The 121,896-nt window shown below is 31.8% G+C and overlaps 6 protein-coding genes, 6 long non-coding RNA genes and 1 other non-coding gene across 18 annotated transcripts; 2 read left to right on the top strand and 11 right to left on the bottom strand.

Annotated features, from left to right (window-relative positions):
* Nucleotides 1-11,107: 11,107 nt before the first annotated feature.
* LOC112710256 (uncharacterized) lies at nt 11,108-12,338 on the bottom strand. The gene is made up of 2 exons (XR_003156771.2): nt 12,156-12,338; nt 11,108-11,640 (listed from the first exon to the last, which is right to left on the bottom strand). It is a non-coding gene; the product is annotated as an uncharacterized lncRNA (long non-coding RNA).
* Nucleotides 12,339-19,603: 7,265 nt separating this feature from the next.
* Nucleotides 19,604-21,050, bottom strand: LOC112712888 (uncharacterized). 2 transcript variants are annotated; one of them, XR_003157952.2, is made up of 2 exons: nt 20,876-21,050; nt 19,604-20,128 (listed from the first exon to the last, which is right to left on the bottom strand). It is a non-coding gene; the product is annotated as an uncharacterized lncRNA (long non-coding RNA). The 2 variants fall into 2 exon arrangements; XR_003157953.2 differs by having other exon boundaries at nt 19,604-20,116.
* Nucleotides 21,051-23,355: 2,305 nt separating this feature from the next.
* LOC112712887 (uncharacterized) lies at nt 23,356-24,589 on the bottom strand. The gene is made up of 2 exons (XR_011865087.1): nt 24,334-24,589; nt 23,356-24,156 (listed from the first exon to the last, which is right to left on the bottom strand). It is a non-coding gene; the product is annotated as an uncharacterized protein (transcript).
* Nucleotides 24,590-25,369: 780 nt separating this feature from the next.
* Nucleotides 25,370-27,715, bottom strand: LOC112712885 (uncharacterized). Its single transcript, XR_011865329.1, has 3 exons — nt 27,547-27,715; nt 27,184-27,312; nt 25,370-25,735 (listed from the first exon to the last, which is right to left on the bottom strand). It is a non-coding gene; the product is annotated as an uncharacterized lncRNA (long non-coding RNA).
* A 4,263-nt stretch (nt 27,716-31,978) lies between these two features.
* Nucleotides 31,979-34,240, bottom strand: LOC140175270 (uncharacterized). Of its 3 annotated transcripts, none has more exons than XR_011865326.1 (4): nt 34,072-34,240; nt 33,931-33,980; nt 33,709-33,837; nt 31,979-32,260 (listed from the first exon to the last, which is right to left on the bottom strand). It is a non-coding gene; the product is annotated as an uncharacterized lncRNA (long non-coding RNA). The 3 variants fall into 3 exon arrangements; XR_011865327.1 differs by having other exon boundaries at nt 33,926-33,980; nt 34,072-34,239; XR_011865328.1 differs by lacking the exon at nt 33,931-33,980.
* Nucleotides 34,241-42,701: 8,461 nt separating this feature from the next.
* On the bottom strand, nt 42,702-55,127 carry LOC140174938 (uncharacterized). 2 transcript variants are annotated; one of them, XR_011865086.1, is made up of 3 exons: nt 54,928-55,127; nt 53,885-54,223; nt 42,702-42,811 (listed from the first exon to the last, which is right to left on the bottom strand). It is a non-coding gene; the product is annotated as an uncharacterized lncRNA (long non-coding RNA). The 2 variants fall into 2 exon arrangements; XR_011865085.1 differs by lacking the exon at nt 42,702-42,811 and having other exon boundaries at nt 53,562-54,223.
* Nucleotides 55,128-61,034: 5,907 nt separating this feature from the next.
* On the top strand, nt 61,035-61,829 carry LOC112708816 (uncharacterized). Its single transcript, XM_025760749.1, has 2 exons — nt 61,035-61,133; nt 61,407-61,829. Exons 1-2 carry the CDS (start codon nt 61,035-61,037, stop codon nt 61,827-61,829), a joined length of 522 nt encoding a protein of 173 aa, XP_025616534.1.
* A 3,325-nt stretch (nt 61,830-65,154) lies between these two features.
* Nucleotides 65,155-72,989, top strand: LOC112710255 (gamma-tubulin complex component 2). 2 transcript variants are annotated; one of them, XM_025762417.3, is made up of 20 exons: nt 65,261-65,565; nt 65,726-65,800; nt 66,155-66,289; nt 66,994-67,125; nt 67,454-67,537; nt 67,611-67,709; nt 67,838-67,929; nt 68,528-68,600; nt 68,690-68,842; nt 68,972-69,091; nt 69,208-69,261; nt 70,548-70,631; nt 70,794-70,868; nt 70,952-71,083; nt 71,191-71,316; nt 71,413-71,520; nt 71,830-71,892; nt 72,011-72,085; nt 72,376-72,560; nt 72,654-72,989. In XM_025762417.3, the coding sequence occupies exons 3-20, from the start codon at nt 66,188-66,190 to the stop codon at nt 72,787-72,789; spliced, it is 1,893 nt and encodes a 630-aa protein (XP_025618202.1). In that variant the 5' UTR covers nt 65,261-65,565; nt 65,726-65,800; nt 66,155-66,187; the 3' UTR covers nt 72,790-72,989. The 2 variants fall into 2 exon arrangements, with proteins under 2 accessions (XP_025618201.1, XP_025618202.1); XM_025762416.3 differs by lacking the exon at nt 65,726-65,800 and having other exon boundaries at nt 65,155-65,565.
* An 841-nt stretch (nt 72,990-73,830) lies between these two features.
* LOC112710254 (protein PEP-RELATED DEVELOPMENT ARRESTED 1, chloroplastic) lies at nt 73,831-78,352 on the bottom strand. The gene is made up of 9 exons (XM_025762414.2): nt 77,902-78,352; nt 77,268-77,423; nt 76,675-76,743; nt 76,399-76,569; nt 75,549-75,692; nt 75,222-75,353; nt 74,769-74,834; nt 74,489-74,548; nt 73,831-74,043 (listed from the first exon to the last, which is right to left on the bottom strand). The coding sequence occupies exons 1-9, from the start codon at nt 78,199-78,201 to the stop codon at nt 73,996-73,998; spliced, it is 1,146 nt and encodes a 381-aa protein (XP_025618199.1). The 5' UTR covers nt 78,202-78,352; the 3' UTR covers nt 73,831-73,995.
* A 5,284-nt stretch (nt 78,353-83,636) lies between these two features.
* On the bottom strand, nt 83,637-87,858 carry LOC112710253 (uncharacterized). The gene is made up of 5 exons (XM_025762413.3): nt 87,402-87,858; nt 86,671-86,831; nt 85,574-85,604; nt 84,768-84,870; nt 83,637-84,102 (listed from the first exon to the last, which is right to left on the bottom strand). The coding sequence occupies exons 1-5, from the start codon at nt 87,720-87,722 to the stop codon at nt 83,963-83,965; spliced, it is 756 nt and encodes a 251-aa protein (XP_025618198.1). The 5' UTR covers nt 87,723-87,858; the 3' UTR covers nt 83,637-83,962.
* An 11,935-nt stretch (nt 87,859-99,793) lies between these two features.
* On the bottom strand, nt 99,794-101,123 carry LOC112712884 (uncharacterized). Its single transcript, XR_003157950.3, has 3 exons — nt 100,772-101,123; nt 100,292-100,365; nt 99,794-100,209 (listed from the first exon to the last, which is right to left on the bottom strand). It is a non-coding gene; the product is annotated as an uncharacterized lncRNA (long non-coding RNA).
* A 2,652-nt stretch (nt 101,124-103,775) lies between these two features.
* On the bottom strand, nt 103,776-106,980 carry LOC112710250 (septin and tuftelin-interacting protein 1 homolog 1). The gene has a single exon (XM_025762411.3). It carries the CDS (start codon nt 106,559-106,561, stop codon nt 103,955-103,957), a length of 2,607 nt encoding a protein of 868 aa, XP_025618196.1. The 5' UTR covers nt 106,562-106,980; the 3' UTR covers nt 103,776-103,954.
* Nucleotides 106,981-109,185: 2,205 nt separating this feature from the next.
* Nucleotides 109,186-114,101, bottom strand: LOC112710252 (asparagine--tRNA ligase, cytoplasmic 2). Its single transcript, XM_025762412.3, has 8 exons — nt 113,437-114,101; nt 112,478-112,714; nt 111,643-112,215; nt 110,856-111,041; nt 110,717-110,781; nt 110,478-110,607; nt 110,172-110,230; nt 109,186-109,565 (listed from the first exon to the last, which is right to left on the bottom strand). The coding sequence occupies exons 1-8, from the start codon at nt 113,908-113,910 to the stop codon at nt 109,382-109,384; spliced, it is 1,908 nt and encodes a 635-aa protein (XP_025618197.1). The 5' UTR covers nt 113,911-114,101; the 3' UTR covers nt 109,186-109,381.
* Between the last annotated feature and the right edge of the window lie 7,795 nt (nt 114,102-121,896).

Here is a 121,896-nt window from a genome sequence, read left to right as displayed (position 1 = left end):
AGGCACTAAACAAGTCAAGGAAACGATGATTGATATGCTGCGAAAAGAGTACGAGATGTTTAACATAAAAGATGGAGAAAGTATTGATGAATTTTTTTAGAGATTCTCAACCATAATCAACAACCTTGATGCTATGGGTACAACCTACTCAGAACAAACCCTAGTGAGAAAAATCCTTAGAAGCCTCACAAAGGAATAGGAAACAATGACCAGTGTTCTAGCCGAAAGCAATAACCTAAGTCCCATAACCTATGATGAGCTGAGGGAGAAGCTCCTTGCCTATGAAACCACAAACACAAACCAAGACTCAAAGAAAAATGGGATAGCCCTTAAGTCAAGAGTTGAATCAAAAGAAAGCGAGTCTAGTGATAGTTTTTCAGATAATGATGAACTTGTGTTTTTTGCTAGGAGACTTAGAAGGCTAATGAGGAACAAAGGCAAGTACAAAGGTTCAAGTTCAAAGGAGTACAAGAAGGGCATGAGTAAAGTGATTTGTCTCTATTGCAAGGAGGCTGGGCATCTCAAGTACAACTGTCCGAAACTCAAAAAGGAGGATAAAGGAAAGAAAGAAAAGAATAGAGTGCTCATAGCATCTTGGGAGGATCTTGAGAGTGATTCGGAAGAGAAAGAAGACTCCAAATGTGAAGCTCAGATTTGTCACATGCCTGGTGAGGATCAACTCGATGAGGTAAATTATTATGACTTGTCCATAGATGATTTACATGTTATCATTGATGATGTCATCCTCAATTCTGAAAAATTATTGAATAGATATAATAAATGCAAACCTGAAAAAGAAATGCTTAAAGCTGAAAATGATTTTTTGAGAGAAAAGGTGAAGAAAACTGAATGTGCTTTGGATATTATAGAAGAAAACAGATTTCTAAAATCTGAACTTGAAAAAGTAAAAGGAAAGCATATTGTGGATCCTTCTCAAGAGTTTATTGCTGAAAATGAAAGATTAAATGAAATGATTAAATGATTGAATGGTGACTTAGCAAAATTTTCTCAAAGTTTTAGCAACTTGGATAAATTACTTGCAAGTCAAAGACCATTGTTTGAAAAATATGGTTTAGGATATGTGACAAATGATGATGCCATTTTTGATAGATCTCCTACAATATTTTTGACCTCTTCATCGAAAACTAAGTCCAACATGAACAAATCTGTTTTGGGATATGTTCCTATATATGAAGAAAAATCTGGAAGTTCCTCTTCAAATGAAAATGCTTTGTCTTCAAGAAACGAAACTGTTTCTAACAAGTCGGGTCTAGGCTATGTTCCAACCAATGAGGTTACACTAAAAAAACTAACATTTAACAATAGAACCTCATCTTCAAAAAGTCAAAACACAGTAAAAAATTCTAGTTGGAATGCTTTTGCAAAGAGGAACAATCATAACAAAAATCATTTTGTCAAAAGAAATGCACCTCTTCCAAAAACCATAAAATTTCAGTCCTTTAATCATTTTCAGCATCATAACTCTCTTCCATCTCAGCAACATGCATCAAAAAATTATTGTTTTAATTGTAAGAAATTCGATCACTCATATTCACAATGCTTCATTGAAAAAAGAATAGTAGGAAATCAAATTTACAATGTTGTCTATGATTTCAATGCACTTGGGCAACCAAGGTGGATTAACTTCAAAGGATCCAAATTAATTTGGATACCTAAGATTACTTGAAGTTTTAATGCAGATTTGCCTAGAATCCAAGAACAAAAAGAATACGTGGTACTTGGATAGTAGAAGCTCAAGGCACATGACTGGAAGGTCAACCTTCTTCATCAAACTCAACAAGTATGATGGAGGTTTTGTGACCTTTAGAGATGATGAAAAAGGTAAAATTGAGCTGTTGGAAAAGTAGGTAATAATCACTCTACTTTCATTGATGATGTTTTTTTGGTAAATGGCTTGAGGTATAATCTTTTGAGTATAAGTCAATTGTATGATTTGGGCTATTTGGTGATTTTTAAAAGATTGGAATGCTGTGTTGTGAATGAAAAGACCAATAAAGTGTTGTTTATTGCTAAGCATTGTAATAATGTGTATGGACTTACCCTTGATGAACTAAATGATCAAAATGTAGCTTGTTTTCATTCTAAAGAATCTGAAAAGTGGTTATGGTACAAGAGATTGGGTCATACAAGTATGTTTCAAATAAATAAACTTGTCAAGAAAGGATTAGTAAGAGGTCTTCCTTTAATAAGGCTTGACAAAGACATCACTTATGATACTTGCCAAATGGGAAAACAAATAAAGAGTTCGTTTAAATCAAAGGAAGGCATCTCTAATAAAAGACCACTTAAATTGCTACATATTGATTTATTTGGTCCAATAAGAACTCAAAGTTTAGGTGGTAAACATTATAGTTTAGTAATTGTGGATGACTATTCTAAGTTTGGTTGGGTTTTATTTCTTGCACACAAAATGAAGCATTTTCGGCCTTTGAAATTTTTAGCAAGAAAGTTCAAAATGAAAAGGATTTAAGGATCTCTTCTCTAAGAAGTGATCATGGAACTGAATTTGAAAACTAATTATTTGAATCATTTTGTGAGAAATTTGGAATATCTCACAACTTCTCTTGTCCAAGGACACCACAACAAAATGGTGTCATGGAAAGAAGAAATAGAAGCATTCAAGAAATGACAAGCGCCATGCTTTGTGAGACTAATGTTTCAAAATTCCTTTGAGATGGAGCAGTTAACACAGCTTGCCACATTTTGAATAGAACTATCATAAGGATATTTTTGAAGAAAACACCTTATGAACTTTGGAAAGGTCACCTACCAAATTTAAATTACTTGCATATATTTGGATGCAAATGTTTTGTTCTAAATAACAAAGATAATTTGGAAAATTTTGATCCAAAGGCATATGAGTGTTTATTTGTAGGATATTCCACAACTAGTAAAGCATATAGAGTTTATCATCAAGATGCTAGAATAATTGAGGAGTCCATACATGTTACATTTTGTGATACTAACTTGGTTCAAAGTATTTTGGAGGATTGTGATGCAGGAAACCAGGCTAAAAAATATTATGAAAAGGGCCAAAATCATGAGAGTGAAAATTCTGAGCTAAATGAATCTGAAACTGCAGCTACAGAAAATCCTGCACGAGACAATTCTATTTTGTCTCATGAATCTGGTGAAAATCGTGAAACCACCAGTTCATTGAATCCTTCAGTGGCTGAATCTACTTCTAAATCCACAAGACCTCGTGAATGGAGATTCCTCAAGAACTATCCTCAGGAGTTTGTCATTGGGGATGTCTCACAAGGTGTCAAAACTCGTTTCTCCACTAGAAAAGCAAATGAAGAAATAAACATTGCTTTTTTTCTCTCAAATGGAGCCTCAAAACATCAAGGAAGCTCTTGATGATCTCTCTTGGGTAAAGGCAATGGAGGAAGAGCTTTATGAGTTTGAAAAGAACCAAGTTTGGACACTTGTTCCAAAGCCAAATAGAAAGAAAGTGACTGGTACCAAGTGGATATTTCAGAACAAGCTAGGAGAATATGGTAGCATTGTAAAAAACAAAGCAAGGCTAGTGGCACATGGATATGACCAAGAAGAGGGAATAGATTTTGATGAATCCTTTGCCCATGTTATCCAAATGGAAGCCATAAGACTTCTTCTAGTTTATGTTGCTTTTTGTGGTTTTAAATTATATCAAATGGATGTGAAATGTGCGTTCTTGAATGGTGTGATAGATAGAGAAGTGTATGTGACATAGCCGCCTGGTTTTGAAAATAAGAAATTTTCTAACCATATTTTCAAACTATTTAAAGCTCTCTATGGTTTAAGATAAGCTCCTAGAGCTTGGTATGAGAGACTTAGCTCTTTTCTTTTGAAAAATGGTTTTCAAAGAGGTACCACAGACACTACTTTATTTATCAAGAATTCTAATGATTCTTTCATTCTAGTCCAAATTTATGTTGATGACATTATTTTTGGATCAGCCAATGAATCCCTTTGTACTGAATTTGGAAAACTCGTGACAAGTAAATTTGACATGAGTATGATGGGTGAACATAATTTTTTGCTTGGGTTTCAAATTAAGCAAATTGAAAATGGTATTTTTATTCACCAAGAGAAGTATGGCAAGAAACTAGTTAAAAAATTTGGTATGGATAATGGCAAACCCATGGAAACTCCCATGCACTCTAATTCAAAATTAGAAAAGGGAGAAACTGAGAAAGATGTAGATGAGACTAGGTATAGAGGAATGATTGGCTCTCTTATGTACTTAACTTCCTCTAGACCTGATATTGTGCAAAGTGTTGGAATGTGTTCAAGATTTCAATCAAAACCAAAAGAGTACATCTTTCTGCAGTTAAGAGGATCATTAGATATGTTCATGGCACATCCAATTTTGGTTTATGGTATCCTAAGATTGATGATTTTTCTTTAGTTGGTTATTGTGATGCAGATTTTGCTGGAGATAGAGTTGATAGGAGGAGTACATCAGGCATTTGTTGCTTCCTTGGAAAGTCTCTGAACGTATGGTCAAGTAAGAAGCACTCCACAGTGGCTTTATCCATTGCAGAGGCTGAGTGTACAGCTGCTTCTTCTTGCTGTTCTCAGCTTATTTGGTTGAAAACTCAACTTGCTGATTATAAATTAAATGCTGAAAATATTTTCTTGCTGTGTGATAATGAATGTCATTTATATTTCAAAAAATCATGTTTTGCACTCTAGAACTAAACATATTGAAGTGAGATTTCACTCAATAAGAGAACATGTTCAAAAGGAGAATATTAGCATTCAATTTGTTAAATCAGAGGACCAATTAGCAGATATTTTTACCAAACCACTAGTTGAAGATAGATTCTGCATGCTTAGGACTAAACTAGGGATTTTAAGTCATTATTCATTATTTGCGCATTGCTGATGTATTTGCTGAAGTTTTTGTCTCACAGGTTGGGATGAGACAATTCTGGGCAAATGAAGAACCATCTTTGAGAACTTCATTTTTTGGGCTTTTATGCATGTGTGGAATCAGTTGGGCCAACCTTAAAATTTAGATTCTGTGTGATCCGATGTGTTTCCTTAATTTAAACCATCTCTGGGCCCAAATGAGTGTTACATTGTCCACATGTCCTTTTATTTTGTCTTTTAGTAAAAAGGTTTCATTTTTTTAATTTTAATTTATTTTACTTTTCAATATTTAAATAAAATCAAATAAATTTTTGTGATGTCAAGTCTTTTCTATGTCTAGTCATAGTGATACAGCTGCATGGGTACAAGAAACTTCTATTTTTTAGCAGTTACTAAACCTCTCTCCTCAAAAAGCCTTCCATTGATCCCTTTGCACACAAATCACACTTCATGACCTTCCATTTAAACTACAACCCTCACAGTTTTAGGTCTGCCATGAATAATGATTTTTATGAAGGAGTTATTAAGTACCGTACCCTGTGTCTCACTTATCTTGCTGATTTACCCAATCTGAAAAAGAAAGATTTTTCTTTTGTTAAAAATTTAAAATTTCTGGACTGGAATCATCTCTTTAACATCAAAAAGCCAGTGTACCCACTTTTAGTCAAAGAGTTTTATGCAAATATGACTTATCATGAGGGCAGTGTTCATTCTTATGTCAAAGGATGAGACATTGTGTTAAACAATGAAACTATCAGTGATTCCTTGAAGTACACTGATATTGGGGCTTGTGCATATACTTCGGGTAAGTAGGATGAAGGAGTTGGTGTCTCTTTTAATGATACTCTGGCTTATGTATGTGAACACATTTCTCTGATTGATGGTATCACACCCACTCACAAGGCCTTGGGTTATAATCGGGCTCAGCTGCACCATATAGTAAATCATATTATCCTTCCTCAGAGTTGTTCATACCAAAGGGTATCTTACACTGATACTCTTGTTTTGTATGCTATTCTCACAAAAACAGAAATCTCTTTTGCTTATTTAATGGTTAGATATATGTTTGATTCTGTTCGAAGTGAGAAAGACAAAGCTCTTCTTTATGGCATGTTCTTAACTTGTATTTTTGAACATTTTGGTGTTGCTTTGTCCAATGAGCCATATGAAAATAGACACTCATATCTAAAAGAAGGTGGTTCAGTGAAACAGCAGAGAAAGGGACCCACTCGCTCTGAAAGGGTGGTTCTAGATGATGATGATGATGAATCCATTCCTCAGTATTCTCCCCCACCTTCTACCGAGGGTATCTCAGTCTCAATTGGACAAAATCTGCTCTATTTGAAATTGTTAAGGATGTGATACAAGAATTTGTCTCCTAGTCAAACCATATGATTGCTATGAGCAAATAACATAGGAAGCTAGCAAGCAAGCATGAGAACTTCCTGAGAAAATTAAGAGATAGAGTGGCTTCTTTCATGAAGTTCATTGATAATCTCCAACAGGATGAAGATGCTGCCACTGATGCTGATGAAGAGGCTAATTCTGAGGAGGATGGCTCAGATGCCTGAAATTGTCTCATAATTAATACTGCCTTGTGTTTACTTTTGTCTCATGAAAACTGTTGTCATTTACTTTTGAACTACTCTATGTTTTATTTTGGATGACTGTAATACGTTTAACTACTGTTGCACTTAGTTAATTACCTAATTGTTTTTAGACTTTGCACTAATACTTCGTTGTAGGCTTTAGCTCACTTTTGTTCCATCTTTGATGACAAAAAGGAGAGTAGTTGCATAGTTGTCTACTGTATAGTTGCATGTGAATATTTGCTGTTGTGACATTTTTTTGCGAATTGAACTTGAAAGCTTGATGCCACTATGAGCACGCTGTAATAATCATATTTGACCTCACCTCACAAGATTTATTGCTTGGTCATGCCTTTGTGAGCCTTAATGCTCTGCTTTGTTCAATTTTGAGCAGTTTTGTAATCTGTCAAAGTTTGGGCTGGACAATTGTGATTATTGTTTATATGTTTTGTTCAATCTTGAGATAGATATTTTGTTGTTTAATTTGCAAAATCCCTTGATGCAGGTTCATGAGAGGTTAAACTGTTTGAAAATCTTGCTGATTACTTCATCCATGGTTAACATAGTGCATGTAGTATATTATTATGTTTCCTATGAGTACATGCAAACAGGAAAGAAAAAAAGAGCATAAATCTAGGGGGAGCTACTCTTGAAAAAGAAAGGGGGAGCAACACAAAAGCAAGTGACCTCACTCAAAGGGAAGTTTCTTAACTTTATCCAAATTCAATTCCTTATGATCATTGTTTCAATTATGTTTGTCATTAAGGGAGAGATTGTTGGGTTGAGAAATTAACTAATATCAATAATGATGACAAACATTATTGGGTTAATCATTCAATTAGTTGTTAATTGTGTTTGCTAAAGTGATGCAAGCCAAAGAAATAAAATAGTTGCAGCAGTCAAAACAGATAGAAAAATAACCAAGTCTCTCAATGGGCTCTCAAACACTCAAAGCCCAAAGGAATATTGCAAAAATCAGCTGGATTGAATGGAAAGATATCCAATCCAAGCTCAATTAGCATTCATCAAGCTGAAGCATTCCCAATACACCTCACAAGTTTGCTTCGGTCAGAACCTCAGAGAAAAAGAGAGAAAAAGCTTTGTTCTTCCTCTTGCTCATTTCATCAAAGAAGAAAAAAAGAGAAAGGTTAAGCAAAAAGCAAATGTCTAATCGCCAAAATCAAGTCGTATTAAGCTAAGTCAGAAGATAAAGGTGATTTATTTCCATTTGCATTCATGTTAATTTCTTCACTCCTTCTCCAACTTTCTGCGATACCATTTTTGGTTAAATGAAGAAAGAAGTCTTTGATCTCTACTGCTATAAATCAATGGTTCACAAAGTTTCTTGGAGCCAAAGCACACTTTTAATGGTTCAGATATAGGATTACCATTGAACAAATGTTTCATTGCTTCCTTGAGACCTTCGGTCAACTAAGAGGGTCAGATTCAAAATTCCTAAATTAGGAATTTATTGAAAAGAGTGAAATGGTATGTTGGTAGCACACAGTTTGAGGAGTTGACTTGGAAGAGAGCAACTCAGCAACATACAAGGAGATACAAAAGAAAATTGTTCACTCTTCTGAAGGTAAAGAGAGAGAACCAGGGTTTTGAAGTTCATGTTCTGAGAAGTGTTCTCTGAAAAAGTTCATCAACTTTGACAGTGCTTCCTAATCAAAGGAGCATTCCGCCAGAATGAGAAACTAAATCAGAGTCAAGTAAATCTGGTTCATCACATAACAACAAAGGCTGTTGAAGCATCAATTTCCTTCATGTTTTACATATTGTAATTTTATTTTTAATGTATATCTTTCTGTAATTTATTGAGAGGTAAAAGGCAGAAAGAGAAAGCTTATGAAAAAGCCAAAGAGTGATAAAAGGCTGAGTAATATACTTGAGTGAAAAACCTAGAGTATTTCAGATTTCTTTAGGCTGTTTCTATTGTTTTGTATCCAGTACCTTTGAGGTACCCCTTTTTTAGTTGGGTAAGCACTAAGAATGAAGAGTTAGGTATTAGCATAGCCAAGTCAAGTAAGGTTAGAACTTGAAAGTGAAAGGATTGTGTCAATTCTGTGGAATTGGTGTATGTAATACTTTAACTATAGTGGAAATTCCATCATGCTGCTGGGTTCAAACAGATTCAGACTGAAAGCTTGTAATCAAAGGGGTATTTCATTAAAGTAAAAGAAGCTCATAGATTCAACCCCCTTCTCTAACCTTCTACAACCTTCATATATGTTTTAAATTAATTTCAATATTATGTTATATTAATTATAAGCTTATTGTTTTATTTTAATCACACTTATTGAATTAAAAAATAGATCAAAGAAGCATCAAATTAGAATTTATAGACAAATTCAAGTTCAAATACAGATATCAACTTTTCGGTAACAAGTTTCTTCTTTATAAATAAGTGCATCATAAATAAATTTCTTTATAAATAAGTTTTTTTATAAATTATTATTAAAACTTTAAAGATCCGGTTTTTACTTGATTTGGACTCGGTATATTTGTGGTCTGAAAATGTTTATGTTTCATCGAGTTTAGGATCGGGTTAATGTCTAAAAATTAGACCCAGTGTATATTTAAGATCAGATTTGGGTCAGAACAAATTCGATTTCACCCGGCGTATAAACACCCCTAGTAGTTAGATTAAGTGTGATTAATTAAAAATTAAGTAAAGTGAAAAATAAACTCCTAAAAATTTATATTTTGAATAAATTAATTTTTTTTAAATACCAATAAAACTTTTTAAGACAACAAATGTAAATAAGTTAGTTCAGACATTTTACTCTAATTATAAGAGCTAATCTTAAAAATTTGTAAAAAAATAATATTTGTAAAATATAATTGGACGGGGTCTAAAGAAGACTCTATTATTAAAAGGCATGAGTAAAAAAGATTTTTTACTTTTTTTTTGGTTAAAGTAGCATGTTTTTATTGTTTTCCTCTTTTGGCGCATTAACGGTTAAAACCTATGAATAAGTTCATTTATTTTGGTTGCGAAACTTATTAGAAAAATTGGTCTTAAATAAATTTTAAAAAAATAATGTTTTTTAAAAATAACTTAAAGCATCATTAAATATTAAAGTTAACCTTTTTTTTAAAAAAAGGCAAATAAGGTGGTTTCCATCCAATTATAATTTTGTTTTTATGTTTGTGAATTAGTTTTTATAAAAATACTATATACACGTCAACAATCAATTATTATTATATATTTGTGTATAAATATATATTATTTAAGTTATTTTTAATAAATATTTTATATTTTAATATATATTTATAATATAAGTGACTGATTTAAATAGTAAATTTTTTATGTACACCTGAAATAGTTATAACTCTGTAAATGAATTTATCTCGTTTTTAATGACAAAAATTTTAATGTTTAATAAATTATATTTAACAAAATTAGTTTAATCTAACTTGATTAATTTTAAAGTTTGGAAATTCAATTAATAATATTTATTATTTAACATTATTCAAAAATATATAATTTAAAAATTATAATTTAGAATCAAACGCTATTTAATTTAAACTCAATATAACTATTAGAATTAAATATGTGATCAAAATATCAACTAAAATTTAACACGTTATGAAATAAAACAAAATATGAATTGAAGAAATGAATAAATAAATAAAAATTATTTTTTAAGAAAAATAAAATTTTATTTTTACATCAAGAGGTTATATTTAAATTAAATAAAACTTTAAAATCCTAAAATTTTTTTAAAATCCAATTAAATGGATTATAAAATTATAAATTTTAATATTTAAATTTAGAGTTATATTTATTAATTTAAAGTAAAGTTTATTTAATTTTGAATTATAAATTAGTGTATCTTAAATAATATTAATTAATGAATTATTAATGTATTATATTAATAATAAAATTATACTAAACTACTTTGTTAAAATTATTTTTACTAGTTATAAAAGTTTTGAAACTAAAAAAAAAGTAGAAGCGAAGACACAATGCTTTACTCCAGAAAAGATAATTAAAATAAAGAGTACACTTCGATAAAGACACTAAAATATTTTTTTTAAAGGCGTTTATATATATCATGATATTATTAGATATCTTTATTAAATCAGCTAATAATTTATTTTTTAATAAACGAGATTAAAATCGGTTTATTATAGCAACAATAATAAATCCAATTATCTGCACTATAATTATTAAATTCGATTTGATCCGACCAATTTACACAATCTAAATTGAATTATGTTTAAATTTTTTGATAAAAAAGATAAATATATCCCTGATTTTTATCAAAAACAAAAACAAAAAAAACATAATCCAGTGGGTTATGTAAATTAATCGGTTCGACCGAATCTGATAACAATTGGGTTTATTATTATTGTTATATAAAAATCGGTTTTATTCTAATTTGTTAAAAAATTTGAAAATAATCGATTCATTAATACGTCTAATAATAATATGACATATAAATATCTTTACAAAAAATGTTTTACGCGTCTTTATGGGACCATCTTCCTTAAAATAAAACATTGTTATTGCCCTGCCTTTCAATATATAGTCATGTACAAGCCCAGTTCAATTACATATTATATATAAATATTGTTTTTTTATTTTTTAAATTAAAATTAATTAACCAACTTAATCTAACCACAAGTTTAATAATGATCTTATTTTTTTAATAATAACTACTATTATATATAAATAATGATCTTATTTCTCACAAGACACTTGACACTTGCTAGATCATCAACACTTTTTAACAAATTGTCTGAGAGAAGTCCATACTTTTGTAACATTTGTTTTCTATACATGTAGAAAAAAAAATATAATTCTACACTGTAGAACTCGTTATATATGAAACCATCCAATGGTTAAGAACGGATATTGGTGGAGGTGTAGGTAGTGGCACCATAGACGTAGAGTCAAGTGGATGACCTAAACATTTTATTTAGTTGTGAGGAGGAGAATTAATGCGACGACGACGAGAAAAAATAGAAGGAAGGGGAGGAGGAGGAGGATTAATACGATGAGGACGACGAAGAGAAGGATTCATACGACGACGCTTAAGACGCCTTCCACTAAGAAAATAACCAAGTGAATAAGTAGTATATTGATTCTTTTTAGCTTTAGGTAGCTCAGAAGGCATAGTCCATTGAAAATTCTTGAAATGGTAACCACCATAACTACCTGTTGAATTTTCTAATTCATAAAATATAATATTATGTACTGAAATTATTTTCTCTAATGGATAAATAAGAGAATAAAAAAATAAGAAAGTTAAGATTGTAGCAATGTTTAAAAAAATTATACCTAATGTTAAAGAATAAAGTTGCTTCCAAAATAATTAAACACAAGAATATGAAAATGGGAATTTTATTATGCAGGAAGGATTAATAAATGAAGGGAGCATACATAATTGGATAATAATAATAATAATATGCATATGAAGTTAAAATTGTTTCGACTATCTTATAAGAAGTTATTGATTTTCATTATTAATTTTACTTTTTGAACTGATTATAAATATAAAATACATATTAAAATATAAATATATATTAAAAATAAATTAAATATATAATGACTGATTTAATGGTTAAATTTGTATATGTACATAATATTTTTAATATATATATGTGCTAATTAATTAAAAAAATGAAAATTATATCATGTAGGTGAAATTAAAGAAGCAAGAGAAAACTCACCTTCGGATAATTCATGAGTCAAGACATGAGAAGATAAGAGAGAAGCAAAAATAAGAAAAGAAAGATAGGCTTTTGAATTAGTCATCATATGACTACTCATCAGCATGCAGGTCCGTGCAACTAAAAAGAAAGAAGCGAATATATATATATATATATATAGAAAATAAAAAGAATAATGTAAAGGTGGCAATGGAAAAAAGTATAAATTATTTTATCTAACACCCTTCTTATATATATATATATACAGAGGTTGAGAATGTTTAATAAAATAAAATTATAAATGGTAGCTACATACAAGGAATCATAAAGCGTGCAAAGATGCATGCTCCCTTAACCAATATAAAAAGCCAAGAGTTAAGTATATACTAGAAGAATATATAATATTTTTTTTCTTTTATCAATATTAGAATTTAGAAGAATATATAACACTAACAATAAAGCTTTTGAATTATGTGCAAATCAGTCTATGACATAATAATTGAGAACTTTTAGTAATTTCACATTGTGAAACTGAAATACTATCTAATTTGTAACCTTCTTTCTTTCAATCTTTTATGATTGTTACATTTATTTGAATATACATGAATGAAATTTATGCATTGTAAAAAAAAAAAAAAATATATTGTACAAAGCTTTTTGAAAGATATAAAAAAAAATCTAAAAATTTACATTTCTCTTCATATTATCTTCTTTCAAAAAGATTACCACCATAATTTTTTATTAATTTTATTATCACTTTTTAACAATTTTTTTTTAAATGAAATTCAATTCATCCTTACATCGTTAATTAATATAATGGCTACTATGGTCCTCAAAGCATAAAAAATGTGAGCACTATTGAATGTCCTGAAATGCTACACGGCAATATATAATAACATTTTCTTTTATATTTCTTTTTTTTTTTTATTTGGCATTGGCTTTTGAAAAATGAAAGCCACAAATTCACAATACTTATTGGCATGGTCCAATCTCAAACGAATATATATTTTTTACGGCCTTTCTAATTTTTTTATTAACACCTTTTTAAGGTTTGTATTGAAGATACTGTTGCTTTAAAAATTAAGAAAAAAAAGTTTATTGTGACAGTTTTTTAAGGTTTGTAGATTTTCTTTTGTTTTTTTCTTTAAATTTGACTTGCCCCCCTTATCAAAACTATTCAAAGAGACTCGGTTCTGTGGCAGAAATTTAGTACCTAACTTATTTGTTGGCCTTATATAATTACATCCCAAGTTTGATTTCCAGTTATAATTGGATATGATAAAATTTGTATTGTGTGTGAGTGTGGTGTGCGTGAGTGAAAAATATCTAAAATTAAGAGTTGTTTAATTCATCCATAAAAAAAATTTGACTCGGCCCTTTTATGTGAATTATTTTTTTTATGCTCTATTTAATTTTTTTCATATTATCATCTCTTTTAACATAAATTGGTTATATAAAATCACAACGAAATAACTTTTTAAATTTTAAACTCTAAATCATAACAAGAAGAGAAATAGACCGAGCTGAACATTACCGTAGACAAACTTAACTCAATCATATTATAAATATATAATCCAATTCTAATCTTGTTATCTATTATAGTCTTTTTATGTTTAAATTTGGCTTATTTAAAAGTCCGAAAACTAACAAGTCTATTTAAAAAATATATTTCACAAAATTATAATTCACAACAATAAATTAGTGACTCAATTCTTTGACTGAATTAATTATTACTTCGATTCTAATAATTATAAATGAATATTAAAATTTTCACACATTAAGCCCATTATGATTCTATATATTTTTTCTTGGCTTATTTTCCCAGGCCATCTCTATTATATATAGATCTCTCCTCTCTTGCCATAGTCGCTTGGCTGGAGTTATTTTGAACTTATTTCCTTTTTAATTCGTTTATGCAAAAAAAAATTAATTTTTTAGTGCTTAATTTGTCTAATTTATTTTTTTATATAAAAAATTAAATGTTCAAAATTTATTAAACATTATTTATTTATCTTTTCAATAAATTAGGTACATATTAAAAATACCATAGCAACTATTATGTAAAAAATATTTATTATTATCAATTGTTTTCTCTTTTTTTTTCACTAATATTATCGATTTTGTTGGTTATTGTCATTACTTTACTTCTTTTTTCTTTTGAACGGCGTTATCATTTGAGTCTATACTTTATTTAATATTTTTTTTGTTTTTCACGACATTCTTAATCTAATAGATGATTAATTCGTAGCAAATCTCAACTCTATTTCAAAGTTTTTGTTAGTGGATAATGAATTAACCCAAATTAATTTATCTAATATTTTAATAAAAAGACGTCTTCAGTAGTCTCCTAACTAAGCCAATGTTTAAATAATTTTTAAAATTTTAATTTTAATGTACTATCAATATAAAATAATTTTATACATGTATTCAATTACAATATCACGTCAATAAAAAAATCTTTTTACAATGATCGCATGAATAATAATTCAAAAAAACGGATGTTATTCTATAAATGTATTAAAATTAAACTAAAAAATGTTTAAAATGTAACTCAAACATAAGCATAAAAGTGTATTGAACTATTGATTAACTTAGTAGTGCTACTAAACAGAGCTTCTTTGATCGTTAGAGTAAAATGTTAATCCTAATAAAGAGAAAAAGATAAATTCATCCTTAATTTTTGGGTTTGTGAATATTTAAATCTTTGAAAATTTAAAAATACATTCAAATTTTAACTTTTTCAAAATCTGGACGCATTGATTTTTGGGTTTAATTTATTCCATTTTAAAAATTCTCTCACATGTGTGCATCCGTGTAACACCCTATCACACTGAACTTTACGCTTAAGCCGTAAAACAGAGTTGGTGTGGTATTACGACCTCTAAAATAAAATGTATACATATAATAGCAGAAAAATTATAATATACTAGGAGTTTTGAAGAATAGATGAAATAAAAATCACGAAATAAAAACGCAATGCTCAGGAAACGAGTTAACTTGCGTGCTAAGAAAACTGTAACTATCAAGCATAAAGTAACAAAAGTAGGAATAGACGGCCAAAGATACAAAAGATCAAGCTCCTAACGAAGTCAAGACTGGTCGAAGAATATATATATACACATATAAATACATATCCAAAATCCCAAATTTACATAAACAAAATCTTGTCTCTCCATAAGCCTCTAAGAGGATCAAAAGGAACAAGCCATGCAGAGAGAAAGCTAAGTACATATATATATAACTACACAATCCTAAAAAGGCAACTCGATAACCACTTCGCTTCAAAAGCTTGGACGCCTAAGGAGGTGCTTTTCGACCTGCATCTGAAAACAATAACATAGTATGGGGTGAGAACCAGAGGTTCTCAGTATGGTAAAGGCACCGCACATATAAGATATAAGGTCTTGAAAATGCCAGATGCAATCCTAGAACACCGACACTCAGATTATAGAGCTTAAAATATTAAATAGAAGTCATAAAATGTGGTTTACTAAGAGTATTTAAACCTAATTAAACTTAATCTTGAATCTAAGTCCTATTCCCTTTCCTCCATACTTCCATCTGCGACAACATTTCACAGACAAATAAGTAGATAAAAGCAAATACAAGAAGGTTACAAGTACTGCAAGTAGCAAATATACATTTAACATAGCAAATGCACTTAGGCACACTCAGTTAAAGCACAAGCAAGTAGTTCAAGTAATATGTACATGATGTATGCTTATCCTATGGCTGATGAGTCTTATCTGTCGGTTATCAAACCAACCCGACAAGTCCGGTTTGCTAAACCATTGGACTATCCCTCGATGCGCATTCCCATGAGTCTATACATAGCTTTTTCTCATATATATATCAAATCGCTCAATGGGGGTATCATTCCCGAGAATTTATAAGTGCCCGATCACTCTTACGTCATAGGGTCAATAGAGTATCGAGTTTTCAACCTGGTACATGTGGTGGCAAGTCACGATACTTTACCCAGAGAATCTCGTATCTCAGATCATTTAATTAATCAAGCCAAGTATCATACATGATCATCCGTAACATTTCATAATCAATTCATCACTTTTTAGCTTTATTTCGTCTCCAAGTTATCCCTATTTCCTAACTTCATCTGATTATCAGGTTTAATACTATTATTTATGACTAAAGGAATGAAAATATAGGTTTAAAAGTTTGAAATAGGATTTTAAAACTCAAAAACTATGTTTGCTGGAACAGGGGCCACGCGTACGCGTGGCTCATGCGTACGCGTGAAAGTGTAAAAAATGCAGCTTGCACGCGTCCCCTTGTCATGCGTACGCGTAAATGAATACTTCATGTCACGCGTATGCGTGGGTCATGCGTACGCGTGGACATGCGTGCTTGTCCATTACTCGCACGCGTAGGGCTACTCGTGCATGCATAGTTTAAAATTCCATGCCACGTGTACGCGTGGGCCACACACGTCCACACGTACGCGTGGACGTACGTTTTTCCAAAAAAAAAAAAACAACAGATCAACCAGAAAGCTGCATAATCATGGAGTGTCTAGCTGCATAATTACAGATTTCACACCAAAACTTTCGACGTGCATAACTTAATCGTTTTAAATCGTTTTCCTTCCGTTCTTTGAACGGCTGACGGAGGAAAAATTTCGGTAAAAATTTTCACAAAAATATTGCGTTGCAAGTATAGTTCTAAACCGACAATTAAACCTCAATCAATATTTAAATTGTTTGTCACTTAAGCAAACCTAATAAAATTAACCGAAGTATTTAAATCTCGGGTCGTCTCTCAAGGAATTGCAGGGAAGTGTAGTTTATTATTGGTTATGAGATTGTATCTTTTTGGGTTTTGAGTTTAATAAGCAAGGAATGTAAATAACAAGGAAATAAAATAACAACTATGAAAAGTTTCAACAAGGATTGAGAATTGGAATTCCTATCATTATTATCATCATCAATTGTAATGGTAATTGCCTTTTACTTTCACTTAGTTAACCTCTAATAATGAAGGAAAGTCAAGTGGTTAAAATCAACTTAAGTTCACAAGTCCTAATCAAAGATTAGATTTAGTGAAGTTTAAGCCAACTAGCAATTTTCAATCACCAATCAATAGATGACTTTTGATAACTTAAGAGTCTCTAAAGAATCAATCAAAGTCAAGAACATAAAAATCTATTTTAAAACCCAACCAAACATTTTATCAAACATTTGGAAGGTATAAAATAAGAACATAGAACACTAATGAGAGAATATAAAATCTAAGACTAACAACATGCAAAGGAATAACAATAGCAAAGTAATTGAGCAATAAGAAACATGAAACATAAATTGCATTAATATGGATTAAAGAAAAAAGAGGAATTCATACACTAAATTGGCAATATAAAGGAATCAACAAGAGAAGTAGATAAACAAAAGTAATAGAACAAATAAAAGTAGAAGAAACCTAAATTAAAGCAAGGTATAGATATGAATTTGAGAAGAAATAAACCTAAAAACCATAAAACCTAGAGAGAGAAGAGACTAAAAAACTACATCTAAAACCTAAAATTGTATGAATGAAAGTGTATAATGAATCCCCCACTCTGCAGTCTCTAATCTATGTTTTCGGGCTTGGAACTGGCCAAAACCAGCTCAGAAATCGCCCCCAGTGTTTTCTGATATCTGCAGCACGTGATGCAAGGTCACGCATACGCATCGCTGCGCAAATTTCTAGTCACGTGTACGCGTCGCTGCTTGCTGCACTGGTCACGCTGATCCGGCAACGTGCATGCATGGGCGACGCATGCGAGTCACCTAACTGCAAGGCAACTATGACAAATTGCATATCATTTTGAAGCCCCAGATATTAGCTTTCCAACGCAATTAGAACCGCCTCATTCGGACCTCTGCAGCTCAAGTTATGATCGATTTAGTACGAAGAGTTCAGGATTGACAGCTTAGCAATTCCTTCAATTTCTTGTGTTCCTTCCACTTTTGCATACTTCCTTTCCATTCTCTAAGCTATTCCTGCCCTATAAACCCTGGAAACACTTAACAAACATATCACGACATCAAATGGTAATAAGAGAGGATTAAAATTAGCAAATTTAAGGCCAAAAAAGCATGTTTTCAATCGTAGAATAAAATTAGAAAGGAAAATATAAAACATGTGAATTCTATGAATAAGTGTGAAAATAATGGATAAAATTCACTCAATTCAGTACAAAATAAACTGTAAAATAGCGGTTTATCAACGACATAAACTTTATGAACCCAATTTTCATTTAAAACAAATTGAAATCAATTTGGAATTCCAAAAACTAGGTTATAACTCGTCGAAGTTCGGCACAAAACCAAATTTTGCAATTCTCCCTAAATCTCATTTTCATTCAAAAGTTCTATTCTATTCGCTTCCAAACCTATCAATTCAACACAATTTACCCTCCTTGGTAACCATAGCAATCACCACAATAATCATATTTTAAATCATCAACAAATTCATCAAATATAATCACCACTAACCATCAAGCATCATCAACCATAAATTTATATCCTCAAATCTTTAATTAACAAACTATTCAATTCACTAATTAGTTAACAAGATACTAAGCAATAATTATATACACATACATTTCAATTTATCTTGTGATATAGTTATAATTTTTATGTACACCTGATATAGTTATAATTTTTTATATGAATTTATCTCGTTTTTTATGACAAAAATTTTGATGTTTAATAAATTATATTTAACAAAGTTAGTTTAATCTAACTTGATTAATTTTTAAAGTTTGGAAATTCAATTAATAATATTTATTATTTAACATTATTAAAAACTATAAAATTTAGAATCAAACGCGCGCTATTTAATTTAAACTCAATATAAATATTAGAATTAAATATGTGATCAAAATATCAACTAAAATTTAAAACGTTATGAACTAAAACAAAATATGAATTGAAGAAATGAATAAATAAATAAATAAATTTTTTTAAGAAAAATAAAATTTTATTTTTACATCAAGAAGTTATGTTTAAATTAAATAAAACTCTAAAATCCTAAAATTTTTTTAAAATCCAATTAAATGGATCATAAAATTATAAATTTTAATATTTACATTTAAAGTTATATTTATTAATTTAAAGTAAAGTTTATTTACTCTTAAATTATAAATTAGTGTATCTTAAATAATATTAATTAATGAATTATTAATGTATTATATTAATAATAAAATTAATTAGATTAAACTAAACTACTTTATTAAAATTATTTTTACCAGTTATAAAAATTTCGAGACTAAAAAAAGTAGAAGCGAAAGACATAATGCTTTAGCCTAGAAAAGATAATTAAAATAAAACATTATTATTGCCCTGCCTTTCAATAGTATATCGTCATGTTTAGGTCCAGTCCAATTACATATTATATATAAATATTGTTTTTTATTTTTTAAATTAAAATTAATTAACCAACTTAATCTAACCACAAGCTTAATAACGATCTTATTTTTCCAGTAATAACTATTGTTATATATTATATATCTCTGTAAATGACATAATTTATTTTTTTCATAAGACACTTAGTACTTGCTGGATCATCAACATTTTTTAATAAATTGTCCGAGAAAAGTCCATATTTTTGTGACATTTACTTTTTATACATATAAAAAAAAATATAATTCTATACCCTAGAACTCGCCATATATGAAACCATCCAATTATTAAGATCGGATATTGGTGGAGGTGTAGGTAGCGGTGGCATAGGCGTAGGATCAAGTGGACGACCTAAAAACATTTTATTTAGTGGTGGAGAAAAATGAAGAGGAGGAGGAGGAGGATTAATACGACGATGACGAGGAGGAGGAGGAGGAGAAAGATTAATACGACGACGCTTAGGACGCTTTTCACTGAGAAAATAGCCAAGTGAATAAGTAGTATATTGATCCTTTTTAGCTTTAGATAGCTCAGAAGGCATAGTCCATTGAAAATCCTTGAAATGGTAACCACCATAACTACCTGTTGAATTTTCTAATTCATAAAATGTAATATTATGTACTGAAATTATTTTCTCTAATGGATAAATAAGACAATAAGAAAATAAGAAAGTTAAGATTGTAGTAATGTTTAAAAAAATTATACCTAATGTTAAAGAATAAAGTTGCTTCCAAAATAATTAAATATACAAGAGCATGAAAATGGAAATTTTATTATGCAGGAAGGATTAATGAAGGGAGCATATATACATAATTGGATAATAATAATAATAATATTATTATTATGCATATGAAGTTAAAATCGTTTCAATTATCCTATAAGAAGTTATTGATTTTCTTTATTATTCATTTTTTAATTGCTAATTAAATTTTTAATTAAAAATTATTTTGTTCGATACAAGGGACCAATTTAGATTACCAATACCCTATATTATTATAAATAAAAGTATTTTTTGATAAATAATATCATTTCCAATCATGAGCAAATTGAGAAAGTATTATGCGGATGAGAAGGAAATAAAACTATATATACTATGAAGGAATATTAACATATAATTTTATTTTTTGAACCAATATAAATATAAAATATATATTAAAATATAAAATATATATTAAAAATAAATTAAATATTATATATATTTATACGTAAATATATAATGACGGATTTAATGGTTAAATTTGTATGTGTATATAATATTTTTAATATATGTATGTGCTAATTAATTAAAAAATAAAAATTAAATAATGTAGGTGAAATTAAAGAAATAAAGAGAAAACTCACCCTCGGATAATTCATGAGTCAAGACATGAGAAGATAAGAGAGAAACAAAAATAAGAAAAGAAAAATAGGCTTTTGAATTAATCATCATATGACTACTCATCAGCATGCAGGTGCAACTAAAAAGAAAGAAGAGAATATATATATATAGAGAAAATAAAAAGAATAATGTAAAGGAGGCAATGGAAAAAAGTATAAATTATTTTATCTAACACCCTTCTTTTATATATATATATATATATATATATATATATATATATATATATATATAGGTTAAGAATATTTAATAAAATAAAATTATAAATGGTAGCTACATACAAGGGATCATAATGCAAAGATGCATGCTCCCTTAACCAATATAAAAAGCCAAGAGTTAAGTATATATACTAAAAGAATATATAATATTTTTTTTCTTTTATTAGTATTAGAATTTAGAAAAATATATAACTGTAACAATAAAGCTTTTGAATTGTGTGGAAATCAAAATCAGTCTATGACATAATAATTGAGAACAATTAGTAATTTCACATTGTGATATATAATTTGTAAACTTCTTTCTTTCAATCTTTTATGATTGTTACATTTATTTTGATACATAAATGAATTTATGCATTGTAATAAAAAAAAAAGAATATTGTACAAAGCTTTTTGAAAGATATGAAAAAAATTAAAATTTACATTTCTCTTCATATTATCTTCTTTAAAAAAGATTACCACCATAATTTTTTTATTAATTTTATTATCACTTTTTAACATTTTTTAAAATGAAATTCAATTCAATCCTTGCATCGTTAATTAATATAATGCTTATACTATGGTCGTCAAAGCATAAAAAATGTGAGCACTGTTGGATGTCTTGAAATGCTACACGGCAATATATAATAACATTTTCTTTTATATTTTATTTTTTATTTATTTGACATTGGCTTTTGAAAAATGAAAGCCACAAATTCACAATACTTATTGGCATGGTCCAACCTCCAATGAATATATATTTTTTACGGCCTTTCTAACTTTTTTATTAGCACCTTTTTAAGGTTTGTATTGAAGATACTGTTGCTTTGAAAATTAAAAAAAAAAAGTTTATTGTGGCAGTTTTCTAAGATTTGTGGCAGAAATTTTGTACCGATGCCTTATTAGTTACATCTCAGGTTTGATTCCCAGTTATAATTGGATATAATAAAATTATGTTTAAGATTAAAAATGGTCTAATTCATCGATAAAAAAAATTGACTCGATTATTTTATGTGAATTATTTTTTATGCTCTATTTTTTTTTTATATTATCATCTCTTTTAACATAAATTGGTTATATGATCGTAACGAAATAACTTTTTAAATTCTAACCTCTAAATTTTAAATCCTAAATCATAACAAGAATTAAAATAGATCGAGTCAAACTGTGAACATTATCGTAGACAAACTTAACTCAATCATATTATAATAAATATATAACCCAATCCTAATCTTAGTATCTATTATAGTTTTTTTAGATTTGAGTTCATCTTATTTGAAAGTCCGAAAACTAACGAGCCTATTTAAAAAATATATTTCGTAAAATTATAATTCATAACAATAAACTAATGACTCAGTTCTTTGACTAATTAATTATTAGTTCGATTCTAATAACTATAAATGAATATTAAGATTTTCACACATTAAACCCATCATGATTCTATATATTTAATTTTTTCTTGGCTTATTTTCCAGGCCATCTCTATTATATATAGATCTCTCCTCTCTTGCCATAGTCGCTTGGCTGGAGTTATTTTGATATTTAATGCAAAAAAAAGCTAATTTTATGATATTTAATTTGTCTAATTTATTTTTTTATGTAAAAATTAAATGTTTAAAATTTATTAAATATTATTTATTTATCTTTTCGATAAATTAGGTACCATCTTAAAAGCAAAGTAGCAATTATCATACAAAAAATCTTTACTATTATCGATTGTTTTTTCTATTTTTTTTCTTTTTTTTTTTTTGCTAGTGTTATCGATTTTGCTAGTTGTTGTCGTTACTTTACCACTTTTCTCTCTTAAACGGCATTATCATTCGAGTCTTCCATAACATTCTCGATCTAATAGATGATTAATTCGTAGCGAATCTCAACTCTATTTAAGATTTATTACTGGATAATGAATTATTACATACACAAGTCAAAGTTTAAATTTCTAACACTTTTTTAAGTGGACGAATAAGTTAATTACTTTATTAACCCAAATTTATTTATCTAATATTTTAATAAGAAGACGTCTTCAGCAGTCTCCTAACTAAAACAATGTTTAAATAATTTTTAAAAAATTAATTTTAATATACTATTAATATAAAATAATTTTATACATGTATTTAATTACAATATCACGTCAATAAAAAAATCTTTTTACAATGATCGCATAAATATATAATAATTCAAAAGAACAAATGTTATTCTATAAATGTATTAAAATTAAACTAAAAAATGTTTAAAATGTAACTCAAACGTAAGCATAAAAGTGTATTGAACTATTGATTAACTTAGTAGTGCTACTAAACAAAATATATTTGATCGTTCGAGTAAAATGTTAATCATAATAAAGAGAAAAAGATAAATCGATTCCTAATTTTTGGAGCGGATATTTAAATCTCTTAGAATTTAAAAATACATTCAAGTTTTTAACTTTTTCAAAATCTGGACACATTGATCTCTGGGTTTAATTTATTCCATTTTAAAAACTCTTTTACATGTACATCCGTATCAACCAGGTCAATATAACAGGAGTCACGTTTAATTTTTTCGTTAAGTTTGACAGACTCAAGTGAATATGAAAGATCTATATGTCCAAATTATAAAAAAAATCAGATATGTATTTTCAAATCTTTAAAAATTTAAATGTTTACGGATAAAAAATCAATGATTTATTTATCCATTTTTCGCTAATAAATAAGTGGACGCATCTTACTCATGACGATGAGAAGGCATAGACGGAGGCCTTGGCAGAGGTGGCAAAGCCTTTGGTTGAGGTATCCATGGAAATAATGGATCTATCTCTGGAAGTGGACGGGGACGGAGGCGGTGTCGGCGGATGGCATTGGGAGCACGATCGCGACGCCGACGGCGGGGAGGAGGAGGAGGAGGAGGAGGAGGAGCATGATTTGCACTAGGATAATATCTAAGTGAATGAGTAGCATTATTGCAATTCGTTTTAACTTTAGGAATCCGCCATTGAAAGTCATAGGAGCCAGCACTTATTGAACCTTCTAATTCATCAAGCACCATATTATTATGTGTTCCAATTCTTTTTTCTAATAGATAAAATAAAAATAAAGAAGAAAAAGTGTTAAGATTGTAGCTGTGGTTAAAACTAAACTTGTTAATTGATTTTTAAAAAATAAAATTTTTTCTAAGATAAGAAAAAAGGCATGTGATCATGAAAAAAAAATATATGATTTAGGAGAATTTAGAAAGTAGAGTAAACTCACCTTGGGACTGTTCATCACTAAAGACATGACAAGATAAGAGAAAAGCAAGAAAAACTAAAGAAAAATGAGCGTTTGGGTTAGTCATATGCTCAATCATTGGCCAGGCAAATTAGAAAAGAAGAAAAAGAAAACAAAAATTAAAGATACAAAAGAAAAAATTGTATGAAATGTAGTGATGGATACCCTTATATATATAAAATAATAACAATATAAATGCATGGTAGCTACATTAAAGGGATCATAGTGCAAAGATGCATACTTTCTTGGCCAATATAAAAAGCCAAGAGTTAAGTGTACATAAGAAATTTATTAGGTTAATTTCCTTATCATTGATATTACGTAAAAAAAAAAAGTTACTCGGTTATTAGTTTTGGTCGTTAACTCAATTTTTTTAGTTTAGTATTTTAATAATAAATTTTAATTTATATTTTTAAATATTAATGACTAATTGATAACAAAAAAAAATGCATTTTAATAATCTTCTAACATTTTTTTTACATGAAAATATATAGCAGGTGAAGTTTTAGTGGAAAGTGATTTTTTTATTGAATCTAGTTATGAGAAATGATGAATCATGTATTAATATTTTTATTTTGGTGATGCTATACATGTATAAGCGTTTTTATAAACAATTTTAACTAAATTGGCGCTAGTCCAGCGAGAAAAGAAAGGCGCACATACGTTATCACTTTTCCTTTTTCATGTTTTCTGCCGTATATAAATTTTAGTTACAGAATAAAAAAATTTGTTAATATAACACAAAAATTTTGTATATAACACAAATTTATCGATAAAAATAGTATAGAAATTTTTGTATATAACACATAAATTTTAACTGTAAGTGTATTTTGTTAGTTGAATGAGTTAATATTATTAGTATGTGTAACACCCTACCACATTAAGCTTTACGCTTAAGTCGTAAAACAGAGGTGGTGTGGTATTACGACCTCTAAAATAAAACGAGTACACATAATAGCAGAAGAATTATAATATGCTAGGAGTCTTGAAGAATAGAGGAAATAAAAAATCGCGAATATAAAAGCGCAACGCTCGAGAAATGAGTTAACTTGCGTGCAAAGAAAGCTACAGCTATCAAGTGTCAAGTAACCCAAAACAGGAATAGAGAGTCAAAGATACAAAATAACGAGCTCCTGACTCAGCCTGCGAAGTCAAGACTGGCCGGAGAATATACACACATATATACATATATATACATATCCAAAACCCAAATGTACATAAACAAAATCCTGCCTCTCCATACACCTCTAGGAGGATCAAAAAGAATAAGTTATGTGGAGAGAAAGCTAAGTACATATATATACATCATAGGATAACAAAATAACCCAGTAACCACTCCGCTTCAAGAGTCCAGACGCCTAACGAGATGCCTCTCGACCTACATCTGAAAAATAATAACATAGTATGGAATGAGAACCGGAGGTTCTCAGTATGGTAAAGGTGCCACACACATAATATATAAGGTCCTGGGAATGCCAGAGGCAATCCTAGAACGCCGACACTCAGATTATAGAGCTTAAAGTATTAAATAGAAGCCATAAAAGGTGGTTTACTAAGGATATTTAAACCTAACTTAACTTAACCTTAAATCTAAATCCCATTCTGCCATTCCTCCTTACCTCCAACTCCATCATGCATTTTCACAGACAAGTAAACAAACAAAGGCAAGCACAAGAAGGTTACAAGTACTGCAGATAACAAATATACATTTAACATGGCAAGTACATTTAGGCACACCCAGTTAATACACAAGCAAGTAATTCAAGTAATATGCATATGATGCATGCCTGTCCTATGGCTGATGAGTCTCATCTGTCGGTTATCCAGCCAACCCGACAAGTCTGAATTGTACTTAGACTGTCCCCCGATGTGCATCCCCAAGAGTCTATGCATAGTTTTTCTCAAATAATCAATAATACTCAATGGGGGTAACATTCCCGGGAATTCATATAGTGCCCGGTCACACACTTACGTCGTAGGGTCAACAGAGTATCGAGTTTTCAACCTGGTACATGTGGTGGCAAGCCACGGCACTTAATCCAGGGAATCTCGTATCTCAGATTATTCAAATTCATAAGCCATATAAATAATTCAATTATAATTCATCAACTTCAACATCATTCTCAATTGCATTTCATTCATCATCATACATCAATCATATTCAATCCTTATCCTTCATTATCACACCTCCCATTCCGTCCATCAATAGTTCCAATTCAAAACATAACTCATTCCTTTCTAAATGAATCAAACTTAAAACATGCTCATTTTCTTAATAACTCTAAATCAAACCATATAACCTTTGAATCTAAATCTTTTTAAATAATCATATAAACAAAATCTCTAATTTTTATAAAATTTCGGCAGCATCTCCTCTAAAACTCGGACTTTGCCACCCTTTTCGGGTCCAAACCTGCTTTCTTTTCAATTCAACATACCCTTCCTCATTATCATAACAATCTCCACAAAAAATCTACCTCAGATCAACAATTAAACTCATACAATATTCAAATCCAACAACCAAAATTCAACTAAGAGTCATAGTTCACAAATCCTAGGCTTTTAACACACAATACCTCAAATCAATAATTCACCGAATCATTAATTAATCAACAAGCACCAAACCAACCATGTTCATCAACAATAACATTCAACTATAATTCTCTCCAAATTAACATAACAACATTCAACATCCAAAATTAATAACCAATTATATTCATCGACAAATTACTAAACATTAAACATACACCTGCATTCCAACTTATCCTATGGTCATCTAGCCTAAGTTTTCACAGAACATTATATATTAAATGCAAGAAACCTAAACCATACCTTGGCCGATTTTCACGTAACGACCAAAGTTATTTATTCAAAACCAAGACAGCCCCTCAAAACTCAACAAATCCGCTTCCTCCAAGTTCCAGTATTCACAATTTCAAGCTCCAATTATTTATTCACAACCTAATACACATTCATAACACATATATATCCAATTTAATACTCAAAGCTCAAATTCAATGAAATTAAAATAGAATTATCATATCCTCACCCTACCCAAGCTTCACATAAGCAAGAGTGAACGTTTTCCTCAAGCTAATTGGATCATAAAACATCAAAAATTAAAGAAATTCAATACCTCCACTCAAATTCCCAAAAATTGAGGAAGAAGAGGCTGAGAATAAAAAAACAAGTTACCTATGAAATTGTTCCGGTAGAAACGTAGAGCTCGATGCGGTGGTCGCGTGGCCACAAACGGTGCGGCGATCGGAGCTCGGACGGAGGAGATACGGCGTTCGGAGTTCACCGTAAGGGTTACGGGATTCCTTTCTCTCCTTTCCCCTGCAACTTCAACGTTGCTGAAATGGGGAAGATGAGGACGTGGGTCCTTTTTAAAAGCTGGTCCGGTTGGGCCCACGGTCTGGTTTGGGCCCGGTTTAACCGGTTCGGCCCGTTCGGTCCAATTTTGGACCGTTTTCTTTAAAATTGGTGTCAAAATTCTCGTTTCGATGAGCTCTATCCTAATTTGATATAATATTCACATTTCTAATCCTCCTTATTAAAAATTAATTTATTGACTAATTATCTACTAATTAATCGGGGTTTACATTCTACCCACCTAATAAAGAATTTTGCCCTCAAAATTCAAATCTAGTTACCTGAAAAGAGATGTGGATAGTCCTTTCGCATATCTGATTCGAGTTCCCAGGTATGTTCCTCGATACTAGCTCGACTCCAAACTACTTTTACCAATGATACTTCCCTTCCTCGTAATCGTTTAACACTGGTGTCATCAATCCTCACCGGAATTACTGGGAGTGTTAGATGTTCTCTCACTTGGATTGGTTCTGGTTCTAGAACATTACTTGCATCAGGGGTATACTTCCTAAGCTGTGACACATGAAATACATCGTGCAATTTCGAAAGGTACGGCGGTAAGGCAATTCTATAAGCCACTGGTCCAATTCTCTTCAGGATCTCAAATGGTCCAATATAATGGAATTCAGTTTCTTGGTCTTAATGGTTCTTCCCACTCCAGTGGTTAGTGTAACTTTCAAAAAGACATGTTCCCCTTCTTCGAATTCCAAAAGCTTTCGCCTCTGATTAGCATAGCTCTTTTGACGGCTTTGGGCTATAAGCATTCGATTACGAATCTTCTTTATTTGCTCAGTCGTTTCAGCTATCATCTCAGGCCCTAATAAACTCCTTTCTCCAGTTTCATACCAACACAACGAAGATTGACATTTTCTGCCATACAGAGTCTCATATGGAGCCATTCCGATGCTTGCATGATAGCTATTATTATAAGCAAATTCAATTAATGGCATATACCGATCCCAGCTCGCAGGCTGGTCCAAAACACAAGCCCTTAGCATATCCTCCAAGGTCTGAATAGTTCTTTCTGACTGACCATCTGTCTGAGGGTGATACGCAATACTCAAGCTTAGTTGAGTCTCAAATGCACGCTAAAAAGCTTCCCAGAACCTTGATGTGAAACGAAGATGTCTACCAGATATAATGGTAGAAGGCACACCATGTAACCTAACAATCTCTTTAATGTACATTTGAACCAATTCTTCCATTGTGCAACTTATTCGAATGGGAAGGAAGTGAGTTGTTTTTGTCAGTCGATCCACAACTACCCAAATAGCATCACAACCAGATCGGGTTCTAGGCAACCCTATCACAAAATCCATTGCAACACTCTCCTATTTCCATTGTGGAATCTTTAAAGGCTGAAGGGTTCCTGATGGTCTCTGATGCTCAATCTTAACCTTCTGACATGTTAAACATTTAGATACATGCAATGCCATATCATTCTTCATCCCTGGCCACCAGAACATCGCTTTCAGATCCTGATACATTTTAGTACTCCCTAGGTGAATTGAGAATCCACTCTTATGAGCTTCCTTCAAAATACTCTGTCGCAGGTCTCCGATATCTGGCACAATAATCCGGTTCTTGAACCTCCACAAACCATCCTGACCTTCTGACACTCTCCACTGTTTTCCCTGTTCAACTGCTGGTAATACCTTACGTAACGCTTCACCGTCTCGATGGGCCTTCAGAAGTTCTGATTTAAAATCACTTGAAATCTGCAATTGACTCAAACATAGGATTCCAGATTCTTCTCTAATTCCCAAATTCAAACCTTGAAATGCCCTTAGTAATTCTTCTTCCCGTAACATCATCCAAGCTGCATATAAAGACTTTCGACTCAAGGCGTCTGCCACAACGTTCGCTTTTCCTGGATGATAATTCAATTCAAAATCATAATCTTTTAGAAGCTCCATCTACCTCCTCTGACGCATATTCAACTCCTTCTGCTAAAAAGATACTTCAAACTCTTATGGTCTGAGAAAACATGAAACTTAACACCATAGAGATAGCGCCTCCAAATCTTTAAAGCAAATACAACAGCAGCAAGTTCCAAATCGTGTGTCGGATAGTTCACTTCATGCGGCCTTAACTGCCGTGAGGCGTATGACACAACATTCTGGTGCTGCATCAGAACGCACCCTAAACCTTTCAGAGATGCATCACAATACACTTCAAACGGTTCACTTGGTTCAGGTAATACCAATACAGGTGCAGTAGTCAACCTGTGCTTCAATTCTTGAAAACTCTCCTCACACTCTGGAGTCCAGATAAAAAGGCGTATCTTTCCTAGTCAATTTAGTTAAAGGTAAGGCGAGATGTGAAAATCCCTTAATGAATCTGCGATAATACCCCGCCAAACCTAAGAAACTCCTAATCTCTGTCACTGAAGTTGGTCGCTCCCAATTCATCACTGCTTCAACCTTAGCAGGATCCATAGCTATTTCCTGCTTACTCACCACATGACAGAGAGACTTTACCTCACTCTTCCAAAATTCACATTTAGATAACTTAGCGTATAACTTTCTGTTTCTCAAAATTTGTAGCACAGTTCGCAAGTGATCAGCATGCTCCTCTTCAGTCTTAGAATAAACAAAAATGTCATCAATGAAGACAATAACAAACTTGTCCAGATACGGTCGAAAAATTCTGTTCATCTAATCCATAAATACTGCGGGGGCATTAGTTAACCCGAAAGACATTACTGTATACTCATAATGACCATAACGGGTTCTGAAAGCAGTTTTCGGAATATCCTCATCTCTAACCCTTATCTGATGATATCCGGATCGCAGATCAATCTTAAAAAACACACTAGCACCCTGTAACTGATCCATTAGATCATCGATTCTAGGCAACGGATATTTATTCTTCACAGTGATTTTATTCAACTTCCGATAGTCGACACACAACCGCATACTCACATCCTTCTTCTTTACTAGTAACACTGGTGCTCCCACGGAGAAACACTTAATCGGATGAAATGCTTACCTAACAGATCTTCCAGCTAAGCCTTCAGTTCAGCCATTTCTAAAGGTGACATCCTATAAGGAGTAATTGAAATCGGACCGGCTCCAGGTACCAACTCAATTGCAAATTCAACCTCTCGGTTAGGTGGGAATTCATTAATATCATCCAGAAACACATCTGGAAATTCACATACAACCGGAATCTGCTCTAAACTCTTATCATCACCTGATACTCCCGCAGTTAATAACATAATACCCTGACATTCAGTTCCAGAATAGTTTACTATCATAGAATTCAAATAGTAACTATTCACCACAACCGGTGCTTCTGATCCTTCCGGCATAAACTGTACTGACTTTTCAGAGCAATCAAGCAAAACATGGTTCTTAAATAACCAATCTTCCGACTATCACAGTGTCACCTGCCTGCAGGATACATCGTGTCCCCTGTCACCCATACTAAACTTCACCTTGCAACTGATAAGTTCCAAATTCAACCCATTACTCCTCAGGAACCTGTTGTGCCTGTAACGCCCTTTCCAGAGCCTGAATCCAACTATATGCATCAGTGGGATTGAGGTTCTTCTGAAGGTCGGAGGGTGAACTTTTAGAAATGTAGCAAGTGTCGTAGGACCGTCCTCATCATTATTGTTCCCGTGATTACCTTGGTTTATCTTATTACCCAGTGCCTCGGCTGTCACCTGCATAGCTGCAGCCATATTTTCCAGGGCAGCCATAAAGTCTACTGGATCATTCCCTACTAGGCTAGGAGTAACGATGCCTATCCTACCTCTATCTCGCCCGCGACCGCGTCTACGAGTCGACATCTGGTCCTTATACACACCAAACAAGTGATATTAAGTTGATCAGTCTCAATATCGCAGGTCTAATGGTTTAAGTTCCAAATGCATGCTCACAAACGTTTATGCCATATATATCAATCAGATATCCTAATAGCACATAAACACATATACAGAGAATGCACAGAAGTACAATCAGTCCGTCTTTCAGGCTCTATAGGAACGAACTGCTCTGATACCATAATGTAACACCCTACCACATTAAGCTTTACGCTTAAGTCGTAAAACAGAGGTGGTGTGGTATTACGACCTCTAAAATAAAACGAGTACACATAATAGCAGAAGAATTATAATATGCTAGGAGCCTTGAAGAATAGAGGAAATAAAAAATCGCGAATATAAAAGCGCAACGCTCGAGAAATGAGTTAACTTGCGTGCAAAGAAAGCTACAGCTATCAAGTGTCAAGTAACCCAAAACAGGAATAGAGAGTCAAAGATACAAAATAACGAGCTCCTGACTCAGCCTGCGAAGTCAAGACTGGCCGGAGAATATACACACATATATACATATATATACATATCCAAAACCCAAATGTACATAAACAAAATCCTGCCTCTCCATACACCTCTAGGAGGATCAAAAAGAATAAGTTATGTGGAGAGAAAGCTAAGTACATATATATACATCATAGGATAACAAAATAACCCAGTAACCACTCCGCTTCAAGAGTCCAGACGCCTAACGAGATGCCTCTCGACCTACATCTGAAAAATAATAACATAGTATGGAATGAGAACCGGAGGTTCTCAGTATGGTAAAGGTGCCACACACATAATATATAAGGTCCTGGGAATGCCAGAGGCAATCCTAGAACGCCGACACTCAGATTATAGAGCTTAAAGTATTAAATAGAAGCCATAAAAGGTGGTTTACTAAGGATATTTAAACCTAACTTAACTTAACCTTAAATCTAAATCCCATTCTGCCATTCCTCCTTACCTCCAACTCCATCATGCATTTTCACAGACAAGTAAACAAACAAAGGCAAGCACAAAAAGGTTACAAGTACTGCAGATAACAAATATACATTTAACATGGCAAGTACATTTAGGCACACCCAGTTAATACACAAGCAAGTAATTCAAGTAATATGCATATGATGCATGCCTGTCCTATGGCTGATGAGGCTCATCTGTCGGTTATCCAGCCAACCCGACAAGTCTGAATTGTACTTAGACTGTCCCCCGACGTGCATCCCCAAGAGTCTATGCATAGTTTTTCTCAAATAATCAATAATACTCAATGGGGGTAACATTCCCGGGAATTCATATAGTGCCCGGTCACACACTTACGTCGTAGGGTCAACAGAGTATCGAGTTTTCAACCTGGTACATGTGGTGGCAAGCCACGGCACTTAATCCAGGGAATCTCGTATCTCAGATTATTCAAATTCATAAGCCATATAAATAATTCAATTATAATTCATCAACTTCAACATCATTCTCAATCGCATTTCATTCATCATCATACATCAATCATATTCAATCCTTATCCTTCATTATCACACCTCCCATTCCGTCCATCAATAGTTCCAATTCAAAACATAACTCATTCCTTTCTAAATGAATCAAACTTAAAACATGCTCATTTTCTTAATAACTCTAAATCAAACCATATAACCTTTGAATCTAAATCTTTTTAAATAATCATATAAACAAAATCTCTAATTTTTATAAAATTTCGGCAGCATCTCCTCTAAAACTCGGACTTTGCCACCCTTTTCGGGTCCAAACCTGCTTTCTTTTCAATTCAACATACCCTTCCTCATTATCATAACAATCTCCACAAAAAATCTACCTCAGATCAACAATTAAACTCATACAATATTCAAATCCAACAACCAAAATTCAACTAAGAGTCATAGTTCACAAATCCTAGGCTTTTAACACACAATACCTCAAATCAATAATTCACCGAATCATTAATTAATCAACAAGCACCAAACCAACCATGTTCATCAACAATAACATTCAACTATAATTCTCTCCAAATTAACATAACAACATTCAACATCCAAAATTAATAACCAATTATATTCATCGACAAATTACTAAACATTAAACATACACCTGCATTCCAACTTATCCTATGGTCATCTAGCCTAAGTTTTCACAGAACATTATATATTAAATGCAAGAAACCTAAACCATACCTTGGCCGATTTTCACGTAACGACCAAAGTTATTTATTCAAAACCAAGACAGCCCCTCAAAACTCAACTAATCCGCTTCCTCCAAGTTCCAGTATTCACAATTTCAAGCTCCAATTATTTATTCACAACCTAATACACATTCATAACACATATATATCCAATTTAATACTCAAAGCTCAAATTCAATGAAATTAAAATAGAATTATCATATCCTCACCCTACCCAAGCTTCACATAAGCAAGAGTGAACGTTTTCCTCAAGCTAATTGGATCCTAAAACATCAAAAATTAAAGAAATTCAATACCTCCACTCAAATTCCCAAAAATTGGGGAAGAAGAGGCTGAGAATAAAAAAACAAGTTACCTATGAAATTGTTCCGGTAGAAACGTAGAGCTCGATGCGGTGGTCGCGTGGCCACAAACGGTGCGGCGATCGGAGCTCGGACGGAGGAGATACGGCGTTCGGAGTTCACCGTAAGGGTTACGGGATTCCTTTCTCTCCTTTCCCCTGCAACTTCAACGTTGCTGAAATGGGGAAGATGAGGACGTGGGTCCTTTTCAAAAGCTGGTCCGGTTGGGCCCACGGTCTGGTTTGGGCCCGGTTTAACCGGTTCGGCCCGTTCGGTCCAATTTTGGACCGTTTTCTTTAAAATTGGTGTCAAAATTCTCGTTTCGATGAGCTCTATCCTAATTTGATATAATATTCACATTTCTAATCCTTCTTATTAAAAATTAATTTATTGACTAATTATCTACTAATTAATCGGAGTTTACAGTATGTGGTTTTCTAAAAATTTTTGTACTGCACATTAAAATTTGAAAAAATTCATGATTCAATGGGTTAAAATTCATGATAATAATTCAATAATAATAAACTTGATAATTAGATACTTTATTAGTATAATACAAAGTACTATCTATTTATAAGTAATGACTAAGTCACAAAATAATATGATTAATATCTTATTATTAACAAGAGTATTAATCAATATCAATATAATTAATATTTAAATATTTTAATATTCTCTAATAAAAGCAGTCAACTAATAAAAAATTTATGGAAATTAAGATGCAGACGAAACCACTGAAACTTAAAATGTAAATTAAACCATCGAAACGCATGGGTATTTTGCGGCAGTTCTGGGACATATATTATGGCGAGTTTTAACCGCTGCCAAAAATGTTGTGGCGGTTAAACCAAACACGGAAAGATGGTCACGGGTAAACGGTTAACGACAGTTTTAACTAACCACTGGAATAATTGCCGCGTAATAAAAATGGTTTTGTGGCGGTTACAAACCACCGCTAAATGGTAGAAAATTGTAAACGGCGTTCATTTTGCGGCGGATGAAAACCGCCGCTAAATGCCAGAAAAAATACAATAAGCATATTCTGCGGCAGTTAGAAATCGACGCCAAATTCATGATTTCCATTAAAATTCTAGCTTTTTATTATTTTGCCTCTTTTAAAATAGTATGTTTATTCAACTTTATTTTATTAGTTACCGATTAATTTAAAGAACTTTAAACCAAATAAAACAACCAGATAACATAACAAGGCAAATTATATATATGCAAACATAACTTATATAAAGAGATTGTCACGAGTGCTTGATTCAATATAAAGTAAAATTTCATAATTTAAAGAAAATAAACATAAAGTATTAAACTAACTTAAATTCAATAGTATCTAATAATATTGATTAAAAGTAATTATTTTTGTTGGGGTTATAGTCGCTAGATAAAATTATTGAAATGGATACAAATAAAATTGTCTCAAAAGAAGTGAATTGTTAGAACGGAATACAAATAAAAATGTCAAAATATAGAACAAACTATTAAAATATAATGAATATAAAAAAATACAAATATGAAACTGTCTGAAAATATGATAAAAATAAAATTGCAAAAATTTGATGCACAAACAAAAGTTTAACAAAAATGTAAATAATACTCTTACGAAAGAGGTTTAAGCATAAGAAAAACTTAGAAAGTTTAAGGAGCGAAGATACCATTTTAATGCCATATTATTAGTATTTAGGATAATAACTCAAAAATAATAAATTTGATAATCATGCCTACTAATATGCCGTAATAACACAATATTATTCCTTAAAAAATTACCATAATACAATCCTTAAAAAATTCAATAAAAAATTAACGTAATGTAACACAATCAAAAGTTTTAAACACAATTTAATATAATTCATACAAACATTAAATACTAAACATGGTAACTTATAACTTCTATATAATAAGCAAATGTATTTTAGTAAATTTTCACTTCGTCAAAAATTTGCGGATTCTCATAGTGTAGGTACCTCTATCCCTATCTTAGTTTTTATTTATTCGTGAAAGCGAGTTTCCGTTTTTATAGAATTTTTGCAGGTTCCTATTTAGAGTTTGTTTAGGTAAATTTTTAAAAAAAGAATTTATTTATTTATTTTTTTAGAAAATTTTATATAAAAATAAAAATAATTTTATGTAATTTAGATATTTCATATAAAAAGATCTTTTTATTTATCAATTATGTTTAGGTTTAATAATATAAAAGTATTTTTTTGTTTATTTATTACGTGAAAACATCTTTTTTTTAAGAAAAAAGATCTTTTAAAAAAGATGTAAATTACAACTTCTCAAAAAAGATGTTTTTTATTTTTCTAGTGCTTTTACTTTTACTACTAAAAATTTGCCAAAGACGCTAAAAAATAAAAAAAATATTTTTTCATTGAAAAAGATCTTTTTTTTTATCAAAATAATGACACCCAAACAAGCACTAACCATCACGAATAATTCCAATGGATACCCACTTCTACAAGTATTTTTGTCATTCCTAATTTTTTTACTTGTGTTTGTAACTTTAAAAAATTAATAGCACTTTTGAAAATACATATGAAGATAATACCCTTTAAAGATTTAACTTATATTTATCAAAATTAAAAATTTTAGGTTGATGAGTTTGAAAAACTCTAAATTAAATTAACCATAACTAAATATTATTAATATAATTAATTACAAAATTATTAATTTGATTTTGGTTCATATGTGTTAATTAAATAATTTTGCTGTGCAGATTTTGTTATTGGACCAAAAAATAGCAAGCCCAAAATGTTAAAAGAGAATCAACATTGGTTATAAAAATGTTAAATGTTGTGGCTGATTTGTTATTATTTTTGTTGGGCCAAATTTAATTATTAGCCCAAATCAACTTTAAAAAAAAAGATTCACTAGCTTGGTTCGAAATCAAAGAAAAAGGAAATGGGGCACAATATTTTTCTTTACTCATTTAACATAATCCATTTTCTTTAAACTGTTGCATGCTTCCAATGGATCCCACATCCTTTACTTGGTGGAATTCAAATTTTTATTAAGAGGAATTAATGCAGACTTTGGAACCATAAAAGAGAAAGAGAAATTGATTTGATGGCAACTTAATGATGATCCACGCCACTCAAAGCAAGAGGAAAGTAAAATTAATTCATTTTAATTCATTTGTTCAAATCCATTGATTGCTTTTCTTTCTACTCTCTCTTCTCTCTCAAACTTTCGGTCACTTCTCTGTCAAAAAGAAAAATAAAAAAACAAACCATCAGAGAAAGAAGTGAAGAAGCTAGAAGCAAGTAAAGAACTATTGTGATGATGGCATCAAGAAAAAGAAAATCTGAGGTATGGAGTGACTAAGATCTTTACCACAAAAGGTAAGATGTGGTGAAGTAAGTTTAAGCCTTCCATAACTAAAAATGGAAGAAGATCCATTCGGTCAGAAGAAGAAAATTCTTGGAGGCATGGCTCGTCTCTGCTTTTGATCAACCACCACAGCAGGTGGCTACAGTAGCTACGTGATGGAAGAGGCAGAAGTTAGAGCAGATGGAGTTATCATCATCAATAACGCATCCAGGGCTAGGAATCCTTCTTGGAGTGCGAGTCAAGATGGAAGGCTCGGATTGATGAAGTTTGGTTGTAAAACCCGGTTAATTAACGGCTAATTAACCCATAAATGAGAATTTATTCTAGAAAGCCCAAAATGTGATTTTTGTGGCTAAATGTGATAGAGGAGATTGAGACGAGAATTTCGGTACCAATTTTATAGAATTCGGACCAAGATTGGACCGAACGGGCCAAACCGGGCCAATTGGACCCAAAGTGGGCCCTTGGCCCAACATAACTTAACCAAAACCCTAGTTTTCAGCACTCTCTCTCCTCATTTGTTACACACACAAGCTGAAATTAGAGAGAAAGGGAGGAAGAACACTCTCTCAAGTTCTCTCCCTTGGTTGATCTTCAAACCACCATAACTTTTGATCTAGAGCTCCGATTGCCGCTCCGTTTGCGGCCACGCGTTCACCGCGGAGAGCTCTACAAAACTCATACAATCAATCTTGAGGTAAGCCACAAGTTTCTGTTCGAAATTCCAGCCCTTATTTTCGAGTTTCATGGGTGAAATGTTGAGATTTTGGGTTCTTTGATGTTATAGGACCCAACTCTCTTGAAGGAGAAGGTTAATCTTGTCTTCTTGGACCTTGGGTGTGGTAAGATTCTCAACCCTAGTGTATTTTGTTGTTTTATGATGCTTGGGTTTTGAGATGTTGTGTATGGGTATGATGATTGTGGCTTAGGTTGTGTGTGTATGGATATTGGAGCTTGATTGGTGATTTTGAAAAGCTTGGAAAGGGTTTGGTGGTGAAAAATCTGTTCTTGGAGGTGTTGAGGCCTTGAGAGCTTGTGGATAAGTGGTTTGGAAGTGCTCCGGTGGAGCTTGGGAAAATCGGCTAAGGTATGGTTTCGGTTTCCCGTATCTAATATGTAATGTGGTAGGAAATACTTAGGCTAGAGGCCCTAAGATAGGCATTGAAATGTTGATGTTGTTGAATGATTGAGATATATGATGGGGTCATATATGTGATGATGATTAATGATGCCTTGATGGTATGTTGTATGAGAAATATGCATGTTGTGATATATGCTTGATGATTGGTTATAGTTGAATTGTGGGTTGAACCATGTTGATGGTGAGTATGATATTGATTGTGTACAATGATGATTTATTAGATTTGGTGTTGTTGAGAATTGGCATGAGGAAGAGTATATGATATGTCAATATGTTGAGTTTGAGCCACTTGGGTGAAGTGGGTTAGAATGATGAGATAGTGATTTTGTATATTGTGGTAATGTGTCAATGTGTGAATTGAGGAGGCTTGATGTTGAAATTGATATATTTTGATTGATTTCAAAGAAAAGGGATGGAAATGGCATGTTTTGATTGATTTTGAAAAGAGTTGGAAATGGCTTGTTTTAAAAATGGCACTTTGTGGTTTTTATGAAAAATATAGTTTTTGGGCATACTTTGGTGGGACATAACTTGGACTACGGATCTCTGTTTTGTGCCAAATCTATTTAAAGATGAAATTGGATCCGGGATGTCCGTGCCGTTCGAAGAACGGGTGAAAAACGATTTAAAATGAGAAAGTTATGTCCGTTGGAAGGTTGGGGTTTAAATTGGTGAATTCTGCAGCTTTTAACTTAGAAAATTTTTAGCAGAATGACCCCTTGCGCGTGGGCGCACTTGGCGCGTGCGCGCCGTTCTTCCGGAAAATGCCATCCACGCGTGAGCGTGATGTGCGTGGGCGCGCCGATTGTGCTGCACCCAATGCCCAGCCATTTTGCAGAGAGTTATGCCAGAATTGTGTCAGTGTTGTGCCTGGGGCACGAGGACACCCACGAGTACGCGTGGTTGACGCGTGCGCGTCGTTTGGCAAGTTTTTAATCCACGCGTTAGCGTGCATGACGCTTGCGCGTCGATGAAGTTTTTGAGGCCATTCACGCGTGCACGTGGAGTGCGCGTACGCGTGGACCTGTTTTCATCCCAAAGTTGATTTTTGAGTTTTAAAAGCCAAATTTCATACTTCTAAGCCTCTGATCTCACCACTTATATCTTAAATCATTATGATATGCCTAGCTATGAGAGAATGAGCTAGTGGATGTGGTAACTTGTGAGTGAAGCAAGGGAAAAATGAATGATCAATGAGGATCATTGATGATTATGTGAGATGTGGAGGATGGTGGTGGAAGTGCTTGTATGCCATTGGCCGAAGGGCTGTAATTGTTTATGAATTGGCTGGTTCTGGATTGAACCGTGAACCGGAATAGCTGTGTATGCTATGAATATTGGCTGGTTATGGATTTAACCGTGAGCCGGAATGGCTGGTATGGATGTTGATCCATGGATGAGAATTCACGCATGTTTATGCTGGATTATTGATAATTGTGATTTGCACTTCCACTATCGGAGATACGAGTTTCCCTGGGTAGTAGCAGTGGCTAGCCACCACGTGCTCCAGGTTGAGACTTGATACTCTTTTGACCCTATGTCATAAGTGTGGCCGGGCACTGTGAAAGACCCGGATGAGCTCGCCCCCGTAAATATTCACCAGTGAAGGTGATGGATATAGATCATGATTATGATCAAGTTTATGATGAGTATAACTCGAGTTGGGGATGCGTGACAGAGGGACAGTCCAATGGTTAACTGCCAGGACTTGTCGGGTTGGCTCTATAACCGACAGATGATATCATCAGCCACTAGGGACAGACATTCATCATATGCATACTATATGAATTGTTTGAGATTGCCTATTTGATTGCATATTACTTGCTAATTGTCTAAATGCCTTACTTGTTCCTAATTGTATATTTCTTGCTTGATATAACTGTGTTTGCTATATTATACTCCTGCTGGTGGTTGGGAGGTCTGAAGGAATTGGAAAGGGAAGTATTAGTTAGACTGAAGTATCTTTAGTCAGATGCCCTTTTATGGTTTAGCTTGTTTATAAGCTTTGATATTATCTGGAGGAAGTTCTAGGATTGTCTTTGGCTTTCCTCCATTATTATGTATTATATATGTGGAAGCTGTTACCATGCTAGGGACCTCTGGTTCTCACCCATGCGGATTTTGTGGTTTTCAGATGCAGGACGTGAGGTGTCCCGCTGATGCATGCTGGAGACTTCTAGATTTGCGAAGATCCTTTGTTCTCGGGGCTATGTTTTGGGTTATATATTTTGCTTAGATGCTTTTATCTCCATTAAATAATACAAACTGTGATGACTCCTCTTATGGGAGATTTTGGAGATTAGGTTTTATGTATTTGTGTCCCTTTGGGTTTCCTTTAGGGTTTTCCTTATTTTATCATATATATATATTGCTATGCTCGGACCGGTTATCTTCGCAGCCGGATCTTGAGTCTTGATATTCCTATTTTTGACACTCCTTTGTATATATATAATCACGCGTTGGTTACCCTTGTTCGTTACGTTATCGATCGGAGTGTTGCGCTTTGAGTTGCGATTGGTTTTTGTTTACCCCTTTTTCTACAAAGGCTCCTAGTTATAATCAATTATTCATACTACTATACGTACTAAATTTTTATTTTAGAGGTCGTAATACCTTGCCATCTCTGAATTATGACTTAAGCATAAGACTCTGTATGGTAGGGTGTTACATTGGTGACAAGGGAAGACACAGAGGTAATTGCATGTTGGGTTTTACATTCGGTTATCTCTACTCTCTCTCTGGCCAAACCGGTTTTTGCATGAAGAATAAGAAGATTAGCTTGGACCAACAGTTTCAACCGTGGAGACTTCCCCTTCTATAAATAAGGGAGAACAGGCAGGGCTTGAAACAAGGAAAAGAGTGAAAGCACAGTGTTCTCATAGCTACCTAAGCTAACAGAAGTTCTTCTCCTTCAATATTTTTCATTTTGTAATTTTCTGTTTAATTTTGTCTATCTTGAGTCTCATGGAAAAAGGCAAATAGTGAGGTTTGTAAGAAAAAGCCATAGAGCGGAAAAAGGCAGAGTGCACAAAATTAAAAGAAAAAGCTATAAATGTCCTTAGAGGTCCTTTGTACATCTATGTTGTGTTTCATGATTCTGTGGGAATCCCCTTACAAGTTGTGTTATTGTCCTTTGTACAAGTTGGTGGGTTACCAAGTCAAGTTCAGGATTGGGTTAGATTCTGGACTTGTCCCAGATAAAAAGGGTAGTTCCTAGGGAGAATTGGTATATGTAATCATGATTATTGTGAAATTCCATCATTGTTGTGATGGAGACTGGATGTAGGCTGCATTGCACTTAGTAGCTAAACCAGGATATATCTTGGTGTAATTTTCTCTCTCTTCTACTCCATTTCTGTTTCTACTGCATAGGAGACAAAATTGAAAAATATCTCGTGGCTGGTTACGAGACAAAAAGAAAAAATCTCTTGACTAGGCATGAGACAAAAACAAGAAATATCTCCTCAAGCATTCTAAAAGGCAGCAAGTGTTATTAAGCGAAAAAGGGGCTAAGATTCAACCCCCTTCTCTTAGCCACTGATAAACCATCAATTGGTATTAGAACTTGGTCTCAAAGAGATCAAGCTTTGCAGCTTGGAGAAAAGATCCAGATGACAGAGAACAGTGGCTCAAACCTGGTGTCCTCAAAGAGATCAAGCTTTGTAGTATTGGGGGTATATTTGACGCAAATCGAAAACTTTTGAGACAAAATTAAAACAAAATAAAATTTAGGAATATTTTTGAAATTTTTGCTAAACTTCAAGAACAAAAAATATACTTTACCTAAAATTTTAATATAACTTATATATTAACAACTATCTAAATTTTCCTTATATTTATGCCAATTATAATTTTTTAAAATTTTAAGTTATTTTTTATCAAATATAATAATTATTGGCTTGTTATTTATGTTTATTAAAAAATTATATTTAATTTAATATAATTTACTAAACATAAAAATACTACAATTTTTATGTTATCTTTTAAAAGTTGACGTTGATAAATTATTTTTAAAAAGTACAAATTTTACAAATTTGAATAAATGGAAACATCTTTTCACAAAATTTTTATTGGATATATTTGATGCTAAAAAAAAGTTATGTGGGACATTTCATGAAATAATCGTTCAGCAATTATTATAGAATGAAATAGTTACAAATGTAATATATATAGAGCATTTAAACCTATACTATACTCGTGATTAATATATATTGATATAGAGAATAATATGCATCCAATGATCCAATCATCAAATTCTGAAGGTCCTTCATAGTTCCCTGTATATTCATCAATTAATTATCATAGTTAGAATATACTCAAATTTACATATTTTATTAAAACATTAGATTAAAAGTTTAATTTTCTTGACAACACATCAAAGGGTCATCTAGTGTAAAGATGGATATGTACAGATTTTTGTTTTTTTGTGGCTGAAAAAGCGTGTCATTAAAAGTGTTGTTTAAAGAAAAAGTGTTACCCTTAATCGTTAACTTTGGCTCTGATACAATTTTTAAAAGTCGATCGATTTTTCCTGTAATTTCTTTTTCGAAATTTCTATTAACTCTTCGTATTTTGCTTCGAATAAGTTTGTAGTTTGTATAGATTCGGTTGGTGGTGCCTTATAATTTGCAATTTCATAATCGAAAGTATTGACCATTTCTACTATTACTAATTCTGATTTAATCTTGTTTTAGTTTATAATATTCTTTTTTGCATGGATTATTGTATATAAAATCTTTTATCTGTTTGTCTTTTTCTTTAATATAATTTTTCAAATCCTCAAAAACTTCTTTTATTTCTACACTTTCTGTTGTTTCTAAATATCTTTTTAATTTTTCAACTTCATTCTCCATTTTTTCTTTTAACAGCTTTAATTCTTTTAAGTCATAGTATGGTTTTCCAGGCATTTATAAATTTTTTAAGTTTAGCTCCAACTTGTTTATATTTGTTCTTATTTCTATCCTTTTTATTATAAGGTCATTAATTTCGAACTGAAGATTATTTAATTCCCTTTTATATTCCTTTATTTTACTTTTTAATTTTTTTGCCCTTTTTCTTTTTATTTTGTTTTCTGGTCTTTCAATCTTTGTATGCTTCATTATTTATCTTAGAATTTCTGCAAATTCTATCATCGATTCATCACTATTTTCTAGAGATTCTATTAATTTTTCTAGCTCTTCAACTTCTCTTTTTAACTTGTCATAAATTATTTTTAGAGCTTCAAATGCTCTTTGATTTATTTCAGAAAACTGTAAATAATTCAACCGATTTTCTCTTTCAAAGAGCTCTTGTTTCTTGTCTTGATAAGTTACATATATTTTTTCTTTATTTATTGTCATAATTTAATATTTAGGGTTTCATTTAATTTTTCGACCTTTTTTGTTAATTCTTTTATTTCAGAATTTTCTTCTTTAATCTTTAACTTGGATAAACTTAAAGGGCTATTAATTTTAGATTCTCTTATTAGAAAATTCGATGAAACTAATTTTTCTGATGGTTCTTTTAATAATAGAACTGGGTTTTCAATAGCTTTATATTTTGGTATTTCTGTTTTTACAATTTTCTGAAATAATTCATCAACATAAATTCTTTCTTTGTTTTTAAATATTATACTATGATGGCTGTTTGTTAAAGCATAATTTATTGCATATGTAATTGAAAAAGGTTCATCGTCTTGTTCCATTAGATTCTTTCTATGAAATTTATAAGCCAAACTTATAGATCTTCCAAGGTTTTCAGTTGATAAAGGTATAGCATATCCAAGATGGGCATTGAATTTAACATTTACATTTGCCAAGTTTCCATGAACAATTCCAATTATTTGGTCTATTGGGTCATCAGTAATTCTTTTGTCACAGATTGCTAAGCTTATTGGTGAATTAATTCCTTTCATATATGTAGATTTGATTAAGACTTGTATAGTACTAATATGAATCCATCCAATTTTAGATCTTTTTTGTTGATCCTTAATTTTCTCAATCTGTTTACTCAATTCTTCATCATTTATCAAAGCTATTTCAAGTTCTCCATTGGCAGATTTTATCTTTATAGGGGCTTCAAGTTGAATTTTTCCATAGTATATTATATTTTTTCTATTAAAAACTTCTTTTAAAAGATTTTGTTTATTAAAATTTTCATTTGATTTGAGATTTAATTCTGTTTTTAGAACAGCCTGTTTTTCATTATCTAATAAAGCAGTTAATCTATAATAATCAGATTCTTCTGTTAATTCTAAACTTTCTAAATAATTCATAACTAAGAGATTAGGATAAAGGCGTACCTTTCTGAAGAAAAACTTCCTTTATTTAGAATATTTTACATAAGATGTTTTTATCTCCAGAGGGGAGATTGTAGATACTAACTCCAGAGGGGAGTTTAGAATTGGTTTTTCCTAAGGGAATTCTTCTTCAAACTATAGAATCGCCTCGACCGCTTCCTCTTTGCTCTCCTAGCATATGAGTACTCTTAGCCTCCTGCTTTCTATGGTTTGATGCCTTCTACAATTGCCTAAGCAACCTATTTATAATGGTTGGGTCTGATGGACAATTCCCATCCTTACCCTTCTTATGACGTCATTGCTTACGTCATTGTTTATTATCTTGCACCAGCTACATTGTTGGTGCTCTATGACCTAAGCGCTTACGTCACTATGCAATAATGTTGAGAGATGCTTCAGATGTGCTGTCCTCCTCTTTCATCATGTGACCTTCAGATACGTTGTCTTCTTCCTTTATCATGTGGGTTGATTCCGTTTTATTATTGCTTTCTTCAGATAACTCTGAGACACATAGCTGGCACTTGTGGTCTTCTCTGCCTTTTATCAAATAGCAGAGATTCCTCTTTATCCCTTCGGGGAGCTTTTCTAAGAGTCCAGATAAGTTGTAGAATGCTGATTCAAATTTCACTAAGAGTCTCATCTCTCTTTCTTCAATTTCATTCCTTTTACTGGACACAAGCAAAGTATTTCTGCTTTTATAATTGATTCTTGTGTGAGATTCCCTTGTTATCTTTTGAGTTCTTTCGAAGACCCTTGCTAGTGTGCTGGCTAGTCTTCCTTCATGACTGTAGATTGTTAAATCTTGAACTTGATCAATTGGTTGAAAATTTCCTGGGAAGACGGACATGAAGATCACTTGATGTGCTGGAACCAAGCATTCTTCTTCTTCATTAAAAATAGGTTGACTATTCGTAAATTTTAGGGATATATCCCTTGGATTTACGTTGTCAATCATATTTTTAAATCTTTTTACTGCATCAATAAATCCTGCAGGAAACTCACTAATAATTTTCAAATCATTAAAAATTAAGATTGTATCAATTAATCCATACTGGAAAAACTGATAGGTGTCAGATGGGGAAGCCTCTGGAAATATAACCAGCTTTGTTAGCTGTTCTTTGGCAATAGGATAATATCCCAAGATCGCCCTCTTTTCTGCAGTCCAATTCAAGACTATGTTAAGGGTTTCTCTGAGATTTGATCTACAAACCCTTTTCTTTTCCTTGATTTCAGCCCTTGTAGGAATGTTTCTTATTATCCCTGTTCTCTGGGTTTGAATTGGAGCTTTATCTGCTCTTTTTAGGGTTTGTTCTGGATGAAGAGCTTCATATTCTCTAAAAGATTCCTTTGCCTCTTCCAGTGTTAAAAACCCTCCTTTATGAATTATCCTTGATTGCTGTGTAAATGGTGCTGCTTTTTCCCAGGCATCATATACTCCTTTCATGGGGCCATTATAAATTACATAATATTTTTTATCTTGGGTGGATTTTTTGATAATTTCAGCAATTGTTTTATTTTCTGGAATTTTTTCCTCACCTGATTTGTCCACCACGCTTAGCTGGCTGAACTCTGATGGTTTTGGTTGTTGTGTTGATTTCATTGCTTCGATGGCCTTCTTGAGGGATTGGATCTGTGTCCTTATTTGCTGACAATGCTTGCATTTTTCGAGTTCTTGTTCGTATTTTTGAATTTCTTGATTTAATGCGTTGTAGACGAACTCCATTCTCTTGTTAATGTATTTGCAATAACATTTTTGTCACCCTTAATATATTCAATTTTTATTGGATATTGTAACAAAAATAATTGCCATCTTACCAATCGTCCATGATTATAATCAACTTTCAAATTATATCGTATGAAACCTGTTAAATAACTTGAATCTGTCCTTAATGTAAATTCTTTGGGTAGTAAATCAATTTTTCATTTCTTAAGAGATTTAATTGCTGCTAGAGTTTTCCTTTCATGAGTAGTATATCTCTGTTCTGTTGGAGTAAAAGTCCCTGAAATATACCTGCAAAGTAATTCCTTTGGGGGATATTTAGAATCTAGTGATTCTTTTTCTTGTTCCAAACTTTTTATAGCTTTCTTAGCTTTTAGACATCCTGACCAGCATCTGTTTCTACTATTAAGTAGTCATTTTCTTCTGGAATATAAAGTTCTGGAAGTTTTTCACATAATTGTTTAATCCTTTGAATTTGTATACTGTCTTTTTCATCCCATTTCCATTCTTTTTTAGTACTTATTTTTGGAAATAAGCTTTTAGTGTATTCTGTTATATTCTTTAAAAATCCTTGATCAGAAATATAATTTATACATCCTAAAAATCTTTGTAATTGTTTTCTATCTTCTATTTTATTAGGGAATAAATTTACCTTTTCTAGGACATTTGGCTGAAGTTTTAGCTTTCCTTGAGTGGATAGAATTAATCCAAGAAACTCTATTTCTTGTTTTGCTATTCTTGCTTTCTTTTTGCTAAGAACTAGTCCTTTCTCCTTGCATCTTTCTAAAACTATTAATAATTTTTGAAGATGATCTTCTTTATCCTGTTTTGTAAAAATTAGTATATCATCAATGTACACTAAAACAAATTCATTTAACTCTTTTAGATTTTCTTCCATAAATCTTTGATAAATACCTGGAGCTTGTTTTAATCCAAATGGTAATACATTCCATTCGTAGAGTAACACACTTGTTGATTCTTTTGTTGGGCAAGTAAAAGCAGTTAATTTCTTTGTTTCTTCATCTAAACGAAGTTGCCAATATCCTGATTTTGCATCAAGAGATGAAAACCAAGTCGCTCCTTTTATTTTTTCTAAAATAGAATCTTTTCTTGGAAGTTTATGAGCATCACCAATAGTTGCTTCATTCATCTTCTTATAGTTAATAACCATTCTTCGTTTTCCCCTTTTAATTTCATTATTGTTTTCGACATAAAAGGCTGGAGCTGCATGAGGACTTTTACTTAATCTTATAATTCCTTTTTCCAAAAGATCTCTACATTCTAAAGAGAACTCTTCTCTATCTCTTGCAGAATAAGGAATTTTATTTGGAATATTTATCTCTTTTATAGGATCTTTTAATTTAATGCTTACTAATTCGTTATTTGTATTTTTAATATCTAACGGATTTTCAGCACAAATTTCATCCAAAAGTTCCTCTATCTTTATTTCAAGATTATTTTTTGGAATGTTTATCTGAAAGTATAAATTTAAATAACATGTTTCTAATATAGAAAATATTTTAAATTTTAAGATCTTATCTATAGTAATAGTTGGTATTTTTATACGTTTTGATTTTTGATTTATTGAAGAATTATGTGGAGCTTTTAAAACTATATATGTTAATTCTTGAATGAATGGATGATATAATTTTAAAAAGTTATTTCCTATGATAAAATCCATTCCAGAATCTAACATATATATAGATGGAACAATGAACCTATAATTTTGAATAAAAATTTCAGTCATCTCTGTTTTTTGGTCAATTTTATGTATTGATTTGTCAGCTATTCTAACTCTTAATGGTTTCTTTAATTTTTTCCAATCAAGTTTTATGTTTGAACTAGCAAAGCATTGTGTTGCTCCAAAATCTATAAAAGCATTTATAAATTTTTCTGTTATTTTTATAGTAATAAATGTGGCATTATTACTCAGTCTCTGAGTCTGTTTTTGAGACATATTCAAAAATATAGTCTAGGTTATCATCAGATTCCTCTAAAGGTTCCATAAAACAAGACTTAGCAATTTTTATTTGTTTAGTAAGATCTTTTTTATCCTTCTTTTTCGGACATTCATTTGCATAATGTCCTTCTTCTTGGCAATACTAGCACTTACAGTTTTCTTTTTTATTTGGGCAATAGTCACTTTTTTGCCTTTTGTTTTTATTGTTGTTTCTTGTTCTAAAATACCTCTTTTTTCTCCAGTTTGGATAGTATTTTCTTTTTCTAAATTGATATTTTTTCTTTCTCTGAAAATTTTTATTAAGCCCATATTTTTGGGGTATCTCTTCATTATCCTGACAGCAGATTCTAATTATATTTGCAAATCTTTTTTTAGTTGCTTCTTGCATACAACGCTCTTTTATTTCCTCTCTTATTGCAGCGGTTGCTCCACCAAAATTATTTTCAATTGTCCCTCTATTTATTTCTCTTATAAATCTTCCCATTATAAATTCATTAGCAGGATATGGAAGTTTTGTTATATACATACTAAGATAATGATTTTTATCTTCTTCTTTTAATTTGTAATAATGTATTCTATATTCACATATATAAGATTCCACATTACATAGATCATATATCTGGATATTAGCTAAATGGTTTTTTGCTTCTTGATATTCTTTATTATAGACTTCTTGTTTATGATCTATAATATTTTTTCCAAAAAATTCTTTATATAGAATCATCATTATATATAATATCTTATCATAAGCTGTTATTTTTGTTGCTAAATCTTCTATTATTTGGTTTTCTATTGATGTCATATAATCTCTTATAGTTCCTTTAGTATGAAATCCTATATAATTCCAAATATCTCTTCCAGACAATTCACTAAGCTTTGGATTAGTAAAAGCTTCTAATAAAAAGGAATTCAACCAATTTTCAAAAATTTCTTTTTCATTCTTTTTACAATCTAAATCAAGCATTCTTTCTCCTTCCATTTCTTGGATTTTAGGAACGTACTTTGATGGTATTTTTGTATATTTTGAATCTTTATTTATAAACCCTTTTTTAAAAGCATAATTATCAAAACCTGTTTCCCATTTATATTGAGATTGGTTATCTTTAGATGTTCCAGCTTCATTTTTTACTTGTATTGAAATTGCTGGTTCTTCGTCACTTGAATAATCTAGGATGTGTTCTTCATTTTCTATATTTTCAGAATTTACTAATTCTTCTTCTATTTGAAATCCTTGTTCCATAATATTATTTTCTTGAGCCATTTTTAATTGTTTAAAAAGCATTGTAACTTCTTATAACTTTTCTTCAATATTCATAATTTTAGTGGTGGTTTTACTTTTAAATCTGTTATGTTGATTATATTTTGAAATTTTTCTTCTTTGGGATTCTCTTTTTCTTTATTTCTTTGAAATTTTATGGATACTAATATTTCTTCAAGCATATCTACTATAGAATTTAATTGTGGGTTAAAAGTATGATAAAGATGTGGGGAATCATTTCCATGATAACATTTCTTAGAAATTCCGTGTGAAAAATAAATTTTGTCAGGTTTTTGAAGTCCTTCAATAAAATTTATAGTAAAATAAAGATTTTGAGAAAAATCATTTTGTATTGATTTTAAGAATTCGGTGTCATTACAGTTAACATTAGTTAAAATCGTTAATTTTTGGTCTATTAATTTTGATAACTTGATTATTTCTTCTCTTAAATCTTCTAATTTATTTTTTTCCATTAGGTGACGCTTTTCTTTGTAAAGAGTTATGGTTTAAAGTGTGGCTTTAAAAAGTGTAGTGTAGACAAATCTTTAAATCTGTAACTTTGATCTGTATACTAAAATTCTCCCACATCAAAATATTCTAAACATGGGACGGACATGTTCAAATAATTAAAATTAGTGAATCAAACTTGGCACGTTAGTTTTTCAATGGGTAAGGTTAGAGAGATAATAATATAAAAAATAAAGTATCGTTTTTGTCCCCAACGTTTGGGGTAAGTTCTATTTGTGTCTCTAACGTTTAAATTGTCCTATTTGTATTCCTAATGTTTGTAAAAGTGATTCAATGTTATTCTACTATCAATTATACTAACAAATCAGATTATATTTTTCAATTATTCTTACTTGGATGTATTCATTCTCAATTAGGTCTCATTTGAATGTGTTCGATTTTAATATTATACCCATTATTTGTATTTAGATTCAATCATATCCCTAGAAAAGTGAATCATATAAATGTTGTAGGAATTAATTTCAACTTTTAATGATATAACACCCGAATTTTTAAAATTAAATTTTATGCTTTAAATTTAAAAATAAAATTTAATTTAATTATAATTTATTCTATTATTTTAAATTATCTATTAAAAACTATATTGATAATTACAGTCTAAATTGATTTTTATAAATATTATTATTACTATTATTACTATTGTTATTATTATTATTATTACTACTACGCTATTATCATTAATATTGTTCTTACAATTATATAAATTTGTTTAGTTACATTAAGTAAAGTTCCTTAGCTATATATATATATATATATATATATATATATAACCATTCATTGTAATAATTGGCCATTTATAAATCATTTATCATCACCAGCGAATCATACACAAAAAGAAAAGAAGATTAGGAAACGTGGCTTAGTGCATATATATTTATGTGTATAAACATGACACATACTTGCTTTCATTAATTGACCATGCCACCTAATAAAATTTATACCACAAACTCCCATTAATCATAACATTCATCTTTTTCATTCATTCATACTTGTCACGGGAAAGAAAAAGAAAGAAAGCACCGAGAGAGAAAGAAAACCGTGAAAGAGAATGAGAGAAACTATGGCACCGTAAAATTTATGGTTTTGATTTTTTGAGATTCGTAACTTCAGTCAAAAATTTAATTCGGTAAAAGTGTTCGTATCTTTTTTCTCTACATGTTAATTACTTTTGTCCGGTGGAAGTCGACGGTGACATAGCTCCCCTACCCCTTAAACTTGACCAAATGGAGTTCTACGAGGCGCGGAGAATTTCAGACGTTTTTTCCTTCAGCAGTTTGATCAGAAAATTTCTCCAAAGTTTCGAGTATTTTGATTTCATACAGAGGTAGGGAATATTTTATTAAATTAAGTATTTTAAACTTTGAATGCCTAAAAAGTTTACTGAATTATTGCAAATATATGTGTTTGAATGATGGTTTTAAAGATGCTTGGCAATACTGATTTTGAGTTAAGATCGTGATTTGTTGAGAAAGAGAAAACCCGAAAGGGTAGCATATCTTGAATTTTAGGGGAGATATTGCCGAAATTTTGATGAAATTGAGGTTTTGTTTGAAATACTATTTTAAAAGATTTGGTATTTTAAAAGATTTGGTTTTGGGAAAATTAAACTATTTGAAATATATTTAGTTAAGAAAAGATTTATTCTATTTTAAAGTTTGTTTTTTTAAGAAAAGGAATCTCTGCCACAGGAGAGCAAAGAACAAAGATTAAAGGAATATATTAATTAATGAAGCGTCTGCCACAGGAGAGCAGATGTGATATTGTTTGGGCCTTAGTGCCAAATGTAAAGTGGAGACGCCCACACACTGAGAACTGTTTTTCAGATGTACGCTTATTGATTTGGAAAGTCACACTGATGCGGCCTAGCCGTATGACTTATAAGCACACTGATACATCTGGAAAGCCATATCTGGGACTTCTGCCCGGGTAGGCAACCGACACATGAGCTCATGGCTGCGTTAGGGATAGACATGCATCATATTGTTTGCACATTTGCATTTGATTGCGCTTGCTTGTTTTATTACTTTGTGATTGTATTGTTTGTCTTGTTGTGACTTGCTTGTACATTGAATTGAATCTCTTGCTTGCACTATTTGTTTGTGAGTGTATTAAAGTGATTACGAGTTGACATTTGACTGAGGATTAACTATGTGGTTGAGAGACAGAAAATGTGACTAGTTTTATATTTAAAATTTGTTTTGAGTTTAGAAATTTAAAGAAAAGAAATTATTTATCTAAAGTAGAAATAAAAGTATTTCCAAAGGGTTAACAAAATAGTTTTACTAAGTAAGTTAATTATTTGCATTAAATTCATTACTTTTGCGGCATTTCCATTCCCTACTGAGAACGTGTGGTTTGTTCTCACTCCAAAATCTTCCACCCTTTCAGTGACACAGGTTCGAAGATTCAGTTAGAAGATGCAAACGACTAGTAGATTTACTTGTAATTCCTGTTATTTTTATAGAGTTCCCTCACCCTTGTTGCTTTAAGTTTTATTTTATCCACAGGGATAGGTATTGTATTTGAGTTTTATATTGAATTCATTTGTATAGTATTTATTATTATTAATAATTGTGTGATTTGAATTACTACAAATAATTTTCTGGTATTTTCTTATAAACTGAAACGCGATATCGACCTAAAGGCTCAATAGTAAATTTATAATAAAGGAAATCAGGTCCGTAACGCCTTACTTTTGGTACGATCATGACGTGCTAAAAGTTAGGGTGTTACAGATGAGCTATTTTTCGGAGTGGATCATCGATTTTATTCCAGACATTTGTACTCTAACATAAAGAAGAGATTTTTAAAACTCAAACTAAAGCGTTCATGATGTGTAATTGACGGCAGGATAACATTGAATCACTTTTACAAACGTTAGGGATACAAATAGGACGATTTAAACGTTAGGGACACAAATAGGATTTATCCCAAACGTTGGAGACAAAAACGATACTTTACTCTATTGCATTTAATATTATTCAATTATTGTAACATTAGTTAAAAAATGAATAAAATAAACAGTAATTAAAAATGTAAAAAAAAATTAGACTATTTTAGACTGATTTTTTTTGTTTCTTAAATATTTTTTTAATATTTTCTGAAAAGAACAATGAGATATATATATGTCTGCAAATTAATAAGTATAGTTAGTAGTGATTAAATAAGTGTTAATAGAAATAATATATTAAAAAAGGACTGAATTAGTCATGCGTTACAAATTTTTGAAATTTTGAAATAAAATTTTTATAAATTATTTAAGATACCAAATCACAAATTCAAAATTATTTTAAATCACTATTTTTGTTTTTTGATAATGATATCAAGAATATTGTTCAATTTTAATTTCCTTACATCATTGAATAGAAATTCAAAAATTAAAGCATATGTAGAGCCTATTTTAATTAAGATGATATATAACCTATTTTTATGGTCTAAATTCAGGTGGAGTTGACTTCACGTGAAGTTGACAGTTGAGAGCCGTTAAATGAAAATTGTCAAATCAGTCAAACCATCAAACGACTCTTAACTATCAACTTCACATAAAGTCGATTGCACCTGAGTTTCCACCATTGATATACCTAATAAATATGTTGAAGCAACTTACCTAGCTAAGGGTAAGAGGGAGGTCTGGGCAAAGGTGGCAAGGCCCTGGGTTCAGGTACAAATGGAAAATCTTTTTCAATAATTTTATTCGGATTCGGACCATGGAATCGACGCCAACGCCAAGGAGGCGTTGGTGGAGGCGTTGGTGGACATGCCTTCTTTGGACAAGGCCGAGAACGTCGTGGCCGAGATGGAGGCAGAGGCGGAGACGGAGGCAAACGGACACGACGGGCACTAGGATGATACAAAAAGCCACAAGGAGTATCCCTTTCACCAAAGTTACTTGATGTTGAACCTTCTAACTCACCAAACACCACATGATTTGTGGGAACTATTTTCTCTGTTATTTTTTTTTTAGAAAAAGAAAGTGTTAACATTCTACACCAATATTTAGAATATTTAAATTGAAGTTAAAAAATACATTTGTCCGAAATGATGAAAAGGCATCAAAGTTAAATGGCAATTTTGTTATGAACTAGGGAATTATTTGTGTATAATTATATAGCATGCACTACACTTAATGGTTTGCTAATAACAAAAATGATATAATGTCAAAATAATCAGTTTCTACTTATAATAAAATTGTTTTATTAAAGTGCTATTTTATTGATAAAAAAGATTTTTTTAGTTTAAATTATATATATGCTAAAAAGACAAAAAATAGCTAAAAAACTTATCATATTTAGTATTCATTAATTGTCGTCTATCTTATTTTTTTATCAAGACAGAAACAAAAAAAAAGCAAAAAATATAAAATGTGCTAACAAAATATGAAAATTATATCATTTACTGTGTATAATAGAAATTAAGAGAAATGTGATCTATACTTTTTTAATAAAATGTTTTTTTGTTATATATATTTATTAAAAATATTTGTTACTATTTCAAAGACTTGAATAAAAAATTTCTTAATTAAATTATAGGATATTTATTATTTTAATTAATCTCACATATTTATTATTATTACATATACATTTAATAAAAAAAAATCATTCATAATACATATTAATATAGATGGATAATAGCGGTGAAAAGAAAACTAACCTTGGGATAATTCATCACCAAAGACTTGGAAAGATAAGAGAAAACTAAAAATAGCAAAAGATAAATAAGCTTTTGAGTTGTATATGATCACTGTGATCATCATCGGAAACTCAAATAAAAAATATAAAAAACAAATGAAGAAGAAGAAGAAAAACTTTTTTTTTAAATAATATAGTGATCTAACAGAAATGGCAGCTAAATACAGGGATCATTATATAATGCAAAGATGCATACGAACTTGGCCAATATAAAAAGCCAAGAGTTAAGTATATATTACAAGAATACTATTTAAAATTTATAATAGGAAGAATATTCGGTTACCATTAATTATTCATTAGCCTTCACATATATAATTAATTAATTAATGCCTATAGCTCGGAATATATGAAGGAAAATCAACAAGAAAAATCGTTTACAAAGGCCTTAAAAATGCGAAAAGATCTTTAAAAAATAATATAAAAGAGTTTAGAGATCTAATTTTATTCCAATTTTTTACATACATTTTTTACATAACTATTAAAATGTTTACACAACAAAAATTGGATAAAATACATAAGACATTTATTTTTACATATATGATTAGTTTTTGTTGTCAAGGATGGAATTTTTTGAATACATTTTTAGTAGTTAACCCAAAATATTTTTCCTTAATGTATAAATAACCTTTGTATTGTCATAAAATATAAGATATCTTGCCCCTTCTCCTTTGTGATGCATTAGCCTACAGATAATAATAATTATCTTATAATCTTATAACTTTTATAAATCTTTTAACTCTTTAAAACTTGTTTTAAATTCTTTAATTTTTGTCATTAAATTTATTTTAATTTTTTTTTCATACGGTATTTTACAACCTGAAAGATTATAAATTAATCTATCAAATTAATCTATTATAGATTAAAGTTCTATTTAAAAATTTATTATTTACTAATAAATTATTATATATACAAAACAAAATTTAAATTTTTAACACTTATTTAAACTTATTTAAACAGATAAATAAATTAATCGCTTGACTAACTAAAATTATTCATGACGAAAGTTTAATAGAGATCCGTAAAACCTCTATAAAAACAAAGACAAAGATAAAAATATTCGCTAAATTCCGGCAAAAAATGAAGTTATTAAAATACTCTCATTTGTAGATATTGATGATTTTTAAAATTTAATTTTTTCTTAATGTGTACGTGGAATATATATATATATATATATATATATATATATATATATATGGATTATGTTTAAATTGTGTTTTAACATTTAATACATTAATTTGGTTGAATTGTATTAAATTATATTATAATTTTTTATATTTTTTATTTTTAAAGATTAATATTTATAAATATATGCAAGTATTTGTTTTTTTTTTGAAAAAAATAAACAAAAATTCACAACGAAAATGAAACAAAAATGACGTGTATCCCATAATAATCGGCAACCAAACTCATTCATGAATCGACCTCAAATAATGGAAACAAACAAAACAGCACATGTCACTAATTATAAGGCCAACGTTATCTTCTGAAACCGTTATCCTCAAACAGACTACACTACTCAAACATGACTTTATACAAGTCAAAGATACTGATAACTATACTCACCAGAGAAATTGGAACCCGCAAAGTCCACCACTAACGCACAACGTCTATAAAACTAATCCCCCTAACTCGTAAAGGCTCAGGTCACATTACCCACTCTAATATTATTATTATCATCCTTTGTAACTCACATACTTACTTGAGCGTCGGAGTGCTTTGTGCAGGTGCTCCCACCGCCGTGTTTCAGAAGGCCGAGGTTAAAACCACATATTTGTGCCTGGATGACGTATAGCCTGATCAAGGATCCAGGTGCTCGACTGGAAGTTACAGACCTCGGCGCATTCAGAATGGAACATTTGGCGCCCACCGTGGGGCCCGATATCTAACCCCACTCTATTTTCACATTACACTTTTTTTTCTTCTTTTGTGCAGGATTTATCAACCCTCAGACATGGTTGACAACGGAATTCATCAACTCAGTCAGGCCGAAATTATGACCCAGATGGCTGAGCTGCAAGTAGAGGTTAAGAGGCTAGCAGAGCTATCAACCCAGAATAGCAAACGAGAGGAGGGCAATTACAAAGGTTCAACCCAAGGCGACACCGATCTAATAGGTGTCAACCCCCCCAAGGAAAAGCTAACCTTGGACAACCCATTCTCTGAGGAGATCACGAATTATCAAATGCCGAAACATTTCACACTCCCTTCCTCTCTTGAGCCATATAAGGGGATTGGTGACCCCCGGGCTCATATTAAAAAATTTTAATCTATGATATTTTTTAACGGACCTAATAACAATCCTGTGCTTTGCAGAGCTTTCCCTACTTACCTTGACGGAGCTGCTTTACTTTGGTTTTCAAAACTACTTGCAGGATCAATCGCTTCCTTCGAGGAACTAGCAAGGTCCTTCATCGACTACTTTGCAGCAACACGAATCTACGTGCACGGCTCGGACTATCTCAATACCATCCGCCAGGGTCCACAAGAAAGTTTGAAGGATTATCTGACCAGATTCACAGATGCCACCATGGAAATACCTTATCTAAACCCTGCGGTCCACTTACATGTCCTCAAAGCTGGCCTCCGACCCGGAAAGTTTAGAGAAATAATCGCGGTTACAAAACCAAAGACGCTGGAAGAATTCCAGAAAAGAGCGGCAGGACAAATGGAGATCGAAGAACTCCGTGAGGCCGACAAAACCAAAAGAAGACCAAGAAAGGAAGATGACAGAACACCCAGATCGGGGAACACCAAAGACCTCGGCAAACCATTCAAACTCACCCCAAAATTCGACAACTACACCAGATTCAACACGAAGAGGGAAAAGATAATCAAGGAGATACTCAACGCCAAGATTATAAAACCACCAACAAGAGCCGGGAGCTACCAAGATCAGCGGTTCATCGACAAAAACAAACACTGTGCCTTCCACAAAAAATATGGTCATACAACCGACGAATGCGTAATAGCCAAAGATTTCCTAAAAAGATTAGCTTGGCAGGGCCTCCTAGATAAGTACATCGAAGGACGGAAGAACAAGGAGAGCGACAGGAACAAAGAGGAACGCCAGCAAACCTCGGCAAACAAAGATACCAACAAAAGGTCAAACAACAACCCACCTAAAGGGGTTATAAACTGCATATTCGGGGGGTTTGCAGGAGGCGGCGAAACAACCTTGGCATGGAAACGAAGCTACTGCGCAATGCTAGCAATTGAAGGAACAACGCCACCAAACAACGAAGATATGCGGGACCTAGAAATCACTTTCAACCAGACTAACATATGCTCGGCCGCCCCTCACTCTGACGATCCAGTGGTAATCTCTATTCAAACAGGCGACCTTCTGGTAAGAAAAGTCTTTTTGGACCCAGGTAGTAGTGCAGATGTCCTCTTTTACTCTACTTTTTCAAAAATGAATCTATCTGAGAAACTAATGCAACCCTCATCCGGAGAATTAGAAGGATTCTCTGGAGAAAGAGTGCTGATCAATGGTTATATATGGCTAAGGACCACGATGGGAGATGACCCATTATCAAAAACCTTAGACATACAGTACCTAATAGTTGACTGCCCCAGCCCTTACAATGTTATTCTCGGACGACCTGCTCTGAACATGTTTAGAGCAGTCATATCTACTTATCATCTATGTGTTAAATTTCAGGCACAAGACGGCAAGATAGCGACAATACATTCTGACCGCCAACAAGCTCAACAATGCTATAATACAAGCCTAAGAAGATCGGACATAAGCCAGAAACAATGTGACGTCCAATCAATACATGGCACTGAAGTCTTGTCCCTCGCCAAGCTTGATCCTCGAGGGGACACCCAGGAAAGACCTCAACCGGCAGATGAACTCCAAAAGATCCAACTGACCCACATACCGAAACAGATAACATACATCGGTCAAGCACTACAGGGACAACAGAGATCGGAGCTGATAGGATTATTACAAGTCAATGCCGATCTATTTGCCTGGACCCCGGCAGACATGCCCGGCATAAGCCCATACGTAATCTGCCACAAACTGGCCACTGACAGAACAAGCTGACCTATAGCTCAGAAGAAGAGAAACCTTGGGGCGGAAAAATCAAAGGCAGCCTTAGAAGAGACAGAAAAGCTTCTTAAAGCCAACTTCATCAAAGAAATCCGCTTCACCACGTGGCTCTCAAACGTGGTAATGGTAAGAAAAAACTCAGGTAAATGGTGCATGTGCGTCAACTTTACAGATTTAAACAAAACATGTCCTAAAGATGCTTACCCTTTACCATGCATCGATAAACTCGTAGATAATGCATCAGGTTTCAAAAGCTTGAGCTTCATGGATGCATACTTTGGCTACAACCAGATCCTCATGCATCCAGAAGACCAAAGCAAAACAGCATTTATAACTGAGCATGGTAATTTCTGTTATAGAGTCATGCTATTTGGTCTAAAGAATGCAGGTGCAACCTACCAACGACTGATGGACAAAGTATTCCGACACCAAATAGGTCAGAACATAGAAATCTATGTTGATGATATGGTAGCCAAGACCACCCAAGAACGGTCACACTGCGACGACCTCAAGGAAATATTCGAGCAGATCCGATCATACAATATGAGACTCAACCGGAAAAAATGCACCTTTGGAGTTCAAGGAGGCAAATTTCTCGGATTTATGTTAACCTCGCGAGGAATTGAAGCGAACCCTGAAAAATGCGAAGCAATACTCAACATGGCGAGCCCTAAAACGATGAAGGAGGTACAATAATTAGCAGGAATGGTAGCCGCACTTTCCCGATTCTTACCAGTAGTATCAAGCCAATCATACATGTTCTTCCAGACGATCTTAAAGAATAAGAAATTCCAATGGACAACAGAATGCGAGAAGGTGTTTGACGAGCTTAAAACCATCTTATCATCACCACCCGTGCTGCAAAGACCCATAGTTGGTAAACCCCTATATTTATATTTATCTATTTCCAATCTCTCTATAAGTTCGGCTCTTATCATCGAGACAGGAAAGACACAACAGCCAGTATACTTCGTCAGTAGAGTCATGCAACCAACGGAATAAAGGTATCCGAGGATAGAACAGCTAGCCCTAACACTCGTGGTCACAGCAAGAAGACTAAGACACTATTTCCAAAGCCACACAATAATAGTAAGGACAAACCACCCACTAAGACAAATATTGACAAAACCAGAACTGGCCGGACGCCTAACCAAATGGTCGATCGAGCTCTCAGAATTCGACATTCAGTTTCAGCCTAGATCGGCCCTTAAAGCACAGATCTTCACCGACTTCATCACGGAACTGACACCTGACGAACACAACAAAACATGGGAATTACATGTGGACAGAGCGTCAAGTCGAGAAGGAAGCGGAGCCGGGATAATCCTGAAAGAAGGAGACAAAGTAGTAGCCGAACAAGCCCTCCAGTTCCACTTCTCGGCAAGCAACAACCAGGCCGAGTATGAGGCCCTCATAGCAGGACTTAAGCTCGCCCTAAGCCACCAAGTACAAAGCCTAACAGCATATTGCGACTCCCTCCTGGTGGTCCAACAGATCCGAGGAGAATTCCAGGTAAAAGATCCTTTGCTAGAACAATACTGGCTCATAGCAAAGGATCTCATTTCAAAATTTAGCTCATTTACTATACTACATGTGCATAGAGAACAAAATGTTAGGGCAGACATATTATCCAAACTTGCCGCCACTAGGGCGGATACACAAACATCAGTATTATCACAACTTCAGTTACAAAGCCCAGCATTGAACTATTATGCATAGAAAACATTAACCACCTCCATGATTGGAGAACACCTTTTCTTGAGTACATAAGTACAGGAACCATACCAAGGAGCGAGCTCAAGCCACAACAGTTCAGACGTAAAGCGAGCTTCTATACAAAGGTAGCAGGAGAACTGTACAAGCGCGGTTTCTCACAACCATTGCTAAAATGCTTAAGCAAAGACGAAGCAAGAGAGGTGATGGACAAAGTTCACGAGGGTGTATGCGGAAATCACATAGAAGGAAGAGCCCTCGCCGCTAAGATATTCTGAATAGGATATTACTGGCCGACCATGAAGAGAGATTGCATAGCAAAAGTCAAGGCATGTGACAAATGCCAAAAATATGAAGCCATCTCCACAAAGCCGGCCGAGGTGTTGCACAACATGGAGGTAAGCTGGCCTTTCCACATATGGGAGCTCGATATCCTCGGCCTATTTCCGGTAGCGCCAGGACGGGTAAAATTTCTTTTAGTATCAATAGACTACTTCTCAAAATGGATAGAAGCACAACCCTTAGCAAGGATAACAGCCGAAAAGGTGCGATCTTTTATATGGAAAAACATAATATGCCGATTTTGAATACCAAAGGAAATAATATCAAACAATGGTAGACAATTTACAGACAATAAGCTCGGCTCATTTCTAAGAAATTTTAATATACAGCATCATTTTAGCTCGGTTGAACACCCACAAACTAATGGGCAGGCCGAAGCTGCTAACCGAGTTGTATTGCATGCAATAAAGAGAAAGCTTGATAATGCGAAGGGAGAATGGGCTGAGCTAATCCCAGAAATATTGTGGAGCTACAACACCACAGTACACAACACCACGGGCGAAACACCCTTCAAGTTAGTCTATGGCTCAGAAGCATTAATCCCCATGAAAATTGGAGTGCCGACATTAAGAGCCAAGCTATACAGCGAACAACATAACATAAGCACCAGAAAGGCCGAGCTTGATCTGGCCGAAGAAGACAGAGAAATCGCCGCAATCAGACAAAGAGCCCAGAAACAACTGACAGAGAGAAAGCACAATAAGAGAGTAGTGTCGAGAACCTTCATCGAAGGCAACCTAGTACTCAGATGAACAGAGGAAGCCAAACGACCTCCTTCACATGGCAAGCTCGCCGCAAATTGGGAAGGACCGTTCCGAGTATCAAAAGTAGTCGGAATGGGGGCTTACCAACTTCAAACACTACAAGGCAATCCGATCCCAGAAAATTTGAACATTTCCTCTTTAAAGATGTATACATCTTAACTTGTACAATTAGCGAGTGAAGGCACTCTTTTTCCCCCTTAGAGCTTTTTTCCCCAAAAAGAGGGTTTTACCTAAGGCGGGTTTTAACGAGGCCGGACGCACAAATCTTAAAGAACAAATTCAAACATTTAACCAAACATTCTTTGGTCTCATACAATTCCCCAACATAAACAAAACGCAAAAGCTACGACTACTATCTCAATTCACAAAAGCAAACAATATTAACATAAAAGTCTAACCGACAACGTAATGGTCGGCAATATCCAACAAGTTCAAAATCAAACCGGCCAAGTCAAAACAAACCATAAAATAGAAAAACATCAAATTATAACTAAAGGGGAGGGACATTCTCGCCATGCTCCTCTACAGTTCCATCTACAACTAATTTTCCACCAACCACTATCTTCGTCATGTCAAGCCGATCCTTATCAAACTCCGGCGCCAGCAAAGCAATCTGGCTCACAGCACGCTCAAATCCATAAGAAAATATCTCCATTCCATTTTCTTCCAACTCATGGACTTGGGTCGTGAGTTCACCTTTAGCAACATCACTCTCCGTCACCTCGACCTGCAACAGACAAATCTGATCCCTCAAGCGGACCACATCCTCCTCAGACTCCTTAGCCCTGGCAATAGCATAATAGCAACATCCTCTTTCTCCTTCATTGATTTCTCCAATTCAGCAATTCTCGCTTTATACGACTTCTCCAAATCAGCAGCTTTGTCCACTACCTCCTGCTGCTCAGCACCAATGAGCTCGGCAGTACGATCAATGCAGAGTAAACGAGAAGCAACAACCTACAAACACTATCCCAAGGTAAAAAATAACGTTGAGAAAAGCAAAGCGAACTAAAGCAAAAGCAAAAAATTACCTGAACGAACTTGTCAAGCGCCTCCATACCAATTCTACGAGTCATAAGCATATCACCAGGATACTACGACGCCCTATCAGATAGCTCAGCAAAGTTGAACTGCTCGCTCCAGAGGGAATGAGAACTAGATCCAGCAATAAAGCCATGAAGCTTCTTTTGCCGATCAAAAGCAAGCTCCCCACCACCCACAGCCTCCTGACCACCCTCGGAGATAACCTCCAAGGATACATTGTCCCTTTTTCTCTTGAACAAAGACATGGGATGGGCAACAGAAGAGAAAGCTTGCTCACCAGCATCCTTTCAATCATCAGAGCCACCAACCCCTTTTTCTTTCTTCTTGTTTAAAAAAGACTGCAACTTGTTGGGATCCAACAAAGGAACTCGGCCACCTACAAGAAACCATAAAAATCAGAAAACCCAACAAAAAACCAAAACAAGCAACATACAACCAAAAACATTACCTATGTACGCCTTCAAACCCTTACTATTACCCAAATCATACAAAAGCAAAATATCAAGAATGGACATACACTCCCCAGCAGCAACACTCTCAACAAGAAAGTCCATCACAAACTCCTCCTTCTCACTTTGTTCGGAGGCCTCAAGGATTTGGCTCGGCTCAGAACATCAGTATAGGAAAAATTTCTCACTAAGCTCATCATCCAAATAAAAGGGATACTCAGACTCGGTTGAACGGACCTTAACAAAGAGAGACTTAAAATTCTTAAAAGAAGACTTGTAGAGAAGAAAGAGAGACTGACCCGAGAAACTACTAAGACATACCCACAAACCCTTACGAACACCCTTCGCCTGAAAAGGCGAGAAGAACAACGACAATGAACAAGAAAATGAAAGGAAATCCATCAAACATTGGAAGGCACGAAGGAACGCCTAGGAATTTGGGTGCAACTGCGACGACGCACAGTTGAGTTGAGTCAGGACCTCACACTCAAAAGAAGAAAGGGGGAACTTCACACCAAGCTCAATCATACACGGAGTATACATGTAAAAATACTCCCAATCACCCCTTCTCTCACAAACCCTATCACTACTGGAACAGGGTTGAAACTCAACGACAACACCAGAACCACCCCTAACAAAATCCAAACCCCTCAACTCAGAAAGGGACTCAACATTGGTAAAAGAAGAAGAACGAGTTCTAACGTCATCATGGACCCAGTGATACGGATCATCTTCCCTAACCTCAACAGCTTTCAATTTCTCTTTTAACTTTTCACCCACCATGAAAAGGAAACGAACAGCAACAGTAAAAGAAAACAGAAGAAACACTAACCTTTCTAAGACATAGCGAGAATAAAACGGTGAGAAGAGGAAGCAATGAAGCGTAATTTCCAAAACAGAGAAGATAACTATTATTGCAAGCCCACTATCGTAGTGGGTAAGTTAATTCACGCCCACTAAGAAACGTGGAAAACCCAAGAGGCAGTAAAACACAATAAAGGCGACACGACTTGCGAAGACACGAAGGTAAAACCATTCAACGCTTTTTCAAAATTTTTTCAACAAAACAACATTTAGCCACGTATAAAAGTCAAAAACATCATTAAAGCTCGCCTACCGTTCTATACAAAATACTAGACGACCTTGGGGGCTATGACATGTACCCCATAATAATCGGCAACCAAACTCATTCACGAACCAACCTCAAATAACGGAAACAAACAAAACAGCACATGTCACTAATCACAAGGCCAACGTTATCTTCTGAAACCATTATCCTCAAACAGACTACACTACTCAAACACGACTCTATACAAGTCAAAGATACTGATAACTATACTCACCAGAGAATCGGAACCCACAAGGTCCACCACTAATGCACAACGTCTATAAAACTAATCCCCCTAACTCTGAAGTCTCAGGTCACATTACCCACTCTAATATTATTATTATCATCCTTTGTAACTCACATACTTACTTGAGCGTCAGAGTGCTTTGTGCAGGTGCTCCCGTCGCCGTGTTTTAGAAGGCCGAGGTTAAAACCACATATTTGTGCTTGGACGACGTATAGCTTGATCAAGGATCCAGGTGCTCGACTGGAAGCTACAGACCTCGGCGCATTCAAAACGGAACAAAAAACAAAGATATTTTTAAACGAAAAATAATCAAAATTTATTTATTTATTATTATTAATATTTTAAAATATAAACTAAACTATATTATTAGATTATTAAATTAAAAAAATTAAATTAATAATTAATAATAAAAATAATAATAAAAATAATAAATTTGTATGGCCAGGATACCCAATTACCCACCTCGGAATACCGAATACCCATTACCATAACGAGAAGTCGAGAACCAACGGGTAAGGGTTTTTTTTCAAATTTGAGAAAAACTATTGGGTGAAATTCGCAAATATTATAAAAAGCGGGGTAGAATTAATATGCAAATACCGTACATCGGTACATGAGCATTGAATTGTTCTAACTTGTAAACTCAAAATTGAGCAGCATATGAGTGAGTGATTTTGTGTGTTCATCATCTTGATCTCACTCACTACTCACTACTCTGTTCCCTCCAATTCCCATTTTCTTCTTTCGAACCCTAATCTCCCATACTCGTAGCACCTTCAGCCTCCGATCTGCTCATTGCTGCATTCGCTTCCAATTATGAATCACTCCTCCGTAGACTTTGAGAAACCAATTGGTTACTACGCTGCTTCAGTTCAAGTATTTCTCCTTTCTCTCTCGCTCGCACTTGTTCATTTCATTTTGATTCTTTGATTGATGAGTAAATTTATAGAATATCTGCTTCTATGTAAAGCAGCATTGCTCGATTCCATACTCATTCATTCGGAAAATACTTAATTCTCATAGTTCTGTGTTGCAGATATGGTTCATTTGAAAATGCTTAATAATGTTGTGGACTTGTGGTGAAACTTCTTGACTAAGCAATGCCTAACCTGTGCGCTTTTTTCATCAAACTTTGTGTTGAGACGAACTTCTCTTGTTTATATATATATATATATATATATATATATATATATTGTACTGATGTAATTGTCCGGTGAGGCTGCGTAATTACACTCTTCGGGTGCAGCCTTCTCGCACCCTGCGCTAGCATGAGATACTAGAGATACTTGTGCACCTGATTGCTCTTTTTATTGTTGTTATGATTTTGTGATATTGGTGTCCTTTATACGATGCCATCTTGGATAGGTTTAGAATTTATTATGGTTGTATGTATACATGATTGTTTATGATGCTATCTCGTTTCATTACATGAGTTTATATATTAGTTTGTTCTCCTACAATGCAGGAGCTTATTGTTATTGATGATGTGCTTTCGGCTATGGTTGGGGTCGAAGGACGTTACATCTTAATCAAAACAGTTCGTGGAAAGACGGATGATGTTACTTTCCATGTTGACCCATCTATGGATTTGGCACTGCAGGTGAGATTTATTGACTTCAGCCGCAAGTTGCTGCAATTTAGTTTCCAATTTAACAGAGGTGTTAAATATCCACATTTTATTCCTCGGTGTTAGTTATAATTGGGTAGTGTGTTTAGGTTAGAAAGAATTCTTATATACTTTATTGGGTGCTCAATATGTATTGTATCCCAACCTAGTGTCATGCATCAAAGTGAAAATGTTATTATTCACATCCAGAATCTTGTGTTTTCTAAATATCTTATTTCAATTTTGTGAATTTTTTGTAATGTTATGTGAAGCAACTAACTTTGTTTAGGTTACTCGATGGGCACTTCTATTTATTTAAATGTGTAATGTACCCCTCCTATTTGGTAGTGGTCCAAATAGAGGTAATTGTTTTATCGTTTATAGTTTTGGTCTATATTTTAACTTTAAAATCGCTGTCCATAACTGCAATTTCTGCCACAATAAGGTGGTTGCATTTTTGACAAAGATAGAGAGTGGGAAGCTAATGGGGAAATGAAAGATTGGCCTATTCTATACAAGTGTAACTTTAAGATTATGGGCAATATAATAATAGCAGATTGTTACATTTTTTATTTTTCTTGATAAAGAAGAATTTCATTAAGATGAGGAGAAGGATAACAAAAGCAACAGAAAACGAAAGGTGTATCTATAAAGCATATAGTGCTACAATGTTACTGTCTTATTTTTTGCTTTTGCAGGAATTGGCAAAACGGATATTCCCTCTTTGTAGGAGCTTTTTGTTGATCAACCAGTTTGTTGAGTCAAGGTCTCAGTTCCAGAATGGCCTTGTTAATCATGCTTTCTCTGCTGCTCTGAGGGCTCTTCTTCTTGTAGGTTTTTCTGAACATGCCTAAATGAGTTCTAACAGAGAGATACGTAAACTTTCATGTGCCATAGTTTTACCAGACGTCTTTTACGCCTACAAATAATGTATACTCTTTGATATAATGGGCATAGTGGGCAGTTACTAGTTACTACTGTTGAATGCCATCCTGTTCGATACATTCTTGTTCCTTTGAGTTGGAAACTTCAGTCTAGACATGTGATTGTCAGACTCTCTTTTGCTCTATTGGAGTTCTATATAGATTATATTATTTTTTATTAAAATATACAATGTGAATAAGAACCTACCTTTACCATTATAGGATATGTTTTCAGGATTACCAAGCCATGGTAGCACAGCTCGAACACCAATTTCGGCTTGGTAGACTTTCCCTTCAAGGATTGTGGTTCTATTGTCAGGTATGGATTGGTTTTCAGTTAACATAAAAATTTGTCAGTTACTTAATGTTGTCACTTTTTGGTTGTGTTTCAGCCCATGATGGGGTCAATGCAAGCATTATCCATTGTTATTCAGAAGGCTGCATCCAACAATTTTTCTGGATCTGCTGTTCTTAACTTATTGCAGAGCCAGGTAAACTTTATATTAAGGTTTCCACATTTCTCAGTGATTCTAACTGACACTCCCGTGTATGTCTTTAATTTCATCAACCAGTTTCTTAAGCATTGAATTCTTCCCACTATGGCTTCTGCTTTGTGTAGGCAAAGGCTATGGCTGGAGACAATGCTGTCAGGTTATTGCTTGAGAAAATGACACAATGTGCGAGCAATGCTTACATGAGCATATTGGAAAGGTTGGTTCTTTTCTCCCTCCTTCCATAAGCACTTGGTCTCAGGTTCCATCTCCTTTGAGTTTAATAGTATGTATGGATGTTATAAGGAGAAAGTAATGGAAGAAATTAAAGGAAAAATTGGAAAACAAAGGAATGGAAGAAACTGAGGGGTTCAGAAAATGTTTCTCTGATTTCTTTGATGTGTCAAAACAAAAGGAAAGTTTGATTTTCATTTCACCACATTTGTCCTCCGTCCATTTCATCTAGCTGAGCTTAGTCTTTATGCTTACACTTAGAAGCTTAGTCCTTTTTACAATCCAATCCTTCCCTATCTTCTTACCCAGTCTTAACATCCCATATGTGAGTAAAAAGAAAAAAAAAAACCGAAAAAGGAAGATTAGTCCACTTGATTTAATAAAAGGATATCATTTAGCAAACACATATTTGAAGAATAATATCGATGCATTATAATACACTATTGTAATGCATAAAGTTAACAGTATTTGCCAATTAGCACTTGTTTGCAAAACATTGCTATTGTCTTGTGTGCTCTTATTATAAAGCTTTAGTTGACTCTGATTTGTGTTCACTTGTCTTTTTGGGATTTTAACCATTTTAGATGGGTCTATGAAGGAGTTATTGACGATCCATACGAAGAATTTTTCATTGCAGAGAACAAATCTTTTCAGAAGGTCAATGAAATATTTCTGTGCTTAACATGGCCCAAAATGAATATTAAAAATTTGTTTTTAACATGGTTGTAGTTTCAAAATCTCTATAGGAGAGCCTCACTCAAGATTATGATGCCAAGTATTGGGGACAGCGTTACAGCCTCAAAGATGGAATTCCTAGTTTTCTAGCAAATATTGCTCAGACAATTTTGACCACTGGAAAATATCTAAATGTCATGAGAGAATGTGGGCACAACGTTCAGGTATTGTGGCTATTATGCTTTGAATGTTGAATAGATTAATAATTTGCAACTTTTTATGCTTCTTGCTGCGTGCATATGTTATTGTTTCACGAGTGGTTACTTTGTAACTAGTAGTTACTTTTTCTTTAGGTCCCTCAATCAGAAAATTCAAAACTAATGAGCTCTGGTTCAAATCATCATTATCTTGAATGTATTAAGGCTGCCTATAACTTTGCTAGTCGTGAACTGTTGAATCTCATTAAGGAAAAGGTAAGATTGCATTCACATAAGGTGATAGAATTCTCAGCTTACATTCTTGTGTTTCTGCAATAATTACTGTTAAAAAAAATCTTAAGTTCTAATGCTGAACTATTTTCTTTATCTAGTATGATCTAATGGGAAAGCTGCGATCTATAAAGCACTACCTTCTTCTTGATCAGGTATGATCTTGATCATCTTATATTATTTAAATTTCGAGACACATGTCTTGCTGGAAAAGCTTAAATTGTTAAATGCTCAAATTTAAAGATGACTTGAGTATCATCTCTCTTCTTCCTTCCAATGTTGAGTCTAGAGATGCCAGGATCGTTTTGGATGGAACAAACTAATAATGTAGCGATTGCTAATATAATTTTCTGTTCCTTGTATTTGTGTTTATTGAACAGATTGGACAAGCTAAAAATCTTATTTGATTGCAATTAATTTGTGTGTCCTCTGTATCATGATACTTAATTTTGATGAGACTAAGTAGTTCAATTGATTTGTGCTTTTGTGTTGCTGTTGGCATAGTGATTCAAAGAATTTTTATTTTCTAGAAACAAGGAACTTGTGCAAAAACACTACATTACTAACAAAAACTGAAGATTGCTAAAGAATTTCAGCCTTTCTTGAATTTACTAAGAAGCTGATGTGGGTCCTTGTGACACACTCAGTTTGGTTCCCTCCAAAATTGTCAAAAGATTTAAAAGTTAGTCTTTTAACTTGTGTGTTACAAAAAAAAAAAAAAAAAAAGTTCTCCTGGTATATTTTGCCTCTTCCACTACAACTTCTATCCTTCAAGGGAAGCTTAGATATTTCTTTCACTACTCAGTCTTCTATCTTATATATAGTAGGCAAAAAATTGCCATCTGTGTCCTACCATCTTTGTGGTTATTGTACTCTTGCAAGAATAGTTGATATTCTGGTTTGCTGTATGCTATATTAAATTAAAGCAAAGCTCTTGATATCCAATGCTTGGAAGTAGAAGAGTTTTAGTTTTTATCCAGAAAAGGACCTGATTTTGTTCATAATCATCGAGTTATGTGGGGTTGATTTGGAAGAATCAGAAATGATTTGCAAGTCATTATCCTTCTGCTATCAAATAAGCTCATCATCTGTTCATCTCATTAAGGATATAAAAATGTGTGTGTGCACAGGTGCAGGAAGCTAATTTTAAGCTGTACATCGCTTGTGCAGATTGTTCTTTCAAAATTAGTCTACATACAGTACTTACATTGCCATAGTTTTCTGAACCTATTGCTATTATATAATTTGCATAATTTAGTTTATTTGCTGCTTTGTATTCTGCCCCAAGTGTCTACATTTAAGAAAATGTTAAGCTGGTTTGACATACATGGGTCATGTAGTTGTGCTTATGCATGTGCTTATGAAAGAGTGATTTTCTTTCTATTGGAAGTAAACTCTCACTGTCGATTCTGGCTGACATCATAGTGTTATGATCACACAGGGTGATTTCTTGGTACATTTTATGGATATTGCTCGAGACGAGCTAGCCAAAAAGCCTGATGAAGTCTCGGTTGAGAAGTTGCAGGTATAGTAATGGATTTTTTTCACACTTAACTTTTTTTGTCCTAGTAAATTTGTATCAGATCAGAGTTTGCCTATTTTAATTTTTAAAAGAGACCTTGGTTCTTATTATGTTCTTTTCTCTTGTTTGTTTTGTTCTCTATCTCTCTTCTTTGGCATGGTTTAGTCTCTTCTAGACCTTGCTTTGCGTACTACAGCAGCTGCAGCAGATCCTCTTCATGAAGGCGTAACCTGTGTTGTGGCAAGTAACTGACTCAGTTTTTATGAAAATTCTTTGGATCTAATTTTCAATGTTTATGAATGATAAAAAGATTTCTTTTTCAGGAAAGGTCATCTTTGCTGAAAAGGTCGAGCACATTCAAAGATCTTGAACTTAGCCAGCGAAGTTCGGGTGACAATGACCTGGAGGAGCCAGTTAGCATCACTAGCCTTGAAACATTTTCACTTAGTTATAAGGTCTTTTTATACCCTTTTAAGTATTTGGAAGAGTTTACCTTGTGCTAATTATTGCATCATTTTTGGAAGTTCTTTTATTATTTATTACTATTATTTTCTGTTTTCAGGTGCAATGGCCATTGTCTATAGTATTATCACGAAAAGCCCTTACAAAATACCAGTTAATTTTTCGATTTCTTTTCCATTGTAAACATGTTGAGCGTCAACTGTGTGGAGCATGGCAAGTACATCAAGTATGGCTTTATACGTTTCACTTAATCTGATTGTGCTAATCTCCATTCATTGGATTGTATTTATCTCCGTTGACCTTTATCCGTGGTCCCATGTAGGGTGTTAAAGCTCTCAATACACGTGGAACTGCTCTCTCCAGATCATCTCTTCTTTGCCGTAGTATGCTTAAATTCATCAATAGCCTTTTACACTATCTGACATTTGAGGCAGGTTTTACTTTCCTTTGATTTCTCTGCTAACCTTTTTGGACCTTTAAATTTCTCAGGAACTAGCCTCTTTTTTATATTTTTATCTCTTTCTTCTCCTGCATTTAATTTGAAATTATTGGGTCCAGATATTTGAGTTCAGATATATTATTTTTTCTTATTACAAACTTCAAAAGGATAATCATTACTAGGCCTGTCAGAGTTTATAGGATTGCATAATACATTTCATTTGCTTCATTCTTTTCCTTAAATTTTGTTTACTTATCTAAGCAGTTTGGTGGGTCCTTGTTGTATGACTATATTTATTAGGTTATTGAACCCAATTGGCATGTGATGCATGACAGACTTCAATCAGCAAATAGCATAGATGAGGTCAGTTATTGTCCGCATAAATTTTTCAAACATGTTTACTACACTTTTTTGCATCCAATTCTGTTTACTTCTGTGGTGGGGTTGCTTGATAGATTCTGACGTTTTCTCTTTGGAACAGGTTATACAGCATCATGATTTTTTCCTCGATAAATGTTTGAGAGAATGTTTGCTTCTTTTACCTGAGCTGCTCAAGGTTAGTTTCTATTTCACTTCTCCAGATAAGTTTTTTTTTTTTTTTTCTTTGTTATTTCTCAATGGTTTTTCAGTGTTTTTTAGAAAATAATAAATATCATCTTCCCTTAACAAGTGAAAGAAATATATGCAAGTCAAAGTAGTTGTTATATACCCTTTGTGATGTGTAGAATAAATTTATTCAGAAACATGTTTTATTGATTCCTTTCTTTCAAGATGGATCATTCCCATTATGTCATATAGGTTTGTGACTCTCAAGATTGGTTATTGGTTTTATGTTCCCAATTGCAGAAGGTGCAGAAACTTGAATCCATGTGCCTACAATATGCAGCAGCAACTCAGTGGCTTATATCATCTTCTATCGTATTACACAATCCAGAAGAACCAACTGAATCCTCGACAAAAGCCAAGCAACGGAAATCCGGTCAGGTTCTAAAGACAACCACCAGAAGTGCGGCAGTCACCGAGTCCATTCTGTATGTCCAAAAACACTACATTTACTAAACATTATTTCTATGCGCTTATATTTCTTCTCAACTTGGTATTCTAACCAAAATGAACAATTGCAGCAAATTTGAAAAGGAATTCAATGCTGAGCTACAGAGTCTTGGATCAATGTTGAGTAGTAGTTCCCAGGCAGAGCCATATTTGGCTCATCTTGCACAATTGATCCTTGGTGTTAAAAGCGAACAGAATGGTTTTTAAATGGGTTTTCTGTAAAAAGTAATGCAAGCTTTCAATACGTGATTGTAATTTTCGAGTATGGGCTGTGTGATTGTCATTCTTACTAATGCTTGTCTTCACGTTTCTTAGCAACAAATGAATATTTGAGAATGGTATTTTTGTTTTGAGATGTTAAAGTGTTGTTAAAAAATGATATAAGATCTTCTCAATTTGCACTAAAACAATGTAGAGTTTATCTTTGGGCTTTTGCATTGTGAATTCTATTCTTCAAGAAACGTAGATGGGGAATTTTTATTTTATTTTATTTTATTTAACAACATTCTTTGCACCGTAGAGGAATGTTTTACGTAAGGACATCTAAAAAGGTAGTATTAGTAATAGCAATTATTCAAAATCACGACTTCAATCAGAACCTCCCTTAAATTGTGACAATATAACGTGAGTAGCTATTGTATATGTGCGTATCAATTGAATCGAACGATCATTCAAAATTATTGAAGACCATGTTTTTGTAGTATCTTAACTATAACGACAGTTTTTGCTGTATTAGCTCATGAAAGATTTGGAACTACAGCAATATTTACTCATTTGATGTAGATATCCATGATAAACGACGCATTTCATCTTCTTTACCGTTTACATAAATTGATTCAAGAATCAAGGTTAGTTACATTAACTTGTAAGGCTAAGAATAATATATAATTCCTTGCTCTCGAGATTTAAAAGATATTATGCATAACATCTTGATATTTTATAAAATGTAATACTAACTTTTGTAAGCATAATAAACTAACTAGTAGTATATATCCAACTTTTAAGATTGTATTTGCATATTGTCTATAAGACAAAAGTACAGAAATAGTAGTTACATAAACTTATTTAGTTGTGAAGACAGAAATATAGACACAATCTTCCAGTCTTTAAGGAATAAAATATCAGTTTTCATTTCTTTGGCTTTTTATTTCTGTATTTATATCTCAAGAGACATAATTCAAATACAACCTGGAAGAACACCGAGACACCTGACTGAAGAGATTCATATTGTAAACTGGGCAGCATAAATTATGCAAAGCTAATATTGATCATTAGATGAACCAAAGATTCCAATGCACACAAAAATTGATGAACTTACCACTTTACAAAGGTCCCTGAGCTATCATATAGACAACCTACCATGTCTTTACATAAGGCTACAAAGTTGGCGATCTTATAAAAATAAAGGTACTACTAATTAAATGCTATCTCTTGAAGAACTTGAAGTGTCTTTCTATGAACCTGGAAGCAAGGAAAATGAGTAAGAGAAACCACGTCATTCAGCAAAGCATAAAGGTTACTATGCTTCTAGTTGGTATTGGAGATTATCCAACCTACTCCTTGGGAGTGATATCTAAGATTTAACCATTCTTTAGGATTCTCAAGATATTTAATAATTTGGAAATGAACTTATGCATAATGCATGCTCAAACATGAAATTTAATGTTAAACTTGATTAGTCCAATCATTTCACTTAGCATATGTGGGTTTCTACTTTCTACATTATCAACAGTCCCTCCTTTTCATAAATAAAAGGTGATTATCAAACTCTCCAATTGGAATTGTCTACCTGATATATGAAAAAAGCGTACACGGATAACAAGAAGATTCAACAGAAGTTTAGGTGTAAACTAATTTATACTATAAACATGATGCTAATTTGTTGATAGAGAAGCAAAGAATTTACCCATTCAAGATGTTGTGCAGTGATGCCAGACTCGGTTCCAGTATATATACCAGCTAAGACCTGGTAGAACCATAATGCAGAAAAAGATAATTTACATCTAATGTGTAGTGTAGTAGTGATCAGATCAGCATGTTTAAATCAATTATATAGAACTGCCTATGGGGAAAATATCACTGCAAAGGTGAAGAAACCCCCCAAAAGAGTGTATAAAATATATCATCTTGGTCCAGTTTGCTTCATACCAAAGAATGCAATGTAACAAGCATGACTTTGACATTACCTTGGAGACAGTCTCAAGAAACATGCCAGGACGTACTGGATGTGACTTCCTTCCTGTCGCACTCACCTGATTATGATGGAAAGTTATACATGTTATGTCGCTATAATTTGCATTCATGCATAAAACTTAGGGTGAGTATGCTAACAGAATAAAGATGGGGGAGAATAATGTTTCATAGAAGAGATTTGTGCATACAATTTTAAATGTTTTCATGCAGGAAAAGAGATGATTTATTTTCCTAAAGAATTTGCTAAAGACCCCCCTAACAACTAAATGACAGAAGAAAAAGCTCACATTGATATGCTGCGTGTAATATATTTATTGCCTAACATTTGCATAACACAGTGCATTCTCCTCTATCTTAGGCTTTTCTACCCCGTTTCTAATTTTTACTTCTTACTACTCACACTTAACATACTCCAGTTAGGTAATACATTTGCCAATTCAACTTACCCTTTCAGCATTTCCTTCATAATCATTACCAGCGTTGTCGGCACCTTCATCTTTTCCTTGCATTACATTTCTTATCATGCCAAGCACAGTATCTCCCGGTTTTAAAGCCACCAGTTTGGCTAAGAAGTTCACCTGCACTGACAGAAGTTTTAAAAATGCATATATGAAGTTTTTTTTTTAAACAATGACAAATAAAATGTAGTACACTTTTAGGTCTCTACATTATGTATAGATAAAATAAGAGAAAAGGAGTATTTTTAAATAATATTTCCCTTCAAATGAGCACCATGTTAAAATCAAAATACATAAACTACATATCAAGCACACCTCCGGCTCAGGAAGAGTATATAATCCACGATTATTTCTTTCATCCAAAATTCCCCCTCCCATCATATCCCGAGCTTCTTCTCTAATTAAAACAAGCCTTGCAAGAAGTTTTCGATCAGGGACAACAGGACGAGTTTCCATTGTCTGCAAACATATTGACAATCACCTTATAAGTTATAATTAACAAAGTAGTATTAGAGTATATTAAGGTTCCAAGTCAAGAGTCAAGGAATGTTTAGTAGCTATACGTGAAGTTGAAAGACAATATTCTTTTGCTTTTAAAAAAATAATAAAAAAAGAAGAGCAAGTCAAAAGGAAAAGTAAATTTCAATCTTAACTATAAAAGAAAGAGAGGACACAGCAGATGACTCCATATTTTGTCAAATGACTGACCTATATAAACTATATAAATATATAGGTATATATTTTAAAGAACAATTCAATTTTTGTTTCAAAGTTGAATGATATATCTAAGCCCCAAGGCAGCAAGGCTAAATTGCTACTTCAGATAGCCTATGTCACAGGGTGTTATGGAATTCAGTTACATTAGAGGGGTATGTAGAGAAGAGAGACTGTGTTAAGGAGAGGAAGAGATGTGAGGTTTAGTGATGAAGATAATCAGGCCTTCTGTAAATGGCCTGAGCCATCTGTATTTTTCTACTCTTATCCATCCATCTTACACAGTTTAGCTCCGCCATTACTGATATTCTGTCCGATATCAGTATCGTAGGGGTGGAAATATGATTCAGCTTTTTCCATACTTATTATTTTGATCTATCATTGATATTACTTTAAGAGACTGCAATAATTTCCTGGTAATTCATAGAATGTTAGAAGTTACTATGATTACCTCTAATATGTCATCAGCTTGGTTAGCTATGTCATTTAGATTTGCCGCTGGGATATGAATCTTTAATTCATCTTTTCCTTTGAATACACCACCACCAGCTGCAACACGGCGTAATAATTCATGTCTACTTTCTTTTTGGGGAGTTCTACATAGAAGACCAATAATTTGAACCTACAAGATAAAGAAGAAAAACGCACATTGATATCCAATATAAAAGTTGGAACATTGCTTCAGCCAGAGTATTGATAAAGAAGTGGCAAAAATAAGGTTCCTTACATGTGGCGGACACTTTTTTGTCAGATGTGATAATACAGTCTCCTTGATAACTTCCAACAGTGACTTGCGCTGAATGGAAAATACAAACACATTTAAGTCAAAATCTTTACTTCATGCAGTAACTAAGCTCAACAGGATATAAAGTAACGTTACAGTGGCATCGAATACTACTAACTAACTAATCAACCTTTCAAGTTAAAGTTTAATGGGAAAAAGAGGTTGAGGAATGAAAAGAAGAACAAGTAAACCTTTTTCTACTTGGTGGAGATCAGCTATATATAGATCAATCAACGACATAATATTTATCATTAATCATATTTGATGACTAGACGTTTAAAATTAAGTACACCTTAATGACTGCAATTCATTTAGCTCTACTTTTAAACATTGGAATACTCTTCATCTGACACATTTGAGGGATGATGATTGATGATGAATGAAAACAAATTTTCTCTCACTTTTCCAATTATGAGAAGGACCAATAATTTGCACTTGTACGTGTTCAAAAAAGATGCAGCTACTAAAATAAAATCTATAAGCACGTACCTTTCTAAAATCCAAATATAAGTAGACAAGTTCCGAATTAACAATACCTTATCATCTTCGTCCTTCTCCGCGAGCTGGATCATGTAATCGAGAGCCATCATAAAATCTGATTCCATCTCATCAACCCTCTTTCCAATTACTCCTTGTGCAGCCAACTCCACTGCCACTTTTTCAGATTCTTCATCCATATTCATATCTTCCAACTGAAGCCAAACATACACATGGAACAGTGTCATCCAAAGGCTGAAGGAAGTACATATAAATGACTAATGAGCAAACAATTGCACGCTGCATATAAATGTCTTAACAATAACAACTCAGGATTAGTTATCAACGCCAAGGAGGCAACATAATTATGAAGCGAGTGTTTAAAAAGAAAATCACTTTGAGATCTTTTTTTTTTTCCTCTTAAGTTTTCAGCATTTTCAATTACATAAAATTACTTTTCTTTAAGTATACATTCGGATTTTAAGTATTTCGCAACAACGTTTTGGCCAAAGGTTGATCACCACGTTAAATTATTTTTTTCATTCTATCTGTTTTTGCACAGATGCACGCACACATGAATTCTCTGCACACAGATTAAGAGAGCATCCACACATGAATTATTATTATTATTATTATCATCAAGCTAGCAATAATTTGAAATCTGAGAAGTGAAAGTGTAATGTTGGAGCTTACAAGGGTGACCATTTCTTCGAGAACAGAGATGACTTGTTCCCCTCCTCTGAGAAGTGCTTTGCGTTCTTGTTCCGAAGAAAAACCGTTATCATCATTATTCTCCTCTTTAGGGTATCCGTTACCTAGTTCGTAACTTGCGCTGCTGGTTCCCGAAACGAAGAGTTGGGTCTTTCTCTTGGGATTCTTCAACTGAAACTGAAGAAATTGCTGCTGTTGGTGGTGGTGTGAGGAAGTAGATGCTGCTGGACCGTACAATCGGAAGAGACTGCAAGGTGTGATGAACGAACACGCCACAACCATTTCGCTCTCTCTTTCCGCTTCACTTCATTCTGTGGGGGGTTTTCTTTTTGTCAAGTGAAGTCTCACACTCCTGCCATGGGTTTTAGCGACATGTTGGATTGGATAGAAATATCAAATAAGGAAATTTAGCCTTGCTGAGTGTACGGTCAGCAATTAATATTAATATAAAATACAATTTAAAATATAAAATAATATCTATCTATCTATTTAATATACTAAAACTGGATTTTTTCCCGACTAATAAGGGTGACGTGTCGATCTCTCGTGTGTCCGTTTTTCCTCCAAAACTAATGAAATTTTTCATCTATTCTAAATTATTTTATAAAAAATACCTTTACTTATAATTATATTATTATATTATAATTAATATTTAATGAATAATATATAATTATACTAATTTAGAAACATATCTCCATTATAATTATATCAAATTAATATTTAATGCACTATTAAACTACTTATCAATTATAATGCGTAATTACTGTACATAATAAAAAATTGCCTTAATAATAAGTAATTTACATATTATTTTTGTTTTACTAAGGTCTATAAATAGTGTTTTTCTGTGGTACATGAATCTAAATTTGAGAGTCAGCTCCTAATTTTATATTTAGTATTTTTTTTACTACTTTATAGAATAAGAATGTATTCTTCATTTTTTATTGAAGTTGATCCTTTTAAGGTACAGTTTATAATTTATTATAATATTTTTTATATACTCATTCTATTATATTATTCTTTTAATAATTTATTAATTATTGTTAATCTAAATTATTCTTATCGTCTAATGTTCCAGTTCTATTGTCTTTTACCACAATCGTTTACAATGCATCACATCCATGAAATACTTCATCGAGTTGTCTTCACTGATTCAGGTTCCAACTACATGGATGTAAGTGTTCAAAGAAGGGGCAATAATCTCTACTTTATCGAAGGATGGTTGGATCTACTTACCTATTATGACCAACCTAATGGAATGTGGTTAAAGTTAGCTTTCTTGAGAGGAGCTCGATTTTTTATTGAGGAATTACATTCACGGAATTTTATAGGGCAAGTTCAAGAAAATATTCGTTTCATTAGAGTTTAAAATTCTTTATTAAAGTTCGTTTCATTTTTTTTATTGTTTCCTATTTTATTTATTTACAGTCATAATTAAATTTGATATAATTATAGTAATATAAAGCTGCTTTATATATAGCAATAATATTATGAAAATATTATTGCACGATTATAGAATAAAAAATAATCATATATATAAAACGAAACAATTATAACAAAAAAATTAATACATGTGATTTAAATATTTTTAATAACCGGTAACATGGAGTTTAACAAAATATAATTCATATATTTTTTATTTATGTATATGTATATAATTATATATATATATAATTATTTAATAAAATTAATATATATGTATATAAATAAAAAAATTATGATAATTTCTGAAAATTATACATGAATTTTTTTTCAAATAAATTTATTTTAATTATATTACAATTAGCTCATGAATAATGCATGATTATATTAATTTAAGAAAATATCTTTATTATAATTATATCAAATTAATATTTAATGTGTTATTAAACTACTTATAAATCATCGATATTTTTAATCATTCTAATTATATCAATTGATATAGTTCTAATTCTCATTCAAGTGCAATAATTTTATTAGAAGATAATTGATGCACACATTAATAGTAACCCATTTAATTTGATATCAATTAGTGGATAATAATAATAATAATAATAATAATAATAATAATAATAATAATAATAATAATAATAATAATAATAATAATAATAATAATAAAGTCTACACGGTACATGCATTATATTTTAAAAAGGTAAAATATATTTTAAAAAATTAGAGTATTAATAATTAATTATGATTAATATCAATATCAATAATTAATTTTTATAACTATTTTTTGTAATACCAAAGGCTACATATAGTGTTTTTTTTTAGAGTAAAAAAGATTGTGATTCATAACATTTTTGTAAAGTTATATCGTATGGACATAAGATTAATTAGATAATAAATTGAATTTTAATTAATATGTTTTATTTTCTACTCATATTTTTTCATTAATTATTTTACTTTTTATATTTACAGTAATATTGAATGTAAAAAAGAAAAAAATAATATTGAATGTTATCTATTTTATTTATTTATATTCATAATTAAATTTGATATAATTATAGCAAGTATCTAGGATTAATAATAACATGATAGTATAATTTTAAGTTGTATAATATAATAAAAAAATGTAGCAATTTATGTATGCTTCCAATATAGCAATAATATTATATATATTTATAGATCTCCTCTTTTAGCTCTTTTCTAAAAATATTGGCATATAATTAATGTTGATAACATATATATTTAGTAAGTATCTCCATTGAAAATATTTGTTAACTATTACAGTGTATAATTAGTGTGTGTATATATAAAGATTAATAGTGAATTGTTACAATTATTTATCATCTAGAAAATTCGTACCTCAGACATAGTAGAACTTCTTCTGTTTATTATTTTTCATACCTAAGGGATACTAACTACGATTCTATCAACAGTATTACCTATGATAGATTATGTAATGAAAAAGTTTGAAAAATAAAGACAAGAATTATAAGGTTATGAAAACTCTCATCCAAATTTGATAAGAACAACACGACTTACATAGAAATGGTTCTTATGAATGATAAGGTAAGTTGATTATTTTCCATGATTCTTTCAAGTGATGCTAGGTCCATTTTATAAATATTTTTTGTTTATATTTTAAGTTTATTTGATAAATAAATCCTTGCACGAATTAAAGACACTGCGATTTTATAGATTTATAAGTGAGTGCTAATAGTCTTTATATTTAATTTGTTTTAGAGTGTGATAATAGCCAATATGTTTGTTGGTAGATTTAACTATTACTATATTATTTATGATCACATTCAGTATATATGTCTGATTTATTGAACAAAGTAGATTATTAAAATCGATTAATAACTATTTCAGAGTTAATCCAATTAATACTAAATTTAAAAAAAAAACAATGCATAACATATTATTTTTTTATTAATCAAATTATTATAATTTAAATTAATTTTAAAAAATAATTTAAAATTATGATTTCAATTTTATTACGTGCATGGCACGGGTAATTACACTTGTATTAGGATGAAAACTCAGTTGCAGTTAGCTTTATGTGAAGTTGATAATTATTTGACTGATTTAACTAAATTTTTATCTAACGACTCTCAGCTATTAACTTCACGAGAAGTCGTTTGCACTTGAATTTTCACTATAAATTAAAATAATTACTCAAATCAATCCTGAGATTTTTAAAATTAAACATTTTAGTTTTTCAGGTTTTATAATACATAAAATAATTTTTAACGTTTATTTTTGTTAGACAAATAATTTCTCCCGTTAATTATTAACATGATTACTGACATGAATTGGACAAATTAATCTCGAAAATAAAATACATAACAGTCTTTTTGAATTTAAAAAATCTTAAAATAGTTCTTATAAAATTTTAAAAAATCTAAAATAGTCTCTTTGAATTATTTATATATAATTATTTTTAAATTGATAAATTTTAATTTCTAAAATTTTTATTTTATTTATCTCTAATTTGATTATTCCTATATACAAAAAATTATGCATTTTCAAATCCTATATTATAAATTAATTTTGAGGTTTTTCAAAAAAAAATCATTTAAAATAATTAAATGAATTTATTTATTTTTAATCATATAAAACATTAATTTAATTTGTAAGTACTATATTTTATGATATTTTTTTAATGATGAAGAAAAAAATGAGCTAATAAAAATTTTTTATTTAACATAAAAATTTTTAGATAAATAATTGAAAATATTTGTGTAAATACTTATGAAAGTAATACTTTAAAATTTGCATGAAATGTGAAAACTCATACTAGTAGAGAATTTTCATTTAACATAAAAAATTTTACATAGATAATTAAAAATATTTGTGCAAATACTTATAAAGGTAATACTTTAAAATTTGCATGCAATGTAAAAACTCCTAATAATTTGTAATAATTGAAGAAGAAATGTCTTGGCAAATTTAAGTATTTTGTTCATGTTTTTTTTTTAAGTTTTAGAATTCGCTGATTGTAAAGTTGCATACAATAGATTTACAGTTAAAGCTATTTGTGCTACTACAATTAATAGTTATATCTAGAAAAAATAGATTTTTTCACTTATAAATATTTTTTTAAGCTTATTTGGTGCCAATATCTTAAAAGTTAGGTATATTTTATAATGCAACGACCTCTTAAATTTAGTTGTTATTATTATTATTATTACATCATTTCGATATATGTATCATATATTAATTATTAAATAATGTTATTTTTTATGACATTTTAGTGTTAATGAATAAAATTATCTTTTAGTTTATATTTTTTATTTTTGTATTTTTATTTATTATATATATTATTAGACGTTGACTTTTGAAAAAATAAAAAATATTCGAAGAGATTGTTTTAGAATTTTTAGAACTTTTTCAGGAACTGTTTTGATATTTTTCAATTTTTTCGAGCTTTGTACTTCACATTGAAGATTGTCTAGTTTGCACATGTGTACACTTAACGACCACATATACGAATGAATGTTCCAAATCAGTAGTTATCATTAGTGACTAACGGATGGGAACTATATTGTCTACCGGAAGTAAATGTTGAGAACTGTTTTGTGTATTTTGAAATTTAAAGGACTAAAGTGTCCGATTTAAAATTTCAGAATTAATTTGGATAATTACTCATAAAATATCCTTATTCTGAAATATTAATATTTATATATATTTTCAACCTTGTTTTAGAATATCTTTCTATTTCATTTTCATTAAAACGTTTTAGATAATTGCAAAAAAACACACCAAACATTTTTTGCACACCTCCTTCCTATCTTTTTATTGTGAACTCTTGTTCAACTCTTAAAGTGTTCTTTTAATGTACTTGAAAAAATTCTAGCCAACCAAAATCCAAAACACATATACATCACACCTGCCAAATAAATTTATAGTAAAAAAACAAGTGAATATATTGAACATTCATTTTACATAAAAAAAAAACATTATTTTACTGATTAACAATTCCAAATTTCCTAAGTCTTTTTTGGCATTCACTCTACCTATATAAAAAAAAAAACATTTTTGTTAATGTAATCTCATATTTTGTAGTAAATTGTCAAAATAACGGCTCAAATTTCACTTGAATACTTGATTGTTAAATTGGTCGCTTAACTTATCAATCAATCAAATAAGTCTCTTAAATTTTCCAATACCAACCACTTTCGTCCGTATCCATTCTTCCCACCAATGAGAGGGCTGACTAACAAGTTACTGACGTTGCTGAAGACGCATGATGCTACTAAGATGACATCAATTAAAACCATCACACCACATGAAAATAAAGATATATACAGATCAAAAAGTTAATAAGATACAATATCTCATCAGTCCAAAGGGCAATATTAGGGTCAGGGAAAAAGTAATTGATACATGATCATATCCTCTGTTCAGAAAAACAAGCTCCTGCCATAGCAATGGAGTTTTAAACCATAAATAAACATCCATGTCATACATTCTCCTTCTGTTGAGGCATTTTTAACTATATCTCATGGAAGCACCGGGTGTAGTCATATTGGCAGCAGATACAGCCATTAACACTGAGGGGAAATGCATGGAAAAAATATTCGGTTTCGTTCCTTGATGGCGAACGAATTTTCATTTATTCTTCTCTTCTTTCTGTTTGGCCAAAATATCGATCCGTGTTTAGTGGTTGGTTCCAGGAGTCTGAATCATGTTTGTTCCAGGAATGTGAATCGCGGAAGTCAGACATGGTTCCTGCCCCATGCATGGGAGCAAATGCTGCAAAAAAGAAGTCAATGGGATCAATGAAAACTGACTGAATTCGCTTTGTCGAAGAACAAAAATAGTTAGTCGAGCACGCAGAACAAAATCACTCATTAAAACAGAGCGCAGTATGATTCAGAGATGTTCTTGAACATAAGCTTCATGCAACGCATAAAACAAGTGAATAACAATAAACTCTTCTTTTATGTCAATGCCTGGATCAAAAAGTTTAAGGCTTGAGTTAGTAGGAAGTGAACTTATAAGCAGAAACTCAAGTCACAGTGAACAGGTGAATTATATATCTTGACATTGATGTTGACTTAAAGCTCCCTTACCACATAATCTCAATAAGTTAACTCTACTGCTTTAAGATATTGAAATTTATAAATTCTTTTTGCTTTCTAAGAATGCTATAAAAATACAATCAAGCACTCAACACTTAACTAACGGAGCCTGTTTGCTTACGAGTTACTTCTACTACAATCAACTTAAGTATGGCTCTAACTTGGTTCTTGGTTTTAAAAAATTTAAGTGCCTCGAAACTCCAGCTGTTATGAAGTGCATTGGCCATTTTGAAGAATTTCGCCAAGAATGTCCAATGAGAAAAGTTGTATGCAATGACTACTAGAATTTGAGGGGTTGCATGAATTAGAGTGTAGCCAGCTAGAAACTTAACTAACCTTTTTCTCTCATTCTTTTTTCTCTGTCATACTCAAATTTATCCCGAATAAGGCTGACTTTCTCCCATGTATCAGACTGGTTGTTTCTCACAAAATTATGCTCCTGCATTGAATTAAATTGTCAGAGATAGGATTGGTAGAGAAAAAAAAATAGTGAACAATATTGCAAATGTTGTAGATTCCAACAATCTCACACTATTAGATCCAAGTTTTGGAGCCAACTAGTAAAACAACATGAAAAAAAAAAAAAAAAGAAAGGCTATAACAGTATAACAGACAGAAGCAGAGTTTGAGTTTTCCAAAGGAAGAAGTTTTATTTACACGTTATCCCCATAGAATGACGTTTCTTATGGTTAAAACTCTTTAATTATATAACATTTTATTAAGAGCGGGAAAAAATGAAGAGATCCTCTACACTCATACAAGTTTAAAAAAATCATCAACAAAACGAAGCTACCCAATCTCTTAAAATCTGGAAGAGAAATCCCTCAAAAAAGATTATGAGCTTTCCGCTAAATGACCAAATAGATGCCAAACCTCTAATAATTTATTTTCCATTATAGTTGGCGTAGCTGAGGTCTATCTCCTCTCAGAGAAGAATAGCACAACTTGAATTTGAATTACAACATTCAAACTATAATTATCCATGGCCAACTGCAAATGCATTCTACAAGATGATGCATTTCTTTTGGCACTTTATTCTGGATGGCTCATGAAGTGATGGATAAAAGTTGCATGATACACAAACGGGACAATACCGGAAAGAAAAAAAAGGTCCCCATTATATTTGAATCACTTAAATGTACCTTACTATGCTCCATCTGAGACCTTCTATTCCTGAAATGTCATAACAGACAACACCAAAATTAGAGTCCAACTCCATGACCTCCATAACTTAATCACTGAAGTAGTTCAAGCCATTAATCAGATTAATCCAAACGTAATATTTTTAAATTGATATATTCCCTTTTTTGGGGGCGGGGGGTTAAAAGAAGAATTTCATTAAGATGAGGAGAACAATAATATTATGAGAGTTCCTTTACACGAGAAAAACAAACAAAAGATTTATGTATAAAGCATAGCTTTTCAATCTCTCAACACGTCAATTAATGACCAGCACAATTGCACAAACTTTTAAACAGAACTTTTCGGCACTATATATAAAGAGCTAGCTAAAGCCAAGGAGAAATTGAAGAATATCTATTTGAATAAGACCCATCTGAACGACAATCATGAAGTACTTTAGCCGTTAAACTCACAGGTGATATAAAAAGATGTTTCAGATAGACTGATAGAGATTGGATCAGAATCATCAGATTACTCAATGAAATGCGAGTATACTGTATTATTTATCCTCTGCAGCTGCTATCAGTGTGATATAGTAGCAGAATGTACATATTTATTTAGAAAATGGTATGCAGAAAAGGGAGAAATAAGGATGACTGAAGGCATTCAAGACATCATCTCTATTCTCTCCAACCCCATTAACTAATTGTCTTAGGACAAAAATCCAGAGTTATTAGAGACACAAATTCGTTTAGAGGATGAAACATACAGAAAGAGACAAAAAGTCTTTGACCTAGGACAAAATTTGCCAAATTGTCTATCTACCCAAAAGCAAGGGACAATATGATAAGGGAAAAATATACAGCTTTTCTTTCTTTTCTCTATAACTTTTTGTCCTGAAACACTTACCATGCACAACCTTAGACACCCTTTCTTTGAAAAAAAAAATCATGCTTTATGTTCTCTTCCCCTCTTATGGTATAATCCACCTTCCCACCTTCTTAATAAATGCTAAATGTTTCGCATGTTTATAAATTAGGTCCAACTTCCCACCTTGCCTACACAGGATTCATTAATCCACTAGCATAGAGGGAAAGAAACGGTGAAGGAGGCAAACCTGTAAGGGGAAAAGTCTTCATCGTCTTCTTCAGCAGACTCATACTTTGCATGATCCTGAGCAAGCTTCTTAGAGTAGCCCTCATCCCAATAAAGCCGCTCCCAGTTTTCTCTAAGTTCATTATATAGTTCCATATATTTCTTGCACCAAGGCTCATGCTCCTTTCATTACAATTAAAACTATCAGGACTACAATCATGTTTTGAACTTCACACTCAACCATAAAAGCATTACAAGTTAACAGCTCCATTACTCCAGCAAGCAAATCAAATAACACATAATTCACGTTGATCCATCAGATTTATCATGGTAATAAGAAAATTGATTACTTAAGCCGTAAAGAAATGATAAAATACAATGTGTCCCTATTGTCTCTATGATATGAACAAAAGTCCTCTTTTGTACACGGGAAATATCAAATTACAGAATAATCAAAAAATAAAATAAACTTATGAGTCAAAAACAAACTCAATCAGCACATAGAGGACTCCAATTACCGCAATGTTAATCTATCAATGAGCTAGCAAATCATAAAGATACACCGTTCTAGTTTTATACATCAATTTCAAGAGAATTAACAAACAGCAGAGCCAAAATCACAGCATAATCATTTAAATTTGATGCCTAAAATGAAAAATCTTTAGTGAAATGTGAAGACTAATCATGAAACCAAACAGAAATTAGAGAATTATTTTTTTTCAAAAAAAAGGGGAAAAGAAATTAGGAACTAACAGATTCCTTGAGAAGAAGGCGAGTCCTGCGCATGAACTGTTCCCTGAGCTGCTTGCGGCGTTTGTTAGGGATGTTGTCTCTCGGAATGACGAACCGCTCACGTGGCGGCACGTGATCGCCCACCTCGTGCATCTCGCCGTCCACCGCCCACCACTCGGAGCGCTCATCAGCCTTCCTCAACACAAGTGGCGGCGACTTCGGGCGCCTTCTGTGGCCGCCGCTTCTGCCGGCAGTGGTGTCGGTTCGGGCATAGCGGAGGTGGCAAGGGCCGCGGAGGAGGTACGGCGTAATCGCTTGTAGGCGCTTCGTGAGAGAGAGCATGGACACGCTCAGTGTAGCACACTCTCTTCAACTTGTTTCCCCTAATCAAACTATTAATTTGAAAAATTAACTGGATGAAAATGGATTCGGTCCATTCTTTTAACACTTGAGTAGATGTAATGTAATCTTTCACCTTAATTTTATAACTAGGGCTAAAATTAAATATAAAAAAATATTAAAAAATGAGAGATCATAATTGATACTATTTAATTTTTTTTTCACTAAAAAAATTCACTCTCTTAATTAGGTTTGAAAATTTTGAATATTATATCTCAAGTCTCAACTATTTAATGTATCAAATAAATACATATTTGATAAGATAATAATTAAAATTATTATTTTTTAATCATAAAATATTTGAATGCTGATAAAGCCATAAAACTAATCATGAAATATTAAAACCAATGTAATACATTTATATTTTTTTATGAGTTTAAGTGTGATATATTAATAATGTAAAATATTTTATACAGTTATACAATCTTATTCATTTTTTATACGATTATTTACATTAATATAAAAATAATTATTTTTTTATATAATATTACGTAATTAAATACATATGTAAAATTATTTTATACTACAGTATATTAAAATTAAATTTTTATATTTATTTCAAAAATAATTAATAAATATAAAATTGGATAGTTTTAGGCTAATTTTTATTACCTCCCAAACATTGTTAGTCTAATTAATCATCAACTAAATTTTGATTTGCTAAGGGGAGTGTTTTTAACCAGCTCTATTGTGTATAGATCATGCTACCCACATGCACACTTTATCACTATGACCATTCTTAAATTTGCAACTCCACCCACTACTGCCACCCTAACCTTTTTCTTTGTCACCAACCTTAACCGTTCCAATCTTCCACCACCATATCAATGCCGGGCACCGTCTTCAAAATTTCTCTAACAACCGCCTTAAAAATCAACAACCACCATGCCGTCGTTGACAATGTGTGTAATTGTGACCGTGATGATGGTGGTAATAATATTGGTAGAGAAATAATAAATACGGATGGAGATACAATAATTTAAAAAAAAACTATGTTTAAATCAAGACCTTAAAATATTAATTCTGAGTATTTTATTGGTTTAATTATTTTGTAAATTCCTATAATTTTACCGAATTTTCAATTAAATCTTTATACTTTTTTTAATTAGATCTTTATACATTAATTTTTTTTTAATTTAGTCCCTATTAACGTTAAATGTCAAAAAAATATTAGTAAATTGTGAAATTATTTGTATACCCTTAGAGACCTAATTGAAAAAAACAGTATAAGGACTTAATTAAAAATTCGGTGAAACTATAAATATTCAATGAAAGATATTCCTATTCAATGACAACATGAAAAATATTCTTATAATTTCTTTTATTTTGTCATCATCTTTCTTTTGCTTATTTATATACAAATTGTACTCGATACCTTCTCTTTTTTTTTTAACTTCCAAAATACCTTATCTTAAAAACTAAAATTATTTACAAAACTAATTTCTATATGATGAGTTACATGGTGCCTTTTACTATAGTGTCTAAACTGCCTAACTTACTTTTAAAAGTAAAAAATAAAATGTTTAAAGCAAAAAATAAAATATTTAAAATTTATTAAATATTATCTATTTGTCTCTTTTAATAAGTTAGCCACAATTTCAAAGGCACTATAGCATTCACCTTTTTATATAGTTCTTCGAACAAGAGAACCAATTTGACTCACAAAAACCCAAAAGTAAGTATATTGAAGACATGAATTTTTCCTATATTTAAGTTAGAAGCCTAAAACAAACAATACATATTTTCTCAAGTATTAACAAAAGAAGATATATAAGCCAACAATCCAAAATTTTCTCTACTCATTCCTGAATTAAACCAGTATCGACAGTTACCAATTTGTTTATAATTACAAACAATCGCAACAAATTCAGGACGATAATAAAAGGAAAAAGGAAATCCAATTTCATAATCAACATCATCACGACAACAACAATCAACAATAAACAAAATTCATAATAAAAAAAAACTATTTCACACGTCAATTGTTAGAATATAATTAGGATAAATTAGGATCAATTAATATTATTTAATATATTTTAATATTTAGTATAGGAGATTACGTCTTTATTATTATAATTCTCTTCGTACCTATAAATATCCTTCTATATTATATCATTCCAAACAACTTAAATAGACTCAATAATACACAAATCTTTTCTCCAGTTTAGTCTCTTGTCTTTAACATAGTATCAGAGTCATGGTATCTTCCTTGAAGATGATAGGTTATTTTCCTTGCGGTGAAATTAGACTTTTTTTCTATGCCATTTTTTCTTTTCTTTTGTCACTCCTTTGATACTTTTCACCTCACCAATTAACCTGTTCTCTCTGTCTTGTATTTTTTTTCAAGTCGAATGATCAAACACTATTGTCATCCGCTGTTTACCTATTCTCACGAAGAAATCATATAGTTTTCGCCGACAGTTCCGTCTACATTTTCTTGTGGCAGTTCTGCCTGCGTTCTCTCGTGGCAGTTCCATCTGCGTTCTCTCGTGGCAGTTCTGTTTATGTTTTCTCGTGGCAGTTCTGTCTGTGTTTCCGTGTGGCAGTTTCGTCTGCACTTCCTTCAGATAGCGGCAGTTTCATCTGCGCTTCCTTCATACAAGCGGCAGTTCCGTTTTGCGCTTTCTTCAGACAAGCGGCAGTTCCATCTGCGCTTCCTTCAAACTAGCGGCAGTTCCATCTGCGTTTCCGTTAGACAAGCAATAGTTCCATCTGCACTTCCTTCTGGCAGTTCCGTATGTACCCATTTTATCAGTTTATGCAGTTTTTTTCTTTTTATTTCATTGTTTTAAATAAGTTTCAAACTCATGTTATCACTTGAGTTTGAGGGGGATGTTAGAATATAATTAGGATCAATTAGTATTATTTAGTATATCTGAATATTTATTATCAGAGATTACGTCTTTATTATTTCTCTTAGTACCTATAAATACCCTTCTATATTGTATCATTCCAGACAACTTGAACAGGCAATTCGAATACACTCAATAATATACCATCATTTCTCCAGTTTAGTCTCTCATTTTCTAACATCAATTAATCAATTAACAAAATTCCTGCGAGAATATCCAGGTTCATCTCAATTTTCGACTTATCTTACTCACTTTGATCTAGTTTTAAAGAACACCCATTAAGGAACTCTTGATTTCTTTTTTCTTCTTTTTCTTTTTTAAATTTTTAACATCTCCAACATCTTTTTTTTGTCCGACAGAGCCCACTTTCCTGTTTTCATTGAAACAAAAATCATGAATAAATTAAAAACTTAAAAACATTAAAGCAGAGAAAACAAACATGCATACAAACTATAATTTAGAATTAGTGATGTCAGTATATCACCTATGCGTTTGACTATCTTAAAGAACATTGTTAGTTTCCAAAGTTATTTGAATAATACTATTGCCATCACCATCAACATCTGACTCTATCAAATGATATTTCTTCTTAAGCCATTCATGTTTACTTTTTTTACCTTTTGATTTGATGTCATCAGAAGCATAAACAATGTACCTACCTATCATTTGTGAATATCAAAAGACATTGAAAAAATTGTAAAGGTAATGAAAGACTAAAAAGTATTGCTTTTGACTTTGTTTATATTTACAGTCTTTCGACTTAAGAATGCATCAAAACATGCTTTAAATTCCAATAAAAGTACTCTACCATTGCAATAGTTAATACCTTTTCCAAAAAAAATTATACAAGATCAAGTGGAGAAAAATCAAATGAAATCGGAACACACACAAACAAGATAGGAGAGGAATGAACATTGAATGTGCCTTCATTAGAAATAGGAGATGACGGAAAAACCTCCGGACTAGGATTATCATCAATAAAACGATCCTCCAAATTATCTTTATCGCTGCAATCTGACCTCTCATTCTCTATGTCAGCAATATCCAACCCGAATGACTCTCTATTCATTCCGAATAATTCATATACAATTAGTGACATCAATTCGTATATCGCAGAAGATTCTTAGCATCTTCGTCATTTTGAGAGGAATCACCCACAACAACAGAAGAATCAGGATCAGGTTGATGAATCATAGTGGTGACAGGAGTAGCAGTAGCAAGGCCGCAGCCTTGATTCTAGGAACCCTAGATTTTTCTTTGGATCCTTGAGTGTCATTGCTAAGACTCAAATTTTGCCACTTATTCTGAATTACTACAAAAGAACAAAAATTTAAAATCTTAAATCTTTGACTCAGTTTTCTCACACTCAAATTTTACCATTTATCCAGAATACATGAAGAAAAATTAGGCACATTGTGGTGAAATTTAAAATCCTAAATTGAGATAAAACACAAATTTGAAAAGGCTAATTAGAAAAATTTTGCACCTTGAGATCAATGTTAGAACGTGAAATGAGAAAGGGTGCGAATTGGGGATCTTTAAAAGTGTTCTTCCATTTTCGATTTCGTTTTTCTTTTTTTCTTGAATTCTTCAGCTCAATGAATTCAGTTTAAGAGAAATTGAAAAGCTTCTTCCAAAACTGTGGAGATAACCAAGACTTCGATAGTGACATTGTGTTATAGAGTTGCCACTAACAGAGCAGCATTGGACGACGGATGATGACGATGGACACTCATGCCACCAAGGATGACGACACCAGCGAACAGAGGAGAAACACCACTGACTTCAAAGATGGTTAGGGTTCTACAAAATGTTAAGGGTAGTTTTGAAATTTTGAAAAATTAGAGGTGGGTTCAGTTTACTATTTTAACGTAATTATAAGAATATTCGAATTTTTAACAGAATATTCTATTATCTCAAACGATTTTGTCACGACAGGAACTAAATTAAAAACAAAATTAACGTCTAAAAACCCAATTGAAAGGAAAAAAAATATAGAGACTTAATTGAAAATTTAATGAAACTATAAGGACCTGCAAAATAATTAAACTTATTTTATTTTATATACTTTTTATTTTTTTATTATTTATGATGTACGTACCATAAAGGACTAATTTTTTTTTCTCATCATATTTTTTACTCAACAATTTTCTCTTCAAATGTGAGAAATGACGTCAAGTATTGGCAATTAAAGCCTTGTTCTATCAATTAATTTAGGTTAGTTGAGTGGTCAATTTTCTTGTTCATTTAAATAAATATTAAGATTTAAATCTCACTTTATACATACAATAATTTATTGATCAATAATAAATTTTTAAATAAAATCTTAATCTATTAGACTGAAAAATATCATAGATAACAAAAAAAAAAAAATTAGCACAACGATTAACTTATGGTAAGTGATAACTTTTTATCCCATTATTTCTGATATTATTTACATATCAATAACAATCTAAACTGGAATAATTTTTCATACAATAAGGAAAAAAATTACCCACTATCTAAATATCTATAGATGAAGATTCAATAAGAGATGACTAAATTATCATCCTCTCCTATAAATATCTTATCAAACTCATGTGTTTCTCAATTCATTTGACATATAATCTGTTTAAACTTTGGCTAAATTAGACATTGAATCTTTTATACATACCTCTTACCTAGCGTTTTGAAATTGACATAAAACTATCTTAAACACTTTTACCACCATCTTCGATCTTATTACTCAAGGTACAATCATTTTATCGTCTGTTTTAAATATGTCTTGGAACAAAAATATTTTTATCTTTTCTTCTTTGAATTCGTAGATGGTCAATAAAATTTAATAGCTTTTTTTGGTGTGTAATAAAATTTAATAGTTTTAATAAGAGCACGCAACAAAAAAAATATTTAATTTAAGAAAAAGTATGTCCTAGTGATATTCTTCAAAACACTATAAAAGAAAAAAATTCACTAAAATTATTAAAACCATAAATTTAATCATGAATAATAATATTAGAATCGGCTAACTAATGCACTAAAACCACTTTTGAGAAAACTATAGAAAAATCTCATTAAAATTATTAAAAAATTAAATTTTTTATATTTGTATAATATATTAAAGAATTTAATTTAATACATTATCAATATAAAATAGTTTTACACGTACATTTAATTACATAATATTAAATCAGTAAAAATAATTAACTTTCATATTAAACGTGTGAATAGTCATTCAAAAAAATAAAAACAATATCAGTTCATCAAAATTAAACTCTATATTAAATACATTCAAAATTTTTAAAGTTTCTATTATTATCTTCTTAAAGATGTACGTTTTTAGAGCAACTTTTAACATAATATAGAAACCTCATAGAGCACCAATTCCAATATTACAAAATTGACACACTAAATTAATGTTGAGTCCTAACTACCAGCCAGGAACATAGCAGCCCAAAAGAAAATTTTGGTGGGAGGGAAGCATATTGGGCACATCCAGTCATATCAAGTATCAAGCTTCTGATGTGTTAACATTTCTTTACCATAATTGTTGGTACCACCATAGTGTCAAATTTTATATTTTATAATAAAAAATATATGTTGATTATTTTTGTATGCTTTTTATTTTTTATATTAAAAATAATTGGTGTAAACCGAGAAAAAATAAAAAATAATATTTTTTATACTATAAAAAATATTTGAAAAATATGTTTGTAAAATGGTGTAAATACTATTTTTATTTAATAATTGTACAATTTGCTTTAATTTCTTCAATACAGAGTTATGTACATTGTACATTACAGAAACTAGAAACTACACATCTTATCATCACGTACACAATTTGCTTTAATTGCACTGTTATGTACACTCTAGAAAGTAGAAACTAGAAACTACACTTCTTCATCAAACGTACGTGAAAATGACACTTCCACCCTTATTATTCTCCATTTCATGTTGAAAACAATTCATGAGTATTATATATATATATTTTAAAATAAAAATTCAAGTACAGTTAATTTTATATAAAATGAATAGTTGATTATCATTAAATAATTTAACAAATTTAATTAAATTATCATCTAATAATTTTTAACTATTAACTTCACATAAAATTAAATTTTTATCTTTTTCAAATCAAATTTGGCTATATAATAAATTGGTTAATTGTGGGAGCAATTAGAGGAGCTTGATGTTCAAAAAATCACAAGAGACATAAGCTAAGGCTATACTGATCGTGAGCATCTTTATTATCTTTTCTTAGTGAATTTGTATTTAAATTGTTAAGTTTAATCAAGAATTAATTGTCTTTTAGCCACTATGGATGCTATTTTGAGTCTTCTGCTGCAATTCTGTTTATTTTAGATAGCATTCGGCTGGATTTGATGGAGTTTCTGCAGCACAAGAATTGAAGGAGATGACAGCGAGGCGCGACGCGTGCGCGTGATTTGGAACTTTCCATGGCGACGCGTGCGCGTGCCTGACGCGTACGCGTGAAAAGCGAAGCTGCACAGCGACGCGTGCGCGTACTTGACGCATACGCGTGACACGCATAATAGACCATCGACGCGTACGCGTGACTGGCGCGTACGCGTGACATGCACCACGTGCAGAAAATGCAGAAAACGCTGGGGGCGATTTCTGGGCCCCATTTTGGCACTCAAGTAAGGCGCAGCTCTCTGCCAAGTTAGGCGCGAATCCAGTGAAGTCAAGTGGTCTCCACTTTACAAGGCGTTGATTATTTGATTGATTCTGATTCAAATTTGAATTTGAAAAGTGGAAAAGATATTATCTTAATTTTAGATATTAGATTTTAAATTAATTAGGATTTGTTATAAAAAGGAGAAACTTTTCTTCTTTAGGAGATTTCGAGGAATTCCATTAGAAAATTCTATACCAATTAACATTCCATACTCTACAGTTTTACCAGAATCCTTATTTTTCTTCTCTAAGTCATGAACAACTAAACCTCCATTGTTAAGGTTAGAAGTTCTGTCTATTGCATGAATTAATACTATTATTTTTCTATTTTAATTCATGTTTTTATTTATATTTCAATAATTATTTTTGTTTTTTATTTTATGAATTTGGGTTGAATAGAAGTATGACCCATATTCTAATTGAGTTCTTGTATAACTTGAAAAAACTCTTTACTTGAACAACAGCTTGAAAACATATTATCCTGAATTTTTAATTGTTTGTATTTAAAGGAATACGTGATATATAATCCCCTTATTTTTGGATAATTAGGATTCTTGTGACATATAAATTGGAATTTGATCATCACCCTCTAATTGGAATTAATTGATTAAGGAATTGGCAGTTAATGAATTTTAGAGGAGACTAAGAAGGTCTAAGGAATTAGGGTATAGTCACAAATAGTTTGACATGAATTAAATCTTGCATGTTTAAAATAGTTAATAAAAAAAGTCAATCCGAAAAATAGATAACTCTGAAGCCTTAACTGTTTTCTCCCATATTTTATTTTCAACTTAATTACTTGCTGCCTTCTGATATTTTGAAGTCGCTTTTTAAACCTTTTGAACATCTCAAAATCATTTTCTACTTGCCTAACTAAGTAAATCAATTAACCATTGTTACTTAACCCATCAATCCTCGTGAGATCAACCCTCACTCACCTGAGATATTACTTGATACGACTCGATACATTTACCAATTAGTTTGTGGGTTATAAATCTCGCACCGCATACCCTCTCCCAAATTCAAGCTCTATGAATCTTCATATAAATCTTAACCAATATATATAATTTAGGTATGTTATCTAACCTTAATTATTCTTAATATACCTTAGTTTTAAAGCATACTTAAGTGTTGAAATTTTTAATAATTAAATGGTAGAAATTCACTTACAATTAAGTTTTTAAATTGCTGACACATTATTATTTGATTTGAAAAAAATTGATTGATGTATACAAATGATTTAATTATAAAAATTAATTAAAAATTCAGTTACTTTTATTCTTTTTTTTTTGTTACACTCTTAAAATTTGTTTTCTTCCAATTTTTTAAAATTAATCTCAAACTTTTAATTGGATATGTTTTTCTTATTCATATTTCTTAATTAAAATTTTTATTTTAAATATATTTTTTAATTTTTTTATTCAATTCTTTATGAATGATAAAAACTATTTAATAAATACATAATTATTCATCTCATCACACCATTTGATGTTCAGGATGAAACAAAAAAAATGAAATCATTTATGACTTTATAGAAAAAGATGGAATCATTTATGATTTTTTATTCGTATCGCAAGTTCGTTTTCTCCTTTCATGTGAATTTTATTTTTTTTCTCTTTTCATTCTGATTCCTAATTTTTCTTCTTCACCATTCCTATATGAACAACAAGACGTGAGGTTTTTCTAGAATATCAAACTTTACTTTTTTAAACAATTCTGTATATATATTTTATGAGAATTAAATAAATAAAAATAAAAAATAATTTAAAAAATAAATTGGTCAAAAAGATGAAAAAAAAGAACGTTTCAAATTTATTATTTAAAAATAATACATAAAAAGAATTAAAAAAATAAAAAGTGGTTATTTGATTTATTTAAATTAATTTTTTTTTAAATTATTTGTATAAAATAAACTGATTTTTTTTTATTAAACTAAATAATAACACATATCAATAATCTAAATAATTTTATATAAAATTAATTGTAGGAGAGTTTCCACACTAGAAAATTGGATATATAACTATCTGGTCCTATTTTCTAACTAAATAGTTCCAAACTAATAAACAAGTTCATAACTTACTAAACAAAAAAGTAACAACAAAAGAAAACCTATTTATTTCGTCTTATTAATGTTAGAGTAGCATAGGGTGGCAATAGGTAAAATACGGTAGGATTTAAGTTTTCATCTACCTGTATTCCCATAATAAATTTCTTAATTCGACTTTATTTCACCCAATTCACAAAAAACGAATTTATTTTTCATTCAAATACAATATTTTAGTTCTTTCAAAGAAGAAAATTTTGGTCTTAACTCTCTACTTTTTTATTATATATATATATATATATATAATACTTAAACAATATCGAGTTCGGTCAATGCTTATCCAATTCGTGTACCCATATATATATATATATACCCATATATATATATATATATATATATATATGGGTACACGAATTGGATAAGCATTGACCGAACTCGACATTGTTTAAGTTGAATTTGGATAAACAGATTAAATAATAAATATTTATATCAAAAATATTTTATAAATAAATAATTTTGTATTTGATTTTTTTATTTTAAAATTATTTATTAAAAAAAAATAAAAAATATATTATAAAAGAAATTATTTTTTAATTTTTTTATAAATATTAAAATAATTTTTTAAAAAATTCATAATTTAATTTTAAAAATTGTACCAGATACTATAATTAATATTATACTTTTTTATAAATTAAAAATAAAAAAAATAACTTATAAATCTATTTAAACCGACCCTTATTACAGATTAGATTGCCAACCCACTCTAAACGAATTGAAACGAGTTGAATATCTACAAGTGCAGTGCAAATATTACTCTCAGTCCTAAATAGCAAATATAAGAAGAAAAAAGAAATAATCTCACATAAAAAAATAAAGTGTAAATATATAAGAAGAGAGACACAAAATTTAATAATTTAAAAATTTAAATTAATTTGTTAACGAGTTATATATATTTCAAATGACATAATTTTTCTTTTTAAAATAAAAATCTCGAATTTGATGATTCACTCCAAAAATAATAACTTATTAAAAATTAAAATACTTTTATAAATGTTAAGGGCCAAATAAAATTTATATCCAAATATTAAGAATAAAAACTATTATTACTTTATATATTTGGATAGAGGAATTATGTATAATAATTTGTACTAATGAATTGATAAGATTTTTGTGCACAAAATCATATATATATATATATATATATATATATATATATATATATATATATATATATATATATAGATGAGGCCAATTGCATATAGAACAAACATATATTTAGGGTTTCAGTGGCTAGGTAACTTCAGTTTGCTTTTTACACACACAAAAATGGGACCTATATATGTATATATATAAATTGCCCTTATTCAGCACTGTACAAATTTAGTGTTTGCCCCTTAGTGAAGATGGAATAATAAGAAGAAGATTCAAACAAATAAATAAATTAAGTTGCCATGTGATCTCTTGGCCATTTTTGTCTAATAATATATACTTTTAGGGACCACTTTCAATTCCATGGCCATGTGACAACTTGCAGGCTAAGCGTGCACATTCATTATTTTTTGTGAATTTCAAATGCTCTACGTTCTTCATTCATGTATCACTTCATATAGTATATGCCTCAAAATCCCTTTGCTTTTTCATTGACATAGATACTTCTACACATACACTAATATCTAACTTTGACCATTCTTAATTGAGAAACAATTAAACCAAGCTTTTAGATACTTGTATCATATATTCATATTGCATGCATAACATACAATAGTTAGGGTTTGTTAATTAAACCCTAAATGTCAATAGTTCAGTTTAATTAAACAATGTCCTAAAGAGATTTTTGCAATAATTAGGGTTTGTTAATATTTTTTATTTATTCTTCCAAAAAAATGTTTAAATTTGGGATTAGAACTCACATGACATTGGATATTTAAAAGATAAAAATAAATAAATAATAAAAATGAGATAAAAAAATTACTATATGAAAATTTGAGAATGAATGAACAACCGAGATGCTTAAATAATATTATCCACATATATTTTTCAATAAATTAAATAGTATACATATATACCACTAGTAGTATAATATGCTTTTTTTTTTTTTTACAAAACAAATTATATATTTAGTATATTCACAAATTAGCAGAATATTTAAAGCATTGAAGATAAAACTAATTAATGTAATATAATAACAACTAAGTAAAATAAAGGAATTCCTTCTAATTTAAGTAACATACATTATTCAACACTTCAACTTGCTTTTCATATATATTACTAATTGAATGAAAATAGTATACTATATCAATTGAAATGTAAAAGACATAAAATAAAAGGAATACTTTCAAGTGTACCGATACATCAGTGTTTCAGTTATTTTTAACCGTTCAGGGAATACTGAAACACTGATGTACCGATATATTTAAAAATTTTTCAAAATAAAAAGAAAAGAATGGAAGGCTTTCATCTTTCAGCAATTGCACTCATCATAGCTTTGCAATCCTTGCACTTACATATAACCAAAAAGAAATAATAAGTTCCCTAGGGATGCATGGGATTAGGATGATTTATGGAGATAATGATAATAATAATAAAATAAAATAAATTAAACCACAACTAGCTACAATAATATCTCATGGTAAAACACAAAATTAAGCTAACTAACTAATTAATAATTAATAATTAATTAATAATATCATCTATGACAAACACATCTGTAATGGTATGGGCTATTAATTGGGTCATTTCCTTCAACAGGTACTTGTTCAGCTCTGCACTTATACTTACATCCTCTACATTCATTGTAAGTGCAAGTTGGTGCTGTTGATCCAATCATCAATCTCCTTGAATTCCTCATTTTCAATCCCTGAATTATTTCTTATTGCATCAAACTCAGTTCTTTGGGATTCTAACAAAATTCAAAAATTCATATAATATAATTTAATTACCTTTAAACTTTGTTCTATTTGGGCTTGGGAAAAAGAGTGCTCATGGGAGACCAATAATCCTTTTGTTTGAATTCCTGCAACAATAATAATTTAGTGAAATAATAATATTATAATAAGTTACATATATAATAGTAGAAAATAGGAAATTACAGAAAAGGTTAACATTTTTTAAAAATAATTAATTAATAACTTTTCATCTTAACAAATGTTATTATTGTAAAAAGTTGCATTATTCAAGCATAAACCCTTTGTGAAATAATAATGATAAAGGCATGGATAGAAGTATGGCAAAGTTTATATTAAAATCCTAAGAAATTAAATTAAAGAAAAGCAATAAGCAAGAATAATATATATAAGAGATAGAAGAAAGTAAAAGAAGTGAGACATGATAGAATTGAGTTTAGTAATATAACAATTGAAGAGGAGGAAGAAGAAGAAGTGAAGTAATGAGAGAAGAAAAAAAAAAGACATGAGTATAACCTTGTATGACTTTAGGAGTAGCAAGTGTTAATAAGGTGAAAAATAGCAAAAGTAATTTGGCAAGTTTAGTAGTTCCCATTATTATTATTACTACTACTATTATTATTATTCTACTCCCTTATTGTATCTTTTATGTGCTGGAATAACCTCAAATAAGGGAGTGATGAGAAGTGGGAAATTTATTTGAGTAGAGAGAAAGATAAAAAGCTTAGTGGGAAATGAATATGTGAAGATAGAAGAGGGAGATGAAACAAAATGGTGAGGGATGTGTTGGCTTCAATTTAAATATTCAGAATATAAAGAGACATAGAAGACAATATCTGCAAAGAGCAGTGGATAGCATGCTTAGCTTAGCTTCAGAATTGTGTAAATTTTTCGCACCATGTTATATATATTATTAATATAATTTATTGACAAAATAAAATATATATAATTTTATACCATCAATGATTATTAATTAAACTCTTTATGCTTAATTAATTGTTTTGATAATCTGCCCATTTTTAAATGGCAATTTTTAAGCTAAACATTTAGTTAAAATTATTTATCATTCAATTAAATTGAGAAAATATATACCATTCTACAAAAAAAAAAATTAAGAAAATAATAATTTTTTTCTTCAATTTCACGCTCTTCTTACTTCTCAATTGACACTTGTTATGTATGTAAGTGCACTTAATAATTTAATATTCTTTATTTAATATTACTATGAGAAAGAAATGGAGTTAATTTAATAGATAATTCTATGATAAAAAAATTTAATATGAAGAGAATAAAAAAGTGTATAATTTATTTTAAAGAATTAATAAAAATAAAATAATATATATTTTTAAAATAAATATTTAATTATCTATCAAAGAGAATCTTCATCTTTTTATTTTTTTTCTTTTCACTACCTAATTTAATCTAGACACTATATATATTCTTGAAATTATGCGCTCCTAAATTAATTTCTTAACATGTGTTTTTTTTTCCAATACTCAAAAATGAAAATTTTCAAATTCATTTTTATTTGTATTTTATTCGCACATATGTTGTGCACAATAATTAAACACCAGTAGATTTGATGAGTTGGTTCTTACATAATAGCAAACAGCGTCTTTTTAGATTTTTTTCTGGTCTCTGGTGGATTTGGCGTTCGAGGAATAACGAGTCATCCTCACAAGCATTGGACCACAAACAAGGTGATTGGTATGACTTTGTCCTTGGAAAAGGAGCTCCGAAATATTTTTGAGTTGCAACGACTGTCTATCCCCTCAACCATTAGTGGCTCTTGGATTCTCCTCAGTGGGTACCTTTAAGATTAATTGTGATGCTAGCTATCCTGGCAGTGGTGCTCGAGTTGGTTTTGCTTGTGTTAGGAGAGATTGGAAGGAAAGGTGGCAACGAGGCTGTCTGGGAACAATTGAGAATCGTAGCATTTTGCAAGGAGAGTTGTTTGCTATTTGGAGAGGCTTTCTTTTAGCACGGGACTCGAGACAAAGAGACATTATATGTGAGACAGATTGTGTGGAGGCTTTTACTATTGTCAATAATTTACAAGATTGCTCTGGGTTTATTGATCATTTGGTGTTAAAAATCCGAGATATCATGTCTTGAAAATGGCGTGCTGATCTTCGGTTAATCTTGAGAAATGCAAATACAGTAGCAGACATCATGGCAAAGACCGCAATGAGGACCCTTTCTCCCCAAGTGGAGCTTCCATTGCCTTGAAAGAAATTTGAGAATAGTATTCAGTGGGACTGTCTTTCTTAAACAGTTTCTTGTTTTTTCTCTCTCTTAGTTTTTGTTTTGTTTTTTTTTTAGTCACAAAAAAAAACACCTAATCAGTGTCACATTTTACAAAATAAATCAATTTTAGATGTAATATGACTCAAATTGTGCAAAAAAAAAATAGATACAGAGTTTCAGGTAGAAAAAATGAGACTTTACATAAAATTAAAAAAGTAATTTAAGAACGTAAAATGTAAAATTTTAACAAAATTTAAATCGTAAAATCGTCAGACTTAGTACAAATTTTATAAAATCGATAGACTCATTTAAAATCGTAATATCAAGAGATTTTAAAAATTAAATCGAGATTCTAACTACAATGTTTTGATTATTATTTTTTATTTGTAATTTATTTAGTATATATGATATGATGCTCATGTGTAGCACCGAACAAATTTTCATAATGAAGAGGTCCCATAAATTACCAGAATCGACAGATCGCTTGTAGGGGCTTACTCATGATGACTTGATGAGAAATTCTAGAGAGTATAAAATTACCAAAATGCCCATGCCTTAATTTACATTGTTCTAGTGAAGACAAAGTTTGTGTGTTGAATTTTTGTGAAGGGTAAATAGTAGGCGAGTTTAATGCAGGGAATCGTTTGTAAACGCTGAAATACGGAGGAAAAGACATCTTAACCAACAAAAGGGAGCATCCAGGGGCTTCCACATTTGGATTTTCCTTTTGAGGGTCCAAAATATGATTCTGAAATGAACATGTCATGTTGATTGATTAAAATATGAATGTTACTAACCCAAAAAGAAAAAAAAAATGAATGCTCTTAAACAGCATTGATGATTGACATTTTTAGTCATTTTAGGACTTGCATCAAAGTTATCACCTCAAATAAGTCTAATGCATCAAAATATCAATGTTCAATTTCAAAAGAATAAATATAGTAAAACTGTAAGAGTTAAGCCTTGCACTCAAATTTGTTGTTTGCTTGCAACTTTTACTACTGAATGTCTTGTTAGGTAACAACTCATGGATTCTCAATTCCAAGTTAAAATCAATTTTCTACTGAAAAGAACTTCACAACAACACTTGCCTTTCATTTCAATCACTAATTTCCTTTTTATATTTCTATCCATAAAAGTTAGTTAGATGTTGGCTTTGGCATAGCTTCCTGGGAAAGGGATAACATCCCTGACATTGGTAAGACCAGTTATGAAGAATACCATAAGGTCGATCCAGTCCCAAGGGAAGGAACCAAGCAGAAAAGAAACAAAGTAGCAGAGTAACCAGATATAGATCAAGTGAAAACATCCTAAATAACTATTACATTCAAATAAACCAAATATCCCAGGTCTAAACTATAAATCAAGCGAAAATAAAAATTACTAGGAACCTAGAGAGAAAGAGTACCTCCCAACTACGATGTTACCTCACATTACACTAGAATACAGAAATCAGTGTCTTTTACCAAGGGATTTATTATGCAACTCTAGCAATCCTTGAAGAGATTCCAAGGACCATGTTTCCTCATGTTGAGCATATACCTTCTGATGTAGCGAGTCTATTATTATGCTGACATTACCAAACCCATATATTTGGTGACCGTTGTGCATTCTACCAGGCTTAATCTTGAACAACAAACCATGATGCTGGGCATGAGCCTCAATGACTTCTTTCAAGCTCAAATCATGCACACCATCTGCGGTGGCACCACTCAATGCTGCAGCAGCTTGCTGTTGAGCATAGCTTGCTGCTTTCTGTTGAGCCTCAAATTGTCGTTGCTCACGTACCCGAAGATAGCTGATATTCTCCTTCAAACCAGGTTGGACAACCTCCATTCCGTCAACAGCCTGACTCATCATATCTAAACCACGGTTAATCTGGAATCGGATACTTTCATTTGCCAATAGTTCTTCTGGAATAAGCTCCTTCCATCCATTATACCACTTCATAACTTCTTCAAAGTTAGGATTTGAGCACAACCAGTGATACAAAACCTGAAGCCACTTTGTGAAGAAGAACTTCTCCATCATGTCCACCATGATATGAATTGGAATCACAGAAGCCCATTTAATTACCCAAAAAAACTGATCGAGCTTCTGACTTGCTGGATTGACTTCAAACTCTTGCAAGACAAGTTGCAACTTAGGCACAATAAATCGAAGCATAAGTTGTTCCCAGCTTACAGCATCAAAGACAGTCTTCCACGGAGACAATATGGTATATGTAGAGGCGTCACTTGGATGCCAGGCACCAAGAACAGAACTCAATTTAAAACGAATGACCTGGTAAATGCCTTCCAACTTGTGCTCTATCCTTGGTAGCCATGGATGCACCCAAGTGTGGATAGGAATGGTCTCTTGATGTGGTTCCCAAGTATCTGCAGCAGCTGACAATTTTGGCAAGACTATATTGTCCAATATGGCAGTGAGGACTGAAGGAGGAAGCAACTTCTCCCACAAATCAAGAAATCGTAGCATTGGCTCAGGATCCCGTGGCTGCCATGTATTGATTCCAGATATTCTGACGGCTGGCAACACAACTTCCGAAACCAATTGTGTATAAGGTGATGAAACATCCCATATATCAAGACATTCTTCTCCTTGAAGCAAGGTCTTCCACGTAGATACCAACTCCAACCCCCGAGATGGATTTCGAAGAGGATCCCAACGTTGGAACTCTCTAATAAACAAAGGAAGAGCATATGAGCAAGCAATGCAGGACAAATTACACAACTTGTAGCTATCAGCATATCTCTCATGCAAGTCAGTGAAGCATCTAGCAAGGAAATCTAATGTTAGTGTTCCTGAAGTGCTCTCTTCGGCTACTTCGTCCAAGACGCTCATTATTTCCTCCATATTATCCAGTTGACGCTTTTGGAATGCTGCTTCAGATTCTAACTTCTCTTTTTCTTTTTTCAAGCTGAGAGCTGTCTCCCTTTCTCTCCTCAAATCTCTATCAATCTCTTGAATGTCAGCCTCCGCCAACCCAACAATCAATCCAACGTTATGCTGAAGTTCCGGCATTGGGACATCCTCCTCCTTTGCTTTCTCCTCAGCATTTAAATCAGATAAATTTGTATAAACCCGAACTTGTGGCCCCCTCATATCATAAACCTTCTGAACAACCTCCAAATTCTGTTCTTGCTTGCTTGCCAACAACTCCTCAGCAGTAACATACACTTCCTCCTCTTTCTTCTTCTTCAACCGTGACTGCTTTGACCACAGCCTCTCCTTTGTTCTGCTAGCCGCAGGCTGCACTGCTCCCACCGTGCTTTTGTTCTGTTGCTGCAAAACAGGCAACAGTGGTGGCGGCACCTCCCTTGCATCACTAAAACCAATACCTGAATTCTTAGCCCTCATTTTCACCTCGATAGGAGCCACAATACCTTGCTCATTCTTTCCAAGACCGCCCCCTCTATAACCCATCTTTTCCAACAGCTTCATCCCTATTCCATTGTTATAGAATTTCCCCGCATTACCAAACCCATCTTGATCCGAACTCTGACGCTGACCCCTCTTCTTCTCCAATTTCTCCCTCTCCCTTTCCCTCTCCCTCCGCATCGCCCCTTCCTTAATCTTCTTCCCAAAAGCCGTAGGCAAAAAATTATGATCATCACCATCATCAATGTTCTCATCAGAACCATTATTCCTATCACCATTACTACTAGTAAACCCTAAACCAGCACCTGAAGTGGAAGCAGATCCCATTCCAAGACCTAAACCTGGCCTATCCTCACTAACATAACCATCTTTCTCACCATGTTCTTTAGAATCCCTATTGTTATCAACATCTTGATTCGGCATAAAAGTTCCAGTAGAAATAAAATTTACCGGCTTGGTGAGGTCCTGCTTCTTGGAAAGGTCCTTCCTGCGTTTCTTGCTGGAATAATCGTCGTCGTCGTCATCGTCGGAGCCGGCAAAAACACCGTAGAGGACATCGTCTCTGGTCTGAGTACGCTTTTCTTTGCGCTTTTTGTAGTAGAATTCGCCGTTAATCCACTGGCCTTCTTCGAAATCGTTGTCCATTTCGAACCTCTCCATCTCTTGGTCCTCGTCCATGGTTTAGGGCACACGGCGGAGGGACTGAGAGGGTGGACGTGCGGGATCGATTAGGAGGCGAGGGTTTGAAAGAGGTGATAGTTGCGATGGTTGCGAGAGGGAGGCGGCGGAGGATCTAATGTGTGGTGCGGTGGCAGAGAGATGAGTGATGTTGATGGTGATTTCAAAATATTATCACACAAATTCGCCAACAATGAAACCAAACCCCTGAACCTTGTTACACAGTTTTATCTCTCGCTTATATTAGAATTCTTAGTGGTTGTTTGGGCGCCTCTCCGGTGATGGTGGCGCGGCGGCAGGATGCGGCGCGGTTCCCTTCTCGCTCGGACTCCCCTCTTTCTTTCTTCCTTTCTTTCTTTCTTGCCCTTTCTACCGTGTGAGGGAAATTTTGGGTTAGAATTGTGTGTGTTGAGTTCCAGATATTAAGTGTTTATTTGGATGAGCTTCTTAAAAAAGATTTTGTTTTAGTTATTTTTTTTAAATATTTTATAGAGAAGTAAAAGTAATTTTATATTTAGATATTTTATATAAAAAGGTCTTTTTATTTATTAATTATGTTTGGGTATAACAATATAAAAATATGTTTTTGTTTATTTATTACATGACATCTTTTTTTTAAAGAAAAAAGATCTTTTAAAAAAAATGTAAATTACAGCTTTTCAAAAAAGATATTTTTTATTTTTCTAATGCTTTTACTTTTACTACTAAAAATTTGTCAAACACAAAAGACCTTATTTTAACAGAATAATAGCGTCCAAACAAGCATTAAGTGTTTGTTGGGTGTTATTATTTTAATAAAACAAATTTAATAAAAAATATTTTTTTAGCATGTTTAATAAATTTTTCGTAATAAAAGTAAAAATATTAAAAAAATAAAAAATTTTGAGAAGTTGTAATTTATTTTTTTATAAGATCTTTTTTTTAAAAAAGATATTTTTCATGTAATAAATAAACAAAAAAGTATTTTTATATTATTATACTCAAATATAATTGATAGATAAAAAGATCTTTTTGTATGAGATATCCAAACATAAAATTACTTTTATTTTTTTTATAAAATCTTTTAAAAAAATAACTCAAAAAAAGATCTTTTTTTTAAAATTCACCCAAACAAGCCCTAAATTTGTTTCATATGAGTTTGTCCGAATCAAAATCATATTCGTAAATTTAATTAATATTTTAAAAATTTTATCTATTAAAATAAATCAATAAAAAAAGAAAATAAGAAAAACAGACATGTATACATCGAAGAATGTTAGGGACTAGTAATTTTGGTGTTTTATAACTATCAATTGGCTATCAATAATATTTTTAATGGTGTGTATTTAATGGTGGGAGATTATTCACTTTTGTTTTGATGATTAAGTGCCGACACCTCCTAGACTTTTTCGTATATATCTTTCTAAAATAATTATATTAGTTAATTTAATATACTTGTGTATTTATTAGTTTTCATTCTTCTTTTATTTTTAGTTATTAAATGATAAAAAAGATTTTTTTTAATTTTTCATTTTTATTTTTTAGTGTATTAGTAAATTTATAATAATAAAAATAAAAATATTAAAAAATAAAAAACATCTTTTCTTTAGAAGTTATAATTTATATTTTTTTAAAATATTTTTTTAGAAAAAAATAGATATTTTTTGCATAATATAAATGAACAAAAAAGTATCTTTATCTTATTTTATCAAACATAATTGATAAATAAAAAAATCTTTTTACATGAAATATCCAACCATAAAATCACTTTTATTTTTGTAAAAGAAAAAAATCATTTAAATTTTTTTTTCGAGAATAACGCCCAAACAAACCTTTAAAATATTACAAAAATGAAATAAAATCCAAGAATTTTAATGATAAGTATACCTAGAGCACTTGTTAATAATTTACTAAAAATAATAAACACTAATATTTCTACTAATTCACTTTTTCATTTATTAAATATATATAAAAATAATAAAAATTGAATTAATTGAGATGATAAGTGATTTATAATTTAATTATTCCTCTTGATCGAGTTAGAAGAGTTGTCATCTCTATTTTTTCATATTTCATTTTATGTTGCCTTTGAATAATTTAATAAGCCATAGTATGTATTTTTATTGGTAAAGATTCACATACAGTTATTTTCATATAAAATTAATAGTTGAAAATGATTAGATGTCGATTTAGTCAAATTTATCAAATTATCTAACGATTTTTAAATATCAACTTCATATAAATATAACTGCATGTGAAATTTTTGCTTTTTTTTATTATTTATTAATATTTTTCAGTTAGAGAAAAATAAAAAGTACAAATGATAAAAAAATATGGTTTTAATTTTGGTTTTATAATCGCCATAACCACTATAAAAATTCATCATTTAAAGTTGTTCTAGCAAAGACAAATTTGTGTTCTAAATTTTTACAAAGGGTAAATACTAAATAGTAGGTGATTGTAATGGAGAGAATCCTTTGCAAACCTTCAAATACAGAGGAAAAGACGTCTCGACCAACAAAAGGGTGCATCCACATTTGGATTTTCCTTTTGAGGATCCAAAATATGATCGTGAAGTGAATGTAAGATAGTGCTTGGTTGAATGTTCTAATCTAATCTTATGGCATTTAAAATATGAATGTTGCTGACTCAAAGAATAAAATGAATGTTAAAATATAGTGATCTGTTGTAAACAGCTTTGATGAGAAGAACTTCCCAACAAGACTTAAATTTCATTTCAATCACAAATTTCCTTTTTATATACAATAGGACTTACATACATTCAAACTGATATGCTACACCACCAGAGTATCATACTTCTCTTGTATCCATAAAAGTTAGTTAGTTGTTGGCTTTGCCATAGCTTCTTGGGAAAGGGATAACATCCCTAACATTGGTAAGACCAGTTATGAAGAGGACCATAAGGTCGAACCGCAGAGTGAAACCAGCGTTCTTCGCAGTTCCATTTCGGTGAAGATCAAGGTACCATTCGTACTTCTCTCGCGGCAAGGCCAACTCGTTGATTCTGACATACAAATGCAGAAAAAGAAAAAGAAAAAACAATTATTTCTTATTCAACAAGAAAACAAGCGAAGTCATCAATAGAACTAATACAAACTGCCACCTACAAAGAAACAACTAATTTATCATGAGTTTGGTTTTGTGTACGATAGTACAAAAACTCAGAACCAGAAGACTTTGAGATACTGAACTTGAAACCAAAATTTCAGTATACTACATTACTACTTACAATTTTCATACAGCCACTTAGTTTGTGAGTTATTTATCTATATCATGTATATATCAGAGGGAGTTGTGTTCATTTTTTTTATTCTTAAATATCAAATTGTCAAGGATGGCCACAACATAAAGGATTACTGACTTTAAGGAACTTTTCCCAATTCTATTTTTGAAAGTGTAGCTGATGTTAGAACAGTTTTCAAGTTTAAGGACATGAAAATTGTCATGTCATCATATCAAGAAAGTAACATTAAAGTTTTGCCTTAAGCCCTTCTTATTTGAGGTTTTGAACAAATTATTGAGGAACGAGAACTCTTTCACATTACTTGCTATTAGAAGACATAACAAGGTAAGCACAAATTTGTTATCCTAAATAAACAATGAACAGTACCTGGAATTTATAATGTTAATTCGTTCCTCATTCTGGCTACCTGAAATTATTGTTCCAACCTGCAGATTGTTGTGCATGTAGAAGTTGTTATTCTAAAACTTGAACACACAATACTAGAGTAGAAACATGGTCCAACTGTCAAGCTCCATCCAACATGGTTAGATGGAGAATATGTGATAGTTTAGCATGGGGTATAATAATAGCTATATTCAAATAACACTATTCAGAACTAGTCTGATAAACTCTAAATCCTGCTAAATAAGAATATGTCTACATATCACATTAACAGTTGCTTTTTCGCAGTACCTTTGGCACAACCAGATCAAATGCAGCTACGGTTCTTCCATTATCATTCAGGCGACAGTAAAACGGCTTAGCTTCTTTCGGATAATCGTATATCATAACCGGCTTCTTGTAGATGGTGTCCACTAGATAGCTAAAGAAAGACAGAGAGTAGTAAGTAACAAAAATTTAAATTGAATGCAATGCTTTTGCTTCCATTAGAAATCAGCAAATTCTAGAATATGATTATAACATTAATGTACCTTAAGTGTTCTGCAGTGAGTGCAACACCTGATTTGAAATTTGTTTCGAATTTCTTATCTTCAACCTGGGAGCACAATTAAAACAAGTAAGAAAGAAAATCTCTTGTTTTCATCTCAGCATTTAGAAGTAGCAAACTACCTTTCTTAGAATATCTATGACTTCATTGTAGGAAAGCATTTCAGGAAAACCTGACGCAGTCTGCTGAAGACGAGTGAAGCAGGCGTTGTCAATTCTTTTGGCAATAAACTTCATATCTTCATGGCATGTTTCCAAAACATACATAATGAGGTGATTGAAATAGTCACTAGCACAATTCATGGCATCCTGCAAGCACCACAAAGTACAATGTGCTATTAAATGACAAAAGAAGCCTCCAAATCAGAATATAAGAAAGAATTAGAAGTTTACAACTATTAATTAAAGGGACTATGACTTGAGAACTTTGTATGTTAATTTAAATATGTAAAACTGCACTAATTTGATGCACAAGTATAATAAATTTTTGTCATATTTAATTAAATTAAGGTTTCTTAATGAGCAACTTCCATTTTTTTTACTCTCAATATCGTTCTGAGAAGTTTGCTATATATATAATTTTCTGTGGCTGTTCAGAAGATAAGATTCAATTCTGTAAAGAAAGAAATATAGAAATTCTCTGCTTGTTCATATTTAATCATAATCCAACCATTTTTTTGCTTGTCTCAATTTTCCCTATTATTAACTTTGGAGATACAGCATATATAAATCATTTCTACTCTAGCAAATTTCATTGGGCTGGATCAGCAACTTAGAAGGATGGCTAATAATTCTGTATATATAAGTAATACTGCATTCTATGGATTCAGATATTGAAATGTTAAATAGATAAATGGTATGCAATAAACTTATATTATGAAGCAGTGATATAGAGAGGAAAAAATGTTACCCGCAACTGCGAAAAAGCCATTTCAACCTCAACCATCCACATTTCTGAAGCATGCTTGGCCGAATCTGTTTTATCTGCCTGGAATCTTGGTCCAAAGGAGTAGACATTTCCAAGAGCACATGCATAACTCTCCAGATGCAAGCGACCGGAGACAGTCAAGAACAAATCTCTAGAAGCATCAACCACCTCATCCTTCGATGATAAGGATTTTAAATTTTTCTTCTCTATGGCTTCCAACTGTGATACCAGTTCATTTGTTTTTCGCAGATCTTGAACTGCAGCAGCCAGAGCTTCCCTATTGCTCTCGGTCCTTTTCAAAGTTTCAACTATATTGCTCTTCTCTTTAGCAGCTGCCTTCACAATATCAAGGCTAACACCATCAGTCTCATGGATAGTACTAAGCTTCTGCTTGTCAGCTTTCTGTTCCAGGCCGGCCACCTGGAACAATTTGCCAAATCCTTCGCAGTCTGTGGTGGTTATAATTGGTAAGTGCACATCAAGGAATCCTTGACCATTGAAAAATGAGTGGGTTGCAAACGACAGAGCATTGCGAATACGCATGACAGTTGCCACCTACATGTCATTTAGTGAAAAACAAAACAAATTTGGGCTTAACTTCTCATCATTTTTTAAGAAATAAATATATGATTGTCATTCCTATAATTAGGATGCAATGAGCAACCATCAATTTTATTTTATGGTTAAGGTGATAAGGTTCTATACAAATTGAGTTAATTCAACCAACTACCCATGTCACCTATCAAGAAATCTAAGCTAACTATAGATAATCAAGATGAATAGAATGAGTAAATATCAAAGTGATTATGAATTTCACCGTTGTTGTACGCGGTCGAAACTGGGGAAAGTCCCTTAACATCTCCAGTGGAACTCTCTTCTTTGATAATGGATACTTGTCAACATCTACTGTCCCAATGTGAAGAACTTTGTCAGCTTTGAGCTCAATAACATGCTTTCCCTCTGTTGCTGGTCTTTCTATTTGACCTTCGACTAGTATACAGGTTCCAGTAGGCAAGAGATTGCTGGGTTGAGCTACTGAGGACTCAACAACAACCTAAAAGTTTGTGAATGAAAATGAGAGCCATGAAAGCTAGTACAAGTTATAACAACTAACCAAGCCTTTCCCATTAGTAGTTAGAGTAGCCATTGTCAGCTTAAAAAATTATGATAGGTATACTTAGTTATTTTTAATCCGAAACATTCATTCATCATTTTTCATGTGAAACTCTTCAATAGTCACAAATTATCATTTAGATTTTTATCCTAAACGACATAATCATTTTTGTTGAGAACACAACAATACACTTGGCAATGTAAGAGTACTTAAAATTTTTCTCTTATCTTTAAAAAACTAAATCCTTTGTTTGATTAGTTGGCTCCGTTATTTATTTTTTTAATTAATAAATATAATATAAAATAAATAATAATTAAAAATTATAAAATTAGATAAATTGAAATTGTTCTTAGACTGATATTTTATTGTTTTTCAAATAATATTTGACAAACTCATGGGACCTTTTTTGTAATTTTAACTTTTAACTGATTAGTATAAATATTAAGTTCTTTTCAACAAATCAATTTTACGAATTTATGTACCTAAATTCTAAAAAATATAAGTATAAATTGTATTAATTCGATATGTACAAATTTCTCTAAATATAGATACAAATTATTATTGGTCAAGTGCGGACCTAAAATGATAATATTTATTGAGTAGCATTGATCTTGCTCGTAATATTTATAATTAAAATGTTAAAAAGAGCTAAGGAAAAATACCTGAAGGCTAGCTACGCAGGAACCATCAGTGATGAGGAGATACGCAGTAGAAAGCTGCGGCGGCGACGGCGGAGTTGCAGGCTTAGGAGGCGCGGACTCGATCCTCTTGCGAGAAGGAGCATGCGAACGCCCGTAACCGCCCCCTCCGAAAACCTCCCAAATAGATCGAATCAGAGGAATCCGAGACTGAAGCATCTCAACGCACGATATATCCTTATCTCCCTTCTTCTCACGATCAATAAACCTCTCTTCGTGTGGCACAGAAGCCGCCGGAGCTGGCGGCGGTAACGGTTTCTTAACCTCCTTGGAAGTCTTCACCCAACCGCCAACCAGGACGCGCTGGCCTGCGAAACCCCGTCCGCCGTCCTGGCGGTCCAGGAGCGTCTTGAGGAGAACGCGGTGCGAGTATTTGAAAGGTAGGAGGGACGGTTGAGATTGAAGCTGAGGATCTTGTTGACGAGGTATGATGGCCATTGTGATTGCGAGAAATTGAAAATGACGAGAAATAGTGTGTTGTTATTGCGAGAAGTGGGCATTGTGGTGGGTGATATAGTTTGGGAAGATGCGTTGCTTGAGAAGGGTTTTTCTTTTTGGAGTTGGGTTTTTGGTTAATGAGGTTTGGGGGAAGAGGAAAGGGATTGTTTGGTTTCATGAGCAGAGAAGACGTGGGTGATCGTCGTGGGTTTCGTATTCTTTCAAGTTCGGTATTTTGGGCGGGATTTCGCCTTTCTTTACTGCTTCCGTCCAAGTCTCAAACCTTTATTTAGTGAGTTTTAATCTTTTTTGTACCTACTAGGACTATAATCAGTGCTTAGATGTTTTTGAGTTCAAATTTTGCTGCATCACCTTATTCTTTTTAAGGTGAAAACTGTTAAATGGTTTGACTGGACTAAATTTTCATTTAACGGCTCTCAGCTATCAACTTCACGTGAAGTCGACTGCATTTGAGTTTCCACTTCTTTCGAAAAAGAGGAAATCTCTAAGTACAAGTGTTTTGCGTTTATAAGCTTTACAAGTTTGAAGAGAACGAAATTCACTAAACGCACTATTTATGTTACGTGGCTTTTTAACAGACTTTTAAATCAATTCAAATCAATTAACGTGCAAATATATAACTTTCATTTTTCAAAAGATTTCGTTTTTTTTTTTGAGTTTCTTGCCAAATATGTTGGATCTCCTTCGTGCATTCTCTCTTTGCTTTATTTTTTTTTATTTTCATGGTTTCTGAAATAAAGTTTTGAAATCATTTTAAAGATAATGGAACTTTAGAAATACACCCAAACGATTATATAAATACACCTAAACGATTACAAAAATACACTCAAATAATTGTAGAAATACACCCAAACAGTTACAAAAAGAATTACAGAAATACACCCAAATGGTTTCAGAAATACATCTAAAGAATTACAGAAATACACTCAAAGGATTTAAAAAATACACTCAAAACAGGGGAAGACAGTATATTTTTTCTTGGAATCTTTTAATGTTTTGTTGGTTAAGGATGAAGCACATGGCAGAGACAATCTAGAAGAAAAACCTAGAAGAACAGTAAAACAGTACCTTGAATAATGTTTCTTCGTTTTTTCTGGTGTTTTTTTATGAAAATTTATATCTTTTCTTTTTTATTTCTACTACTTTTTGCGAGGAGTTGGAACGTTTCTACAGAATCGTAATTTGTTTCGAATGTCCCTTGAATTTTGACGGTTTGCGTTTTGATTGAGGAAGAAGAGGAAAAGTGAACGTCTTGTGGGAAGGGTGATTAAGGAGCGTGCAATGCTTGATTCTAAAATAGTAGTACGCGTGTTTTATTTTTTTGGACTTGAAGTAACTTATATAGTTTGTAAGCAAAAAAAGTTTGTATGTGTAGCAAGCCTGTTCTAAAAAGGGTTAATAGTTAAAATTCTTCTTCAAAAATTACACGAGAATTAATTCAGTGCTCAAAAAATTAGATAATTCAAACTAGTTTTTGAAAAATATAATTGTGAGTTAAATTGATCATCTTATTAATTAGATAATGACGTGTTGCGATAAATATTACATAATATAAAAATAATTTAGTCATGTTATAATTATTGATAAGTGACATATTAAGTGTGTCATTTTATATATCATCAATTTATATAAGATTAAAATAATCTTTAAAATTTTACGCATGAATTTTTTTATCTTTAAAGATTTAAAAAGTGAGTTAAATTAATCCTTAAATAACTTGAATTAATCTGGTAGTTAGATTAATTGTTTATTTTTTTAGATATAAACTATTCATCTATTTAATCAAATGTCCCATGTTTAAATTTCATTTTGTTTATACAACAATCCAAAACCAAAGTTACAAAGCTGAATTGGTCAACAAATTAATCAACTGACTAGTTCAGTGATTTAATGATCTAACGAAGTCAAACAATAGTCAAACAAAAACAATAGTCAAACAAATTTAATTAAAGAACATAGAATTATTAAAAATTTAATATATAATTTTAAATATTTAAATTTAATTATTTCTAATAATTTCTAATCACCAATAATTAAACACAAACTTGCATGTAACAATAAAATTAACAAGGTACCATACAATTACATTTACAACAACAATCGACAATAAAATTCAGAATTCATATAATTACATTTACCTCAAGTCATCAACAATCAACAAAATTAACGAATACCATATAAGTGCATTTACATCAACAATCAACAACAAAACTTAGAATCCATATTTTATACAATTATAATTGTCAGTGTCAACGGCAATAGAAAAGGTGGGGTGACTGCTGACGGTGGCTACTAGAGCTACTGATGATAGGTTGAAATCTAAATCATGTATGGTCGTACAAGCAAGCAAGGAGAGGGCGAGTGAGTTATTGGATTTAGGTCAGAGTTGCTGAAAATTGTAAATTGTAAAAAAAAACTTAAACGACATTATTTACTATGTATATCACCGTCTACAAACTAAATAGGATCAATTCTTGCCATTTATTAGTTAACCCTCAATTCAACCGATTTTTTATTGATTTTTTGCCAGATAATTTTTTATGACAATAGAATCGACATAAAAAACGATTTTCGATTAATTCGATCGAATTGGTCGATTTTGTTCGATTTTTAGAACTATATCCCCCAAAACCCTTAAATGACTAAGAAGTAAGAACTAAGGTCCTAACTAGTAGAAAAAACACTTCTCGAAATTAGAAATGACAACAAATATCCATGAAGAGAAGATCCACTCTCTGTCCTCATTTAGTAAAATACTTTCCGTCCCCACCCAATTCTTGTTATGGATCTCTGTTTATTTTCTCTTTGGGGGAGGCAGATATTCGCGATCTGCAGATATTCATAAATAATTTGATATTATTAAGTTTTAATTTTTTTATTAATACAACTATAATAAAATCCTATATAATTCAACCAAATATATTAAATCAAACATAATTTAAATACACATCTAACATAATAATATACACATAAATTTTTCAATATATAAACTAAAATAAAATGAATTAGAGTTACTTAGATATATACAAAGACATTTAAATAAATTTTTTTACAGAATTTTATGAATCTCTGTAAAATAAGTATCTCAATCTATGTCTCTATATCCATTTATTCGTGAGAGCAGATTTTTATCCTAGTTAAATTTTCAATTTCCGTAAATTTCTTCGTTACGAATATTTCGTAGGTGCATAATTTTTTGTCATTTCTATTCAAAATAAAAAAAATCATGACAAAATTTCTCTCTAAAACTCTTTAGTTTATTTTTTATTTTGTCGTTTGTATTATTATTATTTTTTAGCTAAATTGAATAATCCTTAATTTTAAATATTATATTACAAATTTATACATTCACCCACACACATATATAATTATATGGATTTTTATTTTTCACTATATAAGTAAACTCATATTTCAAATTCGGATATAGTTTTATGGAGGCCAACAAATCCATTATTTTTTGTGCCAACCTGCATCTGCCTTTGTATTACTATATACAGTCTTTGCCATTCCCAACACGTTATATTACCTATTTTTATTTGGGTTGTAAAACAAAAATGGCCTTTTATTTGGGGTTTGAAAATGCCTAGATGAATTATTGCAGTGTGCCGAATTGCCGATGCCAAACAAGTCATGCATATGATAAAATCTTAAAAGATTTATTTTTTATTATTTTTTATAATTTTATTAAATTTATAATTAAATTTTTATATTTTTATAATTAAATTTATATATTATTTTTAATTTTATATAAACTTTTTTATGTTAAAAATATTAAAATTTATAAAATATTTTTTTAAATATATAGTGAAATATTTAATTAAATTTTTAATGGTATATATTTTCAATTTACAAATAAATATTTTTTATATTAATAAAAATTTAATTATAAAATTAAAAATATTATAGAATTTAATTAAAAAATATAAAAATTTAATTATAAATTTAATAAAATTATAAAAATTAATTAAATAATTAAATCAACTTAAAAAAAATATTTATATTGTTATTAATTAATTTTCTCTAGACTATACTATGCTCTTGGTAAGTGATTGTCAACTGTCAAGCACTAAATGGAAATATAAATAGAAAATAGTCTTTGTATTTTTTTTAATTTATTTTGAAACGAAATTTCCTTCGGGTTTAGCGAAAGTTCTAACCTAAATTACAAATTACTCAAATAAAATAATTAAAATTTAAAATTATTAGATTGTAACGTTTTTTAAATTGAAGACGCGATTGTAATTTTTTTATATCTATACAAATTGCTATGATAGCAATGGATTTAAAATTAATATAAACCGCTACTATCAACTGCAGTTTACGTGAAAAGAGGTTGAAACAGAAACTGTTATATGCAGCGACAGTTTCTAAAGGAATAGAACAAAACATAAACAGCTATAGGCAGTAATGGTTTATATGAAAATGAAGGCCAGTCTAAATCATTAGAGACAGCAGCGGTTTACGTATTGTTGCTGATGCAGGAGCATGTATTTCTATGTTTATGTTGTTAATTAAAGTAGACTAGTTTAGCATATATTATTATATTGTGTTATGAGTTAGTCCTATATCGTCCGAGTCATGAAGGTTCCTCCTTCCCTATTAGTATAATATGCGTATGTACCCCTTTTATTTATAAAGTTGAGTTGATTGAGTTATATATCAAATAAGTTGTGTGCTTATTTTTCTATAGACTCTTTGAGAGTAAGAGGTGCATCTTTGGCTTAGCCAACCAAGGTGGGTTCTTAGCTACTTTTACTATAGTGGGGTTGTTAACCTCAACGTCCCGGCGTCAGTTTGGTATCAGTGCGATTCTCTCGCTGTTAGTACGAGTCGTCGTCAGTACCGATTGTCTACTACGAAGTTCCGGGTAACATCGTTCTTTTCTCTTCTCTTGGTGCCATTTTTGTTGGTGATTATGTTCATTCATTTCCATCATTATCATCATTATGCATTCTCATCATCATCACAACATCAACACCAAACATCAGTCTCATTGCATAGTAGATAAAGATGGCTCCGAAACATAGAATTACTCAAGAAAGCGTAGAACTACTCAAGAAATTGAAGTGGAGGAATTACGCCGTCAAGTTAAGGAGTTACAAAAGTAACTTGCAAAATATGAAGCCGCTCAACATAATCATGGAAGCCAGACTGAAGACAGTCCTTCTAGAGAAAAGGATAATACAAATCCATTTCATTATTCTTTTTCACCTGAAGATTTGTCCACACGAAGAGCACGACACAATACGACTCACAAAGCTAAAGACTTAGGAATCAAAATTGATATTCCTGAGTTTGAAGGGAGACTCCAACCTGATGATTTCATCGACTGATTTTGCACAGTGAAAAGAGTATTCGAGTTAAAAGACATTTCAGATGACAACTGTGTGAAGCTTGTGGCGATGAAGTTAAAGAAGCATGCATCAGTATGGTGGGAGAATATCAAGTGTCAGCGAGAAAGAGAAGGAAGAAGAAAGATCAAGACATGGGATAAAATGCGTTGTGAGCTCAAGCGCAAGTTCCTTCCTGAACATTACATGCAAAACACCTTCATCAAATTTCATAATTTGAGGCAAAAGTCATTATCTGTAGAAGAATATACAATAAATCTTTGAAAATTGCTTATGAAGTGTGACATTCAAAAGCATGAAGAACAAATAATTGCTCGTTATCTTGGAGGACTGAATACATAAATTTTTGATGTCCTTCCGCTGCAACCATATTGGATCTTGGATGATGTCATTAGGATGTCATTAAAGATTAAAAAGTAAAGAACTCAAAGAAATAATACTCAGTCGTCGAAGGACGAAGAAGTCATCCTTGATGTTCAACAAAAAAATGAAGATGGATCTTATAAAAGCAACATGGAGCGTGGATTATTAGATAAGAAATGCTTTAAATGTCAAGATTTTGGGCATATTGCTGCTAATTGTCCAAATAGAAGGATTACCACTCTTGTCGAGGAAGATGTTAATGAAGAACCAATTCAAGAGCAAGAAGAGGAAGGTGAGGTTGACTATGCTACTGAAGAAGTTTCAGTTGATTGTGGAGAAGCTTTAGTAGTTTGTCAAAACTTGAATACTACAAGGGTAATAGAAGACGAGAGTTGGCGACGCCACAACATCTTTCACACAAGATGCACTATTGAAGAGAAGGTTTGTAAGGTCATCATAGTTAGCGAAAGTTGTGAAAATGTTGTCTCAAATTATATGGTAGACAAATTGAAGCTTCCAAGCAAGTTACATCCTCGCCCTTACAAGTTGCATTGGTTAAAAAAGAGAATAAAATTAAAGTCACAAAGTGATGTTTAGTCTAATTTTCTATTGAAAATAAATACAAAGATAAAGTGTGTGACGTCATCTCGATGGACGCGTGTCACTTACTGTTAAGACGTCTTTAGCAATATGATTGTCGAGCTATTCACGATGGTTTCAAAAATACATACTCCTTTATCAAAGAAGGCAAGAAGATTGTATTAACTCCATTACAACATATAGATGGTCAAAAGAATCAAGCTATGTCTTTTCACATCTTTCAAGACTAAATGCACTCACCAATGGAATCTTTTGCCAATACAAGAAGAGCCTTTTTCAACTCAGGGAGGATAATGCAGGAGCCCTTTCCAACACATGGAGAATGATGTAGGAGCATGTATCTTTATGTGTGTGTCGTTAATTAAAGTAGTCTAGTTTAGCATATATTATTATATTGTGTTCTGAGTTAGTCCAACGTCGAGTCATGAAAGTTCTCCTTCCCTACTAGTATAAATATGCGTATATACCCTTTTATTTATAAAGTTGGATTGATTGAGGTATATATTAAATAAGCTGTGTGCTTATTTTTCTATAGGCTCTTTGAGAGTAACAGGTGCATCCTTGGCTTAGCCAACCAAGGTGAGTTCTTGGCTACTTTCACCATAGTGGGGTTATTAACTTCGCCAAGATTGGTGACCCAAGCGACGTCCCGGCGTCAGTTGCATACTCTAATATTTGAATTGGAGAATGCCCCACGCACATTCAAAAATCTTGAACGTTGGACCAAATTTGTTTGGATAATCTTTTTTAATATGATTTTTATCTTCAAACATACGTTGAACCAACATTTTGTAACTTTTGTTTTCAATTCTTATTGTTGAGAATTGATGGTAAAATTTATTCTCTCAACTACCCTTCTTCACCTTCTTACTTTTATACATACACGGTCATTTTTATTTTATTTATCAGCTATCTTTTTTCATCTTTCTCATCTTTTTTACATAAAGGTCATTTTTATTTTATTTCTCAACTATCATTCTTCATCTTCTATCTTCATTTTATTTCATTTTATTATTTTTGTTTCATTTTTGCTAAACCAAACACACATTTATTACGAGACCTTGTTTTGTATAAGAAATCACGTGAGAGGCAGTTTCAGTAGCAACTTATTCAGGGAGGTGATTATCCTCTTTATTCCTTTTTTTTATATGTTAAGTTAAGACCAAAAGTATATAGAGAAGTTAGTGCTGCAACTCATGTTCCCGGTGCTAAGTTGTTGCATATTGTACACAATGATTATGATCAGGAGAGTGGTGATTCCGATGACTCTGTAGGTAGTGACTTTGACAATAACCAGAAAAATGATATGGTGAGTATCAATAATAATGATGAGATAATTCTGATTTTAAGACGGGTGAGAATGATAAGTGTGACACATAAACTGCTACTGTCTATGTTGGTTTCTGTTTCATTCTCTCTCTTTACGTAAATTGCGGGTAATAATAACGATTTATGTTGATTTTGAATATGCTGCTACACATTAAACAAGGTTTTTTATTTTTTTTTTTTCGGTGTTCCATTATTTATTTGTTTTAGTTGAGGACTTGAAGTGAACAACGATTTAAAAAAAAAGGGAAAAAATATAAAGCATAGAGGGAACATAACAAAAAGGGCATTTTACTTGATTAAAATAATTGAAGGGATTGTTTAC

The sequence above is a fragment of the Arachis hypogaea genome, chromosome 9, assembly GCF_003086295.3.
Source record: "Arachis hypogaea cultivar Tifrunner chromosome 9, arahy.Tifrunner.gnm2.J5K5, whole genome shotgun sequence".
In the NCBI taxonomy this organism is placed as follows: domain Eukaryota; kingdom Viridiplantae; phylum Streptophyta; class Magnoliopsida; order Fabales; family Fabaceae; genus Arachis; species Arachis hypogaea.
The sequence above is the reverse complement of the archived record's forward strand: the minus strand, read 5'-3'. Positions and strand labels throughout refer to the sequence as shown.

Bases quoted from the DNA above. Each gene is read 5' to 3' on its own strand.
- LOC112710253 (XM_025762413.3), bottom strand. From the start codon at position 87,722: ATGCTCTCTCTCACGAAGCGCCTACAAGCGATTACGCCGTACCTCCTC. The intron at 86,832-87,401 runs GTTAGTTCCTAA...TTGTAATGAAAG, and splicing joins GCCTTCTTCTCAAGGAATCT to GAGCATGAGCCTTGGTGCAA. The intron at 84,871-85,573 runs GTACATTTAAGT...AATTCAATGCAG, and splicing joins CTCAGATGGAGCATAGTAAG to GAGCATAATTTTGTGAGAAA.
- LOC112710252 (XM_025762412.3), bottom strand. From the start codon at position 113,910: ATGGCCATCATACCTCGTCAACAAGATCCTCAGCTTCAATCTCAACCG. The intron at 110,782-110,855 runs GTAGTTTGCTAC...TTGTGCTCCCAG, and splicing joins TCATAGATATTCTAAGAAAG to GTTGAAGATAAGAAATTCGA. The intron at 110,608-110,716 runs GTACATTAATGT...GTCTTTCTTTAG, and splicing joins CTCACTGCAGAACACTTAAG to CTATCTAGTGGACACCATCT.
- LOC112710250 (XM_025762411.3), bottom strand. From the start codon at position 106,561: ATGGACGAGGACCAAGAGATGGAGAGGTTCGAAATGGACAACGATTTC.
- LOC112710255 (XM_025762416.3), top strand. From the start codon at position 65,506: ATGAATCACTCCTCCGTAGACTTTGAGAAACCAATTGGTTACTACGCT. The intron at 67,126-67,453 runs GTAGGTTTTTCT...ATATGTTTTCAG, and splicing joins CTCTGAGGGCTCTTCTTCTT to GATTACCAAGCCATGGTAGC. The intron at 69,092-69,207 runs GTAAGATTGCAT...TTCTTTATCTAG, and splicing joins TGAATCTCATTAAGGAAAAG to TATGATCTAATGGGAAAGCT.
- LOC112708816 (XM_025760749.1), top strand. From the start codon at position 61,035: ATGAAGAGAGATTGCATAGCAAAAGTCAAGGCATGTGACAAATGCCAA. The intron at 61,134-61,406 runs GTAAGCTGGCCT...TTTAATATACAG, and splicing joins AGGTGTTGCACAACATGGAG to CATCATTTTAGCTCGGTTGA.
- LOC112710254 (XM_025762414.2), bottom strand. From the start codon at position 78,201: ATGGTTGTGGCGTGTTCGTTCATCACACCTTGCAGTCTCTTCCGATTG. The intron at 75,354-75,548 runs GTGTGCTTGATA...CTGTCAGTGCAG, and splicing joins ATACTCTTCCTGAGCCGGAG to GTGAACTTCTTAGCCAAACT. The intron at 74,835-75,221 runs GTAAGTTGAATT...CATCATAATCAG, and splicing joins ATGAAGGAAATGCTGAAAGG to GTGAGTGCGACAGGAAGGAA.